Source organism: Haematobia irritans, chromosome 1 (assembly GCF_050003625.1).
Source record: "Haematobia irritans isolate KBUSLIRL chromosome 1, ASM5000362v1, whole genome shotgun sequence".
NCBI lineage: Eukaryota > Metazoa > Arthropoda > Insecta > Diptera > Muscidae > Haematobia > Haematobia irritans.
Window position 1 is genome coordinate 171051965 of NC_134397.1, and position 144179 is coordinate 171196143.

Genomic DNA, 144179 nt, shown 5'->3' on the forward strand with positions numbered 1-144179 from the left:
AATTAAAATTTTAATGTTCCAATTAAAATTTTAATGTTCATTTAAAAACTTAATTGATGTAACAAAATTTTTGATTGAAACCAAAATAAATTACTAAAATTAATAGTACCAATTAATTTTTTAATTGGATCAATTAATTTATGAATCATTTCTGTGATTGAGGACATTTCAATTAAAAAATTAATTGGATAAATTAATTTCGTGATTGAATCAGAAAAATCAAGTATATACGGCCGTAAGTTCGGCCAGGCCGAATCTTATGTACCCTCCACCATGGAAACTTCTACGAAAGACTGTCATCCACAATCGAATTACTAGAGTTGTGGTATCTTAAAACATCGTTTCGTTTTCTAAATTGTTAGTTAGTCCATACGTGGTATATATTAGACAAAAAAGGTATGTATGGGTACATCTACCCATACATACCACCGTGGTGCAATGGTTAGCATGCCCGCCTTGCATACACAAGGTCGTGGGTTCGATTCCTGCTACGACCGAACACCAAAAAGTTTTTCAGCGGTGGATTATCCCACCTCAGTAATGCTGGTGACATTTCTGAGGGTTTCAAAGCTTCTCTAAGTGGTTTCACTGCAATGTGGAATGCCGTTCGGACTCGGCTATAAAAAGGAGGTCCCTTATCATTGAGCTTAACATGGAATCGGGCAGCACTCAGTGATAAGAGAGAAGTTCACCAATGTGGTATCACAATGGACTGAATAGTCTAAGTGAGCCTGATACATCGGGCTGCCACATAACCTAACCTAACCTAACCTATGGGTACATCTACAAATAATTACGAATCGATATGGACTTTTGCACGGTAGCCAGAATTGAAATATGGGGGTCGCTTATATGGGGGCTATATACAATTATGAACTTGATATGGACCAATTTTTGTGTGATTGGGGATCGATTTATGTGAGGGCCATATATAACTATAGACCGATATGGCCCTAGTTAGGCATTGTTGTTAACGACCATATACTAGCACAATGTACCAAATTTCAATCGAATCGGATGAATTTTGCTCTTCCAAGGGGCTCTGGAGGTCAAATCTGGGGATCGGTTTATATGGGGCTATATATAATTATGGACCGATGTGGACGAATTTTTGCATGGTTGTTAGAGACCATATACTAACACCATGTACCAAATTTCAGCCGGATCGGATAAAATTTGCTTCTCTTAGAGGCTTCGCAAGCCAAATCGGGGTATCGGTTTATACGGGGGATATACATAATTACGGACCGATGTGGACCAATTTTTGCATGGTTCTTAGAGACCATATACTAACACCATGTACCAAATTTCAGCCGTAGAGGATGAAATTTGCTTCTCTTACAGGATTTGCAAGCCAAATTTTGGGGTCCGTTTATATGGGGGCTATATATAATTATGGACCGATGTGGACCAATTTTTGCATGATTGTTAGAGACCATATACTAACACCATGTACCAAATTTCAACCGGATCGGGTGAACTTTGCTCCTCCATGGAGTTCCGGAGGTCAAATTTGGGGATCGGTTTATATGGGGGGTACATATAATTACGGACCGATATGGACCAATTCCTGCATGGTTGTTAGATACCACATACTAACACCATGTACCAAATTTCAACCGAATCGGATGAATTTTGCTCATCCATGAGGCTTCGGAGGTCAAATCTGGGGATCAGTTTATATGGGGGCTATATATAATTGGACCGATGTGGACCAATTTTTGCATATACCATATACTTACACCATGTACCAAATTTCAGTCGGATCGGATGAAATTTGCTTCTCTTAGAGGATTCGCAAGCCAAATTTGTTTTCTATAGAAACAAAATTTTGACAAAATTTTCTATAGAAATAAAATTTTAACAAATTTTTCTATATTAATAAAATTTTGAAAAAATTTTCTATAGCAATAAAATTTTGACAAAATTTTCTATATTAATAAAATTTTGACAAAATTTTCTAAAGAAATAAAATGTTGACAAAATTTTCTATAGAAATAAAATGTTGACAAAACTCTCTATAGAAATAAAATTTTGACAAAATTTTCTATAGAAATAAAATATTGACAAAACTTTCGATAGAAATAAAATTTTGACAACATTTTCTATAGAAATAAAATTTTGACAAAATTTTCTATAGAAATAAAATTTGGACAAAATTTTCTATAGAAATAAAATTTTGACAAAATTTTCTATAGAAATAAAATTTTGACAAAATTTTCTATAGAAATAAAATTTTGACAAAATTTTCTATAGAAATACATTTTTGACAAAATTTTCGATAGTAATAAAATTTTGACAAAATTTTCTATAGTAATAAAATTTTGACAAAATTTTCTATAGAAATAAAATTTTGACAACATTTTCTAAAGAAATAAAATCGTGACAAAATTTTCTATAGAAATTAATTTTTTTACAAAATTTCCTATAGAAATAAAATTTGGACAAAATTTTCTATAGAAATAAAATGTGGACAAAATTTTCTATAGAAATACAATGTTGAAAAAATTTTCTATAGAAATAAAATTTTGACAAAATTTTCTATGGAAATGAAATTTTGACAAAATTTTCGATAGACATAAAATTTTGACAAAATTTTCGATAGAAATAAAATTTTGACAAAATTTTCTATGGAAATGAAATTTTGACAAAATTTTCGATAGACATAAAATTTTGACAAAATTTTCGATAGAAATAAAATTTTGACAAAATTTTCTATAGAAATAAAATTTTGGTAGATTTTTTTTGGCTCGAGTGGCAACCATGAATATGAGCGGATATGGACCAATTTTTGTCTGATTGGGGATCGGCTATATATAACTCTGGTTGTTATACTAACACCACGTTCCAAATTTCAATCGGATCGGATGAATTTTGCTCCTCCAACAGGATCCGGAGGTCAAATCTGGGGAACGGTTTACATGGGGGCTATTTATAAATATGGACCGATGTGGAGCAATTTTTGCATGGTTGTTACAAAACATATGCTAACACCACGCTCCAAATTTCAACTGAATCGGATGAATTTTGCTCCTCCAAGAGGTTGCGTTGGTAAAATTTGGGCATCGATTTATACAGGGGCTATATATAATTATGGACCGATATGGACCAATTTTTGCATGGTTGTTAGAGACCATATACTAACACCACGTACTAAATTTCAACTGGATCGGATGAAATTTCAACCGAATCTGATGAAATTTACTTCTCTTAGAGGCTCCGCAAGATAAATTTGGGGATCGGTTTACATGGGGGCTATATATAATTATGAACCGATGTGGACCAATTCTGGCATGGTTGTTAGAGACCATATACTAACACCGCGTACCAAATTTCAGCCGGATCGGATGAGGCTCCGCAAGCCAAATCTGGGAATCCGTTTATATGTTTATATAAGTGATCCGATATGACCCATGTGCAATACCATCCGACCTACATCGATAACAACTACTTGTGCCAAGTTTGAAGGCGATAGCTTGTTTCGTTCGAAAGTTAGCGTGATTTCAACAGACGGACGGACGGACGAACATGCTCAGATCGACTCAGAATTTCACCACGACCCAGAATATATATGCTTTATGGGGTCTTAGAGCAATATTTCGATGTGTATATATATATACCCCCCATTCTATGGTGGAGGGTATAAAAATTTTGTGTGTAGTGGTGAAGGCTATAATATAGTCGGCCCCGCCAGTCTTTAGACTTTACTTACTTGTTTTAAATTTATATGTATATAGCCTATATTTAAAGATAGATAGCTCCCTATAAAAATATTAGAGAGGCACAATCTTTGGTTCGGAGTCAATATCAAAATTCTTAAGGGAAGCTCAAAATATTTTAATTCAAGTAAACGTTTTTTTTTTTTTTTTTTTTTTTTTTTTTTTGAATGAACTCTCTCTCTCTTAAAGATAAGCGCTGCTGATTTCTCAATATGGTTGATTTAGTTAACGCCAAATATTGCTTAGAAATTTACGTCGAAGTAAATGCGATATTGTGTTAAGGAATTATTTCTAAGCTTTAACAAATTAGGAAGGTGCAGCGAAGTGGACCCGGTTTAGTTGTGATATAGTTTTAGACCTTAGTTGTTATATAGTTTTAGACCTTCTCCTGAAGAAATTCTTCATTGAAATTTTTCTTTGTTTAGACAACGGAAAAATATTGTAAATGTTATTTCTGTGTACAGTTTCTGTTTAAACTTTCGTGTTGACTTTTCCATTTCTATGTAAAAAAAAAATTAAAGCTATCAAGTCGCTCATGTATAACAAAAATATTCCAAGCCAATGGCAAGGGATTAAATTGTTTGCATATTGTTTGTATTTCAAATTTAGGTATTAATAAATATTATAGCGTTCAAAGAAATTTTCGCATTGCTTTTAATATCTTAATACGAAAATGACATGAGACCAACGAATAAAAGCAAAGTCGAGTTTTTGGGTATTTACACAAACGTAACACGAAAAGGAAACACTCCTAATGGCGAAATGTATACAAAAGTTCTGTTTCGTTTCCATTTGTTTTTTTTTTTATTTTTTGTCATAAAACTCAACGAATCGAACCTTAGAACATTGTGTGGAGAATGCCTATGAAGTTAAGATTACAAGAAATTGAAAAGTTTTTCTTTAAACATTTTTCAGATGATTTGGTTTTCGAACCAACATAGCACAAAACTGAATTAAGACCATCATTTCTCTTCATGGATTAATATTTGTCGTAAATTTAAATGTACGTTTGTTTATGTTGTATGTACATGTTCATATGTATTTGTGACCACCATGGAAAATGTGAAATATTTGGGATTCATTCAGCCCTATGGTGACTGTATTAAATTTTTCGGGGCTTTGCTTTGCTTTTACTTCCCCTCAGTTGTTCTTTAATGACATTTAAGGTTTTTGGAGCCGGAAGTGAGGTTTTCTTTATTACAGTTGGTGTGGTTTTGGCCTTTTTGCGATGGCGTTGTTGGTGGTGAAGGTTCCTTGCTCTTTTTGCTTTTTGTCATACCGCCCCTTTGTCGCTATGCTAATTAAATTTTTATAACAATTTACACCAAACTAATTATGAGTTTATTAAATAACAATTTTGTTTTAAATAGGCTTCTAATTGAAAAATTATCAAGTTTTTATCAATTCTCTAAGGGTCTATCCAACCCCTGAACCATTTTGTGAAATACACATCCCCTAGGTAGAATGTGTGTAAATGACTACAAATGTTTATCAAATTAACATCGTATCGCTAATGGAAGTTAAGGACAAAATAGAAATTTATTGAATTAATGTGAGTGTATTTGTGCATGGTTATTAATAAAATATTAAAATGGAAATTTTTTGTTTTATATATTATGCATTAGTTTTTTTAATTAACCTAATTAGTTTGTTTTCTTTATATTCGATTTTAGTTAATGTTAGTTAGGAAAGAAAAAGTTATTTTTTTACGAAAATCAAAAGTCGGACGAGACCGACTATATTATACTCTAAACCACGGCTACTGTACACATAAAAATATTATGCATCTTTTCATTGATATTACGCAATAATAAGTTTCATTAATGAAACTAAAGCTTTCGTCTTTTAATAGAGAACTAGATTAAAATTATGATGAATTTAGTTATATTTACGAGTCTGTTGTAGAGTTTGCTAAATATAACTCTTCTACTAAGAGGAACATCAATTTTCTATAGAAATAAAAATTTCAAAAATTGTCTGTAGAAATAAAATCTTGACAAAATTTCTTATGGAAATAAATGACAAAATATTCTATAGAAATAAAATTTTGACAAAATTTTCTATAACAAATATATACAGCAGTAAGTTCGGCCGGGCCGAATCTTAAATACCCACCACCATGAACCAGATATTAGGGTTTCTTTTGAAATTTCAGGAGGGCTAGAGGACTTGAGGACACTTCCCGAAGATAAATTTAAAGATTTCACCTATGAGGACTATATCAGATTCCGGATTTATAAGAACCATTTTTGCTTGAGTTTTAGAGGAATCATTAACATCTCTTGTAAGTGTGCAAGAAAAATATAAAATAACGTCTTGATTTGAAATCTTAAATCTGTAGAAGTAAAATCTGGAAATTTTACATTGAGTTTCAAACAATTTTCATGATCAGTATTTACAATTTCTGGCAAATCAGATAAAAACTACGGTTTCTAGAAACCCAAGGAGTTTAATCGGGAGATCATTCTGATGGGGGCTATACTAAAATATGGACCGATACTCACCGCTTTCGGCACACCTCTTTATGACCCGAAAATACCTATAGATTTCCAATTTCAGGCAAATAGGATAAAAACTTCGGATTCTAGAAGCCCACACTCAAAAAAAAGTGAACTCTCTATTTCACTAAAGACAATTTAACTTTATTTTAGTTCATGGAATTATTATGTTTGGAGAAAGTGGCCTTTACTTTAATAATTTTTTGTTTACGTTAGTTAAATTAACTAAAACCGAGGAAAAAAAAATACTCAAATGAAGCATAAAGATTAACTAAATTCGTGTATTCCACAAAATAGTTCAAAATTTCTTTTAATTTGTAAATTTTACCAAAAAGGCGTCTATCATGAACTTCGTATGTCACTAAAGATATTCTTGCAATTTTGAACTCCAAATTTTTCCTTCAAACTACAAAATTTTCTTTAGCAAGTGAAAAAACTTAGTTATGTCTAATAAATTTTCTTGAATTTGTCGAAAAATATTTACTTATTTTTATGACATCGGCGTGATGCCAACGTTTGTAATACTGTTTAGTTAAAATTTTCTACAAATATTCAAAAATTTCTAAAATTAACCAAAAGTTTTCTTCCTGGTGGGTTCACTGTTTTTTCAGTGCAAGAAGTAAAATCGGGAAATCGGTCTATATGGGGGCTATACAAAAATATGGACCGATACTCACCATTTTCAGCACACCTCTTTATGGTCCCAAAATACCTCTAGATTTCCAATTTCAGACAAATTGGATAAAACACCCAGAAAAAAGTGCCTTCGAAACTAAAGGAAAAAATTTTCATCAATATAGTTTATCCACTTTATTTCCATTAAGGTAAATTTTTGTGAAAAATAATAAAATTTACTCGTTTCAGTAAAAAAATCCTAAACTGTAAGCAGTTAGGAATAGTTCATTAACTAGAATAAGGCATGGAATTTTACTCATACTATTTTCTTCGCTGGGTATAAGAATTTTCTACTGAAAAAGAAAATTTTATTCACCGATAACAAAGCATTCGTAAAAATAAACAAAAACCGAACCAAAACCAAGTTTCTTCAAAATTAGTAAAATTTCTTATAAAATGATAATTGCGACTTCCTTTATAATAGAAAGTTTTTCATACATACGAACAACACTTGGCATAGAAAAATATTTTAGTTCATTCGTACTAAGAAGTATGCAATCCTTTCAAAACTTAAGGAAACACACTTGTTAGAATATAGGAAATTTTCCTAAATTTCTATTGTCTACCTGTAATCGATACCTGTCATCGTAATCGATGTGTTTGCGCGTGGGTGTAATCGATATATTTGCGCGTCGGTTGTTTTTTTAGTTGGAATCGCGTTGTTTTGGTATACGGAGAGATTGTTAAAAAATAATATGGTAAAATAATATAATAAATAACAAATAAAATATATAAAATATTTGTTATTTTAAATAAATCTATCAATGTTCGTGATAGTGTATAAAGAAAGAAAACACCAGCAGAATAACAACCCTTTCATTTGTCTTCATTTTGGAATCTTCAATTATCAGGTATTATTCAGTGACGCTAACCTTTTGCAACAAAAATGTTTTATGATTTTTTTATATTTGTAGGTATTGAAATTGTAAAAGGATGACAAAATCGTTAGGCAGCAACTTATTAAAAATGAAAAGTACAAGAAGAAGAAAAAGTGCGTTTTACAGTTGATAATATCACACGGAAATTGGAAATAGTGGAATAATAAACTAATATTTCAAAGAGATTCGATGCTGTTGATTCTTAATAAATATATTCAATATATTAATAAAACATGTCTTTTATTGAAGAAAAAATTGCTTATAGAAATAAATAAAATTGTATTTAAAAACGAAGGTAAGCAGTTCTAATTATGAAGTAAAAGTTTTACCACAAATGTGTAAGATTTGTCGAAATGAATGAAAAAATTTCAATAAAATCATTCCATATATGAATTCAAATTAGTTAAATTTTTTCATTCTGTAGTATAGTGGTATGTAAATATAGGAAAATGTTAACTAATATATGGAATGCATTATTCCTAATTTCTACGAAAATCACATCGTTCAAACAAATAAAAATGTCTTTGGCGCTATACGAAGTTCAACTTTCTTCACAATGAGTTCATTTTAACTTAAAGAAGGGGTCACTTTTTTCTGGGTGAAACTACGGTTTCTATAAACCCAAGACCCCAAATCGGGAGGTCGTTTTATATGGGGACCATAAGCGTAGGAAGGCCTCTGGGGAGGGGGCTTAGACCCCCCAGAAAAATTTTAGCCCCCCCCAGAATTTGAAAACCTATTTACGATTTTACATTTTTCTAAAAATTAAGCAAGTATATACACAGCAGAAAGTTCCGCTAAAGATTTTCATGCACAATCGAATTACTTTGGTTGTGGTAGCAGTTGCCGATGGCAATGTTTTTAATCTGGTATTTATAAAATAAATCTGTGGTTGAACTTTTGATTTAGTTGAATAACTAAAGCTCCTTTATTATTTTGTTTAGTCTGGTTTAGTCAATTTAATTTAAAAAATAGTAATTGATACTATTTGGGGGCTACACCAAAATATGGACCGATACTCACCATTCTCGGCACACCTCTTTATGGTCCTAAAATACCTCTAGATTTCCAATTTCAGACAAATTGGATAAAAACTACGGTTTCTATAAGCCCAAGACCCCAAATCGGGAGATCGGTCTATATGGGGGTTATACCAAAATATGGACGGATACTCACAATTTTTGGCACACGTATTTGTGGTCCTACAATACCTCTAGATTTCCAATTTCAGGTAAATTGAATAAAAACTGCGGTTTCTATAAGCCCGAGAAGTAAAATCGGGAGATCGGTCTATATGGGGGCTATACCAAAACATGGACCGACACTCACCATTTTTGGCACACCTCTCTATGGTCATAAAATACCTCTAGATTTTCAATTTCGCGCAAATTGGATGAAAACTACGGTTTCTATAAGCGAAAGACCCCAAATCGGGAGGTCGGTTTATATGGGGGCTATACCAAAACATGGACCGACACTCACCATTTTTGGCACACCTCTTCAAGGTCCCAAAATATCTCTAGATTTTCAATTTCGCGCAAATTGGATGAAAACTACGGTTTCTATAAGCGAAAGACCCCAAATCGGGAGGTCGGTTTATATGGGGGCTATACCAAAACATGGCCCGATATAGCCCATCTTCGAACTTGACCTGCGCGCAGACAAAAGACGATTCTGTGCCAAATTTCAGGACGATAGCTCCATTATTGAATGCTGTAGCGTGATTACAACAGACAGCCAGACAGACAGACAGACAGACAGACGGACATGCTTATCGTCTTAGAATTTCTCCCTGATCAAGAATATATATACTTTATATAGTCGGAAATCGATATTTCGATGCGTTACAAACGGAATGACAAACTTATTATACCCCGTCACCATTCTATGGTGGTGGGTATAAAAATAAAATGTTGACAAAATTTTTGTATAGAAATAACATTTTGACAAAATTTTATATAGAAATAACATTTTGACTAAATATTCTGTAGAAATAAAATTTTTACAAAATTTTGACAAAATTTTATTTCTATATGAAATTTTGACAAAAGTTTCTATAAAAATATAATTTTTGACAAAACCTTTTATAGAAAAACATCTTCAAAAAATTTTCTATAGAAATAAATTTTTGAGAACGTTTTCTGTAGAAATAAAATGTAGACAACATTTTTTATTAAAATAAAATTTTGAGAAAATTTTCTATAGAAATAAAATTTTTACAAAATTTTGTATAGAAATAAAATTTTGTCCAATTTAAATTGTAATAATATGTAATGAAAAATTTTCTATTGAAAAAATTTGGAAAAATTTCGATAGAGATAACATTTTGACAAAATTTTCTATGGAAGTAAAATTTTGACAAAATTTTCTATTGAAAAAAAATTTGACAAAATTTTCTACGAAACAAAATTTTGACAAAATTATCTATAGTAATAAAATCTTGACAAAATTTTCTATAAAAATAAAATTTTGACAAAATTATCTATAGAAATAAAATTTTGAAAAAATTTCTATAGAAATGAAATTTGAACAAAATTTTCTACAGAAATAAAATTTTGACAAAATTGTCTATAGAAATACAATTTTGACAAAACTTTCTATAGAAATAACATCTTGACAAATTTTTTTATGGAAATAAAATTTTTACAAAATTTGCTATAGAAATAAAATGTTGACAAAATTTTCTATAGAAGTTAAATTTTGACAAAATTTTCTATAGAAATAAAATGTTGACAAAAATGTAGAAATAAACTTTAGAAAAATTTTTTATAGAAATAAAATATTGAAAAATTTTTCTATAGAACTCAAATTTTGTCCAATTAACTCGCATTTAAAATTGTAATAATATGTAAGGAAAAAATTTTCTATTGAAAAAATTTGGAAAAATTTCGATAGAAATAAAATTTTGACAAAATTTTGTATGGAAATAAAATTTTTACAAAGTTTTGTATGAAAATAAAATTTTGACAAAATTTTCTATTGGAAAAAAAAATTGACAAAATTTTCTATAGAAATAAAATTTTGACAAAATTTTCTATAGAAATAAAATTTTGACAAAATTTTCTATTGAAATAAAAATTTTACAAAATTTTCTATTGAAATAAAAATTTGACAAAATTTTCTATTGAAATAAAAATTTCTATAGAAATAAAATTTTGACAAAATATTCTAAATAAACAAAATTTTGACAAAATTTTCTGTAAAAATAATATACTGACAAAATTGTCGAAAAAATTAAATTTTGACAAATTTTTTATAGCGGTAAAATTTTGACAAAACTTTCTATGGAAGTTAAATTTTGAATTTTTTTTTATTGAAATAAAATTTTGACAAAATTTTTTATAGCGCTAAAATTTTAACAAAATTTTCTATAGAAATAAAAAATTCAATGACAAAATTTCTTATGGAATATAATTTTGACAAAATATTCTATAGAAATAAAATTTTGACTAAATATTCTATAGAAATAACATTTTTACAAAATTTTCTATAAAAATAAAATTTTCACAAAATTTTTGATAGAAATAAAATTTTGACAAAATTTTCTATAGAAATAAAATTTTGACAAAATTTTCTATAGAAATAAAAATTTGACTAACTATTGACAAAATTTTATTTCTATATGAAATTTTTACGAAAGTTTCTATAAAAATATAACTTTGACAAAACTCTCTATAGAAAAAAACGTTTAGAAATAAAATTTTGAGAAAGTTTTCTGTAAAAACAAGTATATATACCAGTAAATTCGGCCTGGCCGAATCTTCAATACCCACCACCATGAACCAAATATTAGGGTTTCCTTTGAAATTTCAGGAGGGCTTGATGACTTGAGGACACTTCCCGAAGATAAATTTAAAGATATATCAGATTCTGGATTTATAAGAACCATTTTTGTTTGAGTTTTAGAGGAATCATTAACATCTCTTGTAAGTGTGCAAGAAAATTATAAAATAACGTCTTTACTTGAAATCTTAAATCTGTAGATGTTCACCCGAGAAGTAAAATCTGGAAATTTTACATTGAGTTTCAAGCAATTTTCATGATCAGTGCGCCTTCTATACCCACAAGAAGTGAAGTCGGTCTATATGGAGGCATTACCAAATGGACCGACAAAAACTTAATCCGATACACGTTTTTGTGAGCCTAAAATACCAGAATTTCAGGCAAATCGGATAAATACTACGGTTTCTAGAAACCGTAAGATCGTTCTTATGGGGGCTATACTAAAATATGGACCGATACTCACTGGTTTCGGCACACCACTTTATGGCCCGAAAATACCTCTAGATTTCCAATTTCAGGCTAATTGGATAAAAACTTCGAATTCTAGAAGCCCAAGAAGTAAAATCGGGATATCGGTCTATATGGGGGCTATACCAAAACATAGACCGATACTCGCCATTTGTGGCACACCTCTTTATGGTCCTAAAATACCTACAAATTTCCATTTTCAGGCAAATTGTATATAAACTACGGATTCTATAAACCCAAAATGTAAAATCGGGTGATCGGTCTATATGGGGACTATACCAAAACATGGAACGATACACCCCATTTTTGGCACACCTTTTGGTGGTCCCCAAGTACCTCTAGCTTTTCAATTTCAGGCAAACTGGATAAAAACTACGGTTTCTATAAGCCCAAGACCCCAAATCGGGAGGTCGGTTTATATGGGGACCATACCAAAACATGGACCGTTGCTCACCATATTTGGCACACCTTTTTACGGTTCTAAAGTACCTCTCGATTTCATTCAGGTAAATTGGATAAAAACTGCGGTTTCTATAAGCCCAAGAAATAAAATCGGGAGATCGGTCTATATGGGGGCTATACCAAAATATGCATCTATACTCACAATTTTTGGCACACGTATTTGTGGTCCTACAATACCTCTAGATTTCCATTTTCAGGCAAATTGAATAAAAACTGCGGTTTCTATAAGCCCAAGACCGGGAGGTCGGTCAATATGGGGGCTATACCAAAACAGTGACCGATACTCACCATTTTTGGCACATCTCTTTATGGTCATAAAATACCTCTAGATTTCAAATTTCAGGCAAATTGGATAAAAACTACGATTTCTATAAGCCCAATACCCCAAATCGGGAGGTCGGTTTATATGGGGACTATATCAAAACCTGGACCGATATAGCCCATCTTCGAACTTGACCTGCCTGCAGATAAAAGACGAGTTTGTGCACAATTTCAGTACGATTGCCTCATTATTGAAGACTGTAGCGTGATTACAACAGACAAACGGACATCGTTATATCGTCTTAGAATTTCTTCCTGATCAAGAATATATATACTTTATATAGTCGGAAATCGATATTTCGATGTGTTACAAACGGAATGACAAACTTATTATACCTCCGTCACCATTCTATTTTAGTGGGTATATTAAATTTAGACAAAATTTTCTATAGAAATAAAATTTAGACAAAATTTTTTATAGAAACAACATTTTGAGAAAAATTTTTATAGAAATGAAATTTTTACAAAATTTTCTATAGAAATAAAATTTTGTCCAATTAGCTCGCATTTAAATTGTAATAATTTGTAATGAAAACATTTTCTATTGAAAAAATTTGGAAAAATTTCTATAGAAATAAAATTTGGACAAAATTCGCTATAGAAATAAAATTTTGACAAAATCTTCTATGGAAATAAAATTTTGACAAAATTTTCTATAGAAATAAAATGTGGACAAAATTTTCTATAGAAATAAAATGTTGACAAAATTTTCTATTGAAATAAATACTTGACAAAATTTTCTATTGAAATAAAAATTTAGCAAAATTTCTATAGAAATAAAATTTTGACAAAATATTCTAAATAAATAAAATTTTGACAAGATTTTCTATAAAAATAATATATTGACAAAATTGTCGAAAAAAATAAAATTTTGACAAATTTTTTTATAGCGCTAAAATTTTGACAAAACTTTCTATGGAAGTTAAATTTTGACCATTTTTTTTATAAAAATAAAATTTTGACAAAATTTTTTATAGAAATAAAATGTTAACAAAATTTTCTATAGAAATAAAATTTTGACAAAATTTTCTATAGTTATAAAATGTTGAAAAAATTGTCTATAGAAATAAAATTTTGATAAAATATACTATAGAAATAAAATGTAGACAAAATTTTCTGTAAAAATAAAATTTTGGCAAATATTTCGAAAAAAAAAAAATTTTGACAAAATTTTATATAGAAATAATATTTTGAATAAATATTCTATAGAAATAAAATTTTGACAAAATTTTATATCTATAGAAAATTTTGACAAAATTTTCTATAGAAATAAAATTTTGACAAAATTTTCTATAGAAATACAATTTTGACAAAATTTTCTATAGAAATAAAATTTTGACAAAATTTTCTATAGAAATAAAATTTTGACAAAATTTTCTATAGAAAAAAACTTTTAACAAAATAAAATTTTGACAAAATTTGCTATGGAAATAAAATATAGAGAAAATTTTCTATAGAAATAAAATTTTGAAAAACATTTTCTATTGAAATAAAAATTTGACAAAATTTTCTTGGAAATAAAATTGTGGCAAAATTTTCTATAGAAGTAAAATTTTGATAAAATGGTCTATAGGAATAAAATTTTGACAAAATATTCTATAGAAATAAAATGTGGACAAAATTTTCTATAAAAATAAGATGTTGACATATATTTCGAAAGAAATAAAATTTTGACAAAATTTTATATAGAAATAATATTTTGACTAAATATTCTATAGAAATAAAATTTTGACAAAATTTTATATCTATGTAAAATTTTGACAAAAGTTTCTACAAAAATATAATTTTGACAAAATTTTCTATAGAAATAAAATTAAAACAAAATTTTCTATAGAAATAAAATTTTGATAAAATTGTCTACAGAAATAAAATTTTGACAAAATTTGCTATAGATATAAAATATGGAGAAAATTTTCTATAGAAATAAAATTTTGAAACAAAATTTCTATTGAAATAAAAATTTGACAAAATTGTCTGTGGAAATAAAATTTTGATAAAATTGTCTATAGGAATAAAATTTTGGCAAAATTTTCGAAAGAAATAAAATTTTGATAAAATTTTCTATAGAAATAAAATGTTGACAAAATTGTCTATAGAAATAAAATTTTGACAATATTTTCTATAGAAATAAAATTTTGACAAAATATTCTATAGAAATAAAATGTTGACAAAATTTTCTATAAAAATAAAATTTTGACAAAATTTTATATAGAAATAATATTTTGACAAATTTTATATCTATATAAAATTTTGACAAAAGTTTCTATAAAAATATAATTTTGACAAAATTTTCTATGGAAATAAATTTTTTTTCGTTTTGTTTGTTATTGTTGGCTTCTCTTCCATCGTTCTTGTTGTTTTTGATCTCAGCTTAAAGCCATGCATTGACTTAACTACAAGTGTAGCTTAACCAACAGAGGAAAAGTATGCTTGCCAAATTTATTTGGGCAAAGCCCTATAGACTGCAAGATGGTTGGATGTACAGCTGTTTCGGAATTACCACATTCCTCATCAGCATCCTCTACTTGCAGGAAAACTATCAACCAATTATCAGAATAAATTCGAGTAATTCACTCAAACCAAAGTGAACTGCACTTGAACCTTCCGTAAAAAGGTGTGATAGTCGGTTACTGCCTAAACAAATTTGCAAGCATATCTCTTTGCCTTTGCCAAACTCAAATCATCGATTTAAATGTAATTGACATCCAACCAGATTGCAGTCTATAGGGCTTTGCCCAAATAAATTTGACAAGCATACTTTTCCTCTGTTGGTTAAGCTACACTTGTAGTTTAGTCAACGCATGGCTTTAAGCTGAGATCAAAAACAACAAGAAGAAATAAAATTTTGACAAAATTGCCTATAGAAATAAAATCTTGACAAAATTTTCTATAGAAATAAAATTTTCTATAGGAATAAAATTTTGACAAAATTTTCTATAGAAATAAAATTTTGATAAAATTGTCTATAGAAATAAAATTTTGACAAAATTTGCTATAGAAATAAAATATAGAGGAAATTTTCTATAGAAATAAAATTTTCAAAAAATTTTCTATTGAAATAAAATTTTGAAAAAATGTCTATAGAAATCAAATATTGATAAAAAAGTAAGTTTTATTTAATATGATAGATTTTTGGTAAAATTTTCTGGAAATTTTGATGGAATAGTTTTGACACGAATGGCAGATGTTGCCATGAGGCCAAAGATTTCATGTCCTTAAAATGCAAATAAAAATGGGCGACGCATTTTTCTTAGATAAAGCTTTTTTCCTTGTCCACAGGCCGATAAATTTTTCAATGAAGTCATTTTGTCCTTATAGTTAAGAGATACGACATACAATTTGGTATCCTAACATGAAAAATATTTGGGTTTGATCAAGGCCAACTTGATTTTAATAATTCATACAAATGTCTCAAAATTAATGAAATCAGCCGTAATTGTGTTGACTTTTTGTATCTTGACTACGAAGCAAAAAAGGTTCCAACATAGGCTCGTTTTTCCTTACTTTATTTTAAAGACGTGTTTTACTAAAACCTAGCAAAATTTCTAGTTGAAGTTGAGACGGAATTTAGAAATTTAAATTGTCGTCAACACATTTTTTATAGGACTGTGATAAAATATGAAGAAAAAAATTTGAAAAATTTACAAAAGAAAAAAAACTAAAATTTCTTTCCTAAAATCAAATACGCAAAACTCGTATTCATTTGTCAAAATTTTATTGCTATAGAAAATTTTTTAAAAATTTTATTTCTATAGAAAATTTTGTAAACATTTTATTTTTATAGAAAATTTTGTCAAAATTTTATTTTCATGGGAAAATTTTGTCAGAATTTTATTTTTATAGAAGATTTTATAAAAATTTTATTTCTATAGGAAAATTTTGTCAAAATTGTATTTCTATAGGAAATTTTTGGCAAAATTTCATGTCGACAGAAAATTTTGTCAAAATTTTATTTCTATATAAAATTTTGTCAAAATTTTATTTCTATATAAAATTTTGTCAAAATTTTATTTCTATAGAAAATTTTGTCAACTATTTACCCGATGAAATTCGGTATTTATTTGAAACCTATCGCTTAATACGAGACCCGAGCGACTAGTGACCGTTACAGCAGCCCACACCATTACCGTCGGCGGCATTTTAGTTTCGCTAGCTAATGGTGTAAAACTTTGACGAAAATATTTTCACGCAATATTTAATGCATGCTTGTCCCATTAATGCCAGTTCTAGTTCCCAAAAATGTCCAGTTTCTTTTCCTTTACGTTTCGTCTTATAGCGTTACCCATATGATGCAGATCCTGATGTATTCTGAGTTTTTGTTCATCATGGTATTTCAATGCAAACGGTTCGCGATCGAAACATAATGTCTTCTAATTGTTCTCCGGCAATCAGTGAAAGTATTCACTTTTGTACTGCCGTACTGCCTGCAGGATTATTATGTGGTCCGGTTGCAATAGATGTGAGTTACACTGTAAAAATAGGATATACACAATACCTCAACACAAACCCACTGTCATGGTATTGAAGTATATATTGTTTAGTAATTTGTTACTTTTCTCCTTCCATAGCATTTTGTAAAATGTCAGTTTTAATTTTGAATAGATGTCTTCAATTTCATTTGTATAATCGACTTGAAATATTTCTAATTACTTATTCAATTAACTGATACACTACCATTCATGAAGATACTGAGTATTTCCGGCTTATTTAAACCTAAATCAAGCAGCTAAAAAGTTGACCTTCCCCTGCAGAATTCTTAACAAGATGAAAATTATATTTTACGTTAAAAAAAAAAAAAAAAAAAACAAGCACAGGAAGAGAATCGTCTTAATTACCGCATTGATAACAACATTGTAATCTTGGATATACCTGCCTAATTCACCTTTTTTTATCATACGCTATCGTATTGTAAATTTTTGACACAAACGTTCTTTAATTATTACCCTCCTGAAGTAATGTCCTAGTAAAGTGAGAACTGGTAAAACGAGCAAGAACAACGACATTGACAACGCAACGAGCTCTTAATAAATGATGATTATGTAGAATCCACTTAAAATAAAATATCCAAACTTAATCATTTTAAAGTCATGGCAATTACAAGCAAAATCTATGAGGGCAATTGTATCTCGGTATTTCTTTGTGGGCCTTACACGCTCTCTCTACTCCAGTGAAATTTGGGTCGACAAAAATGTCAATGTGAAATCAAGATAACAACAAAGGTACCAATTAACGTGGAACACATTTTATGGCCCATGCTATGGAAATGAAACAAGGAACAATCCTCATCTAAGTACTCATTGTTCTATAGAAATAATCTAAGATGCTTGTTATTCCCACGCTTAGTTGGACCAAAGTCCGGTATTAGAAGCAACGCCATCAGTATCGCCTCATTACTTAATGTCGCATAGTGTTTCGATAGCCAAGGAAATAGGGAAAAAGGTTTGAGTGGAATAATAAATTTGGAAATTTGAAGTCACTGATAAATCCCCGATTGACTCGACTTTGATGTATGTTTCGAAATCCTTGCCGATATTTACTTCGGAAGATGAAGCTGGATACAAAGATCGTGTCTTTTCACTAAAGATTTTGGCATTGAGTTAAAGAACCGGAGAATTGTGCTAAGGACACATTTAAGATGCAATTCACTTTCGAATGTAAGCTTAGTTGTAACGTGGTTTTCTCGTTGACTGAGGTAAGTTCAGTCGCCTTGAGAGTCACCGTCAGGACCCACTACACCTTTCGGAATACGAATACAAGCTTTTATCTCTCCCGAGTAAGATATTATGTAGTTTTGATATCTCTTATATGATCAATACCCGATGGAAGCAGGTGATCACGTTGTAATCGATTTGTGGATAATCGGGTATCTTCGCTGAGATGAAGGTACTGCGATATTAACGATCGGAACTTGCTGCAAGGATGATCAAATGATGAGATACTCGGTTCGTTGATCGGTAGTCGATGAGAAGTGCGGTTGGTTGACGATTGATAGTCGATGAGAAAATGGGTTCGTTGGTGATTGGTAGTCGAAAAGAAATTTGATTCTTTGATGGCCGGTTGGTTCGCCAAGGATCGGACTCTGTTGCATTCGTTGAAAGGTTGAGAAATTTAGTTAGTCGTTGATCAGTAATTGATTCTAAACTCGGTTCAATGTTGATTGGTAGTCGATAAGAAATTCGGTTCGTTGACGAATGGTAGTCAATCAGAAATTCGGTTCGTCAATGATCGGAGACTGTTGCATTCGTTGAAAAGTAGATGATTGGTCGCCGCTGTGCGGTTGGGATCGTTGGCGATTGGGAACTTGTTTATTAATCGATTTACTTATGATTGGTAGTCGATGAATAATTCGGTTTGGTAGTCGATCAAAATTCGATTCGTTGCTGAACGATGGAATCATCAATGATCGGAGACTGTTGCATTAATTAAAAGATGGTTCGCTGAGTGATTCGGCTCTTTGGCGATTGGGAACTTGTTTATTTATCGATTTGTTGATGATCGGGAACTGCTGATGAAATATTGAGTTTTCAAACGGTTTCTGCATTTTTTGTATCGGGGATGATTCGTGCACGTGATCTGGGCTTAGCTTCGGTATCGGCAGTCGGTCACAGTTGGTGTTAGTTTAATGGCGACTATCATGCAATCTACAGAACTGTAAATCCGAAGATGTGTAGGCAAGAAGGTCTCAGTAGAGGAACTGAAGATCTCAGTGGTTGCTCTGTAGACGAGAAGGTCTCTGTGATGGAGCTCTAATTACGAAAATGTCATTGGCGGAAATGTAGATCAGAAGATTTCAATAGTGGAAGAAGATCTTAGGATCTGTAGGTCTGAAGATCCCAGTATTGGAGTTCTGGATGCTAAGATGTCACTGGTGGAACTGGTGGAACTGTAGATCCGAAGATCTCAGTGATGGAACAGTACGTCTGAATATCCCAGTGTTGGAGCTCTGGATTCTAAGATGTCAATGGTGGAACTGTAGGCCCGAAGGTCTCAGTGGTGGAGCTTAAGATCCGAAGATGTAAGTGGTGGAACTGTAGGCAAGAAGGACTCAAAGATGGATCTCTGTCAGTGGTGGAACTGTAGGCAAGAAGGTCTCAGTGGTGGAACCGTAGATCAGAAGATCTCAATATCGAAACTGTAGATCCGTAGATCTCAGTGGTTGAAGGTCCCCGTTTTGAAGCTCTGGATCCTAAAATTTCAGAGGTGGAACTGTAGACCCGAAGGTCTCACTGATGGAACTATAGTCCCGAAGATCTCAGTGGTGGAACTGAAGATCCAAAATTATCAGTGTTGGAACTGTAGTTCTGAAGATCTCACTTGTTTAGCTGTAGCTCTGAAGGTCGCAGTATTGGAGCTCTGGATCCTAAGATGCCAATGGTGGAACTGTAGGCCGGAGCGTCTCAGTGGTCGCGCCTAAGATTTGAAGATGTCAGTGGTGGAACTGTAGGCAAGAAGATCTCAGTGATGGAGATCTGTCAGTGGTGGAACTGTAGATTAGAAAATCTCAGTGATAGAACTATGGGTTCAAACGGTTTCTGCAGTCTTTGTTGTTTTTGTCTTGGGGATAATTCGTGCACGTGATTTGGTTTTAGCTTCGGTATCGGTAACGGTTGATGTTAGTTTTAATGGCGTCTAGCATTCTGTTGATTCTACGATATTAGTGGTGGAACTGTAGGTCCGAAGATCTCAGCTGTGAAATTGTAGATCAGCAAATCTCAATGGTGGAACTGAAAATCCGAAGATCTCAATGGTTTAACTGTAGGTCTGAAGGTCCCAGTTTTGGAGTTCTGCATCCTAAGATGTCAGTGGTGGAACTGTAGATCCGAAGATCTCAGTAGTTGAACTGTGGGTCCGAAGATCTCAGTGGCGGAACTGTAGATCCGTAGATCTCAATGATGGAACAGTAGGTCTGAATATCCCAGTGTTGGAGCTCTGGATCCTAAAATGTCAATGGTGGAACTGCAGGACCGAAAGTCTTAGTCGTGGAGCTTAAGATCCGAAGATGTCAGTGGTGGAACTCTAGGCAAGAAGGTCTCCGTGATGAAGCTCTGTCAGTGGTTGAACTGTAGATTCGAAGATCTCAGTAGTTGAACCGTGAGTCCGAAGATCTCAGTGGCGGAACTGTAGATCCTAAGATCTCAGTGATGGAACAGTAGGTTTGAATATCCCAGTATTGGAGCTCTGGATCCTAAGATGTCAATGGTGGAACTGTAGGCCCGAAGGTCTCAGAGGTGGAGCTTAAGATCCTAAGTTGTCAGTGGTGGAACTGTAGGCTAGAAGGTCTCAGTGTTGGAGCTCTGTCAGTGGTGGAACCGTAGATAAGAAAATCTCAATATCGAAATTGTAGATCCGAAGATCTCAGTGGTTGAAGGTCCCCATTTTGGAGCTCTGGATCCTAAAATTTCAGTGGTGGAACTGTAGACCCGAAGGTCTCACTGATGGAACTGTAGTCCCGAAGGTCTCAGTGGTGGAACTGAAGATCCAAAAATATCAGTGTTGGAACTGTAGTTCTGAAGATCTCACTGGTTTAGCTGTAGTTCTGAAGGTCGCAGTATTGGAGCTCTGGATCCTAAGATGCCAGTGGTGGAACTGTAGGCCCGAGGGTCTCAGTGGTCGCGCCTAAGATTGAAGATGTCAGTGGTGGAACTGTAGGCAAGAAGATCTCAGTGATGGAGATCTGTCAGAGGTGGAACTGTATATTCGAAAATCTCACTGATAGAACTGTGGGTTCAAACGGTTTCTGCAGTCTTTGTTGTTTTTGTCTTGGGGATAATTCGTGCACGTGATCTGGTTTTAGCTTCGGTATCGGTCACGGTTGATCTTAGTTTTAATGGCGTTTAGCATTCAATCTACGGAATGTATATCCGAAGATCCCATTGGTGGAACTGTAGACGAGAAAGACTCATTGGTGGAACTGTTGATTCTACGAAGGCACGAAGTTCTCAGTGGTGGAGCTTAAGATCCGAAGATGTCAGTGGTGGAACTGTAGGATCGAGGGTCTCAGTGGTAGCGCTTAAGATTTGAAGATGTCAGTGGTGGAACCGTAGGCAAGAAGATCTCAGTGATGGAGCTCAGTCAGTGGTAGAACTGTCGATTCCAATATCTCAGTGATAGAACTGTGGGTCCGAAGGTCTCAGTTGTGGAGCTCTAGACCCGAAGATATCAGTGATTGAGCTCTAGACCCGAAGGTGTCAATGATTGAGCTCTAGACCCGAAGATGTCAACGTTGGAAAAGTTGAGGTCGCAGCCCGATTTGATTCAGGCTCACATAGACTTATAAAAATCTTAGTGGTGGAACCGTAGATCCGATGATCTCAGTGATAGAAATGTAGGTATGAATGTCCTACTGTTAGGGCTCTGAATCCTAAGAGATCACTAGTGGAGCTGTGGTTGCGAAGGTCTCAGTGGTGGAACGTAGGCCCGAAGATCTCAGTGGTGGTGCTCAAGATCAGTGGTGGAACCTTGGTCCCTAAGATCTCAGTGCTTGAACTGTAGGTCTGAAGGTCTCAGTGGTGCAACTATAGGGCCGAGGCTCTCAGTGATTGAACTGTGAATCCGGAGAAGTCAGTGGTAGAACTGCAGGTCTCAAAGGTGGAACTGTAAGCCCGAAGATCTCAATGGGACCATTTATTTCGTGCCTAGGAATAAATACCTCATAACCAGAACTTGTACATTCTTCAGTTACCCATAGAACGATTGGCATCTACCAGAATTGAGGAATTGGGCCGGGTATCAAATCAAAATTATTATTGAACTCGTGTTTGAATTTTGGAATTCTCCAATATTACGTTGGAGAATTCCACGACTATTTGTTGGTGGGTAGTAGAAACTAACTTCTCACTGCCCGATTTGTTGACATAAGTAAAAACCAGTCCTCTGACGATGACAGCCCCCTGGATGGCTTCAAGTATCTTTCCAAAGGTCAAAAGTATGACGTTTGTCCCCATCAGAGAAAAAAATGTCACCAAAATATTATCGCACAAATCAAGGCAAGTAACCTATTTGAGGTCACAATCAGTTTTCCACCAAATAGTTGAGAACAATACTGGAATTCGTTACACTGTATCCTCATCAGCTCATAATTAAAGCGACCGCCTCCATACACCAGGCGGGAGTGAGTAAGGTAAAGTTTCCCTTTTTCCGAAGAAGAAGAGTGGCAAGCAAAAGCAAACAAGGCAAGATAAAAGTTATGCTTTCAACTAAATATGCCTTTTTAACGCTAATTAGATTCTTAGCACTAATTATCAGGCATCATTACAGCATTTTTCTTCTTATACTACTTTTTTCCTCCGCCAAACACCAAACGTAGGAAAAGCCCGATAATGGCCGCATCCTGGTATATGAGGTGGGTGGGCAAAATGGCATTTTGGTATGTACAAAATTTCAAAGAAAACTTTTCTATTTTCCCTCGACGGGAAGTAGGAGGACGAGCCGATAACGTGAAAAGACATCAAAAATACCAAAAAAATAAGCAAAAAGGCACGAAAAGTTCGATAAAACATCAAATGTCGAAAACCATTGTAGGAAGTTTATTTGTTATATTTTTAGATCTATTTTTGGGTATATTCTACGACTAAGTGGTTCACAAACACAATTTTTGGGGGATTATGTACTCGTAATAGTCATCAGCGAAGGAAATTTTTATGTAAAAGGCATGAAAGACAAACACACAGGCGGCAGTGTGGCATCTGTAGCACTGTTTATTTAGGTCGTTCACAACAAATTTTTACTGTTTTTAAATTAAGAGCGAGTTTTTCGAAAAAGTTTATATCACATCCAAATGGCTCATTAAACTTGAGCAAATAACGAAACCCAAAAAAAAATAAGCTTATATCAACTTATGGAAATCTTTCTGATTATATATGCAACATACACGCAAAGATATAAAACACTTGGAAAACGGTCTTCGCTTATTAAAGATTTTGTATCTCTACGTACAGTTCGAAGTTTTAACGCCATCAAAATTGCTTTCTTAAAATTTTTTATTTTTGCGGTAAATAAGAAAATTTTTATTTTAAAAATGATTTCATTAATATCAAGTGCTGTTACGAGAGTTGCGTTTTATATTTCGGGATTAGGGAATAAAAACAAATATATACGGCCGTAAGTTCGGCCAAGCCGAAGCTTATGTACCCTCCGCCTTGGATTGCGTAGAAACTTCTTCTAAACACTGCCATCCACAATCGAATTACTTAAGTTGCGGTAACGCTTGCCGATGGCAAGGTATCTTAAAACCTCCTAACACCGTCTTCTAAATTGTAAGTCCACACGTGGTATATATTAAACTAAACAAGTATATACGGCCGTAAGTTCGGCCACGCCGAATCTTATGTACCCTCCACCATGGATTGCGTAGAAACTTCTACGAAAGACTGTCATCCAAAAATTTCAACTCACTCGGATGAAATTTGCTTCTCCAAGAGGCTCCAAAACCAAATCTCAGGATCGGTTTATATGGGGGCTATAAATGATTATGGACTGATAGGAACCAATTCCTGCATGGTTGTTGGATACCATATACTAACATCACGTACCGAATTTCAACCGAATGGGAAGAATTTTGCCCTTCCAAGGTGCTCCGGAGGTCAAATCTGGGGATCGGTTTATATGGGGAATATATATAATTATGGACCGATATCGACCAATTTTTGCATGGGTGTTTGAGGCCATATATTAACATCAACTACTAAATTTCAACTGAATCAGATTAATTTTGCTTCTCCAAGAGGCTCCGGAGATCAAATCTGGGGATCGGTTTATATGGGGCCTATATATAATTATGGACCGATATGGACCAATTTCTGCATGGCCCTTAGAGACCATATAGTAATATCATGTACCAAATTTCAGCCGGATCGGATGAAATTTTTTTTCTCTTCGAGGCTCTGCAAGCCAAATCGGGGGATCGTTTTATATGGGGGCTATATATAATTATGGACCGATATGGACCAATTTTTGCGTGGTCATTAGAGACCATATACTAACATTATGTACCGAATTTCTGCGGGATCGGATGAAATTTGCTTCTCTTAGAGGCTCCGCAAGCCAAATCGAGGGATCGGTTTATATGAGGGCTATATATAATTATGGACCGATGTGAACCAATTTTTGCATGTTTATTAGAGACCATATACTAACACCATGTACCGAATTTCAGCCGGATCGGATGAAATTTGCTTCTCTTAGAGGCTATGCAAGCCAAATCGTGGGATCGGTTTATATGGGGGCTATTTATAATTTGGACCGATGTGGACCATTTTTGCATGGTTGTTAGAGACCATATATTAACACCATGTACCAAATTTCTACCTGATCGGATAAATTTTGCTCCTCCAAGAGGCTCCGAAAACCAAATTTTGGGTGTCCGTTTATATGGGGGCTATACGTTAAAGTGGACCGATATGGCCCATTTGTAATATCATCCGAACTACATCAATGACAACTGCTTGTGCCAAGTTTAAGTCGATAGCTTGTTTTGTCGGACCGACGGACATGCTTAGATCGACTCAGAATTTCACCACGACCCAGAATATATACTTTATGGGGTCTTAGAGCAATATTTCGATGTGTTACAAACGGAATGGCAAAGTTAATATACCCCCCATCCTACGGTGTAGGGTATATATTAGGTTAGGTTAGGTGGCAGCCCGATGTATCAGGCTCACTTAGACTATTCAGTCCATTGTGATACAACATTGGTGAACTTCTCTCTTATTACTGAGTGCTGCATGGAATCATGTTAAGCTCAATGACAAGGGACCTCCTTTTTATAGCCGAGTCGAACGGCGAACGCTTGAACCAATTCTTGAATTACTTTTTCCACTCTGACTGAGGTTTATCCAAGTCATGCAGTCTAAATGCATCAACCGCTTCTTCATGTGTCGAAAAACGTTGATCTCTCATTTTATTTTTTGCGTACGGAAATGAATAGAAGTCATTCGGTACCAAGTCAGATCTATACGGCGGATGACCCTTCCAAAGTTTGTTTTAAGTACTCAAAAATGCAGTCGTTTTAACCGAAGTGTAAGTCGTCTTCGGTGGTTTTTCTGATACCTTGGTACGTAACCGCCAAACAAAAGGTGGTGTAGCACTCAGAATTGAAATTTCTTGGTTATTCCAGGGGATCTGTTGGTTACATGATCACAAGCGTTCATTTACTTGAAAGTGCTTCGTGTGCGACCATACGAGTAAATCCACGATTCATCATCTCTTACGATGTCACTGAAGTGTTTCGAAGCACCGCGATGGCATTTTGGAGATTTCGTTTCAACCAATCGACACGAGCCTTTTTTAAGCGATTGACAAATTGTATGAGAACCAAGGCGAACAAATTTACTTGATGGTCAAATGTTCATGCAATATTGAATGTATGCGGGTCTACCAAACTTAAGATTATCTCAATCTCACGATAGATCACATGACGATCCTGCAAAATCAGTTGGCGTTCAGTATCAATGGTTTCCGGAACAACAACAACTGATTTTGGACGAGCTTCACGAAATTCGTCTTAGGGTGAACTACGACCTCGGTTCAATTCACCATACCATTGATAAACACTGGTCGTTGCCGAAGCTTTAAAGGGTGATACGGTCAAAATTTGGTCAACGGAAAACGCGTGTAAATCGGTGAAATCGTTTATTTAAAAAATCAAATTAAATTTCTTTTTCAAGTTCAATTAGTATAAAATTCAGGAAAAATATTCAGTTAGGCTTTCGCTTTTCCAAATTGCCGGGCCTCACGCTTGACACCTGCCATCAGATTTTGTACAGCCACCTTGTCCACCTTCTTCGCCGCAGAAAGCCAGTTTGCCTTGAACTGCTGCTCGTCCTTAGCAGTCTTCTTTAGGTTCCGCTTGACAATAGCCCAGTATTTCTCAATTGGGCGGAGCTTTGGCGTGTTGGGAGGGTTCTTGTCCTTGGGAACCACCTGCACGTTGTTGGCGACGTACCACTCCATGGCCTTTTTACAGTAATGGCAAGATGCCAAATCCGGCCAATACAGTACGGAACAACCGTGTTTCTGCAGGAAAGGCAGCAGACGTTTATTCAAACACTCTTTCACGTAAATTTCTTGGTTGACAGTCCCGGAAGCTATGAAAATGCTGCTTTTCAAGCCACAGGTACAGATGGCTTGCCAAACCAGATATTTCTTTGCGAACTTTGACAGTTTGATGTGCTTGAAAATATCTGATACCTTTCCCCTTCCTCCTCCTGTCCCGGAAGCTGCTTGTAGTCGGCTTTGACGTAGGTTTCGTCGTCCATTACCACGCAGTCAAACTTCGTCAGCATCGTCGTGTACAGCCTCCGGGATCGCACTTTGGCCGTCGTATTTTGTTTATCATCGCGATTTGGAGTCACTACCTTCTTGTAAGTCGATAGTCCGGCTCGTTTTTTGGCTCGATGCACGGTTGTAGACGATACACCCAGCTTATTTGCGGCATCTCGGAGAGAGAGGTTAGGGTTTCGCTTGAAACTACCGGCAACTCTCTTTGTCGTCTCAGGGGCTTCCGGTTTTCGATTTCCCCCCGATCCAGACTTCCTGGCTGTCGATAAACGTTCCCCAAACACTTTAATTACATTTGTAACGGTTGATTTGGCAACTTTTAGCGATTTTGCCAGCTTTGCGTGCGAGTAGCTCGGATTTTCGCGATGCGCGAGCAAAATTTTGATACGCTGATCTTCTTGCTTGGACGGCATTTTGACAACTGAAGAGTGAATTCCAAAATCAAAATAGGAACAACATTCTACACACACACCTTCAAAATGAGGGGTGTTCAGGTTTTTTTAATGCAAAATTGAAAGAAATACGTCAAGTTTATATTGACCAAATTTTGACCGTATCACCCTTTATCACTGTAGACTGAATTAAGTTTATCGACGCACTGTTGTTGAGTCAATCCACATTGAAAGTTGTAACAATTAATTGCACGAAACTGTTTACGATTTAATTTTGGGCGAGATGAATGCTAATAAGTTGCTGTAAACAATACAAATAGTACTCGTTTGTACGCACAACCTCAAAAATGTCTTGATTTAAGATAGAGACTGCCGAATGGCAATACTAGGTTTGTCCAATGCCGAAATATAAAAGACAGACCTTGTATTTTCTGAAGAAAAGATCTTCGATATTGAATTTTAAAATACGGGGTGACTTTTTTTTGAGGGTGTACCTACCGATGGTTGCCCGCCGCTCGTATTCATTGACCCTGGCGTCAATAGAAAAACGGAATATTATAGGAAGACAGTATTATATTGCTGAGCAGACAAACATTTCGGTCATAGAACGTGTACATTCCAAGAAGACTCAGGACTAACGCACTCAACAAGCGTCAACCTAGAATGACTTAAAAACAGGTCCCTACACAGAAAAAAAATTTTCACGAAAATTTTTCCAATTAAAATCTTAATTGAGTTTTAAAAAATATTCAATTAAAAATTTAATTGATTAATTGAAACAAAAATCAATCACACAACTGAATAGTATCAATTAATTTTTTAATTGGCTGTCAATAAATTTTTTAATTGACACTATAATTTCTGCGATTGAAGGCATTTCAATTAAAAAATTAATTGGATCAATTAATTTCGTGATTGAATCAGATTTTTTTTTGTGTGTAGCTTCATTTCCAATGCCCAATGACCGCAATAATCTCCGCATCTCAATCACGGTTGGTTTGGTAGATTAGTAGAATTCTTGATGTTTTTGTAGGTTTTGCAAAATATTCCTCTCCAACCAAGAGGTCATTACAAATTTTTTTTAGAAATACAAAATTTTCTATAGAATTAAATTTTGACAAAAGTATCAATAGAAATAAAATTGTGATTTTATTTGCTATGGAAATAAATTTGTGACAACATTTTCTATAGAAAAGAAAATTAAAAAAAAAATTCTGTAGAATAGACAATTTTTTGGAAATAAAATTTTAATTTTTTTTTTTATAAAACTAAAATGTGGACAACATTTTCAATAAAGTCAATCATAAGTCAATACTATTTTCTATAGAAATAAAATTTTGACAAAATTTTCTATAGAAATAAAATTTCGACAAAATTTTCTATAGAAATAAAATTTTGACAATTTTTTCTATAGAAATAAAATTTTGACAAAATTTACTATAGAAATACAATTTTGACAAAATTTTCTATAGAAAAAAATTTTAACAAAATTTTCTATAGAAATAAAATTTTGACAATTTTTTCTATAGAAATAAAATTTAGACAAAATTTACTATAGAAATAAAATTTTGACAAAGCTCCATGTCTTTCATTTTATTTTTTTTTGTTATTCCATACGATCCATTGTAATTTTTTCCTTTTTGTAGATGTAGTCCCATTGTTGGAGCACGCTAAATATACTTCTTCGACACATGTACGGTGTTACCAGAGAAAAATTTCGGTTTACCCTACAAGAAAAAAAAGTTCCCTACTTTCCCCTACATTCCAAAAAAAATTTCCCTACAATTTCCCTTACAATATTATTCGTTTGGTAGATTGGAAGAATTCCTGATGTTTAGGTAGATTAAATCTCTATAGAAAAAAAATTGAAAAAAGTTTTTATATATATTTTTTTGTTTTTAATTTTTCTATAAAAATTTAATTTTTTTAGAAATAAAATTGTGAAAAAATTCTATAGAAATAAAATTTTGACAACATTTTCTATAGAAATAAAATTTTGACTAAATCTTCTATAGAAATAACATTTTGAAAAAAAAATCTATAGAAATAAAATGTTGAAAAATAATTGTATAATTAGATATAATGCATTTGGACGTCAATTGCCTGTTTCGGTATCAGGCTAAAGGTAAGTACTATGTTCGCTTTTCGAGTTGAAATTTTCGCGGTTACTTTATTAAAACAGTTCAATATGAAGCAGACAAATTAACTCAAGTGATGCGCAGTTTCTTGTTCCACTAGATTTCGGCAAGACTTTACAGGAATATTTTGGTTTCAATTTATAATTTTGATTATTTCAGGAAAAGTAATTTCGAAAATAAAGTGATTTTCAACTCGAAAACCGAACATAGTACCCACCTTAACATGTAATATAATAGTTGAAAAAAATTTCTACAGGAATAAAATATTCTACAAGATTACTCGTAGAAATAAAATGTTGACAAAATTTTCTATAGAAATAACATTTTGAAAAAAATTTTCTATACGAATAAAATTTTAAAAAAATTTTCTATACGAATAAAATTTGAAAAAATAAAATTCTGTATGATAATATAATTTTTTTCTCTTGGAATTGTCGGAATTGATCCACTTTTCATCAACAAACAGCCTTTTCTTTGTTGCCTTTGAAGCAGCTGGTCTTAAGTGAAAAATCGACTTTCGATGTTTTTTAGCTTCAACTTGTTCGGTACCCAATTTCTTTGATTTTTAATAATTCCCAATAGTTAGAATTGATAGGAAAGGCTTAAATGAATGGAAAGTTGTTCTTGAAATTGCTTTTATCGCCCGATTTTCTTCCACTTTTAATCATTTTGTTGAGCCAGTTAGAATTATGGCTATACAGGTTACAACAGAACTTTGCTTGGCTTCAAAGAATAATACTAACAATAAATGAAAGCTTCTTTGGTCTAAAATATCGCTTCCCAGAAACATAACTAGAAATTTAGCGGTTCTCGTCGGATAATATTTAATTTATTCCTCACGTATATTTATCTCTCAGGTTTACATATTTCGATCTTATTTCGATTCACAAACTCACATATCTCAGATTTTAATTTTTTTTCGTCCATTCTTTAAAAATTCAAGATTTCTGAGAGCCACGGTGGTGCAATGGTTAGCATGCCCGCCTTGCATACACAAGGTCGTGGGTTCGATTCCTGCTTCGACCGATCATCAAAAAGTTTTTGAGCGGTGGATTATCCCACCTCAGTAATGATGGTGACATTTCTGAGGGTTTCAAAGCTTCTCTAAGTGGTTTCACCTCAATGTGGAACGCCGTTCGAACTCGGCTATAAAAAGGAGGTCCCTTGTCATTGAGCTTAACATGGTACTGGGCAGCACTCAGTGATACCACGCAGTCAAACTTCGTCAGCATCGTCGTGTACAGCCTCCGGGATCGCGCTTTGGCCGTCGTATTTTGTTTATCATCGCGATTTGGAGTCGCTACCTTCTTGTAAGTCGATAGTCCGGCTCGTTTTTTGGCTCGATGCACGGTTGTAGACGATACACCCAGCTTATTTGCGGCATCTCGGAGAGAGAGGTTAGGGTTTCGCTTGAAACTACCGGCAACTCTCTTTGTCGTCTCAGCGGCTTCCGGTTTTCGATTTCCCCCCGATCCAGACTTCCTGGCTGTCGACAAACGTTCCCCAAACACTTTAATTACATTTGTAACGGTTGATTTGGCAACTTTTAGCGATTTTGCCAGCTTTGCGTGCGAGTAGCTCGGATTTTCGCGATGCGCGAGCAAAATTTTGATACGCTGCTTTTCTTGCTTGGACGGCATTTTGACAACTGAAGAGTGAATTCAGAAAATCAAAATAGGAGCAACATTCTACACACACACACCTTCAAAATGAGGGGTGTTCAGGTTTTTTAAATGCAAAATTGAAAGAAATACGTCAAGTTTATATTGACCAAATTTTGACCGTATCACCCTTTAATTGAGGTAGGATCTCAAAATGACAATTTTTGTTTTACATGCTGTTAGTACTAGTAAAAACAGAAGAAAAATTAAAATTTTTAACATTAGGTTTATTTCGGTAGTGAAAGGGTTAACATCTGAAGTGTCACTAAAATTGTAGACGCATTATTTTCGTGAGCTCATTTTTCCAAAATTCGTAACACACGAGAATTTGTAAATCGCGAAGAGACTATTTTCGTGGCTCATGCTCCCACGCGGCACTTGGTTGATTAATCACACACTCTCACACAAATTTTTGTAAGCCACGACAATTTCGTCTCACTCGCGCCCCTATAGATAAGTTAACACAATATTTTGTTATTTTATTGGAAAGATTCCTTTTCGGTATGCCAAGTACTCTGCTTTTGCTTTATTTCTACTCTCTGTTCGTACGGTCAACTGGTCGTCTCCTTATTTATAAACTAAATGACAAGGACAACGACAAAACCAAGTCCAAAAAGTTAAATTAAAATGATCACGTAATTCAATGACATAACAAAAGACACCCGACAAAAACAGCTCGTTTATGGTATTTCAAATAGCTGTTCATTCTCCATTTTTTCTTTTTGGATTTTGTGAACCACAATTCAAAAATTTACATATCGATTAATCACAAAAACATAAATTATTACAATGGAAACAAATTTGAATATCCATAAAACTAAAAAAAATATAAAATCAATAACTCCCAATGGAATATTCAAAGTGGAATGTAAGTGAACCAAATATCAGGCTAACCACCCATTCTCATCAACCGGAAATCGCTCAGCCAGACACACACCCACACACAAAAGTGCCCATACACAAAGCCTGTGATGGCATGAAAACCCCCCAATTTGATGCTACACTGTCTTCGTTTAATTTTTTCTCTTTTCATTTCCATATTCTTCCATCCCTAGGGTGTAGAAAATAATTTTAGTTATTTCAATTCCCATGGATAAGGCATCACATACACAACCATCACTAAGGATATCCGGCTTTCACAATCCTGATCCCCAATAGACAGACTCACACACACTCCCACACACCCACATAAACAAACCAATGGATGTTGTACTACTTGCTGTTTACCAAAGCCAAAATGTTTAAATAATATTTATGTATTTTCATTGTAGACTTGTGGGTTATGGCAAAGTTTAGTTGATTTTAATTAAACGAATTCCCAGAATTCGAAGCTTAAGCGAAACAAAAACCCCGATATCCCTTAGGAAGATTCCTTTTCCTTTTTTTGTGTATTCCTGCGGCTGAGGCCTAAACGTTGAATTTGTTGAATACCAAAGGGAATTCCCTAACCCAAATCAAATATTAATTTGTTGGGTGAAACCTATTTTAATATTTAATGCTCATTTCCGATTATCAAATGCTAAAATCAATCGTTAGAGCATTTTAGAACCCAAAGGGCATCGACCTAAACCGAAACAATCAAACTTAAATTCATGTCATAAAAGAAATTTAAACCTCATTTTGTGGAATACCCTCAAATAAGTTTGTTAATTTATAGGGGGTTGAAAGGGTCGTTTGAATACTCGTAGTTCTCCTAGAGAATTGGGACGAAATCGCTTGCTAACAACTATTTGTGTGTGATTTTAGCTAGGGTTTATAATTGAGAAAATGTTGTGTTGTTGAATGAAATCGGCAGGAGCATCATAGGCAAAATTAAATGGAAATCAGTTTATATTGAGGCTTTTGTTATAAGGATCCACCAATAGAAAAATGATTTTTCGATTTATGGACTCTTTGTTAAAAATTAGTTTTTTTAATAATCCAACTTAAGCAAACTATTTTAACGATTTGTGCCTTGGAAGTTCACTTGAATGAGAGAATTACAAAAAAAAAAAAACAAGTATATACGGCCGTAAGTTCGGCCAGGCCGAAGCTTATGTACCCTCCACCATGGATTGCGTAGAAACTTCTACGAAAGACTGTCATCCACAATCGAATTACTTGGGTTGCGGTAACACTTGCCGATGGCCAGGTATCTTAAAACTTCCTAACACCGTCTTCTAAATTACAAGGTAGTCCATACGTAGTATATATTAAACTAAAAAAGTCCGATTAAATACGTATATAATTAAGTTTAAAGTTTCTATAGAAATAAAATTTTGACAACATTTTCTACAGAAGTAAAATTTGGAAAAAAAATGTCTATAGAAATAAAATTTGGAAAAAATTTTCTATAGAAATAAAATTTTGAGAAAATTTTCTATAGAAATAAAATTTTGACAAAATTTTCTATAGAAATAAAATTTTGACAAAATTTTTTATAGAAATAACATTTTGACAATGTTTTCTATAAAAATAAAATTTTGGTAATTTATTTTTGACTCGAGTGGCAATCATGATTATGAACCGATATGGACCAATTTTTGTATGATTAGGGATCGGCTATATAACTATAGACCGATATGGACCAATTATGGCATGGTTATAAGCGGCCTTACACTAACGCCACGTTGCAAATTTCAACCTGATCGGATGAATTTAGCTCCTCCAAGAGGCTCCGGAGGACAAATCTGGGGATCGATTTATATAGGGGCTTTATATAATTATGGACCGATATGGACCAATTCTTGCATGATTGTTAGATACCATATACTAACACCACGTACCAAATTTCAACCGGCTCGGATGAATTTTGCCCCTCTAAGAGGCTCCGGAGGTCAAATCTTGGGATCGGCTTATATGGGGGCTATATATAATTATGGACGGCCACTTTTGGCATGGTTGTTAGAGACAATATACTAACACCACGTACCAAATTTCAATCGGATTGATAACTTTTGCTCCTCTAAGAGGCTCCGGAGTTCAAATTTGGGGATCGGTTTATATGGGGCTATATATAATTATGGGCCGATGTGGACCACTTTTTGCATGGTCATTAGAGAACATATACTATCACCATGTACCAAATTTCAGCCGGATCGGATAAAATTTGCTTCTCTTAGAGCGATCGCAAGCCAAATTTGGGGGTCCGTTTATATGGGGGCTATACGTAAAAGTGGAACGATATGGACCAATTTTTGCATGGTTGTTAGAGACCATATACTACACAATGTACCAAATTTCAGCCGGATCGGATGAAATTTGCTTCTTTAGAGCAATCGCAAGCCAAATTTGGGGGTCCGTTTATATGGGGGCTATACGTAAAAGTGAAGCCCATTTGCAATACCATCCGAACAACATCAATAACAACTACTTGTGCCAAGTTTCAAGTTGATAGTTTGTTTCGTTCGGAAGTTAGCGTGATTTTAACAGACGGACGGACGGACATGCTCAGATCGACTCAGAGTTTCACCACGACCCAGAATATATATACTTTATGGGGTCTTAGAGCAATATTTCGATGTGTTACAAACGGAATGACAAAGTTAATATACCCCCATCCTATGGTGGAGGGTATAACAATATGGGAAACATTTAAATCTGAAGCAATTTTAAGGAAACTTCGCAGAAGTTTATTTATGATTTATCGCTCGATATATAGCAAGTTGGCTGATAAGTCCCCGGTCTGACACATAGATGGCGTCGCTGGTATTAAATGCATATTATTTTTATATAGTACCAACCTCCAAATGATTCGTGTCAAAATTTGACGTCTGTAAGTCAATTAGTTTGTGAGATAGAGCGTCTTTTGTGAAGCAACTTTTGTTATTGTGAAAAAAATGGAAAAAAAAGGAATTTCGTGTATTGATAAAATATTGTTTTCTGAAGGGAAAATATACGGTGGAAGCAAAAACTTGGCTTGATAATGAGTTTCCGGACTCTGCCTCAGGGAAGTCAACAACAATTGATTGGTATGCAAAATTCAAGCGTAGTGAAATGAGCACGGACAACGGTGAACGCAGTGGACGCCCGAAAGAGGTGGTTACCGACGAAAACATCAAAAAAATCCACAAAATGATTTTCAATGACCGTAAAATGAAATTGATCGAGATAGCAGAGGCCTTAAAGATATCAAAGGAACGTGTTGGTCATATCATTCATCAATATTTGCATATGCGGAAGCTCTGTGCCAAATGGGTGCCGCGCGAGCTCACATTTGACCAAAAACAACAACGTGTTGATGATTCTGAGCGGTGTTTGCAGCTGTTAACTCGTCGGTATGTGACAATGGATGAAACATGGCTCCATCACTACACTCCTGAGTCCAATCGACAGTCGGCTGAGCGGACAGCGATCGGTGAACCGTCTCCGAAGCGTGGAAAGACTCAAAAGTCCGCTGGCAAAGTAATGGCCTCTGGTTTTTGGGATGCGCATGGAATAATTTTTATCGATTATCTTCAGCAGGGAAAAACCACTATTATACGGCGTTATTGACTATTATATGGCGTTATTGGAGTGTTTGAAGGTCGACATCGCGACAAAACGGCCCCATATGAAGAAGAAAAAAGTGTTGTTCCACCAAGACAACACACCGTGCCACAAGTCATTAAGAACGATGGCAAAAATTCATGAATTGGGCTTCGAATTGCTTCCCCACCCACCGTATTCTCCAGATCTGCCCCCCAGCGATTTTTTTCTTGTTCTCAGACCTCAAAAGGATGCTCGCAGGGAAAAACTTTGTCTGCAATGAAGAGGTGATCGCCGAAACTGAGGCCTATTTTGAGGCAAAACCGAAGGAGTACTACCAAAATGGTATAAAAAAATTGGAAGGTCGTTATAATCGTTGTATCGCCCTTGAAGGGAACTATGTTGAATAATAACAAGTATGTACGGCCGTAAGTTCGGCCAGGCCGAAGCTTATGTACCCTCCACCATGGATTGCGTAGAAACTTCTACTGAAGACTGTCATCCACAATCGAATTACTTGGGTTGCGGTAACACTTGCCGATGGCAAGGTATCTTAAAACTTCCTAACACCGTCTTCTAAATTACAAGGTAGTCCATACGAAGTATATATTAACCTAAAAAAGGCCGATTAAATACGTATATAATTAAGTTTAAAGTTTCTATAAAAATAAAATTTTGACAACATTTTCTATAGAAGTAAAATTTGGAAAAAATTTTCTATAGAAATAAAATTTGGAAAAAATTTTCTATAGAAATAAAATTTTGACAAAATTTTCTATAGAAATAAAATTTTCACAGAATTTTCTATAGAAATAAAATTTTTACAAAATTTTCTGTAGAAATAAAATTTTTACAAAATTTTCTATAGAAATAAAATTTTGACAAAATTTTCTATAGAAAATGTTGGTAGATTATTTTTGGCTCGAGTGGCAACCATGAATATGAACCGATGTGGACCAATTTTTGTGTGATTGGGGATCGGCTATATATAACTATAGACCGATATGGACCAATTTTGGCATGGATATTAGCGGCCTTATATTAACACCACGTTGCAAATTTCAACCGGATCGGATTAATTTTGCACCTCCAAGAGGCTCCGGTTTATATGGGGGCTATATATAATTATGGACCGATGTGGACCAATTTTGGCATGGTTGTTAAAGACCATATACTAACACCATGTACCAAATTTCAGCCGGATCGGATGAAATTTGTTTCTCTTAGAGCGATCGCAAGCCAAATTTGGGGGTCCGTTTATATGGGGTCTATACGTAAAAGTGGACCGATATGGGCCAATTTTTGCATGGTTGTTAGAGACCGTATACTAACACCATGTACCAAATTTCAGCCGGATCGGATGAAATTTGCTTCTCTTAGAGCAATCGCAAGCCAAATTTGGGGGTCCGTTTATATGGGGGGCTATACGTAAAAGTGGACCGATATGGCCCATTTTCAATACCATCCGACCTACATCAATAACAACTACTTGCGCCAAGTTTCAAGTCGATAGCTTGTTTCGTTCGGAAGTTAGCGTGATTTAAACAGACGGACGGACGGACGGACATGCTCAGATCGACTCAGAATTTCACCACGACCCAGAATATATATACTTTATGGGGTCTTAGAGCAATATTTCGATGTGTTACAAACGGAATGACAAAGTTAATATACCCCCATCCAATGGTGGAGGGTATAAAAATCAGAAAAGAGCAGCGAAGCGGTTCGGGTTCGGCTAGTAATTATATATAGACTCCTCTATATAAAATGATAAAAAAACGAAACTGGCTTATAAAGGTAATTAGTCTGCCTTGTTTTATACAAACATAGATGGATTAACTTAAGAAGTTTTAAGATGGCTGTCTTTTTTAGAAATTACTACGCAATACGTAGTGGAGGGTACACGCTCACAAAAAATCGCTTCTGTAACATATACTCCCAAACATATTTTGCTTCAAGCATATACAATTTTGGGTATTGCCCAAACATTTATATGTTTGATCTCTTCCAATATATAATATGTTTGAAAGCTTATTGGTCTAAACAATATATGTTTGGGTAGTCTAAGTTCCAAACATTTTGTATTTTTGCATCCAAATTCAATAATATTGTCTTCCAAAAAACAATATGTTATTATGTGAACATATAATATGTTTGGAAGCATTTTGCACCCAAAAATATTATATGCTTAAAAAAAATTCTCCCAAACAATATTGTGCTCAAAATTTTATTTATTTATTTATATATTTACAATCATAATGAATTATGAAAATAAACAGGTAATATAGGTGCTAACAACATAGGTTTTCGACCTGAATGCTCAAAATTTTGTTTCTGCCCAATTGTATATTCCCCCACATCTTTCTCACTTCCACGAGATTTTTTAGTTCTTAGCACCTTTTTCTGTAATACAAACATTGTAGAAGAAATTATTCAATTGTATGATTTTTTTATCTTAATTTTACCTTTTGCCGGACGGGGATTCGAACAGCGGACCACACAGTTTGTAAGGATCAAAGAAGTAGCTGATCAACTGCCCAAGGAAAAATAAAATGTTAATTTTGTAATAACAAGCAACAACCACCAACTTAATTCGCTCCCTGTTAAATAGCGCTCCAAGCTATTAAACACATATATGTTTATAGGCTATTTCTAAATTAATATATGTTTGCATCCAAGCATATTATATTTACAAACATTTTATGTCCCAAACATAATATGTTCTAACATATTAACATATATGTCCCAAACATGTTATGCTAGTTTATGAACATTATATGCATGCACTCAAAAATATTGTGTTTAAAAATTTGTGTTCCAAACATATAATGTTTATAGCCAAACATATGAAAAACAGCCTTTTTCATCCGTGTACATAAGATTCGACGCGACCTTATATACTTGCCTAAAATTTAACCTCTCCCACTAAACCGAAATAAAAACCTTCGAAAATTATTGAAATAATTCCCAACACTCTTGGCCTCATTCGAAAAAAAAAACTAACACACACCCTTTTCAACGGCACAAGTTTTTAGGTCAACATTGCCATAGTTTTCATTTTAGATTCTAAGCATTCAATCTATTGTGTGATTAACAAATCTCAAAATCTCTAGGGTATCCTTGAATTTGCAATATTGCTCCGCACTCATATGCCTTACATTTCAATTCTGTGTAATTGTAGGATTGGCCGGTTTAAGGCTCATCAAAGTTTCCATTCCTGCCTATAAATTGAGAGGTGAATCGGCATTCATGGAATGCCAATACGAATTAAACAAATCGAAAGGAATTTTTGGTGGAGCACATACAAGGAGTCGTAATCACCACGGCTACGGTGGTTATCAACAGCAACAACAGCAGCAACAGCATCAACAGTATCAACAACATCGCCTGCATAGCTCAGCAGGAGTGAATATTAACTATGAGGATAGTGAAGATTTACCCGAATACAGACACATGCATAACCAGCCCCATAAATACCAACAACCAACCACACAACATAGACAGCCATATTTCCAGGCCCACAAAACAGACTCAAGGCATGAGATAACGGGTAGTGGAAGTACCCGAAATGGCAATAGTAGAAGTGGTTCAAGTGTCACTTCATACCATCGTGAAAAGCTACAATATCCCTATGTGCAGCAAAAACAAAAACGCCAATATAATCCAGAGTATCCAACACTGCCACCCTCACCGTATGGTCACAGTGTCTATAGGGGGAGAACACAGACCTCTTCAACTTCACTTTCATCCTCATTGTCGTCTTCCTCCGGGCTGGGTCACAGCAGCAGCATCAGTAACAGCGGCAGCGGCAGTAGTAGTAGCAGCAGTAACTATGGCGGTCGCGTAGGAGCCAGTACTTATACTGGTCGATCATCGTATTCCTCCAATACAGGTGTCTTCAGCAGTATCACCAATAGCAATTACGGACGGCAGCATGAGCGTGATGATAGCTTTGCCGATAGTAACGAACGAAACGAGCACAATAGGGAAATCGTTCGAGGCCACCACAACGAAGGCGATAACGACGACGGCGACGACGATGATGATGATGATGACATCTCACACGAAGAGCATGTGAACAATGCAGATGAAGATGAAGACCAAGAGGAGGGTGAAGATTTGTATGCCATTAAATGGTACAAGGATAATGAAGAATTCTATCGTTATGTGCCAAAAGCGAATCCACCAAAAACGAGTTATCGTGTTGATGGTGTACGAGTTATTGTAAGTATGAATTATTGTTATTATTATTGTTGTTGTTGTTAGTCTCTTTGTTTTCATGGGGGTTATGGTTGTCCTTAGTGGTTTTTGTGTTAGTATGTGCTCGTATTTTAGAAAAGGAAATTGCATTGCAGAGATAAAGCACAAGTATTTACGCACTCAGCCATAGAAATTGAAATAAACTCAAGTTTAGAGTAAAATGGACAGTCCAAAGCTTGTGGGGCCTTTTTGCGATCCCAGCAAACAAATTTCGAAGTTCATCTTAAATCAGAATCACCTACTGAGTCGATCTAGCTCTTTCTGTCCGTCCGTCTGTCCGTATATTTGTTATTCGCAAGACGCCGGTGATAATTGCGGTGATAATTGTCATTCCATTTGTAACACATCGAATTATTGCTATAAGACCCCATAACGTACATATATTGTGGGTTGTAGTGAAATTCCGAGTCGATCTAAGCATCTCCGTCCGTCCGTCCGTCTGTTGAAATCACGCTAACTTCCGAACTAAACAAGCTATCGACTTGAAACTTGGCATAAGTAGTTGTTATTTATGTATGTTAGGTCGGATGGTATTGCAAATCCACTTTTACGTGTAGCCCCAATATAAACCGACGCCTTGATTTGACTAGCGGATCCTCTTGGAGGAGCAAAGTCCATCCGATCCGGTTGAAATTTGGTACGTGATGTACGTATATGGTCTCATACAACCGTGCAAAAATTGGTCCATAATTATATATAGCCCCCCCAGATTTGATCTCCGGACCCTCTTGGAGGAGCAAAATTCATCCGATCCGGTTGAAATTTGGTTCATTACGCTAGCATATGGCCGCTAACAGCCATGCAAAAATTAGTCCATATCGGTCTATAGTTATATATAGCCGATCGGCAATCACACAAAAATTGGTCCACATCGCCAAAAATAATCTACCAACATTTTATTTCTATAGAAAATTTTGTCAAAATTTTATTACTACAGAAAATTTTCTTAAAATTTTATATTTATAGAAAATTTTGTCAAAACTTTATTTCTATAGAAAATTATGTCAAAATTTTATTTCTATAGAAAATTTTGTCAAAATTTTATTTCTATAAATAAATTTGTCAAAATTAAATTCTATAGAAAATTTTGTCAAAATTTTATTCTATATAAAATTTTATTAAAATTTTATTTCTATAGAAAATTTTGTCAAAATTTTATTTCAGCAGAAAAAATTTTTTTAAATTTTATTTCTATAGAAAATTTTGTCAAAATCTTATTTCTATAGAAAACTTTATCAACATTTTATTTCTATACAAATTTTTTCAAAATTTTTTCAAAATTTTATTTCTATAGAAAATTTTTCCAAAATTTTATTTCTATAGGAAATGTTGTCAATATTTTATTTCTATAGAAAATTTTCTTAAAATTTTATTTCTATAGAAAATTTTGTCAAAATTTTATTACTATAGAAAATTTTCTTAAAATTTTATTTCTAGAGAAAATTTTGTCAAAATTTTATTTCTATAAAAAAATTTGTCAAAATTTAATTTCTATAGAAAATTTTGTCAAAATTTTATTCTATATAAAATTTTATCAAAATTTTATTTCTATAGAAAATTTTGTCAAAATTTTATTTCTATAGAAAATTTTGTCAAAATTTTATTTTGTATAGAAAATTTTGTCAAAATTTTATTTCAGTAGAAAATTTTTTTAAAATTTTATTTCTATAGAAAATTTCAACATTTCTATACAACTTTTTTCAAAATTTTTTCAAAATTTTATTTCTATAGAAAATTTTGCCAAAATTTTATTTCTATAGGAAATGGTGTCAATATTTTATTTCTATAGAAAATTTTGTCAAAATTTTATTTCTATAGAAAATGTTGCCATTATTTTATTTCTATTGACAATTTTTCCTTAAAAAATATTTTTCAAAATGTTGTCAAAATTTTATTTCCATAGAAATTTTTGTTAGAATTTTATTTCTATAGATAATTTTGTCAAAATTTTATTTTGTATAGAAAATTTTGTCAAAATTTTAGTTCTATATAAAATATTGCCAAATTTTATTTCTACAGAAAACTTTATCAAAATTTTATTTTTATAGAATTTTTTTTTCAAAATTTTTTCAAAATTTTATTTCTATAGAAAATTTTCTCAAAATTTTATTTCTATAGAAAATTGTGTCAAAATTTTATTTCTATAGAAAATTTTATCAAAATTTTATTCCTATAGAAAATTTTATCAAAATTGTATTGACGTATATTTGTTATTCGCAAGACTCCGTTGATAATTGCGGTGAAAATTGTCATTCCATTTGTAACACATCGAAATATTGCTCTAAGATCTCATAAAGTATACATATTCTGGGTCGTGGTGAAATTCTGAGTCGATCTAAGCATCTCCGTCCGTCTGTTGAAATCACGCTAATATCCGAACGAAACAAACTATCGACTTGAAACTTGGCATAAGTAGTTGTTATTTATGTAGGTCGGACGGTATTGCAAATCCACTTTTACGTGTAGGCCCAATATAAACCGACCCCTAGATTTGGCTTGCGGATCCTCTTGGAGGAGCAAAATTCATCCGATCCGGTTGAAATTTGGTACGTGATGTACATATATGGTCTCTTAAAACCATGCAAAAAGTGTTCCATATCGGTCCATAATTATATATAGCCCCCCCAGATTTGATCTGCGGACCCTCTTGGAGGAGCAAAATTCATCCGATCCGGTTGAAATTTGGTACATTGCGCTAGCATATGGCCGCTAACAGCCATGCAAAAATTAGTCCATATTGGTTTATAGTTATATATAGCCGATCGCCAATCACACAAAAATTGGTCCATATCGCCAAAAATAATCTACCAAAATTTTATTTCTATAGAAAATTTTTTCAAAATTTTATTACTACAGAAAATTTTCTTAAAATTTTATTTCTAGCGAAAATTTTGTCAAAATTTTGTTTTTATAAAAAAATTTGTCAAAATTTTATTTCTATAGAAAATTTTGTCAAAATTTTATTCTATTTAAAATTCTATCAAAATTTTATTTCTATAGAAAATTTTGTCAAAATTTTATTTCTATAGGAAAATGTTGTCAAAATTTTATTTCTATAGAAAATGTTGCCAAAATTTTATTTCTATAGAAAATTTTTCCTTAAAAAATATTTTTCAAAATGTCAAAAATTTATTTCTATAGAAAATTTTGTCAAAATTTTATTTCTATAGATAATTTTGTCAAAATTTTATTTTGTATAGAAAATTTTGTCAACATTTTAGTTCTATATAATATATTGCCAAAATTTTTTTTCTACAGAAAACTTTATCGAAATTTTATTTCTATAGATTTTTTTTTCAAAATTTTGTCAAAATTTTATTTCTATAGAAAATGTTCTCAAACTTTTATTTCTATAGAAAATTTTGTCAAAATTTTATTTCTATAGAAAATTTTATCAAAATTTTATTTCTATAGAAAATTTTGTCAAAATTTTCAACAACATTTTATTACTATAGAAAATTTTGTCAAAATTTTATTTCTACAGAAAATTTTGTCAAAGTTTTATTTCTATAGAAAATTTTGGTAACCTGAATTATATACGTATTTTATCGGCCTTTTTTATTTAATATATACCCAGTATGGACTAACTTACAATTTAGAAGACGATGTCAAGAAGTTTTAATATACCGTGCCATCGGCAAGTGTTACCGCAACCCAGGTAATTCGATTGTCGATGACAGTCTTTAGTAGAAGTTTCTACGCAATTCATGGTGGAAGGTACATAAGTTTCGGCATGGTCAAACTTACGGCCGTATATACTTGTTCTCAATATACTTTACGAACAGTCGTTGTGAGGTGGCCCCTTATCCCTGAAATATGACCTTATTGCTATCGCGTAGTTTGTTACAAATTGCAGTGGCATTGGTAGACGACTTAAAGGGGCTGTCGAATGTGATCCCGAAAATTTTGGGGAAATTTCTGGTAGTAGTCGTTTCGCCATCGACACTAAAATTCAACTGCCCGCCTATTTCTGCCGTCCATTTAGTGAATAGTGTGGCTGAGGGTTTGGAGGCGGATATTCTCAAATTTCTACCAGTGAAATAGCTGGTATGAACAGCAAGGTAGACTTTTAATCGATCGCAGATGTAAAAAACAATAGGACCGGATGCCATGTTGGTAAGACGTTCGCGTATGATGCAATCTCGCCGCCGTCAGGGGTGGTGGGGGGTGGGGGGGAATGGTGGATAGGTAGAGATTGAACAGCCGGAGATGTCACCTCACCTTACGGAACTCCTTGTTTCACTCTACGGGGTCTTTACTTCTTATCCCTAGATTCCACATACGACAGGCGCCCGCACAGATAATTAGTAACCCAACGATTGCTACCTGCCAGTAGAGACGTATTCTCTATGTTCTCGAATAGTCTGGCATGGTTGACCGCATACCTTCTATAGGTGAACTCTCACGAGTACCGACCCATGACACGGCTTGGGCAGATTGAGTCTCCTATTTATGTATGCTGAAATGACAGACAAAGCCATGGTCGTACTATGTATTTGGCGGAATCCATGTTAATGATTAGCAGTTGGAAAATTCTCCACAAGACTGAGGAGGAGAAGTGCCTCAAGCGTCTTGAGAAGGAGAGTGCCTCAAGTGTCTTGAGAAGGAGAGTGCCTCAAGTGTCTTGACTACTGACGAGTGAAAGGAACTCGGTCTGTTCGAATCACTCTTGATCGAGTCTTTGCCTGGCTTCAGTAGTGGAACCACCCTACCCACTATCCAGACGTCGGGTAATCGGGTTATTCATTCCAAGGGAAAATTGAGGAGTCGCAACTCTCAGTATTCGCAGATGTTTCAGCACAGCACCCTGAATGGTGGTTTTGGATACTGTTGATGACATTGGTAACTTTGGCATAGGTAAATTATGGTATGTTGCTCGCTCGGATGCTCAATTAACTATCAGTTGAAAAACCTGGTGAATCTCTTCCGATTATTTCACTCCGCCTAAGGTGACAGAGATCCCGCTATTCCTTGTAGCATGATTCGAGAGGGCTCTTACTGTTGACTACCTATGCCAGCGCCTTTGTTACATTGCTTCAGGTGCTCTAACCATGTATTCCGCTTGTCGATTATCTTACTTACTTCTAGATTCAGTTCCCTGACTCTGGGATCAGCATGGTTAGCAAAACGGCTTGTCTTCGAGTCTCGTCCCTTCTGCTGGGAAGTTGGGCCGCACTTGGGCAATTCGACCAGTGGGTATAGCTACATTGATGATTTCCCGAAACACCCTCTGAGACACATGAACATGGGGTAGGGATGGGAGCTCACTGTAGCGGTGATTTATGTGTTCTGCGAAGCCATCCTAATTGGTTTGGTTGATGAACGATGTAGCATTCAGAGGTTATAAAATCGACGGCGTTCATCACGCCCGTCTGAGAGTCAGCTTCTGTTCGTCCTTATCTGGGCAATTCTATAGAACTTATGAAACGAGAGGGTGCTGAAATGGGACGATAGCTCAGTGAAATGGCGATCTAGGTATTCTGTGAAGCCGTCCCAATTGATGAAAGTCCGGCAATTTGATGAAAGTCCGGCATCCAGAAGTTATGAAATCAGAGGGTCGGTTAATGGTCTGAATCCAGTGAAATGACGGGTTGTCAGGATACGTAATCTCTCAAAATGTTCGTGGAGGACTCTTCCTTCACCGAGCAAAAAGTGGAGTCAAATATGCCAAAGTTATACCTCTCGGGTCATTACTCATGAGAGAATGCCAAATTCATGGTGGGCATTAAAGTCTCTTAGCACCTACACAACAGCCACTCAATGTGTGGCCTATACCCTGGAGCACAACTATCAACTGGCGGTCCCAAATTTCATTGATGCCGCCATACATTCCATATACGGCTCACTAGTGTCCGACACAACAGAGGCAATATGAAAGTCAGGCCTCCTTAGTGACATTTATGTAGCATATTGTAACCAGCACAAAAGCGTAAGCTAAAGGTTGCTTTAAAATGTATCTCTTGGATATCCACGACCCTGATTCTCTTCCGATTCATAAAATCTCACTGATCTCTCACTAACCTCTTAGCCAAAGTTATACCTCTCGGGTCATTACTCATGAGAGAGTGCCAAATTCATGGTGGGTATTAAAGTCTCTTAGCACCTACACAACAGCCATTCAATGTGTGGGCTATACCCTGGAGCACAACTATCAACCGGCGGTCCCAAATTTCATTGATGCCGCCATACATTCCATATACGGGACATTAGTGTCTGACACAACAGAGGCCATATGAAAGTCGGGCCTCCTTATGTCACATTTATGTAGCATATTGTAACCAGCACAAAAGCGTAAGCTAAAGGTTGCTTTAAAATTTATCTCTTGGATATCCACGACCCTGATTCTCTTCCGATTCATAACATCTCACTGATCTCTCACTAACCTCTTAGCCAGTTACAATTAAATAGCATAAAATCTGCACTTTCCGGAACTGGTACAACAATATTAGGTGTCAGATGCTGCGGCGGGGAATATTGTTGAGCGAGAGAAGTCGGGGGAGTCAAGTAGTCTGATGACCCACTGCTGCTGTCGATGAAACAGTATGACTATACTCATACTGGGGAGCCACCGTGTTGCAATGGTTGGCATATCCGCCTTGCTTACACAAAGTCGTGCGTTCGATTCCTGCTTCGACCGAACACCAAAAAGTTTTTCAGCGGTGGATTATCCCACCTCAGTAATGCTGGTGACATTTCCGAGGGTTTCAAAACTTCTCTAAATGGTTTCACTGCAATGTGGAACGCCGTTCGGACTCGGCTAAAAATAGGAGGACCCTTGTCATTGAGCTTAACATGATTTGGGGCAGCACTCAGTGATAAGAGAGAAGTTCACCAATGTGGTATCACAATGGACTGATTAGTCTAAGTGAGCCTGATACATCAGGCTGCCATCTAACATAACCATACTCATACTGACATGTAGTCAGTACGACTATAAAGTGTGATACGGTCAAAATTTGGTCAATATAAACTTGACGTATTTCTTTCAATTTTGCATTTAAAAAACCTGAACACCCCTCATTTTGAAGGTGTGTGTGTGTGTAGAATGTTGCTCCTATTTTGATTTTGGAATTCACTCTTCAGTTGTCAAAATGCCGTCCAAGCAAGAAGAGCAGCGTATCAAAATTTTGCTCGCGCATCGCGAAAATCCGAGCTACTCGCACGCAAAGCTGGCAAAATCGCTAAAAGTTGCCAAATCAACCGTTACAAATGTAATTAAAGTGTTTGGGTAACGTTTGTCGATAGCCAGGAAGTCTGGATCGGGGGGAAATGGAAAACCGGAAGCCGCTGAGACGACAAAGAGAGTTGCCGGTAGTTTCAAGCGAAACCCTAACCTCTCTCTCCGAGATGCCGCAAATAAGCTGGGCGTATGGTCCACAACCGTGCATCGAGCCAAAAAACCAGCCGGACTATCGACTACAAGAAGGTAGTGCCTCCAAATCGCGATGATAAACAAAATACGACGGCCAAAGCGCGATCCCGGAGGCTGTACACGACGATGCTGACGAAATTTGACTGCGTGGTAATGGACGATGAAACCTACATCAAAGCCGACCATAAGCAGCTTCCGGGACCGGAGTTTTATACGGCAAAAGGAAGGGGAAAGGTAGCAGATATTTTCAAGCACATAAAACTGTCAAAGTTCGCAAAGAAATATCTGGTTTGGCAAGCCATCTGTACCTGTGGCTTGAAAAGCAGCATTTTCATAGCTTCCGGGACTGTCAACCAAGAAATTTACATGAAAGAGTGTTTGAATAAACGTCTGCTGCCTTTCCTGAAGAAACACGGTTGTTCCGTACTGTTTTGGCCGGATTTGGCATCTTGCCATTACGGTAAAAATGCCATAGAGTGGTACGCCGCCAACAATGTGCAGGTGGTTCCCAAGGACAAGAACCCTCCCAACACGCCAGAGCTCCGCCCAATTGAGAAATACTGGGTTATTGTCAAGCGGAACCTAAAGAAGACCAAAAAAAAAAACTGCTAAGGACGAGCAGCAGTTCAAGGCAAACTGGCTTTCTGCGGCGAAGAAGGTGGACAAGGTGGCTGTAAAAAATCTGATGGCTGGTGTCAAGCGTAGGGCCCGGCAATTCGGATTTGGAAAAGCGAAAGCCTAACTGAATATGGGAGCCACCGTGGTGCAATGGTTAGCATGCCCGCCTTGCATACACAAGGTCGTGGGTTCGATTCCTGCTACGACCGAACACCAAAAAGTTTTTCAGCGGTGGATTATCCCACCTCAGTAATGCTGGTGACATTTCTGAGGGTTTCAAAGCTTCTCTAAGTGGTTTCACTGGAATGTGGAACGCCGTTCGGACTCGGCTATAAAAAGGAGGTCCCTTGTCATTGAGCTTAACATGGAATCGGGCAGCACTCAGTGATAAGAGAGAAGTTCACCACTGTGGTATCACAATGGACTGAATAGTCTAAGTGAGCCTGATACATCGGGCTGCCACATAACCTAACCTAACCTAACCTAACTGAATATTTTTCCTGAATTTTATACTAATTGAACTTGAAAAAGAAATTTAATTTGATTTTTTAAATAAACGATTTCACCGATTTACACGCGTTTTCCCTTGACCAAATTTTGACCGTATCACCCTTTACTCCTGTCTGATTTCGGCAGACTAAACAGTACCATGGTCCGGGGTTTCTCTCTTCCTCGGAACGGACCAAAAGCAAACGGAGACGGCTCTCCGGGATGCACCCCTTCCAACACATAAAGAAAGACGAAACCACACGTACACGGATGTAGCACCTGCTGGACGTACCAGGTCAATGCAGTGCTCTGAGTAGTTCAGGGTATAACAAATGACAATATATAGATCTTTACTATGTTCCATTACATATCAGCCACCCGCATTGTTGGTATATACTGACCATACATTACTGCAGGACCAATGTTGGTCATCTTTTATCAGAAGATAAAACAAATTTCAGTACAAGATGTGCTTCAGTATTTTCAGATAAGATACACGACACCGCCATCTTATCTTCGAAATTTTTAATTCCATAATAAGAGTTAAAACTGGCAATATAGTTTAATTTTCGAGAAGAATTTTAACGCCATTTAATTTTATTCAGAGAGACCTATTAATTCCAAAGAGTCAATTGATCAACCAACTTTCATCTATGGTTCATCTTCGTTTAAATGTATATATTCCCCTTTTTGCACAGCTAGGTTGTCAACACACAAAGTCTAGAAATTCCCTTTGCTTTTAAACTTCACTATTTCGCCAACGTTATACCAGTTTACTTTACAATGTCCTTACATATTCCCATTGATAAATATAGAATGGTGAAGTCGTGTACGGATAAGCACCATTAGGTGAAAGTTCTAAATTAAACATTAATCTATGTTGTATGAAGGTTATAGCAAAATGGTATCTCTGAAACTGGTTATTTCTTTACTGTCATGGATAACGGACGGAGATGTGCGGTTACCTAAGGACATATACCTTAAAGGATTAAATTTATATTGCTAATTCATTTTGTTCATTTCGTTGTGCAGTCAAGTGATAAAAGGATATGCCAGTATCAAAAGCATTTTAATAAATTCGTATGGCTTGTCGGAACTTTATTGCTCCACAAGGGACAAAAGCATAATTTGTTCGATTAAAGATTAGCAGGTATTAAGGTAGTGGTGACTCGTTATTAGTGACTATTACATTGGACAAGAGTTTTAAGACCTTAGAAGTTTGCAATAATCTATCCATGAATTCTTATAAACTAATTAATTTCTTTTGGTAATATGTTTTTATATAATTTCAGGAAGAACATTCGGATAGTTCTAGAGTTCTGCTCAGAGGACTAAGTATTAATTCGACAGGTCTCTATCGATGTGAAATATCTGCAGAAGCACCAAATTTCTCATCAGTACAAGGAGAGGGACGAATGGATGTTGTATGTAAGTATAATAACAAATGCACATGGAAAGTATTTCCTAATTAGCCGAATTAAATAATAGAACAACAAATTTCTTATCTTAGCCGAAATACTCGATGAGAGGTGAAAAATAATTGCTAGATTTTGCTAGATTAATTACAGTTCGCTTTCTATGAGTCTTTATAGTTTTTTATACCCACCACCATAAAATGGCGACGGGGGTATAATAAGTTTGTCATTCCGTTTGTAACACATCGAAATATCGATTTCCGACTATATAAAGTATATATATTCTTGATCAGGGAGATATTCTAAGACGATATAAGCATGTCCGTCTGTCTGTCTGTTGTAATCACGCTACAGCCTTCAATAATGGCGCTATCGTCCCGAAAGTTGGCACAGATTAGTTTTTTGTTTGCAGGCAGGTCAAGTTCGAAGATGGGCTATATCGGTCCTAGTTTTGATATAGTCCCCATATAAACCGACATCCCGATTTGGGGTCTTGGGCCTATAAAAACCGTAGTTTTTATTAGATTTGCCTGAAATTGGAAATCTAGAGGTATTTTGGGACCATAAAGAGGTGTGTCGAAAATGGTCCGTATCGGTCCATGTTTTAGTATAGCCCCCATATAGACCGATCTCCCGATTTTGCTTCTTAAGCGTCTAGAAACAGTATTTCCTATCCGATTTGTATGAAATTGAAAATCTAAAGGTATTTTGGGACCATAAAAAGGTGTGTCGAAAATGGTCCGCATCGGTCCATGTTTTGATATAGCCCCCATATAAACCAACCTCCCGATTTGGAGTCTTGGGCCTATAAAAACCGTAGTTTTTACCCAATTTGCTTGCAATTGGAAATATAGAGGTATTTGAGGACCATAAAAAGGTGTGCCGAAAATGGTGCTCATCGGTCCATGTTTTGGTATAGCCTCTATATAGACCGATATCCCGATTTTGCTTTTAGGGCTTCTAGAAACTATATTTACCATCCGATTTGCCTGAAATTGGAAATATAGAGGTATTTGAGGACCATAAAAAGGTGTGCCGAAAATGGTGCTCATCGGTCCATGTTTTGGTATAGCCTCCATATAGACCGATATCCCGATTTTGCTATTAGGGCTTCTAGAAACTATATTTTATATCCGATTTTCCTGAAATTTAAAATCTAGAGTTCTTTTGGGACCATAAAAAGGTGTGCCGAAAATGGTGCCAATCGGTCCATTTTTTGGTATAGCCCCCATATAGACCGATCACCCATTTTGCTTCTTGGGCTTCTAGAAACTATATTTACCATCCGCTTTGCCTGAAATTCTTGAGTTACAATAAACTGTATTTATTACATGATTTGCATGAAATTCGAAATATAGAGGTATTTTTAGAACACAAATAAGAGTGCCGAAATTGAGGTATATCGGTCCATTTTTTGGTATAACCCCCATATAGACTGATCTCTCGATTTTTACTTCTTGGGCGTCTAGAGACTATATTTTCTGACCGATTTGTTTGAAATTGAAAATCTGGAGGTATTTTAAGATCACAAATATGTGATTAGCAAATGGTGCCTATCGGTCCATGTTTTGGTATAGCCCCCATATACACCGATTTCCCGACTTTATTTCTTGGGCTTCTAGAATCCGTAGTTTTTATCCGATTTGCTGGAAATTAGTAATCTATAATAAAATTTTAGACAAACGAAATTTCTTTTTCTTATAAAGTGTTTTCGCTTATTCAACGATTGTCTCTAAAATTTGTGTCAAAAGAAAACTTTGCTTGTCTAAAATTAGGTTTCTCAAAAAAGAAAACACTTCTTTCAGGGTATAGCAGGCGCACTGATCATAAAAATTGCTTCAAACTGAAAGTAAAAGTTCCAGAAAATCTACAGATTTAAGATTTTAAATCAAGGCGTAATTTCAACATATACACGATATGATTATATTTTCTCTAAAACTCAATCAAAATTGCTTCTCATAAATCCAGAATCTTATGTGGTCTTCATAGATAGAATCTTTAAAGTTTGTCTTCGGAAGCTGGCTCGTTTGGGAGAAGATTTGTCATCTAACCCCCTACAATTCTATATATTATCAAGTAACCCACTACGACGAAGAGTTTTCATAGTAAACTATTCAACTATAATTGATTCATGGTGGTGGGTATTTAGAATTCGGCCTGGCCGAATTTACTGCTGAATATACTTGTTTTTTTTTTTTTTTGCAAAATTCAATTTTGAACACCTTTTTGGCAATTTTCTTCTACACCGGAAAAAAGTAAACTGTTTTATAGGAAAAATGTTTATTATATTTTAACCATATACTCGTAGTACCCAGAAAAAAAAACTTCTCCAAAAAAGTAGTGCAAATGATCGTTCGTTGCCGTAAGTTCGTTCAGGCCGAATCTTATGTACCCTCCACCATGGATTGCGTAGAAACTTCTACGAAAGACTGTCATCCACAATCGAATTACATGGGTTGAGGTAACACTTGCCGATGGGAGCCACCTTGGTGCAATGGTTAGCATGCCCGCCTTGCATACACAAGGTCGTGGGTTCGATTCCTGCTTCGACCGAACTCCAAAAGTTTTTTAGCGGTGGATTATCCTACCTCAGTAATGCTGGTGACATTTCTGAGGGTTACAAAGCTTCTCTAAGTGGTTTCACTGCAATGTGGAACGCCGTTCGGACTCGGCTATAAAAATGAGGTCCCTTGTCATTGAGCTTAACATAGAATCGGGCAGCACTCAGTGATAACAGAGAAGTTCACCAATGTGGTATCACAATGGTCTAAGTGAGCCTGATACATCGGGCTGCCACCTAACCTAACCTAACACTTGCCGATGGCAAGTTATCTTAAAACTTCTTAACAACGTCTTCTCAATTGTAAGTTAGTCCATACGGGGTATATATTAAACAAAAAACAAATACGTATATAATTCAGTGTGACAAAATTTTCCATAGAAATAAAATTTTGAGAAAATTTTTTATAGAAATAAAATTTTGACAAAATTTTCTATAGAAATAAAATTTTGAGAAAATTTTCTATAGAAATAAAATTTTGACAAAATTTTCTATAGGAATAAAATTTTGACAAAATTTTCTATAGAAATAAAATTTTGACAAAATTTTCTATAGAAATAAAATTTTGACAAAATTTTCTATAGAAATAAAATTTTGACAAAATTTTCTATAGAAATAAAATTTTGACAAAATTTTCTATAGAAATTAAATTTTGACAAAATTTTCTATAGAAATAAAATTTTGACAAAATTTTCCATAGAAATAAAATTCTGACGCAATTTTCTATAGAAATAAAATTTTGACAAAATTTTCTATAGAAATAAAATTTTGACAAAATTTTCTATAGAAATAAAATTCTGACGCAATTTTCTATAGAAATAAAATTTTGACGCAATTTTCTATAGAAACTAAATTTTGACAAAATTTTCTATACAAATAAAATTTTGACAAAATTTTCTATAGAAATAAAATTTTACGTATTTTTGAGTATTGTTAACCTATTTTATGATTATTCTGATTATTAATTTTGTTCGGCTTGAGGTAATAGAAACAATCGATTATTGATGTGTTTTAATATTTATTTCCAATATATCGGTTAGTGCCACTAACCATCTTCTGGGATTTTGTATCTACATAAAATACAAAACTTAAATTACATTTAACGTTCACAAAAATCACAATTTATTTAAGATATAATTTATTGAAAATAACTAACTTGAGTTCAATGGCATATGTACAAATGGTCCGATGGCAATACCATCCGACGTAAATCAATGACAACAACTTGTACCAAGTTCCATGTCGATAGCTTGTTTCTTTCGGAAGTTAGCGTGATTTCAACAGAAAATTTGATTGCAATCGATTCAGATTGAGATATAAGATCACATATATATCTTTTGCCCAAGTTCGACTCGTATGACTACAGGACGTCTAATTTCAATCCATGTGTAACAAATTCGGTCAAAATTCTGCTCCAATTTGGGAAATATGGCCAAAATACCCACCTTTTCCTTGTAAAATCGCCACTGGAAAAGCGAAATTTTTTAAAAATGACTAAAATTTTCCTATACTCGTACCTCTAATACCGATAAATCGCGACCGATAAGTTGTAAAGACACTTTTGCGAAATTGCATATAAATGGTTTTATATTTCAATATTTCTAATATTTTTTTAAAAACATTGTGGTCCTCCCCGGCCGTTAGTCGATTTATAATTGAAGTCTAGAGATTTTCAAAGAAGTTTATTTGTCCAAATCATTTCAGATTTAAATAATTGTATATGGGAACATAAATCCAATAAATTTGAAGAATTTGAGATGGTAGCGAAAATGAAGATCTACGGAGTAGTGCATGGTATAAAGGGTGATACGGTCAAAATTTGGCCAAGGGAAAACGCGTGTAAATCGGTGAAATCGTTTATTTAAAAAATCAAATTAAATTTCTTTTTCAAGTTCAATTAGTATAAAATTCCGGGAAAATATTCAGTTAGGCTTTCGCTTTTCCAAATCCGAATTGCCGGGCCTCACGCTTGACACCTGCCATCAGATTTTGTACAGCCACCTTGTCCACCTTCTTCGCCGCAGAAAGCCAGTTTGCCTTGAACTGCTGCTCGTCCTTAGCAGTTTTTTTTGGCCTTCTTTAGGTTCCGCTTGACAATAGCCCAGTATTTCTCAATTGGGCGGAGCTCTGGCGTGTTGGGAGGGTTCTTGTCCTTGGGAACCACCTGCAGGTTGTTGGCGGCGTACCACTCCATGGCCTTTTTACCGTAATGGCAAGATGCCAAATCCGGCCAAAACAGTACGGAACAACCGTGTTTCTTCAGGAAAGGCAGCAGACGTTTATTCAAACACTCTTTCACGTAAATTTCTTGATTGACAGTCCCGGAAGCTATGAAAATGCTGCTTTTCAAGCCACAGGTACAGATGGCTTGCCAAACCAGATATTTCTTTGCGAACTTTGAAAGTTTTATGTGCTTGAAAATATCTGCTACCTTTCCCCTTCCTTTTGCCGTATAAAACTCCTGTCCCGGAAGCTGCTTGTAGTCGGCTTTGACGTAGGTTTCGTCGTTCATTACCACGCAGTCAAACTTCGTCAGCATCGTCGTGTACAGCCTCCGGGATCGCGCTTTGGCCGTCGTATTTTATTTATCATCGCGATTTGGAGTCACTACCTTCTTTTAAGTCGATAGTCCGGCTCGTTTTTCGGCTCGATGCACGGTTGTGGACGATACACCCAGCTTATTTGCGGCACCTCGGAGAGAGAGGTTAGGGTTTCGCTTGAAACTACCGGCAACTCTCTTTGTCGTCTCAGCGGCTTCCGGTTTTCCATTTCCCCCAGATCCAGACTTCCTGGCTGTCGACAAACGTTCCCCAAACACTTTAATTACATTTGTAACGGTTGATTTGGCAACTTTTAGCGATTTTGCCAGCTTTGCGTGCGAGTAGCTCGGATTTTCGCGATGCGCGAGCAAAATTTTGATACGCTGCTCTTCTTGCTTGGACGCCATTTGGACAACTGAAGAGTGAATTCCAAAATCAAAATAGGAGCAACATTCTACACAAACACACATCTTCAAAATGAGGGTGATCAGGTTTTTTAAATGCAAAATTGAAAGAAATACGTCAAGTTTATATTGACCAAATTTTGACCGTACCGCCCATTAATACAGTGGGCCCTGCCCAATTTTAGACTTTTCTTTGACTAAATGCTTAATTATACCCTTCACTACTACTGTGGTACAGGGTATAATAAGTTTGTGCATTTGTATGTAACGCCAAGAAGGAGTAATCATAGACCAACCTTTTAGTATACGGATCGGCTTATAATTAAATTCTGAGTCGATTTAGCGATGTCCGTCTGTCTGTCTGTTGATGTATTTTTGTGTGCAAAGTACAACTCGCAGTTTTAATCCGATTGTCCTAAAATTTGGTACAGGGCCCTGTTGCGGCTCAAAGACGATCCCTATTGATTTTGGGATCGGTTCAGATTTAGATATAGCTGCCATATATATTTTTCACCGATGTAGTCATAATTGCCGTGTATATCAACCGATCTTCCTCAAATTCCGCAAAATATCACCCAAATCGGTTCAGATTTAGATATAGCTCCCATATATAGCTTTCGCCCGATTTACACTCATATGACCACAGAGGCCAATTTTTTGCTCCGATTTAGTTGAAATTTTGCACAGGGAGTAGAATTAGCATTGTTGCTATGCGTGCCAAATTTGGTTGAAATCGGTTCAGATTTAGATATAGCTCCCATATATATGTTTTTCTGATTTCGACAAAAATGGTCAAAATACCAACATTTGCCTTGTAAAATCGTCACTGCTTAGTCCAAAAGTTGTAAAAATGACTCTAATTTTCCTAAACTTCTAATACATATATATCGAGCGACAAATCATAAACAAATTTTTGCGAAGTTTCCTTAAAATTGCTTCAGATTTAAATGTTTGCCATATTTTTTTACTAACATTGTGTTCCACCCTGGTGCATTAGCCGACTTAAATTTTGAGTCTATAGATTTGTAGAAGTCTACCAAATTCTCTCCAAATCGAGTGATATTTAAATGTGTGTAGTTGGGACAATCCTTTATATATAGCACCCAACACATTTGACGGATGTGATATGGTATCGAAAATTTAGATCTACAAAGTGGTGCAGGGTATAATATAGTCGGCCCCGCCCGACTTTAGACTTTCCTTACTTGTTTTGAATTTGGTGTTGTGTTATATCCATAAAATGTTACACTAACAAGTCAGAAAGAAGTCAAGTGTGGCCGATATCACAACCATATTATTTTTCTTTTCGAATATGACAGTGATTCAAATATTTTACATAATATAAATAAAAATCTATCTATACCTTGATCCAGCTACGACATATGTCATTCGATTCATATCACGTTTCTTTCCCCCCCAAAAAAAGAAAGAAACAAAAATCAAGCTAGCAAATCTAACTAAAGAAATAAAGAGAAAATCAACAGTAAAATGATTCTTTGATGACATTTGCTGAATCATAAGTAGGGAGGAAGTTAGGAGATGATGGCATTGGAATATTGAATATGTTGAATGTGATGCCTTTATAATGGCATGGCAATCTAATGGAAATTTGTAAAATTGAACATTTGCCAATGGTAATGGGTAGTGAATTAGCCTTTTATTTGTTTTCCTGAAACGAACAAAAAAAAACACACACACACAATCTCGATTTTATTGAAATTGAAATAAAACTAATTGGATAACTCGCATCATTCTGTTTAACGAAGTGCACTGTAATAAATGTCTCTAACACAACGTGCATTCCATTTCCTTTGGTCTTTTTCATTACAGATTTACCACGCGATGGACCACATATCAAAGGCCAACAATTTCAATATCAAATTGGTGAGATTTTAAATCTAAATTGCACATCGGGTAAATCACATCCAGCATCGCATTTACAATGGTTTATCAATGATCAGCCGGTAAGTCTACTATCCACATTAATTTGAGTTAATTTTAAATGTAATCTGTGGTTAGTTTTATGAGTGTGAAATCAAAATTTGCCCATACAAATTAGAAATGGGGAATGTACATTTAAAGCTGAGCAAAATATAGAACTAATTTATAGAGGGAGGTGTAAGTACCCTACGATAAGGCCATGTCCTGAGACATTTTAGTAGTAGCACTCCATAGATAGATCCTTATGAACCAGTCTCGGATAAACTCTTAGGAATCTGTTTCATTTTGGTTATACGAATCGCACCAGAAATGAAAAACTTTTAAAATATATTGAACAATAGGTTATTCGGGTAATTCTACTTCACTAGATCCAATAAGATTTTTATATCAAGCGAGTATGGAAATCAATAAATTAAGACTATGTAAAAACTGCGACCAACTGGATCACTGGTACCAGTCCTGTGATAGGTCCGTCAGTGACAATTTTCACTAATTTCCCGTAGGGTAGATTGTCATGAGTTGATAAAGCGAGTGCTGCCTTTTATATTTCGATTAGAGAACAAAAGCAAATAATCATCGGAAATTATTTTATTTAATTTTTTTTTACCCTCCACCATAGGAAATATTGCTCTAAGACCCCATAAAGTATATATATTATGGGTCGTGGTGAAATTCTGAGTCGATCTGATCATGTCCGTCCGTCCATCCGTCTGTTGAAATCACGCTCACTTTCGAACGAAATAAACTATTGACTTGAAACTTGGCACAAGTAGTTGTTATTGATGTAGGTCGGATAGTATTGCAAATGGGCCATATCGGTCCACTTTTACGTATAGCCCCCATATAAACGGACACCCAAATTTGGCTTGCAGACCCTCTAAGAGAAGCAAATTTCATCCGATCCGGCTCAAATTTGGTACATGGTGTAAGTATAGGGTCTCTAACAACCATGTAAAAATTGGTCCACATCGGTCCATAATTATATATAGCCCCCATATAAACCGATCTCCCGGTTTAGCTTGCGGAGTCTCTAAGAGAAGCAAATTTCATCCGATCCGGCTGAAGTTTAGTACATGGTGTAAGTATATGGTCTCTAACAACTATGCCAAAATTGGTCTACATCGGTCCATATTATCTGTGGTCACAACCCTTAACAGACTAACGCGAGTTAGGACACACCATCGTATTCAGCGTATCTAAATTTATTTGCTCTAAATTTTTCATGTTTGTATCTCTTCTAGGAAGGCAATTAAACCTAATCCAAAAAACACCTCCTGATTTTCAATAAAGATTCAAAACTTTAAACTCCTGTACTGAAAAACAGACTTAGGCGCTAGTAAATGGCCGCTAACAACCATGCCAAAATTGGTCTATATCGGTCTCTAGTTATATATAGCCGATCCCCAAAAATAATCTACCAAAATTTTATTTCTATAGAAAATTTTGTCAAAATGTTATTACTATACAACATTTTATCAAGATTTTATTTCTATAACAAATTTTGTCAAACTGAATTATATACGTATTTAATCGGTCTTTATACCCTGCTCCACACTGTGGAACAGGGTATTATAAGTTAGTGCATATGTTTGCAACACCCAGAAGGAGACGAGATAGACACATGGTGTCTTTGGCAAAAATGGTCAGGGTGGGCTCCTGAGTCGATATAGCCATGTCCGTCTGTCCGTCTGTCCGTGAACACATTTTGTAATCAAAGTCTAGATCGCAGTTTTAGTCCAATCGACTTCAAATTTGGCACAAGTGTTTTGGCTCAGAATAGATCCCTATTGATTTTGGAAGAAATCGGTTCAGATTTAGATATAGCTCCCATATATATATTTCGCCCGATATGGGCTTATATGTCCCCAGAAGCCAGAGTTTTACCCTAATTGGCTTAAAATTTTGCACAAGAAGAACAATTAGTACTATAGTCAAGTGTGCCAAATTTCATTGAAATCGGTTCAGATTTAGATATAGCTCCCGTATATATCTTTCGCCCGATATGCACTAATACGGTCCCAGAAGCCAGAGTTTTACCCCAATTAGGTTGAAATTTTGCACAGGGAGTAGAATTAGCAGTGTAGTCAAGTGTGCAAAATTTTATTGAAATCGGTTCAGATTTAGATATAGCTCCCATATATATCGTTCGCCCGATTTACACTCATATGACCACAGAGGCCAATCTTTGGCACCGATTTAGTTGAAATTTTGCACTGGGAGTAGAATTAGCATTGTACATATGCGTGCCAAATTTGGTTGAAATCGGTTCAGATTTAGATATATCTCCCATATATAGCTTTCGCCCGATTTACACTCATATGACCACAGAGGCAAATTTTTTGCTCCGATTTAGTTGAAATTTTGCACAGGGAGTAGAATTAGCATTGTGGTTATGCGTGCCAAATTTGGTTGAAATCGGTTCAGATTTAGATATAGCTCCCATATATAGCTTTCGCCCGATTTACACTCATATGACCACAGAGACCAATTTTTTGCTCCGATGTAGTTAAAATTTTGCACAGAGAGTAGAATTAGCATTGTAGCTATGCGTGCTAAATTTGGTTGAAATCAGTTCAGATTTAGGTATAGCTCCCATATATATGGTTTTCTGATTTCGACAAAAATGGTCAAAATACCAATATTTTCCTTGTAAAATCGCCACTGTTTAGTCGAAAAGTTGTAAAAATGACTCTAATTTTCCCAAACTTCTAATACATGTATATCGAGCGATAAATCATAAATAAACTTTTGCGAAGTTTCCTTAAATTTTTTTACTAACATTGTGTTCCACCCTAGTGCATTAGCCGACTTAAATTTTGAGTCTGTAGATTTTGTAAAAGTCTATCAAATTCTGTCCAGATCGAGTGATATTTAAATGTATGTATTTGGGACAAACCTTTATATATAGCCCCCAACACATTTGACGGATGTGATATGGTATCGAAAATTTGGATACCTAAGTTCGGCCCCGCCCGACTTTAGACTTTCCTTACTTGTTTTTTGTTTAGTATATACCCCGTATGGACTAACTTACAATTGAGAAGACGGTGTTAAGAAGTTTTAAGATGCATTGCAATCGGTAAGTGTTACCGCAACCCAAGTAATTCGATTGTGGATGACAGTCTTTCGTAGAAGTTTCTACGCAATCCATGGTGGAGGGTACATAAGATTCGGCCTGGCCGAACTGTTGTTGAGTTAATCCACGTTGAAAATATAAAAAATAAACTCGCGAAAATGTGCATGATTACAATAATAGGGTTGCCCAATTCCAAAATATATAAATAAACCCCTTCTACAGGTTGGCTGGTATGTAATGCAAAATAGTAAAGCGTCATAACTTATAAAAATTATTGTTGCAAAGCAAAAAACAAAGTGGGAAATAAAAAAAAAATTGAATCAGTTTAGATTTGTTCTGCTTTTTGCACGACTTGTATCCTTCTAGCTTTTAGACAAAGCCATCACATGCTGCATTAAGGAGGCTTTACGGTATTTGGACCCTTTTCCCGCGAAGTGATGTCTTAAGATGATCGATACTTTGGTATTTTTTAGTTCCAACCTTACTCTCCGAAATGCCGCAAGCGTAAAAGTCCAACGGAAGGAGATCCGAAGATTTCGGTGACCATTGCACAGTAGAAATGAAGCGAGAAACCGATTATTTATGCCTTTCTTGAGTGACGAGTACTGAGTAAGATGGTGCTGAATTGTGTTGGAATTTCTATGGCCTGCAACTGAAATATTTGTCGGCCCAGGGCTTAAATATTGTCTTTAACAAACCGAAGGTGTACATTTTCAGCTGCCCCTTTTGGCAAGTAAACCCGATCATTTTGTTTGCTCACAAACTGTTCAATTTGGAATGACTTATCCTCCGAAAAAAATTCAAATTGGTAACTGGTCACTTTCGTGAGTCCTTTTGCAATGTCAAAGTGCTACAGTCGAAATGTTTATCTGCCCAGGGCTTCAATACTATCTTTGGGATATTTTGCCGATAATATTCGTCACTTATTTTGTCCCCAGGGCCAATGAATACGAGCGCGGAATGACCATTATCATCGATGACGCTTGAGTTCTGATGGCCAATCGAAGGTGTACACTTTCACCTGACCTGCTCTTGCAAGTAAACCCGATCATCTTGTTTGTTCAGAAACTGCTCAATTTGGATTGGCTTCTCATCGGACAAAACCAAATTCGATAAATGCTAAATTTCGTGCAAGCAAAGCATTTCGTTGGCTCTTTCCGGTCTAACTTTGTTTTGTGCATCGGTGAACTCTTGCACTTTTTGGAACTTCAATGGCTTTAGTCCCAGCTCAAATTTCATTATATGCTGCATCTGTTTTCACGATATATTCACCTCACGACTAAGTTTTTGATCACTTCGACGTGGATTACGAATAAATCTGGCATTCACTCTTGGTATCGCTTGTGGTATTGTTAACGTCCGTTTTTTTTTTTGAAATTGTGCGAGAAACAGAAGATTTATTTACATTTAATGCTGTATGGCGTTAACGATAGCCACTATTGATTTTTCAGCCAAATATAAAGCAATCACACATCACGCTTGAACTTTAACAGGAATAAGTTTATTTCTGAGATCAAAATGCTTCTATAAGCTTATAAACAATAAAATGAACTGTCACTGTTCTAAATCTCTCAGCTGTCAGACAATCTGTTTAGAAGTGATAGCAACGTAAAATTGCTGGCAAAATATATCAACCACCCTCTAAACTATATGTCCAATTCACTTGAGTTTTTTAGCTATTAAACTTCTTGGTAAAAATACTTAAACATTTTTTAATTATCTTCAAAAACAAAAGCACATAAATAATAATGTCCTTGGGCCTGGCGTAAAAAAGGGAGGATGTTAATAAATAAATAAATTCACTATGATGCTGGTAAATCAAATTCGTGACAATAGCAAACATTCAACGATTTTGCCATTGTCTGTTAGGGAGAATAACGTGAGTATTTTATTTTGGATACATTTTTACTACACAAGACGAGAAAAATAAGTATGAGAGCGTCTTCGATATAGGCCTTAAATTTTATATCGGCACCACGAAATATCGCACCAATGAAATAAAGTCCCAAAGACGAAATAAAATAAGATCCCAAACTTTATAAATATTTGGAGCCTTTGGACTGTTATAAATTTTCTGTTTCTGTTAATTTTCTTGGGGCTTTGTTTCCCATTTATGATTTGGACTTTAGTTCATTATGAAACCCTATTAAGAAATTAACACAAAAATCTAAGACTTCAATTGCCCAGCAAAAACGGAGTTTGGATCCCCGGAAGTAGTGCAAACTTGGATCATCTCCAATGAATTTCACATGGTCTTGTCATAGAACGCAAGTGCTCCGTTCTTGGATCCTTTGCATTGCCTTAGAAGTTTTCTTTTTTTTTCTTTACTGTGTAGTAGGGAGCCACTGCGGTGCCATGGCTAGCATGCCCGTCTTGCATACAAAGGGTCGTAGGTTACAACCCTGCTTCGACTGAACACCAAAGTTTTTCAGCGGTGAATTACCCCCTCTCAGTTATGCTGGCGGAATTACTGAGGGTTTCAAAGCTTCTCTCAGTGATTTTCCTGAAATGTGAAACGCCTTTCGGACTTGGCTATAAAAAGGAGGTCCATTGCCATTGAGCTAACCATGGAATCGGGCAGCAGTCAGTAGTAATAAGAGAGAAGTTCACCACTGTGGTATCACAATGGAACCTGAAATATCGGGCTGCCACTATACCTATCCTAAACCTGAGGAGTATTTTTAGTTGATTTTGTTATAGGATAGGCCACAAAATTTCATCTTTTATTTGTGTTTTTATACCATGCCCCACACTGTGGAACAGGGTATTATAAGTTAGTGCATATGTTTGTAACACCCAGAAGGAGACGAGATAGACACATGGTGTCTTTGGCAATAATGCTCGGGGTGGTTCCCCGAGTCGATATAACCATGTCCGTCTGTCCGTCCGTCCGTCCGTCTGTCTGTGAACACATTTTTGTGATCAAAGTCTAGGTCGCAGTTTAAGTCCGATCGACTTCAAATTTGGCACATGTTCCTGTTTTGGGTCAGAATAGAACCCTATTGATTTTGGAAGAAATCGGTTCAGATTTAGATATAGCTCCCATATATATCTTTATACACTTATGTGGATCCAGAAGCCAGAGTTTTATCCCGATTTGCTTGAAATTTTGTACGAGGAGTACAATTGGTACTATAGTCGAGTGTGCAAAATTTGATTGAAATCGGTTCATATTTAGATATAGCCCCCATATATATCTTTTGCCCGATATGGACTTATATGGCCCCAGAAGCCAGAGTTTCAGCCCAATTTGGTTGAAATTTTGCACATGGAGTACAATTAGTAGTGTAGTCAAGTGTGCTAAAGTTTATTGAAATCGGTTCAGATTTAGATATAGCTCCCTTATATCTCTTTCGCCCGATATTGACTAATATGGTCCTAGAAGCCAGAGTTTTGGCCAAATTTGGTTGAAATTTTGCACTAGAAGTACAATTAGTAGTGTAGTCATGTGTGCCAAATTTGGTTGAAATCGGTTCAGATTTAGATATGGCTCCCATATATATATATCTTTCGCCCGATATGGACTAATATGGTCCTAGAAGCCAGAGGTTTGGCCCAATTTGATTGAAATTTTGCACTAGGAGTACAACTAGTAGTGTAGTCAAGTGTGCCAAATTTGACAGAAATCGGTTGAAATTTAGATAGAGCTCCCATATATAGCTTTCGTCCGATATGGACTAATATGGTCCTAGAAGCCAGAGGTTTGGCCCAATTTGATTGAAATTTTACACTAGGAGTACAACTAGTAGTGTAGTCAAGTGTGCCAAATTTGACAGAAATCGGTTGAGATTTAGATATAGCTCCCATATATAGCTTTCGCCCGATTTACACTCATATGACCACAGAGGCCAATTTTTTACTGTGTTTTAGTTGAAATTTTGCACAGGGAGTATAATAAGCATTGTTGCTATGCGTGCCAAATTTGGTTGAAATCGGTTCAGATATAGGTATAGCTCTCATATATATGTTTTTCTGATTTCGACAAAAATGGTCAAAATACCAACATTTCCCTTTTAAAATCGCCTCTGCTTAGGCGAAATTTGTAGAAATTACTCTAATTTTCCTCTACTTCTGATACATATATATCGGTCGATAAATCATAAATAAAAGTTTGTGAAGTTTACTTAAAATTGCTTCATATTTAAATCTTTCCCATATTTTTTTACTATCATTGTGTTTCACCCTAGTGCATTACCCGACTTAAATTTTGAGTCTATAGAATTTGTAGAAGTCTATCAAATTCTGTCCAGATCGAACCTTTATATATATAGCCCCCAACACATTTGACGGATGTGATATGGTATCGAAAATTTAGATCTACACAGTGGTGCAGGGTATAATATAGTCGGCCCCGCCCGACTTTAGACTTTCCTTACTTGTTTAATTAAGGAAAAATAATGCCAAAAAGGCCGCACATCGCTGGGGCCATCTGACAACATATGCCTATCAACCACCTTTTATTTGTTTGATGTATTTACCCACCAATGCTTTTGTGTAAATGAACGTGACGTTTTAACGGAAAATTAAAATCAAACTGACGAATAGTGGAGAATGAAAATCCATGTAAATTTGGATGGAATCCTATATGTAAACAATTCAAATGGAACATTTGATCAGGTTTAGTTCGATTGTGCTAAAAACGAAATAATAAAAAAATAAAAATAATAAAAACGAAATTCAATAAAAATTGGCGACCAGTATTTTTGGACAGCAGATCTTCCAAGCAATAACTTCTTTTTAGATCCAGATCACACTCCCCCATTATTTTAACACTAACACGAAAATTTCTTATAGCTATAGCTTCATTTCTACTTCACAATGGCCACCAAATGTTCCAGATTTCAATATGTTGAACTTTTGCGCTTGGGGTATTTTGGACCATAAGGTTGGCACTAACAAAATACTAACGTGTCGATCATCTGAACATGGCACTTTGCCGGGAATTTGCCAAAATACCACAGAGATTCTTGAGTCTAGTGTGTGATGGCTTTGTCGGCCGTTTGAAGGCAACAATTCAGTGGCGATTTTATAAGGATGTGGACTGAGGTCTAGTGAGAAGGTGCTAAATTTTAAGGCTTGTGACAATATTTTTGGCCACATCGTGTGACATTTACACAAGCCGTACACAAAAAAAGTAAACTACATTATGGGAAAAATTAAATTTTCCGACATTTTTGGATTTTTAATTACCGTTTACGAAATTCATCTTCATCTAAAAATAAAGAAAAAATCTTAAGCGCCAGATCATTCCTACGCTGTAGTTCATTCTTACTATTTTTGAGAAGTGTACGAAAGATTCTTTTAGTAAGAATTAAACTAATTTGTATGTCATTGAAATTTTACTGCCAATTAGTTTATACATTTTTTAAGACATACTTGGAATAAAGCAAAAATCGTTGGGCTGGGGAAAATTTCTTACAAAATTTTAAAAATAAACTAAATAAAAATTTTTGCAATAAATGTTAGTTCATTTTAGCATCAGTTTTACAACATACTTTTTTCTGTGTAGTCTTATCTCTAAATCTAATCCGATTCTGTGGAAAGTCTAGGGGAATCATCACTGACTTTGTGCCATTTTTGTCTGAATCAGAAGAATATACACAGAAAAAAATTTCCGCAGTTAAACTAATGCTACATTTAATTTATTTTTATTGGAAAAAATTATTTGATTGTAGTTAAATTTTATTATTTTTTTCGAAATTTTCTACAGCTTAATGAAATCTTACTTTTTTAAGTATATCTCAAAAATTTTATGAACTAAAGGTGGGTATAAAGTTCAATGACCATACACATAAGTTAAAAATGATCTAAAGCAAACGATTCCCAAAAATAGTAAGAATGAACCACTGTATGGTTAAAATGGTCATGATTTGGCGCCAATGATTTTCTTTTTATACCCACCACCATAGAATGGTGATGGGGGTATAATAAGTTTGTCATTCCGTTTGTAACACATCGAAATATCGATTTCCGACTATATAAAGTATATATATTCTTGATCAGGGAGAAATTCTAAGACGATATAACGATGTCCGTCTGTCCGTCTGTCTGTCTGTCTGTCTGTCTGTTGTAATCACGCTACAGTCTTCAATAATGAAGCAATCGTGCTGAAATTTTGCACAAACTCGTCTTTTGTCTGCAGGCAGGTCAAGTTCGAAGATGGGCTATATCGGTCCAGGTTTTGATATAGTCCCCATATAAACCGACCTCCCGATTTGGGGTCTTGGGCTTATAGAAATCGTAGTTTTTATCCAATTTGCCTGAAATTTGAAATCTAGAGGTATTTTATGACCATAAAGAGGTGTGCCAAAAATGGTGAGTATCGGTCCATGTTTTGGTATAGCCCCCATATAGACCGATCTCCCGATTTTACTTCTTGGGCTTATAGAAACCGCAGTTTTTATTCAATTTACTTGAAATTGGAAATCTAGAGGTATTGTAGGACCAAAAATACGTGTGCCAAAAATTGTGAGTATCGGTCCATGTTTTGGTATGGTCCCCATATAAAACTACCTCCCGATTTGGGGTCTTGGGCTTATAGAAATCGTAGTTTTTATCCAATTTGCCTGAAATTTGAAATCTGGAGGTATTTTATGACCGTAAAGAGGTGTGCCAAAAATTGTGAGTATCGGTCCATATTTTGGTATAGCCCCCATATAGACCTATCTCCCGATTTTACTTCTTTGGCTTATAGAAACCGCAGTTTTTATTCAATTTACCTGAAATTGGAAATCTAGAGGTATTGTAAGACCACAAATACGTGTGCCAAAAATTGTGAGTATCGGTCCATGTTTTGGTATAGCCCCCATATAAAACGACCTCCCGATTTTGGGTCTTGGGCTTATAAAGGGTGATTTGTTAAGAGCTTGATAACTTTTTTTTTTAAAAAAACGCATAAAATTTGCAAAATCTCATCGGTTCTTTATTTGAAACGTTAGATTGGTCCATGACATTTACTTTTTGAAGATAATTTCATTTAAATGTTGACCGCGGCTGCGTCTTAGGTGGTCCATTCGGAAAGTCCAATTTTGGGCAACTTTTTCGAGCATTTCGGCCGGAATAGCCCGAATTTCTTCGGAAATGTTGTCTTCCAAAGCTGGAATAGTTGCTGGCTTATTTCTGTAGACTTTAGACTTGACGTAGCCCCACAAAAAATAGTCTAAAGGCGTCAAATCGCATGATCTTGGTGGCCAACTTACCGGTCCATTTCTTGAGATGAATTGTTCTCCGAAGTTTTCCCTCAAAATGGCCATAGAATCGCGAGCTGTGTGGCATGTAGCGCCATCTTGTTGAAACCACATGTCAACCAAGTTCAGTTCTTCCATTTTTGGCAACAAAAAGTTTGTTAGCATCGAACGATAGCGATCGCCATTCACCGTAACGTTGCGTCCAACAGCATCTTTGAAAAAATACGGTCCAATGATTCCACCAGCGTACAAACCACACCAAACAGTGCATTTTTCGGGATGCATGGGCAGTTCTTGAATGGCTTCTGGTTGCTCTTCACTCCAAATGCGGCAATTTTGCTTATTTACGTAGCCATTCAACCAGAAATGAGCCTCATCGCTGAACAAAATTTGTCGATAAAAAAGCGGATTTTCTGCCACTGATTTTGGTAATAAAATTCAATGATTTGCAAGCGTTGCTCGTTAATAAGTCTATTCATGATGAAATGTCAAAGCATACTGAGCATCTTTCTCTTTGACACCATGTCTGAAATCCCACGTGATCTGTCAAATACTAATGCATGAAAATCCTAACCTCAAAAGAATCACCCTTTAGAAACCGTAGTTTCTATCCAATTTGTCTGAAATTGGATATCTAGAGGTATTTTAGGACCATAAGAGGTGTGCGAAAATGGTGAGTATCGGTCCATATTTTGGTATAGCCCCCATATAGACCGATATCCCGATTTTACTTCTTGGGCTTCTAGAATCCGAAGTTTTTATCCTATTTGCCTGAAATTGGAAATCTAGAGGTATTTTCGGGTCATAAAGAGGTGTGCCGAAAACGGTGAGTATCGGTCCATATTTTAGTATAGCCCCCATAAGAACGATCTCCCGATTTAACTCCTTGGGTTTCTAGAAACCGTAGTTTTTATCTGATTTGCCTGAATTTGTAAATATTCTGATATTTTAGGCTCACAAAAACGTGTATCGGATTAAGTTTTTATCGGTCCATTTGATAATGCCTCCATATAGACCGAATTCACTTCTTGACGGTGTAGAAGGCGCACTGATCATGAAAATTGCTTGAAACTCAATGTAAAATTTCCAGATTTTACTTCCACAAATTTAAGATTTCAAATTAAGACGTTATTTTATAATTTTCTTGCACACTTACAAGAGATGTTAATGATTCCTCTAAAACTCAAACAAAAATGGTTCTTATAAATCCAGAATCTGATATAGTCCTCATAGGTGAAATCTTTAAATTTATCTTCGGGAAGTGTCCTCAAGTCCTCAAGCCCTCCTGAAATTTCAAAGGAAACCCTAATATGTGGTTCATGGTGGTGGGTATTTAAGATCCGGCCCGGCCGAACTTAGTGCTGTATATACTTGTTTACTTTTAGCTCATCTTTTCTTCTATGAGAGGATGTAATTTCGTGAACTGCAGTTAAAAAGTACAACAGGGCATTAAATGTTCCTGGTTTTAACAACGCTTTGTGGAAATCTCAAAATGTGGAGTACAATTTAGTTCAATTTTCGTGCGAGGTGTTCGGGCGTACGGATTTTGATAAACAAGACAACTATGACCGGGTCGGTGATTACTATATTTGGTATTTATATATAAATATGAACGACTTTTCGCAAAATTAATACACATAAAGAAAATTTCATTAAAATTGAGCCAACGAAAAGTTTTCATTGATATAACGAAAAGTTTTCAGTAATACAATGAAAATATTCGTTGATAGTAAATTAAGAGAAAATTCGTCGTAATAACCAAAAATTTTAACGAATTTGTTTCATTGGCTCATTTCTAAGACGATCGGTATACGATGGATCTCAACAAGTATATATGGCCGTAAGTTCGGCAAGGTCGAATCTTATGTACCCTCCACCATGGATTGCGTAAAAACTTCTACTAAAGACGGTCATCCACAATTAAATTACTTGGGTTGCGGCCGATGGCAAGGCATCTTAAAACTTCTTAACATCATCTTCTAAATTGTAAGTCAGTCCATGCAGGATATATAGTAGACAAAAGAAAGGTCGATTAAATACGTATATATTCTTTTCTATATATAGGGAAGAAAAAAATTACGAACCGATATGAATTTTTGTGCTGTAATTATACAGCCAGAATTGAAATATGGGCGCTATATACAATTATGAACACGAGTCTACCAAAAATGGCAGATTTTTTTACTGTTTGGTAGATTGGTACTATTCTCGATGTTTTGGAAGATTTTGCAAAATATTCCTCTCCAACTATGGAATGGTTCATAAATTTTCTATAGAAATAACATTTCGACAAAATTTTCTACAGAAACAAAAATCTGACAAAATTTTCTATAGAAATAAAACTTTTACAAAATTTTCTATAGAAATAAATTTTTGAAAAAAATTTTCTATAGAAATTATATTTCGACAAAATTTCCTAAAGACATAAAATGTTGACAAAATTTTCGATCGAAATATAAAATTTTAAAAAAATTTTCTATGACAATAAAATTTTTATTTATTTTTGGCTCAAGTGGCAATCGTGATTTCTCTGTGATTGGGGATCGATTTATTTGGGGGCTATATATAATATAGACCGATAAGGACCAATTTTGGCGTCGTATATATCGGCCATACACTAGCGCAATGTACCAAATTTCAACCGGATCGGATGAATTTTGCTCCTTCAAGAGGTTCCGAGGGTCAAATTTGGGGATCGGTTTATATGGGGGCTATATATAATTATGAACCGCTATAGACACATTTTTGCATGGGTTTTAGAGACTATATACTAACCCCGCGTGCTAAGTTTCAACTGGATCTGATTAATTTTGCCCCTCCAAGAGGCTCTGGAGGTCAAATCTGGGGATCGGTTTATCTATATATATAAAATTCAATCTATGTGTGTTTATTTGTTTGTATGTTCCGAGTTGGCTCCGAATCGGCTGAACCGATTCACTTGAAACTTTCAGAGATCGTAGGGGGCGTTCATGTGGTGAAAATAGGGTACCTCATTTTTTGACACCTGGTCGCGGAGGGATCTCCCCTTCGTCGGACTTTTTGAAAATTGGACCAAAGTTGACCGATTTGCTTGAAATTTTCATTGAAGATTGGGGTTGGCATCTAGATAAAGATCCGCTACTTTATATTTCGATGATTTCATATGTGGATGGGGAGGGGGACCTCCCCTTGCCCTACTTTTTGAAACTAGGAACAAAATTATGCGATTTGCTTGAAATTTTCATTGAATGTTGGGGTTGGCATCTAGACAAAAATCCGCTACATTATTTTTTGATATTTGATCGGGGAGGGGGACCACCCCTTTGCTGAATTTTTTTGTTTGAAAGTACAAACAAAACTAAACTCCCCCGACTGAAATTTTACGGAAAAATGGGTTATGAAATTTATATCAGGTTCCTGATTTTTTAATAAAAATAAAAGGGCATAGGGAGACATCCGCTTCTCTTAAGTACATACAGAGAAACAATTAAACTTTTACCGAGTTACTTGAAATTTACAGAGGACTGGGGAGAGGTTACGATTTTTATAGTTGATACCTGATTTTGTGATATTTGGAAGGAAGAGAGGCCGCCCTTTTAGGCTTATAATTTGCTTGACATTTTCTGGGACGTTTACAAAAGATACGCTACATCACTTTTCGATATTTAGTCGGGGAGGAGGTCCTCCTCTAAAACTGCAAAAAAACAACAATTCTTAAGTTTTCTTGAAATTTACAGAAGCAGTGGGGGAAGGTTATGAACGAAGAGGCAACCTTCCTTGCCCCACACTTGAAGGAAAGTTTCAAGAATTTTCAGGGAAGGTTAGGGGTGCTATTCACTACGGTGTTTGTCGATATTGTATCGGGGAAAGTGACCTCCCTTTAAAACAATAGAGCAAAATTTAAACATCGCCGATTTACTTGAAATTTACATGGAACGTGGGAGGAGGTGATTAAATTTATACATGATTTTTAAATTAGTATATGATTTTTCGATATCTGGTTGGGGAAGGGGAAAATTGAAATAAACTTTGTCGATTTACTTCGATAGAATTTATAGGGACCATTGAATAGTTGCGAAATTAATATAGGATACGTGATAGTCCGATATCAGGTCGGAGTGGAGCGAAGGTGGGGGAGGGCTCCCTTTTGTCCGTTGTTTTTCTTCTTAAATTGAAAGTAGAGGGTTGTCCGTAAATGGGAACTCGGTACATAATTTTATGATTTTTGCACAGGCTTCTGCCAGACTTCTTTTTAGTCTTCATTTTAGTAAAGAGAGGGTTCCCTTTTGTCCGTTTTTTTTTCTTAAGTTGAAAGTAGAGGGTTGTCAGTCTTCTGCCAGACTTCTTTTTAGTAAAGAACTTAAATTTACATGAAATTGGCAGCCAACGTAGAGGGTGCATCATTTTCCAACATTTTAGCAAATGTTAATGTGGTAACATTTTTTACTATTTTTGCTTTTTCCGATTTATTGGATGGGAAACAGTAATTCTTTGCATGTTATTATAATATAGTGCTTAATTTTTAGATATGTTGAGGAGAAGGATACCTTTCCTTGACAAACCACACTTAAAATTCACAAGAAATATAGAAGAAGGTACACCCTCTCCCGCCGTATTTGTACCTATAAACGAAAAATCAAGTAGTCCGATTTGTTTAAAAGAATTAAAATCTTTTCGAATTTGTTTTCAGCACGAAGGATGTAGTTGACTAAGTTAATGCAAAATTTTGCTCCAAATATGATTCGGAAGGCGCAGCGAAGCGGGCCGGGTTACGCTAGTATATAATTATGGACCGATATGGAGCAATTCTGGCATGGAGACCATATACTAACACTGCGTACCAAATTTCAACCGGATCGGATGGAATTTGATTCTCTTAGAGGCTCCGCAAGCCAAATCTGGGGGTCCGTTTATATGGGGGCTATACATAATTATGGACCGATGTGCACCAATTTTTGCATGGTTGTTAGAGACCCTATACCAACATCTCGTACCAAATTTCAACCGGATCGGATGAAATTTGCTTCTCTTAGAGGCTCTGCAAGCCAAATCCGGGGATCGGTTTATATGTGGCTATATATAATTATGGACCGAGGTGGACCAATTTTTGCATGGTTGTTAGAGACCATATGCTAACACCACGTACCAAATTTCAACCGGATCGGATGAAATTTACTTCTCTTAGAGGCTCCGCAAGCCAAACCTGGGGGTCCGTTTATATGGGGGCTATACTTAAAAGTGAACCGATATGGCCCATTTGCAATACCATCCGACCTACATCAATAACAACTACTTGTGCCAAGTTTCAAGTCGATAGCTTGTTTCCTTCCGAAGTTAGCATGGTTTCAACAGACGGACATGCTTAGATCGATTCAGAATTTCACCACGACCCAGAATATATGTATACTTTATGGGGTCTTAGAGCAATATTTCGATGTGTTACAAAGGAAATGACAAAGTTAATATCCTATGGTGGAGGGTATAAAAATATATAGCGATTTATCCTGGACTTATTCTATGGCTTCTCTCTGGTCCTTTATCTGGAATATGAAAAATATGGAATAATTGCAAATAAAAATCTATTAACAGACTTAAAGCCATAGACTTTGACTGCCCACACAAACTTTTATTATAACTCAGCAGACCACAAACTATGAAATGTAATCAGGTTTCACCCACCCTCTCCCAACCCTTTGGGTATGCTTGAGTACATGAAACAGGCCTTTGGAATCTCAAACATTTGTATGCCTTTGACTGGTCTCGTATAAATGGTGCACAACAAAGGTGTATGCAAATAGAAATTAAAATGCAGTGTTCTTTGCTCTTTGTCGTTATACTACAACTCGATGACACACTTACAAATAGATTTAAAATGCAAAACTTATAAACACACACACACTCACACAATAATACCCACCCACACACACCCAATTAAAAGCAACGTATATTCATTTTCACCTTTAGGCACCACAGACATGAACCAAAGAATATCAAAAACATTTTCCTTCCGGTGGGATAGAGTTTTTAGGCTAGGCCATTAATTAGATTCAAATTTGTATGAGAATGAGTTATTTTGCAGTCCGAAAGGGCTTTGCAAGGATTCGGGGCACCTAAAAGGGATTGTAATCATAAATTTCGTGTTTGATTTTGGTGATTCTGAGGGTTGGAGTCTTTCCATTAGGTCATCATGATTCCACGGAATTTCGATTTTGCCCTAAAGGTGTGCTCCATCCTGTTTTCTCCTTCACATTCACTGGTCAAATGACACAACAAGGAATAGCAAATATTCTTGTTTTTTTGTTTTAGTAGCCTGGACATGCATGCTTATGACACATTTATGAAAATGAACAGCGATATGATATAAACATGGATGTAAATCAAAATATGCATTTGGCATGCAACACTGTGCATAGATGGGATGCATGATGAACTCTGACTAAATCAATCATATGTCAGAGAAATTTTTGCAAATTTTCATTATTATGCCTGCAAGCATCTCGGTGATATGATAATTTCATATGAACGAAAGTTATTTGCAGACAAAATATAGTCAAATGCATTCAATGTAATTGACGCTATACACTGAAAAAAAAATATTGTCGTGAACCCAAAGATTTTTTTCCAAATCCGAATTGCCGGGCCTCACGCTTGACACCTGCCATCAGATTTTGTACAGCCACCTTGTCCACCTTCTTCGCCGCAGAAAGCCAGTTTGCCTTGAACTGCTGCTCGTCCTTAGCAGTTTTTTTGGTCTTCTTTAGGTTCCGCTTGACAATAGCCCAGTATTTCTCAATTGGGCGGAGCTCTGGCGTGTTGGGAGGGTTCTTGTCATTGGGAACCACCTGCACGTTGTTGACGGCGTACCACTCCATGGCCTTTTTACCGTAATGGTAAGATGCCAAATCCGACCAAAACAGTACGGAACAACCGTGTTTCTTCAGGAAAGGCAGCAGACGTTTATTCAAACACTCTTTCACTCTTTTCGTCGTCCATTACCACGCAGTCAAACTTCGTCAGCATTGTCGTGTACAGCCTCCGGGATCGCGCTTTGGCCGTCGTATTTTGTTTATCATCGCGATTTGGAGTCACTACCTTCTTGTAAGTCGATAGTCCGGCTCGTTTTTTGGCTCGATGCACGGTTGTAGACGATACACCCAGCTTACTTGCGGCATCTCGGAGAGAGAGGTTAGGGTTTAGCTTGAAACTACCGGCAACTCTCTTTGTCGTCTCAGCGGCTTCCGGTTTTCCATTTCCCCCCGATCCAGACTTCCAGGCTGTCGACAAACGTTCCCCAAACACTTTTAATTACATTTGTAACGGTTGATTTGGCAACTTTTAGCGATTTTGCCAGCTTTGCGTGCGAGTAGCTCGGATTTTCGCGATGCGCGAGCGAAATTTTGATACGATGCTCTTCTTGCTTGGACGGCATTTTGACAACTGAAGAGTGAATTCCAAAATCAAAATAGGACCAACATTCTACACACACACACACCTTCAAAATGAGGGGTGTTCAGGTTTTTTTAAATGCAAAATTGAAAGAAATACGTCAAGTTTATATTGACCAAATTTTGACCGTATCACCCTTTATACAAATATTTATATCTTAACCGATTTGGAGACAATTTGTTGTACTTCTACAAAATCTCTAGAACTAAAATTTAAATCAAGACATCAGCCGGTTTAAATTTTAGTTCTAGAGAAGCAAATATGGGAAACATTTAAATCTGAACCAATTTTGAGGCAACTTCGCAAAAGCGTATTTATGATTTGTCGGTCGATAGTTGTGTATTAGAGTAATAAGAAAATTTGAGTAATTTCTATAAGTTTTCGATTTAGCAGTGGCGATTTTATAAGGAAAATGTGGGTATTTTGGCCATTTTTGCCTAAATCGGAAATACAAATATATGGAAGCTATATCGAAATCTAAACCGATTTCAATCGAATGCATAGTTACTATGTTAGTTCTACTCCCTGTGCAAAATTTCACGTAAATCCGATTACAACTTTGACCTCTGTGGTCCTATGATGGAAAATCGGGCGAAAAATATCTGTGAGTATATGAGTCTAAATCGGTCGAAAGATGTATTCGGGAGTATATCTAAATCTGAAACGATTTAAACAAAATATAGTAAGCGTATTTAGAATGTTAATTCTACGCCCTCTGCAAAATTTCATGTAACAGGTTGTCTGATAAGTCCCCGGTCTATCAAAGAAAAACACATTTTTTTTGTCAAAATTCGTTTTTATTATTTAGCATAGTTCCCTTCAAGAGCGATACAACGATTATAACGACCTTCTAATTTATTGATACCATTTTGGTAGTACTCCTTCGGTTTTGCCTCAAAATAGGCCTCAGTTTCGGCTATCACCTCTTCATTGCAGCCAAATTTTTTCCCTGCGAGCATCCTTTTGAGGTCCGAGAACAAGAAAAAGTCGCTGGGGGCCAGATCTGGAGGATACGGTGGGTGGGGAAGCAATTCGAAGCCCAATTCCTGAATTTTTGCCATCGTTCTCAATGAGTTGTGGCACGGAGCGTTGTCTTGGTGGAACAACACTTTTTACTTCTTCATATGGGGCCGTTTTGCCGTGATTTCGACCTTCAAAAGCTCCAATAACGCCATATAATAGTCATTGTTGGTGGTTTTTTCCCTTCTCAAGATTAAATTAAATTTAAAATTATTCCATGCGCATCCCAAAAAACGGAGGCCATTACTTTACCAGCGGACTTTTGAGTCTGTCCACGGAGACGGTTCACCGGTCGCTGTCCACTCAGCCGACTGTCGATTGGACTCAGGAGTGTAGTGATGGAGCCATGTTTCATCCATTGTCACATATCGACGGAAAAACTCGGGGTGTATTACGAGTTGACAGCTGCAAACACCGCTCAGAATCATCAACACGTTGTTGTTTTTGGTCAAATGTGAGCTCGCGCGGCACCCATTTTGCACAGAGCTTCCGCATATCCAAATATTGATGAATGATATTTGAATGATAATTGTATTCCTAGTGCAAAATTTTAAGCAAATCAGGGCAAAACTCTGGCTTTTGTGGCCATATAAGTGCAAATCGGACGAAAGATATATGTGGGAGCTATATCTAAATCTGAACCGATTTGGCACATTTTACGAGAACCGTCAACCATTTTGCTGTACGAAATTTTAAGAAAATACGTTGATAAATACGTCAATTATGACCAGATCGGTGACAAATATATATGGCAGCTATATCTAAATCTGAACCGAATTTTTTAAAAGTCTTTGAGCCAAAGTAAAATTCTGTGCCAAATTTGAGGACGATCGGATATAAACTGCGAGCTGTACTTTGCTCACAAAATTACATATACAGACAGACGGACGGAGAGACAGACAGCCAGACGGACATCGCTAAATCGACACAGAATTTAATTCTAAGACGATCGGTTTACTAAACGACGGGTCTGAGACTTTCCTTCTTGGCGTTAAATACAAATGCACAAACTTATTATACCCTGTACCACAGTAGTGGTGAAGGGTATAAATAGGAGTTCTGTTTTAATACGCTTTTTACTTGAAACATAGCTTACTTAAATTGTCTGCTTCTTTGACTCGGAACCAGGGATGATGCTGACGAAAAAGTACTAAAAATGTATTAAAACCAAAAGGTGCTAAAATTACCCAGAAAAAAAAATGGAAGTTGTTCCACAAACATTTCTTTTAAAGCTCATCCAAGAATCCCCCATCGAGTTTTTTCAACTTCCGATGCAGTCCTTTTGGACAAGTGCACAAACATTTCTTATAAAGCGCATCTTGGGATCTCCCAATGATTTTTTTCTACTTCCGATGCAGTCCTTGTGGACAAGTATTAGAAAGAACACAATCAGGCTATCTTAAGTGCAAATTTTGGACAATTAAATTTTACAAAAAAAAAATAGAAAACTAATAAAAAATTTAAAAAAAGTAGAAAATTAATAAAAAAGTAAAATAATAATAAAAAAATAAAATTCATCCCCGCTGGGATTTAAACCTGTGCCGTTTGCCTTTTTCGCTTCCATGGAAGTTCTTTTGAGAAGGTTTTGCAAATTACGAGAATTTTTAATTTTTTTGTTGATTTTTAATGGAAAAAATATATTTATACGAAAATATATGCCTAAATAAGAAATAAAAACGAAGCGTGACATAAAAAAATATTTTTTTAGAAAAATATTTGATAAAAAAATTGCCGCTGGTGAGACTTGAACTTGCGTCTCTTATTTTTTCGTTCATACTAATAAAGAACATCTCCGGAAGCAATTAGAATGTTATTCTTTGGTGTCGTATTACGATGATATCACAAACATTTGAATTGACCTTTCGACGCTTTATGTTCAATGGCGTTTGTGGCTGAGTGTGCTAAAGCATTCTGTTATGGTGCCAACAGACCCAGGTTCAACCCCTGGTCGGAGCGATAAAGTTTTTCATATTGTAAAAATTAGATAATAGGAAAATAATTGTGTAATAAAACATATGGATGAAAAAAAAAATGAAATTGGTTGAAAAAAAATTGTTTCTTTTTGGCTTTTTAAATTTCTTCATTCAAATTAACTTCCAAGGCACAACTTCTAAAGCAATGCAAAGGATCCAAAAAGGGAGTACTTCCGTCCTATGACAAGCCCATTTAAAATTCATTGGGGATGATCCATGTTTGCATTACTTCCGGATCACAGATTGGGGATCCAAACTATTTTTTTGGAAGCTCTTTTTTTCCTATTTTTTTATTTTTATTTTTTATTAGATTTATATTTTTTTTTTGTAAAATTTCATTGTCCAAAATTTGCACTTAAAATAGCCTGATTGCGTTCTTTCTAATACTTGTCCACAAGGACTGCATCGGAATTAGAAAAATTCATGGGGGGATCCCACGATGCGCTTTAGAAGAAATGTTTGTGCACTTGTCCAAAAGGACTGCATCGGAAGTTGAAAAAACTCGATGGGGGATTCTGGGATGGGCTTTAAAAGAAATGTTTGTGGAACAGCATCCAATTTTTTTTCCTGGGTAGCTTAACCAACAGAGGAAAAAAATGTTTGTCAAATTTATTTGGACAAATCCCTATAGACTGCAATATGATTGGATGGACGCACGTTTCGGAATTACCACATTTCTCATCAGCATCCTCGACTTGCAGGAAAACTATCATACAATTATCAGAATAAATCAGGCAGTTCACTAAACCCAAGGTGAACCTTCCGAAAAAAGCCGGCTATCATAAACCTCTTTTCGGAAGGTTCAAGTGTGGTTCACCTTAGGTTTAGTGAACTGCCTGAATTTATTCTGATAATTGGTTGATAGTTTTGCTGCAAGTAGTGGATACTGACAAGGAATGTGGTAATTCCGAAACGTGCATCCATTCAACCATCTAACAAATGTTTCCAGATCGAGTCAGATTTAAATATATGTATATGGGAACATAAACTTTATATATAGCACCCAATATATTTGACGGGTTTGATATGGTATCGAAAATATGGATCTACAATTGGTGCAGGGTATAATATAGTCGGCCCCGTCCGACTTTAGACTTTCCTTACTTGTTTAAGTATCTATTGATTTGGCCAAATATGGTCGCAAAATTCAAAATTTTCCATTTAAGTTACGGATCTGCCAATTTTATTTTGTGAAAATGAAGCTGCCACATCTTTCATTTGATTTGCTTTATTCCTAGAAAAATCGTTACATCGTAATACTCAAGAAATAACAATAATTTCTTCCAAATTATTCCTCTTAATACATTTTACATTTGCCTTTACTAAATTAAGGTTGGGTATAATTTTTTTTCAATTTTTCCATGTTTATATTTTATCTTCCTCTGTGTTGTGCTTTCCTATAATTACCTGGCTTTAATTGAAATAATTCAAAAATACCAAGATTAAATGAATGAATCAAGAACACTTGTTGGTTTTCTAATTAGTAAAACATATCCTTAATTATATAAACTGAAAACGTCAACTGGGATAGTCTCATTAAGCATACAAACATAAATATTGGCTTCCCGTCGCAACTCGAAGTTCACCTGCAATCAACCATCTCCCGTGTTGTTTTTACCACTAAGAAATACCAGAATTTCTGTATATGGCGTGTGAATGAGTTTAATGTAGATTTCATTCTGATGTTGATGTTTCGTTTATTTACTGGTCCCGGTTGGGGGGGGAGGGAAATGTCGTGCAATTTCTTCTTGACATCCTTTTTTGTCTTTCTGTCTCTTTTATGGTATGGTGGCATCTTAAATGGATTCTGCACTTACCAAGCAATTGGACATGTCATTTGTGAAATAAAAACGGAAACAAATGACGACAACATCGACGTCGACGACGCCGATAGAGAGAACAACACCATCATGGCTACTGCTCAGCCAAGCAAAGGACGATTCGTAGAGAGGGCATGAATGCCAGAAATGTAAAAAAGTAAGGAGTAGTTTCCTTGCAACCAACACATTTAGCTGTAACTTTTAAGCAACATAAACAAAATAATCACAAGGATTATCACCACGGTGCACGACTCGAATATTAAATGCCCGTAAAATAGCTTCGTCGCCCCTTGGCACTACTTAAATATTTAAATATTTTAGTAAGTGAAATTGTCGTCTGGCGTCCGTGTAAATTTTGTCAGTTTGTAAGTCCTTTAGCATTGCCAGTTTTGGCCTTATTCTTGATTCACTCTTTTTGTTTTTGCTTTATTTTTTGTTTGGTGTTTGTGGTGTTTAAGTGTCGACAGTCTCGCATGTTTAGAAATCGACATGGAAAACAGCATGTTGGGATGCATAAAAAGCGAATTATATATGTATGTGTGTGTGTGTATAAGAAATATCAAATGCATTTCATTTGAATTGTAGTGAGATGAAAAATTCTGTAGAAATCGAAAGCTAAAAATTAAATAAAATTTACTTGGACCATGTGGTGGGGATACAAAAAGAAAACTACGGGAATCGCATGAAATTCTTGGAATTTTTGTCATATTTTCATTCGCAGTATAAGCTTGCATGTAGCCAGAGGCATACCAACAGATTTTAGTTTAGCTAAAAATGAAAGGTAGCTGCTAGCCTCGCTAACGCATCCGCTTCGCTGTTCCCTGGTATGTTTTTGTGCCCAGGCACCCATTTGTTTGTACGTGAGTACCTTTATTAATAAACCGCGAGAAGAGAATGAAAATTTGATGAATGAAATCTGTATCCTAATTTTAATTTTATTCAAAAAACAAAGTGAACTCACTATTTCACTAAAGCCAATTTAACTATATTTTAGTTCATGAAATTATTGTATTTGGAGAATGTTTCATTTACTCTAACAATTTTTTAGCGTACGTTAGTTAAATGAACTAAAAGACGGGAAAAAATTATATACAAATTAAGCATAGAGATTTACTAAATTCGTATTTCTCATAAAATAGTTCATTATTTCTTCAAATTTGTAAATTATAATACAAAAGCGTCCATCATGAACTTCGTATGTCACTAAAGACATTCTTACAATTTTGAACTCCAATTTTTTCCTTCAAACTTCAAAATTTTCTTTAAAAAAAATGAAAAAAATGATTTATGTCTAATAAATTTTGTTGAATTTGTCGAAAAATATTTACTTATTTTTGTGATATCCGCGTGATGCCAGCACTTGTAATACTTTCTTTCTAAAACTATTCCAAATTTTCTAAAATTAATCAAAAGTTTTCTTCCTGGTGGGTTCACTGTTTTTTCAGTGTATAATTAAAGCCAGATAGGTCGCTAAAAATGTCTTTTTTTAAAGAAGCCGCATCTTTGGCTCGGAATCAATACCAAATCCTTAACGGAAGGTCAAAATCTTTGGATCCAAGTAAACTTTTGTATACCCCCAAACATAGAATGGGGGGGGGGGGGGTATATTAACTTTGTCATTCCGTTTGTAACACATCGAAATATTGCCGAAATAAGACCCCACAAAGTATATATATTCTGGGTCGTGGTGAAATTCTGAGTCGATCTGAGCATGTACGTCCGTCCGTCTGTTGAAATCACGCTAACTACCGAACGAAACAAGCTATCGACTTGAAACTTGGCACAAGTAGTTGTTATTGATGTAGGTCGGATGGTATTGCAAATGGGCCATATCGGTCCACTTTTACGTATACCCCCATATAAACGGACCCCCAAATTTGGCTTGCGAATCCTCTAAGAGAAGCAAATTTCATCCGATACGGCTGAAATTTGCTACATGGGGTTAGTATATGTTCTCTAACAATCATGCAAAAATTGGTCCACCGATCCCAAATTTTGGCTTGCGAATCCTCTAAGAGAAGCAAATTTCATCCGATCCGGCTGAAATTTGGTACATGGTGTTAGCATATAGTCTCTAATAACCATGCATAAATTGGTGCACATCGGTCCATAATTATATATAGCCCCCATATAAACCGATCCCCCGATTTGGCTTGCGGAGCCTCTAAGAGATGCAAATTTCATCCGATCTGGCTGAGATTTGGTACATGATGTAAGTATATGGTCTCTAATGACCATGCAAAACATGGTCAACATCGGTCCATAATTATATATAGCCGCCATATAAACCGATCACCAGATTTGACCTCCGGAGCCTTTGGAAGACCAAAATTCAACTGATTCAGTTCAAATTTGGTACGTGGTGTTAATATATGACCTCAAACACCCATGCAAAACTTGGTCGAAATCGGTCTATAATTATATATAGGCCCCATATTAACCGATCGCCAATTTTAACCTCCGGTGCCCCTTGGAAGAGCAAAATTCATCCGATTCGGTTGAAATTTGGTACATGATGTTAGTATATTGGATCCAACAAACATGCAGCAATTGGTTCATATCAGTCCATAATTATATATAGCTCCCATATAAACCGATCCCCAGAGTTGACCTCCGGTGCCTTATGGAGAAGCAAAATTCATCCGATCTGGTTGAAATTTGGTACGTGGTGGTAGTATATGATATATAACAACCATGCTGAAAGTGGTCCATATCAGCACATAATCATATATAGTCCTCATATAAACCGATCCCGAGATTAGGAGCCTCTTGGAGGAGCAAATTTCATCCGAGTCAGTTGAAATTTGGTACATTGTGCTAGTATATGACCGTTAACAACCATGCCTAACTAGGTCCATATCGGTCTATACACTAATAGAAAAAATTGCGTTTCACAATCGTGAACGGACGTTGTCAAAATGAAACGGAAACGTTCACAAAAAATCAAAACGGAATGTTCACGATTTCGTCCACGGGCGTTCACGATTTCATGAACGGCATTCGTTTTTCTTTGGTCATGAAAAGTCTTAAAATAATCGTTAGACGTTGTTATGGCAAATCCGCCGTTGGTGCAATGTGCTAAGGCGACTGTTAACGTGTATTGTGCAGGCAACACAGGTTCGAGTCACGGTAGGGGAAATCTTTTTTTAATTTTGTTTATAAATTCGTAACCATTACGTTTTCAGATCGTGAACGCTGGTTGTTGTTATACCCACCACCATAGAATGGTGATGGGGGTATAATAAGTTTGTCATTCCGTTTGTAACGCATCGAAATATCGATTTCCGACTATATAAAATATATATATTCTTGATCAGGGAGAAATTCTAAGACGATATAACGATGTCCGTCTGTCTGTCTGTCTGTCTGTCTGTCTGTCTGTCTGTTGTAATCACGCTACAGTCTTCAATAATGAAGCAATCGTGCTGAAATTTTGCACAAACTCGTCTTTTGTCTGCAGGCAGGTCAAGTTCGAAGATGGGCTATATCGGTCCAGGTTTTGATATAGTCCCCATATAAACCGACCTCCCGATTTGGGGTCTTGGGCTTATAAAAATCGTAGTTTTTATCCAATTTGCCTGAAATTTTAAATCTAGAGGTATTTTATGACCATAAAGAGGTGTGCCAAAAATGGTGAGTATCGGTCCATGTTTTGGTATAGCCCCCATATAGACCGATCTCCCGATTTTACTTTTTGGGCTTATAGAAACCGCAGTTTTTATTCAATTTACTTGAAATTAGAAATCTAGAGGTATTGTAGGACCACAAATACGTGTGCCAAAAATTGTGAGTATCGGTCCATGTTTTGGTATGGTCCCCATATAAAACGACCTCCCGATTTGGGGTCTTGGGCTTATAGAAATCGTAGTTTTTATCCAATTTGCCTGAAATTTGAAATCTAGAGGTATTTTATGACCATAAAGAGGTATGCCAAAAATTGTGAGTATCGGTCCATGGTTTGGTATAGCCCCCATATAAAACGACCTCCCGATTTTGGGTCTTGGGCTTATAGAAACCGTAGTTTCTATCCAATTTGTCTGAAATTGGATATCTAGAGGTATTTTAGGACCATACGAGGTGTGCCGAATATGGTGAGTATAGGTCCATATTTTGGTATAGCCCCCATATAGACCGATCTCCCGATTTAACTCCTTGGGTTTCTAGAAACCGTAGTTTTTATCTGATTTGCCTGAATTTGTAAATATTCTGATATTTTAGGCTCACAAAAACGTGTATCGGATTAAGTTTTTATCGGTCCATTTGATAATGCCTCCATATAGACCGACTTCACTTCTTGACGGTGTAGAAGGTGCACTGATCATGAAAATTGCTTGAAACTCAATGTAAAATTTCCAGATTTTACTTCCACAGATTTAAGATTTCAAATTAAGACGTTATTTTATAATTTTCTTGCACACTTACAAGAGATGTTAATGATTCCTCTAAAACTCAAACAAACATGGTTCTTATAAATCCAGAATCTGATATAGTCCTCATAGGTGAAATCTTTAAATTTATCTTCGGGAAGTGTCCTCAAGCCCTCCTGAAATTTCAAAGGAAACCCTAATATTTGCTTCATGGTGGTGGGTATTTAAGATTCGGCCCGGCCGAACTTCGTGCTGTATATACTTGTTTTAAAAACGTATGGTGTCATGTTTACGTTGTCAGATTGTCCCCATCTGTTCTCAGTTTGACAACACATGTGTGTTGATTCACTTTCATGAACGGATCGTTTCAAAATGACCACGCCGTTCATGATTTTTTCTATGGGTGTAGTTATATATAGCCCTCAGATAAATCGATCCCCAATCACACAAAAATTGGTCCATATCAAGTTCATAATTGTATATAGCCCCCACATAAGCGATCCCCATATTTCAATTCTGCCTCTCTACGTATCGTGCAAAAAGTCTATATCGATTCGAAATTATTTGTAGACTTACCTATACATAACTTTTTTGTCTAATATATACCACGTATGTACTAACCCACAATTTAGAAAACGATGTTAAGAAGTTTTAAGATAACACAGCCCAAGTAATTTGATTGTGGATGACATTCTTTCGTAGAAGTTTCTACGCAATCCAAGGTGGAGGGTACATAACATTCGGCCTGGCCGAACTTACGGCCGTATATACTTATTTTTAAGTAGTGTAGTTGAAACAGCATTAAAAGTCGCTATCACAGAGTACAGACGCGTTTATTTTCGCTCCGATAAAACATTTAAAAACTAAAGTTCTATACCGAGTTATCCAAACTGTGCTATATTTGTTGCTGATTCACCAAAGGGGGAACCGTTGAATTGTATTGCTGCGGCCTGCTGTTGGTGTTATTGGCAAGTTTGAACACTCAAAATAAATCAAATTATTTTGCAAAACACAACAAATTGGAAAAATCACTGGAAATTTATACTTGTTCTGTTAACCGATTGCACATTTCTTTGGTATTATCCTCATTCCGTAAACAATAACAGCTGATCTTAAATTTGCACCTAAAGGTATGCTTTAATATTCAAATATAATTACCCATCATAACTGCCAATATCAATTCGAAACATAATAAACACTTCTGCATAAGAACAAAAAACAAACATATATATCCATATCTAAACATGAATTGCTCAAATCCGAAATGTTCAATAAAAAAAATTGAAGAACCAATGGTTTCATGTTGGCTATGCTATACCACATATCACGCCAAGTGTGTTGAGTTGGCAGCTCGAACTGCGGACAATCTTCGTGAAGATAAAGGTCTACGTTGGTGCTGCAAAAAAATGCAAAATATTCGATGTGGAATTCTATGCATTCTTTAAAAACACTCGTACGGAATTTGAAATCATTAACAAGGATCTTATTGCATTGGTTGAGAAATTTGAAAAATATAAAGCTGTATTTGAAAATGCTTCTTGTTTAGAAAAATTTTTACAGTCTCCCATTGACTCAATTCGCAAGCGTAAAAAACCAACAATTCGTGCTGAAGATACTGAGTATTCCAATAATGTAGCTACTAACTCGAATATTTCTACTGAACCGAATAATCAATTAAACAGTGCTGTATCGTTTTCTTCTGACCCAATACAAATAATTTCACCGTGTAATATCACTTCACCACTAACAATTACTCCTTCTACTTCCACTACATCTACTCAACAAACTACAGCGACATCTATTTCAAATGTTCATACCTTACTTACGGCAACACCTTCTGGATCCAACAGATACCACACACCATTAACCTCACCTTTACCAACTGTTTCTCCAAAACCTTTAGAAGTGGTTACACCCAAAAAAACAATTTTTGCAGCAAGATTTGCAGCTCAAACTACGAATGAAGACATATCCTACTATATTAAATCTAAATTAAATAGAGATTTTGCAATAAGCGTTTTCAAATTTAAATATCGTGAAAGGCGAAGCAAATCATCCTTCAAAATTATTGTACCAATGGAGATCTATGAAACAATTGTTAATCCAAGTTTTTGGCCACCAAATGCATTCATTTCCGAATATGTCTACAAGGACACTCCTCGTACAGATATTGCTTACTTACCATCCATTAATGCTCCAAAAAACTAATAATTTCTTCTACCGATCTTATATCTATCGTATATCAAAATGTTAGAGGCTTAAACACGAAATTAACATCTCTTTACTCGGACAGTTTTGGTTTTGATTACCAAATCTTAGCCTTTACAGAAACATGGCTCCAGAGTAAGATTTACGATATGGAAATATTGTGCTCAAAATACAAAATTTACAGGTGTGATCGGGAAAGCAAAGTTAAGAAGACTGGTGGGGGTGTATTGATCGCAGTCTCCACCGACTTTCCTTCAGAACAGATCCTTGTTCCAGTTATCGATAATATTGAAATTTTGATTCTAAAAGTAAATTTGGCTAACTTTTCATTATATATATCTTGCTCTTATGTACCTCCTTCTTCTGATAATGAAATCTATTCACAACACCTTTCGGCCATTAAGTCTGCTTTCAATTCTTCTTTACCGTCCGATGTTTTAGTCGTCTTTGGTGACTTCAACTTGACATCAGTATCGTGGATATTTTCTTCAGACTCTAATAGTCTTCTACCAATAACTTCTAATAGATTTTCTAACGATTTTCTTCATTCCTTGTTCAATTTCGGGCTTTTTCAAATTAATAATATATTTAATTCCTATGGCAAACTACTTGATCTAGTATTTGTCAATCATACATCGGATACTTACCTTAAATCATGTGAACCAATAACCCTTCCAGCAGATACTTTTCATCCTACCCTGAGTGTAAATATATCTATTTACACTCAGGGCTTTTTCAAATTAATAATATATTTAATTCCTATGGCAAACTACTTGATCTAGTATTTGTCAATCATACATCGGATACTTACCTTAAATCATGTGAACCAATAACCCTTCCAGCAGATACTTTTCATCCTACCCTGAGTGTAAATATATCTACCCCGAACCTCACACCACTAAAAAGCACCACAGTGAGGAAAGAATATTGCTTCGCGAAGGCAAACTTTTCTAAACTTAAATCATTACTTTCAGAAATAAATTGGAGTGACATATTAACTTCAAATTCGATAAACGAGTTGTCATCTTGCTTCTACTCAATTTTATTAGATTGTATCTCTAGATCAGTTCCTAGATTTACAGTTGATCGTACTTCCGGTCCTCCTTGGAGTACTAGAAACCTTTCAAAATTAAAGAATAAGAAGAATAAATTATATAAAAAATTTTAAAAATCAGGATCCACTCGAGATTTTACAAATTATTCAGTTGCTAGATCACGATACAATTTGGAAAATAAGCTGGCTCACAATAATTATTTAAATAGGATGAGAGATGAGTTGAAAGTTAATCCTAAATCCTTCTATAAATTTGTAAATTCTAAACGTCGTTCGAATTGTATACCGAGTTATATGAAATATGGTTCTATGTCAGCTGATAATGATGTTGATATATCTAATATTTTCGCGGATTTTTTTGCAACCACCTACTCTGATAAATCCTTTAATCAAAATAGTGATTACCCCTACGATATAAGAAATTCCAACCTAATAGACGTTTCTTTTATAGATACGGTTTTAAGAAATTTGAGAACAGTCAAGTCGTCATTTAATGCGGGTCCCGATGGCATTCCTTCATGTGTATTGAAAGAGTGTGCTGACCAACTTTCTTATCCCCTATCTATATTGTTTAATAATTCTTTAATTTCTGGATATTTACCGCAGATATGGAAAGAATCTTTTATAATACCTTTGTTTAAATCAGGCAGTAGAAATGTAGCCTGTAATTACAGAGGTATTTCAAATCTTTGCGCTATTCCAAAACTTATGGAGAAAATATTAACTGAATCAATTTCTCACCAGTTATCATCTATACTTTGCACTTGTCAACACGGATTTAGAAAGTCTCGGTCAACGATTTCGAACATTTTAGAATTTACATGTCTGGTAAATGACGCCTTCAGAGGTCGTAACCAGACCGATACAATATATACGGACTTCAGCAAAGCATTCGACAAGGTAAACCATTCCCTTCTATTGATTAAACTTGATTTATGCGGTTTTGGAAATTCATTATTAAAATGGTTGAAATCCTATTTAATTGGTAGAACACAAAGAGTAAAATTTGGTACGGCCACTTCTAGGCCTATATATGTCTCATCGGGGGTTCCTCAGGGGAGTCATCTAGGTCCCATATTGTTTTGTCTTTTTATTAATGATTTGCCAACAGTAATAAGACATTCTAATGTCTTGATGTTCGCGGACGATGTAAAGATTTTCCGATCATTTTCTGATTCTGACGAACAATGCTATCTTCAAGCTGATCTCGACGACTTTTATAAATGGTGTGATGTTAATTTGATGGAATTAAACATATCTAAGTGTAAATTAATGCGATTTTCAAGAGGAACTCCTCTAAATACTAATTATTTTTTCGGATCTAATGAACTAGAAGCTGTCGATTCCTATAAGGATCTAGGTTTACTTATGGATCAACGTCTAAACTTTCGTAAGCATATTCTAATGGTAGTTAGTAAAGCTTACACTGCCCTTGGCTTCATGAAACGGTGGAGCAAAGAATTCAACGATCCCTTAGTCACGAAAACTTTATACACTTCATTGGTAAGACCGAACCTGGAATACGGTTCCGTAGTTTGGGACCCCTATTACGCCATTTTTAAGAATATGATTGAATCTGTTCAGAAGCAATTCCTTCTATTTTGTCTTCGTGGACGCGGGTGGAACCACAGCTCACTTCCGTCATACGAATATAGACTAAATATTATAAGATTACCCTCATTGTCAAGTAGGAGGACGATGTTAAATGTGACTTTTGTTATGAATATTATTCAGGGAAAAATTGAATCAGAATTTCTTCTTAGTAGAATTCTGATCAACGTTCCGATCAGACCGAGCAGAAATTTTGAACTTTTGCGTATTTCTTACTATGGAGCCAATTATGCTAATAACGACCCCTTTTGTCGATTATGCGTACAATTTAATCAACTTTATGGTATAATAAACTTGTCTGAGAATAGAGAATCGTTAAAAAGAAATATTATTTTACATCTAAATAGATAAGTAATAATGTACATATTAGTCTGTAAGGATGTATATATCTATAGACTTCAAATAAAGGAAGAAAAAAAAATTGAGAACATCTTTGGGAGGACATTGTTGGAAGTGCTTTTAAAATTGTGCCTTTGGAACAATTTCCAAATTTTTTTGCTGGGGTAGGTTGCATAATCTTTCATATTTGGTCAATAGTTTTGTCCGTATAGATTTAAAACTAGATATCTTCCAACAAAAAGTTTTTAATTAAAAAAAAAAAAAGAAATCTGCGTCTTTTGCCTGGAATCAATACCAAAATCATTAAGGGAAGATCATGTGTGAAGCAAGGTACATATTCGATAACTAACAAATATCCATCAATATTTGCCTATTTCCAAATTCTAAACTTTTTATAACTATTTACTATTTATAGCTATTTCTTAAATCCATGTCTTTCATATGTGCTCTATATCCTGAAATATTTTACACAAAAATTTTTCTTTTTCGATATACGATATTCACTATCGCCAGATTGACACATATATAAGCAATATTGTTATGTTTGCATAAAATTTTCTCTTGATGCGTTACGTATGTATGTATGCATATTGTATTTGTGCTTTATTTATATAAGTGCAAGTAAAAAAAAAAATATTCCACTGCTGTCAATTGTTTGCGTGGCAAACCCAAAATAAAAACCTCAAAACCACGCACACACACACACAAACGACTTTGTTAAGCTCTTCAAGAACTTCAATATTTTTTGGCTTTTACAGCCACAGACTGGTAAGTACTCTGATGTACCGGTGATACAAGCTGAGTAGTACCGCAAAGAGCTCGAAAAATAACGCCATTAAGACTATGGCTGCTTTTTTTTAGTCATTCGCATTTGTTCTTCGCTTGCAGCTTTACACAAAGTACTCGTGAAACATTTAAAAAATGGAATATGTTGAGCTCTGACTACAAGTGATGAATGAATGAACGAATGAATATGTGTTGTAATGTGGTTGAAGACATTAAGGTGGTTTCGTGAGTCAACTAGGAAAAATATTCGGCTATAAACATCAAACAATCTCTACGAAACTTTTCACTGACCTTAAAATTGGAAGGCGAATTTTGCTTAGCATAGAAAGCGAATTTCCCTGATATAAATTTTGTTTTCTTGTCCAAATGTAAAAACTTGGGCAAGAAAAGTGTAAAAAAATTTAAAGAAAATTTGGTTGGACTAAAGTCAAATTTGCTTTAACATATAATTATGGACCGATGTGGACCAATTTTTGCATGGTTATTAGAGACCATATACTTACACTATGTACCAAATTTCAGCCGGATCGGATGAAATTTGCTTCTCTTAGAGGCTCCGCAAGGCAAATCTGGGAATCGGTTTATATGGGGGCTAAATTTAATTATGGACCGATGTGGACCAATTTTTGCATGGTTGTTAGAGACCATATACTAAAACCATGTACTAAATTTCAGCCGAATCGACTCTGGCAGTGGTATTCACTGCGAAGAGTTGGGGATTAGGGATTCGTACAAAATGGATGGTGGATGCACCATTTTTCAGGCGGAGGTATTTGCCATTGCGAAAGCTGCGGAACTACTATCGATGAGGCCGATATTCAGGAGCGATATCAGCTTCTTCATCGAAATCTGAACATAGTCATCTGAACATAGTCGGTAGTCAGCCGCTGTCGTAAAGAGCTTAGAGCTCTCACTGAACAGCATAATATCACACATTATGGAATAATGGGTAATGGGGAGACGGATGTGCTGGCTGAAGAAGGTGCACGTGATACGAATAACATCGTTACAGATTTCTTCTCCCCGCTATCTTTATATACTTACAGGATCAATGTTAAATGATTTATGGAAAGGACGTTTGGCTTCCTATGCGAGCAAACCAAACTGATATGGGACGACAAGAGCCGTAAGAACTCTGATTTGCTTATGGCGACTCTGAGAGCATTGATAGGCATCATAACTTCCATAACATTTGGAAAACACATGGTAAGGATTGTCTTAATGACTGACGAAAAAAAAAAAAATTTTTGGTGTTCGGTCGAAGCAGGGATCGAACCCACGACCCTTGGTATGAAAGGAGGGCTCCACGGTATCCAACTAAATGTATGTTTCTGTTAAATAAAGTTTATTTAAACGGCTCGTGGGCGCCGAAAACGATGCTATAGCAATATAACTTTTTGACTGTTTATGACAATAACAGCTACGTAGCCCAGTGGATAGTGTAATGCCTTACACAATGTATGGTCCGCAGTTCGATTCTACGTCTAGGCGAAAGGTAAAATTTAAAAAATTTATAAAAACGAAAAATTTTTTCTAATTGTTTGTATTACAGATTCTGGATTCTGGATCTTGATTTACTTGCTTACATTACTCTCAGTTTTTTAGTACCAACATTAATGTACCTCCGTCAAATGGAAATGCATTTTATGCAAATGCATGAATACATTCACCTGGGTATTTGAGTTGTGATGTTGGTTTTTGGCTGCGAAAATACTTAAGGTTTTTACATTTCAAGTGCTCACTCATGTAACATATGAAGCGTAGTAAGGAAGGCTTTTGTTTTTATTTGATTTTTTGTGTTGTTAGGTTGCCGGTGACGAAAATCCTTGTTGTTTTATAAACAATGGAGAAAAAATCCGTATAGATTTTCATTTAATTTAGCTAGATAGAGTACAATACTTTTGAAGAGCTGTTATTACACTACAATGTATAACGTGTTCATCTTGCAAGCAAGATTGTATGGCATAAACACAAAACTTTATCAAGGACGATTTAAGAAATAATTCATAGTCCAATAGGGTAACAAATTTGGATGTAGGTAAAAATTAGGGATGGTTACATTTGTATGCAAATCATAATAATTCTTCTCAGACCCCATTCTATGGGGATAATTCCTTTCCTTTTGGACAAAAATTTGGGAATATATGTACTCCACAGTAGAGCAAAGAATTCATTTGATTAAAAAAATTAATTTGGTTTGAAAAAGATTCATTTGGTACACTGAAACCACCAGGAAGAAACTTTTTTTCTTAAACTTAAAAAAAAATTAGATTAGTTTTAGAAAAGTTTAACTAAACAGTATTACATAAGTTGACATCACGCCGATATCACAAAAATACGTAAATAGTTTTCTGCAAATTTAAGAAAATTTATTTGTCATAATTAATTTTTTTAAGAAAATTTTGTAGTTTGAAGGAAAACATTGGAGTTCAAAATTGCAGAATATCTTTGGTGCCATACGAAGTTCAAGATAGGCGCATTTGTAGTAAAATTTACAAGTTTAAAGAAATAATAAACTATCATGTGAGAAATTCGAATTTAGTAAATCTTTATGCTTCGTTTGTGTATATTTTCTCCCATTTATATCCTCCACCATAGGATGGGGGGTATATTAACTTTGTCATTCCGTTTGTCACACCTCGAAATATTGTTCTAAGACTCCATAAAGTATATATATTCTCGGTAGTGGTGAAATTCTCAGTCGATCTAAGCATGCCCGTCTGTTGAAATCACGCTAACTTCCGAACGAAGCAAGCTATCGACTTGAAACTTGGCATAAGTAGTTGTTATTGGATGGTATTGCAAATGGGCCATATCGCACCACTTTTACGTATAGGCCCCATATAAACGGACCCAAGGATTTGGCTTGTGGATCCTCTAAGAGAAGCAAATTTTATCCGACCGGGCTGGAAACTTGGTACATGGTGTAAGTTATTGGTTTCTAACAACCATGCAAAAATTGGTCGATATCGGACTATAATTATATATAGCCCCCATATAAACCGATCCCCATATTTGATCTCCGGAGCCTCTTTGACAAGCAAATTTCACCTGATTCTGTTGCAATTTTGTACGTGGTGTTAGTATATGATATCTAACAACCATGCAAAAATTGGTCCACAGCGGTCCATAATTATATATAGCCCCCATATAAACCGATCCCCAGATTTGGCTTGCGGATCCTCTAAGAGAAGCAAATTTCATCCGATCGGGCTGAAATTTGGTACATGGTGTCAGTATATGGTTTCTAACAACTATGCAAAAATTGGTCCACATCGGTCCATAATTATATATAGCCCCCATATAAACCGATCCCCCGATGAAAAAAAATCCACAAATTAATTTTGAATGACCGTAAAATGAAGTTGATCGAAATAGCAGAGGCCTTAACGATATCAAAGGAACGTCATATCATTCATCAATATTTGGATATGAGGAAGCTCTGCGCAAAATGGGTGCCGCGCGAGCTCACATTTGACCAAAAACAACAACGTGTCAATGAATCTGAGCGGTGTTTGCAGCTGTTAACTCGTAATACACATGAGTTTTTCCGTCGATATATGACAATGGATGAAACATGGCTCCATGTTTCACTCCTGAGTCCAATCGACAGTCGGACTCAATCCTGAGTCCAATCGACAGTCGGTTGAGTGGACAGCGACCGGTGAACCGTCTCCGAAGTGTGGAAAGACTCAAAAGTCCGCTGGCAAAGTAATGGCCTCTGTTTTTTGGGATGCGCATGGAATAATTTTTATCAATTATCTTGAAAAGGGAAAAAACCATCAACAGTGACTATTATATGGCGTTATTGGAGCGCGGCAAAACGGCCCCATATGAAGAAGAAAAAAGTGTTGTTCCACCAAGACAACGCACCGTGCCACAAGTCGTTGAGAACGATGGCAAAAATTCATGAATTGGGCTTCGAATTGCTTCCGAACCCACCGTATTCTCCAGATCTGGCCCCAGCGAATTTTTCTTGTTCTCAGACCTCAAAACGATGCTCGCAGGGAAAAAAATTGGCTGCTATGAAAAGGTGATCGCCGAAACTGAGGCATATTTTGAGTATGGTATCAAAAAATTTGAAGGTCGCTATAATCGTTGCATCGCTCTTGAAGGGAACTATTTTGAATAATAAAAACGAATTTTGACAAAAAAAAATGTGTTTTTCTTTGTTAGACCGGGGACTTATCAACCAAACTGTTACATCAATAACAATTACTTGTGCAAAGTCGATAGCTTTTTTGGTTCGGAAGACGGACGGACATGCTAAGATCGACTCATAATTTCACCCCGAGCCAGAATATATATATATATTATGGGGTCTTAGGGCAATATTTCGATGTGTTACAAACGGAATGACAATGTGAATATACCCCCCATCCTATGGTGGAGGGTATAAAAACAATTCTTCAATTTGCCAAAAGGTATTAACCTAACATATCTGTATCATGTTGCGTTTGGTTAAACATTTTACTTAAAATTTTCAAAAAGAGCAAGAAGAGCAGCGTATCAAAATTTTGCTCGCGCATCGCGAAAATCCGAGCTACTCGCACGCAAAGCTGCGAAATCGCTAAAAGTTGCCAAATCAACCGTTACAAATGTAATTAAAGTATTTGGGGAACGTTTGTCGACAGCCAGGAAGTCTGGATCGGGGGGAAATCGAAAACCGGAAGCCGCTGAGACGACAAAGAGAGTTGCCGGTAGTTTCAAGCGAAACCCTAAATAAGCTGGGTGTATCGTCTACAACCGTGCATCGAGCTAAAAAACGAGCCGGACTATCGACTTACAAGAAGGTAGTGACTCCAAATCGCGATGATAAACAAAATACGACGGCCAAAGCGCGATCCCGGAGGCTGTACACTACGATGCTGACGAAGTTTGACTACGTGGTAATGGACGACGAAACCTACGTCAAAGCCGACTACAAGCAGCTTCCGGGACAGGAGTTTTATACGGCAAAAGGAAGAGGAAAGGTAGCAGATATTTTCAAGCCAGATATTTCGCAAAGAAATATCTGGTTTGGCAAGCCATCTGTACCTGTGGCTTGAAAAGCAGCATTTTCATAGCTTCCGGGACTGTCAACCAAGAAATTTACGTGAAAGAGTGTTTGAATAAACGTCTGCTGCCTTTCCTGAAGAAACACGGTTGTTCCGTACTGTTTTGGCCGGATTTGGCATCATGCCATTACGGTAAAAAGGCCATGGAGTGGTACGCCGCCAACAACGTGCAGGTGGTTCCCAAGGACAAGAACCCTCCCAACACGCCAGAGCTCCGCCCAATTGAGAAATACCGGGCTATTGTCAAGCGGAACCTAAAGAAGACCAAAAAACTGCTAAGGACGAGCAGCAGTTCAAGGCAAACTGGCTTTCTGCGGCGAAGAAGGTGGACAAGGTGGCTGTACAAAATCTGATGGCAGGTGTCAAGCGTGAGGCCCGGCAATTCGGATTTGGAAAAACGAAAGCCTAACTGAATATTTTTCCTGAATTTTATACTAATTGAACTTGAAAAGGAAATTTTATTTGATTTTTTAAATAAACGACTTCACCGATTTACACGCGTTTTCCCTTGATCAAATTTTGACCGTATCACCCTTTAGTGTTCTGGTCTTAGTTCACTATGCATTCAATAAATATTTTCTTATAAAATAAATAAATAGAATAATGGATCAATATTCTAACGATTTATTTGCCGTCTTTTCTCCTCGTCTTGCTTTGGTTCAATAAATTTTAGCCAATCTCATACGTAACCCCCCGACTAGAATATGCATTGAAGAATTTTTTTTTTCAAATTGTTGGTGTGTAATATAAATCCTGCCATAAATTCGGAAACAATTGCATTCTATACGTGTGGGGGAAATAATTCAACAGTTTCGTATCTTACCTGTAGAATATTTATAGTTTTTCCTTGTTTCCATTGTTCCTTTTTATAATAGAAGCTAATGCGAGCACACATCCTTGCACAGCTACATATACATATTTATGATGATTTGTCTTTTTTTTTGTTGGTTTACAGGTTGTTGATGGACAGTATTTGGTGCGATATAACGACACAGTGCACCGTCATGGCCTCATAACGTCAACACTGGGATTGGAGATGACAGTTGACGCTCGTCACTTTCACAATGGAGCTATGCGCGTCAAATGTCTTGCCAGTATATCACCTGTCCTATGGAAGGGTGGCAAAGAAAGTGTCCTACAGCGGCGACCTGGAATAATAGATAATCGTGAGGCCATGTTGCTAGGTTAGTGCTAGATATATTCATTTACTGATTGAATTGATACGTGATGGAATGACATGTTTGTTATTGAATGACTATAATGGATTTAATGTAAAACTTTTGAAAATGCTTTTGTATACCCAATACTGTCACAGCAAAAGAGAGTTCGAAAACCCCGTATATAGATTACAACAATTGGAAGGAAACAAAAGTTAACAGTGTCATATTTTTAGCAATCATCATGTTTCTCTGATGCGACAATTGTAATCTAAAATCAATCCAATTGCTGACAGCTATTGGCTCAGGATAACATATTGGGAAAATTTCCCAAAAGCTACAAAAATTATCATAGGATATGAAATTCCAGCTGCACGCAGAGAAGAAATATGATCACCTCAAACATGTTTCAAGAGCAAAATGTTATTTTTGTATGGTGACCATGTAACATGTTTGTCACTAAAATGTTATTTTCTCGTCAAATATAACCTGCTTGCCGAAATCAGATACATGATTTCTGAGAAAATAACATGGTTGCGAAAACCATGTTACATGGTCACCACCCAAAAATAACATTTTGCTCTTAAAACATGTTTGAGGTGATCATATTCCTTCTCTGGGTGTGGATATGAAATACTATTGCCAATGTGGTGCATGCCCGCCTAGCAATCGAAAGGTCGTGGGTTCAATAAGTATTGCCAGTATTTTTCCGGCTCTCTCTCTCGTCCTCAAAAATCCACCATTTAAATTAAATAATTTCTAACCGATTTGAACGAAGTTTTGCTCGGTAATTAGAGAACCTAAAGTGAAATATGGGGGTTATATATAACTAAGAACCAATATGGACCATTTTTATATGGTTGTTGTACCGAATTTCAGCCTGATCGAATGAAATTTGCTCCTCCGAAAGTCACATCAGGGTATCGGTTTATATGGGATCTATATATATAATTATGGACTTATATGGACCAATTTATGCATGATTGTTAGCAGCCACATACTAACACAGCGTACAAAATTTCAACCTGATGGGATGCAATTTGCTCATCAAATCGGAATCGGTTTATATGAGTGCTATATATTATATGGACCGATATGTTCCAATGTATGCATGGTTGTTAGAGGCCATATACTAACTCAACGTACAAAATTTCAATGGAATCGGATGAAATTTGCTCTTCCAAGAGGCTCCGGAGGTCAAATCTGTGGTTCGATTTATATGGGGTCTATACATAATTGTGGACCGATATGAACCATTCAGTTACCATATACTAAGACCATGCACCAAATTTCAATCGAATCGGATGAAATTTGCTCCTCCAAGAGGCTCCGGAGGTTAAATCGATTTTTGCTTGAACGTTAGGGAACATACACTTACACCACGTACCAAATTTCAACCGGATCGGATAAAATTTATTTCTCTAAGTGGCTCCGAAAGCCAAATCTGGGGGTCCGTTTATATGGGGGCTATGCGTAAAAGTGAACCGATATGGCCCATTTGCAATACCATCCGACCTACATCAATAACAACTACTTGTGCCAAGTTTCAAGTCGATAGCTTGTTTCCTTCGGAAGTTAGCGTGATTTCACCAGACAGACGGACGGACGGACATGCTTAGATCGACCTAGAATTTCACCGCGACCCAGAATATATATACTATATGGTGTCTTAGAGCAATATTTTGATGTGTTACAAACGGAATGACAAAGTTAATATACCCCCCATCCTATGGTGGAGGGTACAAAAAGACGATCTATTAGGTTTAGTATGCATGACATTTTTTTATAATCCAGCTATCGCGGTCTATATCCAGCTGGAGTTTTTTATTCTTGAGGTAATGATTTTTGTGGCTTCAGCAGAAATATCCCAGCAGATTATGAAGATTTTCAGAAGAATCCACATTCAACACATGTTAAAATAAATCTTTTCTTCGAAACGAAATTTTATTGGTGACTGTTTTATAATGACAAAAAAATTAAAGCGCTAAATTTTTTAATTTTAATATTCCAAAGCCAAAAATGTTGGAAATAACTTCGCAGTTAAGATTTGTTCTTATTGGCTGACTTTGGCAAGATATTTGTCACTCAAGCGCCTACCAACAAAAAAAAATATTTCAAAATTTTATTTCTATAGAAAATTTTATAAAAATTTTATCTCTATAGAAAATGTTGTCAACATTTTATTTCGATAGAAAATTTTGTCAATATTTTATTTCTATAGAAAATGTTGTCAACAGTTTATTTCTATAGAACATTTTGTCAAAATTTTATTTTTATAGAAAATTTTGTCAACAGTTTATTTCTATAGAAAGTTTTCTCAAGATTTTATTTCTATAGAAAATTTTCTCAAAATTTTTTTGTATAGAAAATTTTCTCAAAATTTTTTTTTCAATAGAAAATTTTCTCAAAACTTCATTTTTATATAAAAATTTTGTCAAAACTTTATTTTAGTATTAAAATTTTGTCAAAAATTGTATTCCTATAGAAAATTTTTCAAAATATTATTTCTAAAGAAATTTTTGTCAAAATTTTATTTCTATAGAAAATTTTTGTCAAAATTTTATTTCTACAGAAAATTTTGTCAAAATTTTAATTCTATAGAAAATTTTGTCAAAATTTTATTTCTATAGAAAATTTTGTCAAATTTTTTATTTATATAGAAAATTTTGTCAACATTTTATTGATGTAGAAAATTTTGTCAAAATTTTATTTCTATAGAAAATTTTGTCAACACTTTATTTCTATAGAAAATTTTGTCAAAATTTTATTTCTATAGAAAATTTTGTAAAAATTTTATTTCTACAGAACATGTTCTCAAGATTTTATATCTATAGCAAATTTTCTCAAAATTTAAAAAACAAATTGTTTCTACAGACAATTTTGTCAAAATTTTATTTCTATAGTAAATTTTGTCAAAATTTTATTTCTATAGAAAATTTTGTCAAAATTTTATTTCTATAGAAAATTTTGTCAAAATTTTATTTCTATAGAAAATTTTGTCAAAATTTTATTTCTATAGAAAATTTTGTCAAAATTTTATTTCTATAGAAAATTTTTCAAATATTTCTATAGAAAATTTTGTCAACATTTTATTTCTATAGAAAATTTTGTCAACATTTTATTTCTATAGAAAATTTTGTCACAATTTTTTTCTATATAAAATTTTATTTCTATAGAAAATTTTGTCACAATTTTTATCTATCGAAAATTTTCTCAAAGTTTTATTTCTATAGAAAATTAAAAAAAAATTCTATAAAAAAGTTTCTTAAAACTTTATTTTTATATAAAAATTTTGTCAAAAATTTTATTCCTATAGAAAATTTTTCAAAATGTTATTTCCAAAGACATTTTATTTATTTCTATAGAAAATTTTGTCAAAATTTTAATTCTATAGAAAATTTTGTCAAAATTTTATTACTATAGAAAATTTTGTCAAAATTTTATTTCTATAGAAAATTTTGTCAAATTTTTTCTTCTATAGAAAATGTCGTCAACATTTTATTTCTATAGAAAATTTTGTCAAAATTTTATTTCTGTCGAAAATTTTCTCAAAATTTAATATATGTCGAAAATTTTCTCAAAATTTTATTTCTATAGAAAATATTGTCAACATTTTATTTCTATAGAAAATATTATCAAAATTTTATTTCTATAGAAAATTTTGCCAACATTTTATTTTTATAGAAAATTTTGTCAAAATTTTATTTCTATAGAAAATTTTGGGAACATTTTTTTTTCTATAGAAAATTTTCTCAAAATTTAATTTCTGTCGAAAATTTTCTCAAAATTTTATTTCTATAGAAAATGTTGTCAAAATTTTATTTCTTTTGAAAATGTTTTCAAAATTTTATTTCTATAGAAAATTTTGTCAAAATTTTATTTCTGTAGAAAATTTTGTCAAAATTTTATTTCTTTAGATAATTTTGTCAAAATTTTATTTCTATAGACAATTTTGTCAAAATTTTATTTCTATAGAAAATTTTGTCAAATTTTTACTACTAGAGGAAAATATGTCATATTTTTACTACTATACGAAAATATGTCAAATTTTTACTAAATACTTTAGGAAAATATGTGAAAATTTTATTTCTATAGAAAATTTTGTCAAAATTTTATATCTATAGAAAAATTTGTCAAAATTTTATTTCTGTAGAAAATTTTGTCAACATTTTATTTCTATACAAAATTTTGTCAAAATTTTATATCTATAGAAAAATTTGTCAAAATTTTATTTCTATAGAAAATTTTGTCAACATTTTATTTCTATACAAAATTTTGTTAAAATTTTATTTTTATAGAAAATTTTGTCGACATTTTATTTCTATAGAAAATTTTGTCAACATTTTATTTCTATAGAAAATTTTGTCAAAATTTTGTCTCTAAAGATTCGTGCACAAAGACTATTTGTAGGCGTCTATTAGGACTAGTTACAATCGCCTCTAAAATTTCCTTCTACAAACTCATTTTGAAGTTTATATAGACTCGTCGCAAACATGTATAAAGTTCCTTCCACTTGCTTCGGTCGTCTAAAGACTTTTTTTATACTAAGGAGGAAAGAGTAGTTTTAGACGACTGAACAGCGTTGCCATAATGAATTTTTATTTTGGACCAACATTTTTCCAATTTCTCCATTCTACCAAAATAAATTATTATCATTTTAAAGTTAAAATTTTTCAAAAAAAAAAAAGAAATTAATTTTCCAAAAAAAAAAAATTAATTTAATTTCCATAGAAAATGTTGTCAAAATTTCATTTCTGGGGAAAATTTTGTGAAAATTTTACTTCATTAGAAAATTTTGTAAAAATTTTATTTCTATAGAAAATTTTGTCAAAATTTTATTTCTATAGAAAATTTTGTCAAAATTTTATTTCTATAGAAAATTTTGGGAACATTTTATTTCTATAGAAAATTTTGTCAAAATTTTATTTCTATAGAAAATTTTGTCAAAATTTTATTTTATAGAAAATTTTGTAAAATTTTTATTACTATAGGAAAATATGTCAAATTTTTACTACTATAGGAAAATATGTCAACATTTTATTTCTATAGAAAATTTTGTCAAATTTTTTCTTCTATAGAAAATGTCGTCAACATTTTATTTCTATAGAAAATTTTGTCAAAATTTTATTTCTGTCGAAAATTTTCTCAAAATTTAATATATGTCGAAAATTTTCTCAAAATTTTATTTCTATAGAAAATATTGTCAACATTTTATTTCTATAGAAAATATTATCAAAATTTTATTTCTATCGAAAATTTTGCCAAAATTTTATTTTTATAGAAAATTTTGTCAAAATTTTATTTCTATAGAAAATTTTGGGAACATTTTTTTTCTATAGAAAATTTTCTCAAAATTTAATTTCTGTCGAAAATTTTCTCAAAATTTTATTTCTATAGAAAATGTTGTCAAAATTTTATTTCTTTTGAAAATGTTTTCAAAATTTTATTTCTATAGAAAATTTTGTCAAAATTTTATTTCTGTAGAAAATTTTGTCAAAATTTTATTTCTTTAGATAATTTTGTCAAAATTTTATTTCTATAGACAATTTTGTCAAAATTTTATTTCTATAGAAAATTTTGTCAAATTTTTACTACTAGAGGAAAATATGTCATATTTTTACTACTATACGAAAATATGTCAAATTTTTACTAAATACTTTAGGAAAATATGTGAAAATTTTATTTCTATAGAAAATTTTGTCAAAATTTTATATCTATAGAAAAATTTGTCAAAATTTTATTTCTGTAGAAAATTTTGTCAACATTTTATTTCTATACAAAATTTTGTCAAAATTTTATATCTATAGAAAAATTTGTCAAAATTTTATTTCTATAGAAAATTTTGTCAACATTTTATTTCTATACAAAATTTTGTTAAAATTTTATTTTTATAGAAAATTTTGTCGACATTTTATTTCTATAGAAAATTTTGTCAACATTTTATTTCTATAGAAAATTTTGTCAAAATTTTGTCTGTAAAGATTCGTGCACAAAGACTATTTGTAGGCGTCTATTAGGACTAGTTACAATCGCCTCTAAAATTTCCTTCTACAAACTCATTTTGAAGTTTATATAGACTCGTCGCAAACATGTATAAAGTTCCTTCCACTTGCTTCGGTCGTCTAAAGACTTTTTTTATACTAAGGAGGAAAGAGTAGTTTTAGACGACTGAACAGCGTTGCCATAATGAATTTTTATTTTGGACCAACATTTTTCCAATTTCTCCATTCTACCAAAATAAATTATTATCATTTTAAAGTTAAAATTTTTCAAAAAAAAAAAAAAGAAATTAATTTTCCAAAAAAAAAAATTAATTTAATTTCCATAGAAAATGTTGTCAAAATTTCATTTCTGGGGAAAATTTTGTGAAAATTTTACTTCATTAGAAAATTTTGTAAAAATTTTATTTCTATAGAAAATTTATTAAAAATTTTATTTCCATAGAAAATTTTGTCAAAATTTTATTTCTGTAGAAAATTTTGTCAAAATTTGATTTCTTTAGAAAATTTTGTCAAAATTTTATTTCTATAGAAAATTTTGTCAAAATTTTATTTCTATAGAAAATTTTGTAAAATTTTTATTACTATAGGAAAATATGTCAAATTTTTACTACTATAGGAAAATATGTCAACATTTTATTTCTATAGAAAATTTTGTCAACAGTCTTTTTCTATACAACATTTTGTCAAAATTTTATTTCTATAGAAAATTTTCTCAAGATTTTATTTCTATAGAAAATTTTGTCAAAATTTTTGTTCGATAAAAAATTTTGTCAAAATTTTATTTCTATAGAAAATTATGTGAAAATTTTATTGCTGTAGAAAATTTTGTCAAAATTTTATTTCTATAGAAAATTTTGTCAAAATTTTATTTCTATAGAAAATTTTGTCAAAACTTTATTTCTATATAAAATTTTGTCAAAATTTTATTTCTTTAGAAAATTTTGTCAAATTTTTACTACTATAGGAAAATATGTCAAAATTTTATTTCTATAGAAATTTTGTGTCCGACCATCGGACCAAATTTAAAAATTAATAATTTTTTGGATCAATTTTTGTCCGATCGGACCAACCCGGCGACTGAAGGAAGTCTTTAGAGATTTTAAATAAATCGCATGAAAATTAAAGTGTCTAAACACTCACGAAAGCAAATGGAGGCGTCGGTTTATATGGAGGCTTTATCAAAACCTAGACCAATATAGCCCATCACCGAACTTGACATGCGTGCATACAAATAAATTAGTGCCAAATTTCAGAACGGTAGATAAATTATTGAAAGAAGTAACGTTATTACAATAGAGAGACAGACGGATATCTTAAGTTGGTCATATAATTGTTCCCCGAGCAAGATTATATATACTTTATATAGTCTAAAATCGATATTTCGGTGGTTAGAATATATCGAGAATGACATAGTCACTATAATCCATGGCTTACTTTGGGTGGTGGGTATAAGAAAATAAGGATTTTGGCAATTGATATGAGTAATTTTAGGGAAAAACATGCTATACATCTACGTAAAAACAATATCCAAATGACTATTTCTTATTTTGATTCGAATCAAAATAGCCAAAGCAAACAACTTGACCCAAATTCCATTCAAATCGCTTAACAATTGCAACTTAAATCCTGTGAATAAAAAATTCATGGATGGACGGAAGAACAGACGGTCGACAGCTAGAGCTAGATCAACATAGGAGGTGATTCTGAGTCGATGGGAACGCAGTGAAACTTCTCTACCTTGGACACTCTTAAAAATGAACACCACCCAAAAGTGGACAACTTTCGTGGGAAATTTGCTATATTTATTATCATATAATAATTAACCTTTAATAAAATGTGGATAACATTTAGGCGATCGTGAGTGTCCACTTTTGAAATGTTTCATATACCGGGAATGTATTTTTGTTGTGTCCTACAGATCCAAGATATGTGGTTTAAAGTATAAAAGTTCTAATTCTCAGGTGATCTGTGGGATACATAAATAAGCCTGAAATACCAAAACAACCTGACCTTCTCTTTAGTATTTTTTGACATCCTCTCTTGACTTTATATTATCATCCTGATTATAACGAATTCAAATTAACAGACCAGTATTTTATATATATTGTTTTTGCAACAATCAACACCAGAAAACTTTTAATTGCAATTAATTTATGGCCCTATTGAATTAATTTATTTCTCTTAACTTTTTTTCTTGCAGTTCGCAGTTCGTCGATGGCATTGCATCATCATTGTGGCCATAACACATCGTTAATGGCACTACGACTTCTAACCACAATGGCCGTACTAATGAAACTATGTCAATTACTACTCTTGCATACGGGATTCACTTAAATGTCCTGTAGTCCTAGAGACCCAAAAGTGTTGTTCAGCAACTTGAAGTTGTTTTGCAATGCTTCGACATGATGCTTGAATACTGTGTACATATGGATGGATGGATGGACAGACGAATCGAAGGATGGATATACATACAGATGGTTGCGTATGATAAGCAAGATTGTAGAATTAAGTGTATGTATATATGTGTGTGCGTGAGTGCATGTGTACATATGTGTACACATGTATTGGTCTTGAATTGAATTAGTGCAGGTACAGCAGCAAATATTCCAGAAGGATTCCTAGATATTCTACAAATTTACACTATCGACATGCAATAGAATTGTTCAACTTCAATCAAAAGAACATTTCCAGGTACAATGGAAGATAAATGTGAGGTACATGGTTTAATTTCATACAAAAAACAGTTTCGTATACAAAAGAAAGAATATTTTAAAATGTTTGATTATCATTTCGTTTTTTATTTAAAACCTATATGCTTTGGACAGGTCCAGCTCCAAAAGAGAAGATAACCTACTATTCAATTACTCTGCTATGTTGACTGTTAGTGCTCCATCCAAAACGAAAACCACCAGCCAAGGTGAAGTGTTCTGGTAACCTTAGCATTGTAATTGCCGAGTTTTTATATAAATACGAACCTATCAGATGTGCCAATTTTGCAGCATTTTTGTGGTCAGACCATCTTGCCCAACTTCCCTGGAGCGATCTTTTTCTGTGGCATATCCTACTGACTTATATAGGGAGGGAGTTTTGGTGGTGAAGTAGATTCCCTGGTACAAACTGCAGGCCATAGAACAATAGAAGAAGTGGGATACAACCAACTAACGTGACTGTTGGAAAAACGGTTCCATTTGATAAAGAAAACTAGATGAATGGATTAAGAACCCTTAATGTGGCAAAGAAGCCTTAATTTTTGGGTGCCACCGTGGTACAATGGTTAGAATGTCCGCCTTGCATACACAAGGTAGTGGGTTCGATTCGTGCTTCGACCGAACACCAAAAAGTTTTTCAGCGGTGGATTATCCCACGTCAGTAATGCTGGTGACATTTCTGAGTGTTTCAAAGCTTCTCTAAGTGGTTTCACTGTAATGTGGAACGCCGTTTGGACTCGGCTATAAAAAGGAGGTCCCTTGTCGTTGAGCTTAACATGGAATCGGGCAGCACTAAGTGATAAGAGAGAAGTTCACCAATGTGGTATCACAGTGGACTGAATAGTCTAAGTGAGCCTGATACATCGGGCTGCCACCTAACTTAAGAATGAGGCCTATATAATAGGAGAAATTTTATTTTTCAGACTGGTTAAAATGGTTTTAGCTTCATTGGTCCCACCTTCATTGCATACAACCAATTATCGAAGGACTTTTCCCACTCTGATTGAAGTATCTCTAAACCATGGATTCTGAACGCATCAACCGCTCCTTGAGATGTCTAACAGTAAATCCACGATTCATCACCTGTCACGATGTCGTAGACGTGTTTTGCAGCACAACCAATTGTAGTTTTGGAGCATTTATTTTTTTTTTTCGAGCGATTGACAAATTGTGTGGGGACCCACTAATGCCTAAGGTTGACTCAATCGCGCGATAGGTTCCATGGCGATTTAGCAATATCAGTTGGCGCACAGTATCAATGGTTTCCGGAACGACAACTTATTTTGGACGACATTCATCAATTTCGTCTTGGAGTAAACTACGAATTTGGTTGAATTCACAGCAACATCGCTAATGCCGTTCGTAGCTATTGCCGTAATGCCGTTCGCAGCTATTGCCCTTTCCTCATAAACAACCCATGGTAGATCATATATAAGAAATGTACAATTTATCGAAAAGGTTTATGAGAAGAATTACGAAACTATCAGAATAATTTTAGAACAATATAGCCGAAAGAGGTCATCGCTAGCAATGGGGCCTATATAACAGTAGAAATGTTATTTTTCTGACTGGTTAAAATAGTTTTAGCTTCATTGGTCCCAGCTTCATTGCATACAACCAATTATTGAATCATTTTTCCCTCTCTGATTGAAGTATCTCTAAACCATGTATTCTGAACGCATCAACCGCTCCTTCAGATGTCTAACAGTAAATCCACGATTCATCATCTGTCACGATGTCGTAAACGTGTTTCGCAGCACAGACAATTGTATTTTTGGAACATTTCCTTTTTTGAGAGTTGGTAAATTGTGTGAGATCCATTGCGAAAATTTTTATTTCACGGTCACATATTCATTCTATATTGAATGTATGAAGGACCCACTAATGCCTAAGGTTGACTCAATCGCGCAATAGATCCCATGGCGATTTTGCAATATCAGTTGGCGCACAATATCAATGGTTTCCGGAGCGACAACTGATTTTGGACGACATTCATCAATTTCGTCTTGGAGTAAAATACGAATTCGGTTGAATTCACCGCAACATCGCTAATGCCGTTCGTAGCTATTGCCCTTTCCTCATAAACAACCTATGGTATATCATATAGAATAAATGTACAATTTATCAAAAAGGTTTATGAGAAGAAGTACGAAACTATCAGAAGAATTTTTGGACAAAAAACAGTGTGCCGCCAAGCTGATCTTTACGAATGGCTTGGTGATGGCTCTAACATTGAAGATTTGAATATACGCCTTTTTCTTTACGCTGATGACATTATTCTGTTAGCAAACGATTATTACGTTCCTCAACGCATGATTAATAGGCAAAACAAGTATATACGGCCATAAGTTCGGCCAGGCCGAATCTACCCTCCACCATGGATTGCGTAGAAACTTCTACGAAGACTGTCATCCACAATCGAACTAATTGGGTTGTGGTATTTTAAAACTTTTTAACATCATTTTCTAAATTGTTAGTTATTCCATACGTGGTATATATTAGACAAAAAAAGATATGTATAGGAAAGTCTACAAATAATTACGAATCGATATAGACTTTTGAACGGTACGTAGAGAGCCAGAATTGAAATATGGGGGTCGCTTATATGTGGGCTATATACAATTATGAACTTGATATTGACCAATTTTTGTGTGATTGGGGATCGACTTATCTGAGGGCTATATATAACTGTAGACCGATGTGGACCTAGTTAGGCATGGTTGTTAACGGTCATATACTAGCACAATGTACCAAATATTGTATAGGCTAAAATCTAATGTAATTCCATATGTTGTTGCCAGATCCAATAAATAAATTATCCCTGATGAGGCTGGAAATAATCCCAGCGAAATGTTGGATGGAAATAATGGAATAATTCAATTCTTGCCTTATTCGCATTTTAAAGTGACCTTGAAAGCCCAATAATAAACAAAAACTAATAATTAATGAAAAAGGTCGATAAATTAAATAAACTTGTACCAAATTTCAACTGACTCGGATGAAATTTGCTCCCCCAAGTGGCTCAAAAACCAAATCTCGGGATCGGTTTATATGGGGGCTATATATGATTATTGACTGATATGGACCACTTTTGGCATGGTTGTTAAATATCATATACTACCACCACGTACCAAATTTCAAACAGATCGGATGAATTTTGCTTCGGTTTATATGGGGGATATATATAATTATGGACCGATGTAAACCAATTTTTGCATGGTTGTTAGAGACCATATACTAACACCATGTATCAAATTTCAGCCGGATCAAATGAAATTTGCTTCTCTTAGAGGTTCCGCAAGCCAAATCGTGGGATCGGTTTATATGGGGGCTATATATAATTATGGACCGATGTGGACCAATTTTTGCATAGTTGTTAGAGATCATATGCTGACACCATGTACCTAATTTCAACCGGATCGGATGAAATTTGCTTCTCTTAGAGGCTCCGCAAGCCAAATCTGGGGATCGGTTTATATGGGGGCAATATATATAATTATGAACCGATGTGGACCAATTTTTGCATGGTTATTAGATGCCATATACCAACACCATGTACCAAATTTCGGCCAGATCGGATGACATATGCTTCTCTTAGAGGCTCCGCAATCCAAATCTGGGGATCCATTTATATGGGGGCTATACGTAAAAGTGGACCGATATGGCCCATTTGCAATACCATCCGACCTACATCAATAACAACTGCTTGTGTCAAGTTTTAAGTCGATAGCGTGTTTCATTTGGAAGTTAGCGTGATTTCAACAGACGGACGGACGGACATGCTCAGATCGACTCAGAATTTCACCACGATCCAGATATTATATATACTTGGAGCAATATATCGATGTGTTACAAACGGAATGAATATACCCCCATCCTATGGTGGAGGGTACAAAAATATTGCAATTTGTGGAATATTGATGTAAAAAATACGAAAAGTGGTATTAGAAGGGCGAACAAATTAAGGTCACATCCGAATACTACCACATTAAGTGGAGATTGACACGGAAACTCTTCTTCACCAAATACGTGCTAGCCAGAAATCAAGGGGTGAAGAATAGCATTAATTTCACAAGAGAATGGTTTCTAAATAAATGCAATATGTCAGTAAACTCTACTAAACTAAAAATTGTTTTGCAGAGCGATGCAAAGTTAGAGTTGGTAAGTTCCAACTTTTGAGGAAGGCGACAAACTTGTTCTATATTTAAAACAAAAAATCTTAGGTTTCCAATATGTCCACCCACATATCTACTCGTGCTCGAAACTGGTATAGCAAATGGTCACATATTGAGCACACACATGAAATATATCTCCCGCATTATTTTTTTTTTTTTTTTTTAACAACTTCCTCACCAACTTACAAAAAAGTATTACAAAATAATATACTTTGGACAGAAACCATAAACAATGCAATTATAATGAGCAAGAAGGAGAATCTGAGAGTTTGGATAAAAATTAAATTGAAGGATTTCTCAGTTCTATGTAAATCAATATCTTTCTCAAGAAGAAATGATGTGGATCTTCACAAGTGATCTGATTCAATTGAATGAAAATATATTTCAACCGCCAATGTTCTATATTCAATATGCATGAAAGTGAAAATTGAGATTCCTAGGCCATTGTCCTGCATTAAAAGAATTTGAACTGAAAATTATTAAACTTATATTTTAAAGAAGTCCATTTTTAGTTTAAAATGTTTAGGGGTCACATAATTTATAGCATAACCGTGCTTAATTTATAGCAAACCGTGCCTGTTCAGCGCCAATAAAGACGCTTAATGAAACGGTTCAGAATATCAATTCATCAATTCTTACTGATGTAGTATTTTACCGTAGGACGGACAATCATGGCTACCTAGAAATACCAGATTGTCGGTATAGCACGTAAGATGTATTAAAAAACAGCCTCACCGGTCCAAACTCTCAAATTCAGGGAAATTCGGCCAATGATACGATTCTCGTTTTGAATGATAAATCGCCCAAAAAATGATCGCGCTGTCACATTTCACCTTCGATAGCTTCTTGTTTACTCAGCTCCAACGTTATCGCACTTTGTTTTTGGGGGTCAAATTCCCGATATCGTTTCGGCAGTGTGCTGAATGAAATTACATTTTAAATGTGTGTTACAGCCTGCATGAAATTTTGGGTACAAAAATGCTAACGATACATTGGATAACCTACCCGTTTGGATAATTTGGACAACAAGCCCAACAGAGAGACTATTCCCTACGGGAAATTAATCAACCCCAGAACCGATACAGGACTAGTCCCTGGTGTTTATGAACCGGTCTCAGTTCTGGTCAAAAATTATAAAAAGGACCGGTCACCATAATATGCGTTTGTCATTGACGGGCTAAATTTCCATTTTAGGACACAAGTTGGACTCATTCCATAGGACACTCCCTGGGACAATTTGGTAGGACTACACCAAAGACAAGTCCTCATGAACCAGTCTGAGGCAAACTCTTAGTCCTTAGTATAAATCTTTTGATAGGTCCTTAGGCTTGCATTTCAGTGTTTGACGCTGTTTATGTGCAATACGAGATAGGTCTTGCTTGCAGTGATAAAATTCACCAATGTGGTATCGGAATGGACTGACGAGTCTATGCGAGCTGCCACTATATCCCCAGCAAAAAAGGTAGTGAAAATGTTTTTTTTGGATCCGGAAGTGGTGCAAAATTGGCACAGAAGCGATGATTTTAACATGGGCTTGTCATAGGACGGATGCCCACCATTTCAATAGCCGCTGCACTGAGTTTGAATCACTTCATAAGGTGTGAGGCGAATTCTGTGTTTTGGATGTGAATTAAGAAATTTTGTAATATTTTGACAAATAAATAATTTTTAAAATTGTTTATGATTTTTAATGCATTATAACGCTTGGCTGGAACGTTTGTCATCAAATATTTAAAAAAATTCGCAATTTTTCTAGAAAGGATTTAACATTTTTTTTTCGGCAAAATTTAAATATTTTGTACCATTTTATTAATTCTCAATCTGCTGTTAACCTATTTGAAACAAACAAAAAATTTCCATTAAAAATATGAAACAAGTATATACAGTAGTAAGTTCGGCCGGGCCAAATCTTAAATATCCACAACCATGAATCAAATATAATAGTTTCCATTGAAAATTTCAGGGGGGTTTGATGACAGATATTTTCCCAAGCAGATCAGTCCAACCAGTACGCTTCCCACATATAAATGTACAGATTTTACCTATGAAGACTAGATCAGATTCTGAATTTATAAGAACCATTTTTTGTTTGAGTTTTAGAGGAATCATAAACATCTCTTGTAAACGCCAGAAAATGATGAAATAACGCCTTGATTTGAAATCTAAAATCTGTAGATTTTCATCCCAATTATGTAAAATAATTACGAGAAGTAAAATCTGGAAATATTGCATTCAGTTTCAAGCAATTTTCATGATCAGTGCGCCTTCTATACCCTCAATAAGTGAAATCGGTCTATACACAGAAAAAAATTTCACGAAAAATTTTCCAATTAAAATTTTAATTGAGTTTTAAAAAATATTCAATTAAAAATTTAATTGATTCAACAAATTTTTTTATTGAAACAAAAATCAATCACAAACATTAATAGTATCAATTATTTTTTTAATTGGATCAATTAATTTTCTAATTGACCTTCAATTAATTGTTTAATTGATACTATCATTTCTGTGATTGAAGACATTTCAATTAAAAAATTAATTGAATCAATTAATTTCGTGATTGAATCAGAAAAATTTTTTGTTGTGTGTATGGAGGCCTTACCAAATGGACCGATAAAACTAAATCATATACACTTAGTTATGGGTCGAAAATGCCAGTAAATTTTCAATTTGTGGCAAATCGGATAAAAACAACAACTTCTAGAAACCCTAGGAGTTAAATCAGGAGTTCGGTGTAATGGGGGCTATACCAAAACATGGAAAGATACACACAGTATTCAGCACATTTAATTGTATTTCTAGAACCTAGACCCCCAAATCGGAGGGCCGGTTTATAAGGGGCTATATCAAAAACCGTACCGATACTCGCCATTTTCGACGCACGTCTTTATGGTCCTAGAATACCCCTAGATTTCCGATTTGAGGCAAATTGCATTAAAACTACGGATTCTAGAAGTCCAAGAAGTAAAATCGGGATATCGGTCTATATGGGGCTATATCAAAACACGAACCGATACTCGCCATTTTCGACGCACGTCTTTATGGTCCTAGAATACCTCTAGATTTCCAATTTCAGGCAAATTGGATAAAAACTACGGATTCTAGAAGACCAAGAAGTAAAATCGGGAGATCGGTCTATATGGGGCTATATCAAAACATGGACCGATACACACCATTTTCGGTACACCTTTTTATGGTCCTAGAATACCTCTAGATTTCAAATATCAGGCAAATTGGATTAAAACTAGGGATTCTAGAAGCCCAAGAAGTAAAATCGGGAGATCGGTTTATATGGGGGCTATATCAAAACACGAACCGATACTCACCATTTTCGACGCACGTCTTTATGGTCCCAGAATACCCCTAGACTTCGGATTTGATGCAAATTGCATTAAAACTACGGATTCCAGAAGCCCAAGAAGTGAAATCGGGAGATGGGTCAATATCGGGGCTATATCAAAACATGAACCGATACTCACCATTTTCGACACACGTCTTTATGGTCCTAGAATACCTGTAGATTTCAAATTTCAGGCTAATTGGATAAAAACTACGGATTCTAGAAGACCAAGAAGTAAAATCGGGAGATCGGTCTATATGGGGGCTATATCAAAACACGAACCGATACTCGCCATTTTCGACGCACGTCTTTATGGTCCTAGAATACCCCTAGATTTCCGATTTGAGGCAAATTACATTAAAACTGCGGATTATAGGAGACCAAGAAGTAAAATCGGGAGATCGGTCTATATGGGGGCTATATCAAAACATGGACCGATACTCACCATTTCCGACACACGTCTTTATGGCCCGAAAATACCTTTAGATGTCCAATTTCAGGAAAATTGAATAAAAACTGCGGTTTCTATAAGCCCAAGAAGTAAAATCGGGAGATCGGTCTATATGGGGACTATATCAAAACCTGGACCGATATAGCCCATCTTCGAACTTGACCTGCCTGCAGACAAAAGACGAGTTTGTGCAAAATTTCAGCACGATTGCTTTATTATTGAAGACTGTAGCGTGATTACAACAGACAGACAGACAGACGGACATCGTTATATCGTCTTAGAATTTCTCCCTGATCAAGAATATATATACTTTATATAGTCGGAAATCGATATTTCGATGTGTTACAAACGGAATGACAAACTTATTATACCCCCGTCACCATTCTATGGTGGTGGGTATAAAAAACGGGTTATAAAAAATTGACTCAAATGAACTTCCTGTGCAGTTGAAATAAAGAACATCTTTGGGAGCGCATTTTTGGAAGTTCCTTTAAAGTTGTGCCTTGAGAAGAACTTCCAAATTTTTTTTGCTGGGATCTAACATAACTTATTACTGGTTCGATTGCACCCAATTTTCCATTTGTAGAATTTCTCATATACGGTCTTTTGTTCCCAATCTCTGGATATGAGTAACCTCACTTTTATCTTTCACTGTAACCAATATTATAAATTGAAATTCATGGTCGTATTTCGAATGCTGCATTCAGAAATCCTTCAGAACGATATGTGTATATTTAAATGTGGAAATTCATAGAAATATATTCTTTTCAATTTTTTTTTTACATTTATTTATTTTTATTATTTAAATAATACGAAAATAAATATAAATATTTATATACAAGATTGGCTTAAGAAACACCCGACTTATATGGATAACTATAAACACAATAGCAAACATACTATACAACAACAAAAACAATAATAATAAAAAGAAAAACACAGAGAAATTTATAATTAATACGAAAAATACAATACAATGTGGTTTTAATTAGAACAATTTTATGAAAGACTACCACTAGTATCGTCTCAACATTTTGCATCATACTCGTACATAACATAATACTCCATATATGATATGAGATAAGAGGATTAGTCAATAGTTATTATTATACCAATAGTATTAATGAATTAGTAATACAAAAAAATTTATTAAACTCACACTCTAAGCTAAGGTGGTGATCTAGATTAAAACGAAAAAACAGATGAAAATATGCTTACAAGAGCATATCCTAAAATCCATATATGCCCTGTACTTGTGTAAATTTTCAATTTTTGGTTTTTCTATAAAGCAAGGATATGCATAACAAAGATTATGATGCGGATGATGATAATGGTATGCATGTATTGTAGGTCTAAGTATGTTATGATAATATTTAATTGAGTATTATAAGAAAATATCAATTTAATTAAAATTTATAACACCTATAAAAATTTTAATGCATCACATTTAACGAGTAACAAAAAGTTCATTAAAAATTTTTTTATGTATTATATATTTGGTTCTTTTGTTTGTATTATATATAAAATTTATTTAATTTCATATGAGTGTGATGCTAAGATGCCTGGATGGTAAAATACTAGTAAAAATTAAATTTATTAGCCCTCATGTGCCCAAAATAAATTGTGGGTATACAAGGTGAAAATTTCTGTATCTATGGATCCAAAGAGTTAAATCGAGAGATTGGTCTATAAGGGAGTAATATCGAAACTTTTATCGATTTTAAGTAGAAGTTATTAAATTTGCGAGAAAATTGGATGAACATTGCAATTGCCAAACCCTCAAAAGGTCAAATTGCGGGATCAGTCTATATAGGGACTAATGGGAAGCTTTTCAATGTATACGTTTTTTTCTTTTTTAAGTTAAGTGATTTAACTTAAAAATTGATATCTTTAAACGAAAGAAAATGTTGTTCGACAGAGCCCAACATGACTTTAATATTTCTGAGAAGTTCTCCAAATTTAATGAAATCGTCTAAGATTTCTTAAGTTTTTGTATTTTGACTACAAAGTTACAAAGCGTTAACAAAATAGAATATATTTTTAAAATCTTGACAAGGCCCAACGTTGGGCGCCAGTATGAAATATCTGAAACTCAAATTTACAAAACAAGTATATACGGCCGTAACTTCGGCCAGACCGAATCTTATGTACCCTCCAACATGGATTGCGTAGCAACTTCTACTAAAGACTGTCATCCACAATCGAATTACATGGGTTGCGGTAACACTATCCGATGGCAAGGTATCTTATAACTTCCTAACACGGTCTTCTAAATTGTAAATTAGTCCATCGTGGTACAATGGTTAGCATGCCCGCCTTGCATACACAAGGTCGTGGGTTCGATTCCTGCTTCGACCGAACACCAAAAAGTTTTTCAGCGTGGATTATCCCACCTCAGTAATGCTGGTGACATCTCTGAGGTTTCAAAGCTTCTCTAAGCGGTTTCACTGCAATGTGGAACTCCGTTCGGACTCGGCTATAGCAAGGAGGTCCCTTGTCATTGAGCTTAACATGGAATCGAGCAGCACTCAGTGATAAGAGAGAAGTTCAACAAAGTAGTATCACAATGGACTGAATAGTCTAAGTGAGCCTGATACGTCGGGCTGCCACCTAAACTAACCTAAGTTAGTCCATACGTGGTATATATTAAACTAAAAAACCGATTAAATACGTATATAATTCAGTTTGACAAAATTTTATTTATAAATAAAATTTTGACAAAAATTTTTATAGAAATATATTTTTGACAAAGTTTTCTATAGAAATAAAATGTTGACAAAATTTTCTATAGAAATAAAATCTTGACAAAATTTTCTATATTTAGTAATAAAATCCTGACAAAATTTTCTATAGAAATAAAATCTCGACAAAATTTTCTATAAAAATACAATTTTGACAAAATTTTCTATAGTAATAAAATGCTGACAAAATTTTCTATAGAACAAAAATTTTCACAAAATTTTCTATGGAAATAAAATTTTGACAAAATTTTCTATAGTAATAAAATTTTTACAAAATTTTCTATAGTAATAAAATTTTGACAAAATTTTCTATAGAAATAAAATCCTGACAAAATTTTTCTATAGAAATAAAATCTCGACAAATTTTTCTATAAAAATATAATTTTGACAAAATTTTCTATAGTAACAAAATTTTGACAAGATTTTCTATAGATATAAAATTTTGGTAGATTATTCTTGGCTCGAGTGGCAACCATGATTATGAACCGATATGGACAAATTTTTCTATAATTGCGGATCGCCTATATATAACTATAGCCCGATATGGACCAATTTTGGCATGGTTGTTAGCGGCCATATTCTAGCGCATTGTACCAAGTTTCATCCGTATCGGATGAAAGTTGCTCCTGCAAGAGGCTCCGGAGATCAAATCTGGGGATCGATTTATATGGGGACTATATATATTTAGGGACCGATATGGACCAATTTTTGTATGATTGTTAAATACCACATACTAACACCACGCACCAAATTTCAACCGTATGGGATGAATTTTGCTCCTCCAAGAGGCTCCGGAGGTCAAAACTGGGGATCGGTTTATATGGGGGCTATATATAATTATGGACCGATATGGACCAATTTGTACATGATTGTTAGATACCATATACTAACACCACGTACCAAATTTTAACAGGATCGGATGAAATGTGCTTGCCTAAGAGGCTGCGCTAGCCAAACCTGAGGGTCGGTTTTTATAGGGGCTATATATAAGTACTAGCGTAACCCGGCCCGCTTCGATGCGCCTTCCGTAGCGTATTTGGAGGAACATTTTGCATTAACTTAGTCAACCATATTCGTCGTGCTGAAAACAAATTCGAAAAGATTTGAATTATTTCAAACAAATCGGACTACTTGCTCTTTCGTTTAAAGGTCCAAATACGCCGATCATGCACATGTAAAATAGTTCGTCTTAAAAAATGTTCTGTATTAAAGTAGTTGGACAAACTTCTACATTTCTTGTAAATTTTAAGTGTGGTTTGTCAAGGAAAGGTATCCTTCTCCTCAACATATCTCAAAATTAAGCACTATATTATAATAACATACAAAGAATTACTGTTTCCCATCTAATAACTCGGAAAAAGCAAAAGTAGTAAACAAATTTACCACAATTGCTAAAATGTTGGAAAATGATGCACCCTCTGCCAATTTCATGTAAATTTAACCCTCTACTTTCAATTTAAGAAAAAAAAAACGGACAAAAGGGAACCCTCTCCCCACCTTCGCTCCACTCTGACCTCGGACTATATCGGACTATCACGTACAATATATTAACATAATTTCATAACTACTCAATGGTCCCTATATTTAAATTCAATCGAAGTTAATCAACAAAGTTTATTTCAATTTTCCCCTTCTCCAACCAGATATCGAAAAATCATATAGTAATTTAAAAATCATGTATAAATTTAATCACCTCCTCCCACGTTCCCTGTAAATTTGAAGTAGATCGGAGATGTTTAAATGTTGCTTATTGTTTTAAAGGGACGTCACTTTCCCCGATACAATATCGACAAACACCGTAGTGAATAGCACCCCTAACCTTCCCTGAAAATTCTTGAAACTTCCCTTCGTTCATAACCTTCCTCCACTGCCTTTGTAAATTTCAAGAAAACTTAAGAATTTTTTTTTTTTTTTGCAGTTTTAGAGAAGGACTTATTCCCCGACCAAATATCGAAAAGTGATGTAGCGTATCTTTTGTAAATGTCCCAGAAAATTTCAAGCAAATTATAAGGCTAAAGGGGCGGCCTCTCTTCCGTCCAAATATCACAAAATCAGGTATCAACTATTAATATCGTAACCTCTCTCTCTCCTCTGTAAATTTCAAGTAACTCGGTGAAGTTTAATTGTTTCTCTGTATGTAGTTACTTAAGAGAAGCGGATGTCTCCCTATGTCCTTTTATTTTTATTAAAAAATTAGGAACCTGATATAAATATCATAACCTCACTCATTTTTCCGTAAAATTTCCGTCGGGGGAGTTTAGTTTTGTTTTCACTGTACTTTAAAAAAAAGTCGGGCAAAGGGGTGGTCCCCCTCCCCGACCAAATATCGAAAAATAATGTGGCGGATTTTTGTCTAGATGCCAACCCCAACATTCAATGAAAATTTCAAGCAAATCGCATAATTTTGTTCCAAGTTTCAAAAAGTAGGGCAAGGGGGAGGTCCCCATCCACATATGAAATCATCGGGTACCCCATATTAATTCCATAACCTCACCACATGTTCTCTGTAAATCTCAGATAATTTAGAGAATTTTAGTTATTTCACTGTACTTTAAAAAAAGTCGAACAAAGGAGAGGCCCCCCTCCGCCACCAAATATCAAAATAAAAAGTAGCGGATCTTTGTCTAAATGCCAACCCCAATCTTCAACGAAAATTTCAACCAAATCGGTCAACTTTGGTCCAATTTTCAAAAAGTCCGACAAAGGGGAGGTCCCCCTCCGCGACCAGGTGTCAAAAAATGAAGTACCCTATTTTCACCACATGAACGCCCCCTACAATCTCTGAAAGTTTCAAGTAAATCGGTTCAGCCGTTTCGGAGCCAACTCGGTACATACAAACAAATAAACAAACATAAATTGAATTTTATATATATAGATGAACCGATATGAACCAATTTGTGCATGGTTGATAGAGACCATAGACCAACACCACGTAGCAAATTTCAACCGGATCGGATGAATTTTGCTCCTCCAAGAGGCTCCGGAGTTCAAATCTGGGGAACGGTTTATATGGGTGCTATATATAATTATGAACCGATATGGACCAATTTTGCATGCTTAAATGTTGTTAATCTCTGTATTGGGGTCTGATATATCCAACACAGAGACTAGACACAAAATGAATATTCCCAGCAAAAAATGGAGCAACATTTCTTTCTATTTTTATTTTGGGAGCCACTGTGGTGCAATGGTTAGCATGCCCGCCTTGCATAGACAAGGCCGTAGGTTCGATTCCTACTTCGACCGAACACCAAAAAATTTTTCAGTGGTGAATTATCCCACCTCAGTAATGCTGGTGACATTTCTGAGGGTTTGAAGGCTTCTCTAAGTGGTTTCACTGCAATGTGGAACACCGTTCGGACTCGATTATAAAAAGGAGGTCCCTTGTCAATGAGCTTAACATGGAATCGGGCAGCACTCAGTGATAAGAGAGAAGTTCACCAATGTGGTATCACAATGGACTGAATAGTCTAAGTGAGCCTGGTACATCGGGCTGCCACCTAACCTGACCTAACCTAACTATTTCAGCAGGATTGGAAGGGAGAAAGGCAGTACCAACTGCTTACAAAACCAACCGAATCGGCTGATATAATTACTCATTTTAAGAGAAATATTTTTCAGAAGTGATTTATAATCTTGGGTATAGCATTGTTGGCGTGAAGGAAAACAGCACTACCGTTCATTCACCTATACTACATGAATTTGTTGCAATAAGGTAAACGAATGATCATAAACTAGTTTGATTACTCGTTTACGTTATTGCCAACGATTCATGTAGTGTGGATGCACTGCCTATTTTTTTGTATACCAAAAAGCGCTCTAAACTCTTACTGCTGAAGAATTTTTTGCTGGATTAGATATGAATTTGTAATTTCTCTGAATATCTTAGCTCACATTCCTATTACATTTGCTTATGGTTTTTGTACATATTCTTTTTTTTTTTTTGTATTCTCATAAGATAAACATAAAATCCATTATTCTTAATCAAGAATATAAAAATAGGCATGTACTTACGATTTTTTTGTTTGGTTTTTGGTTTACAGGAATACTCCCACTAGATTGTGGCAGTTGTAGTTTTGTAAGAATGCAATTATATATTGGTTTTATATTTAAAAAAAGAAAAAAAAAATATTATTCAATTACAATAACATATCTAGTTTTGTATATAGTGCAAATCGTATATCACAGATATAGTTTTAAAAATAATTAATATTATACTGAATAAAATCATATATGTCAAACATATAACAAACAAAATGAAATACATATAAATGCTATGATGTTGTTTTTATTATAGGCTAAAAACAAAGAAAATAAGAAGTAAGTATTAATAAACGGTGACTCATATGTATTGCAACCAATTTTAGATTGCTTTCATTTCTAAACCGCTTGTTTAGATGTGACAGATTTATTCCAGAGATTTAGAATATATATTGCTCAGAAGTGATATATAATCTTGAGTATAATTAATTTTATTGTTTACAAGCCTAAAAATCATTTGATCTATTACATTGGTAATGGAATTCAATCGTTATTGCTTTATATTTGACTAGAAAACCACAAGTAGTTATCGTTAGATCCTACGAGCAATTAAATGTGAACAAATTTTTTGGTTCTCCTACTATAGCTCGATACATTGCGTCCAAGAAGTGGACGAAAAGAAGGTAGCCATACCATAAATGATCCTAGAAATGAAGCTTAGATTTAAGCAAAATCCACGCACTAAAAAACTTGCTGGTGAACTGAGAATATGGCGAGAACGAATGGAACACATATTGAAAAACAAGTAAGGAAAGTCTAAAGTCGGACGGGGTCGACTATATTATACCCTTCACCACTTTGTAAGTCCACATTTTCGATACCATATCAAATCCGTCCAATGTGTTGGATGCTATATGAATCCATACACATATATTCTGTATATCTGAGCAGATCTGTACAGAGTTCTGCAATACTTATAGATTTTACATTTAAGTCGGCTAATGCGCTGAGGTGGAACACAATAATAGTAAAAACACAAGTATATACGGCCGTAAGTTCGGCCAGGCCGAATCTTATGTACCCTCCACCATGGATTGCGTAGAAACTTCTATGAAAGACTGTCATCCACAATCGAATTACTTGGGTTTTGGTATCTTAAAAATTCTTAACATCGTTTTCTAAATTGTGAGTTAGTCCATACGTGGGATATATTTGACAAAAAAGTTATGTATAGGTACGTCTACAAATAATTACGACTCGATATGGACTTTTGCACGGTACGTAAAGAGCCAGAATTGAAATATGGGGGTCGCTTATATGGGGGCTATATACAATTGTGAATTTGATATGGACCAATTTTTTGTGATTAGGGACCGATTTATCTGAGGGCTATCTATAACTATAGACCTGGGGATCGGTTTATATGGGCTATATATAATTATGGACCGATTTCGACCTATTTGTGCATGGGTGTTTGAGGTCATATATTAACACCACGTACAAAATTTCAACTGAATCAGATGAATTTTGGTCTTCCAAGAGGCTCCGGAGGTCAAATCTGGTGATCGGTTTGTATGGGGGCTATATATAATTATGGACCGATGTGGACCAATTTTTGCATGGTTATTAGAGACCATATACTTACACCATGTACCAAATTTCATCCGGATCGGATGAAATTTGCTTCTCTTTGAGGCTCCGCAAGCCAAATCGAGGGATCGGTTTATATGGAGGCTATATATAATTATGGACCGATATGGACCAATTTTTGCATGGTTGTTAGAGACCATATACTAACACCATGTACCAAATTTCAGCCGGATTGGATGAAATTTGCTTCTCTTAGAGGCTCCGAAAGCCAATCGGTTTATATGGGGGCTATATATAATTATGGACCGATGTGGACCAATTTTTTCACGGTTGTTAGAGACCATATACTAACACCATGTACCAAATTTCAGCCGGATCGGATGGAATTTGCTTTTCTTAGAGGGTCTGCAAGCCAAATTTGGGGGTCCGTTTATATGGGGGCTATACGTAAAAGTGAACCGATATGACCCATTTGCAATACCATCTGACCTACATCAATAACAACTACTTGTGCCAAGTTTCAAGTCGATACCTTGTTTCGTTCGGAAGTTAGCGTGATTTCAACAGACGGACGGACGGACGGACATGCTCAGATCGACTCAGAATTTCACCACGACTCAGAATATGTATACTTTATGGGGTCTTAGAGCAATATTTCGATGTGTTACAAACGGAATGACAAAGTTAATATACCCCCATCCTATGGTGGAAGGTATAATATAGGAGACATTTAAATATGAACCAATTTTGAGGCAACTTCGCAAAAGTTTCAAGCAACTCAGGGCAAAATTCTGGCTTGTGTGGCCATATAAATCCAAATCGGACGAAAGATATATATGGGAGCTATATCTAAATCGGAAGCGATTTTAACCAAATTAAGCACACTTAACGATTCTATTAAACGTACTTGTTGTGCAAAATTTAAAGCAAATCATGGCAAAACTCTGGCTTTTGGGGCCATATAAGTCCAAATCGGTCGAAAGATATATATGGGAGCTATATCTAAATCGGAACCGATTTTAACCAAATTAAACACACTTAACGATCCTATTAAACGTATTCCTTGTTCAAAATTTTAATCAAATCAGGGCAAAACTCTGGCTTTTGAAGCCATATAAGTCAAAATCGGACGAAAGATATATAGGGGAGCTAGATCTAAATCTGAACCGATTTCAACTAAATTTGGCACAATTAACGATACTATTAAACGTACTCGTTGTGCAAAATTAAAAGCATATCAGGGCAAAACTCTCGCTTTTGGGGCCATATAAGTCCAAATCGGACGAAAGATATATATATGGGAGCTATATATAAATCTGAACTGATTCAGCTGATATTTGGCAGTTTTTACGGGACTGACAAAACATTCAAATGTACAAAATTTGAAGAAAGTCGGTTCATAAATACGTGAATTATGATCAAATCGGTGAAAACTATATATGGCAGCTATATCTAAATCTGAACCGATTTTTTCCAAAATCAATAGCGATTGTCTTCTACCCGAAGAAAGACGTTATGTCAAATTTGAGGACGATCGGACTTAAACTGCGACCTGTGCTTTGGGCACAATATTACATATACAGACGGACGGACAGACAGACAGACGGACATCGCTAAATCGACTCAGAATTTAATTTTAAGCCGATCGGTATACTAAAAGATGGGTCTATGACAATTATTTCTTGGCGTTACATACAAATGCACAAACTTATTATACCCTGTACCACAGTAGTGGTGAAGGGTATAATTAACATGGGCTACAGCCATAGAAGTTTCAAATGTGGAAGAGCCCATCGATGCTCAGAAAATAGATAGACTGGAAAGGGCTAAAATCACAAAAGTGGCCAGTTACCGAATTTTGGTTTCTATGTTACGATGTGAATCTCTTCCAAATTGAGGCATTTGTGAACAAACCGAATGATCGAAATTACATGTCAAAGAGGTTAGCTGAGAATTTACACCTTTAAACCGATTGGCCACCAAAACTTATGCGATGCCGATGGTAATTGTATGGACCACCGTAACGGCTGATGGTCGCTGGTTGAATTCATTGAAAATAATTGCCGAAAATATGTCCTAAAAATAGTATTGAAGCCCTTGGGCAGACAAACATTTCCGGAGACCATGGACATTCCTACAGATAAGAGGCATGATCAAACTCAAATATGTTTCAAGAGCAAAATGTTATTTTTGGTTGAGGAGCACGTAACATGTTTCTCGCACACATATTATTTTCTTCGAACATTATGTGACTAATTTCGGGAAGCATTTTATGTTTGGCAGGAAACAATATCTTTGGGCCAAAAATTTACCATTTTCCTAATGCAAAAATAACATTTTGACCTTAAAATATTTTTGAGGTGATCATATTCACCAATGCACTATGGGCGGAAATTACAAAACAGCAGCAAAAAGTAAAATTTTCGAAATGAAATTTTATTAGATGGTCCAATTAAAACTACTTTAGAATATCTTGGATAGTACAAATCGAAAGCAAATTTAGAACTTGGCAACATTTTCGTGAGCAAAAAACTGTCAATGTTTACAAAAATTTAGGAAATTTGTTTGTAATTAAGGAGAGGAAAACTATAAAGGAATAATTTTTATCGATTATCTTGAGAAGGGAAAAAACATCAACAGTGACTATTATATGGCGTTACTGGAGCGTTTGCAGGTCGAAATCGCGGCAAAACGGTCTCATATGAAGAAGAAACAAGTATATACAGCACTAAGTTCGGCCGGGCCGAATCTTAAATACCCACCACCATGAACCAAATATTAGGGTTTCCTTTGAAATTTCAGGAGGGCTTGAGGACTTGAGGACACTTCCCGAAGATAAATTTAAAGATTTCACCTATGAGGACTATATCAGATTCTGGATTTATAAGAACCATTTTTGTTTGAGTTTTAGAGGAATCATTAACATCTCTTGTAAGTGTGCAAGAAAATTATAAAATAACGTCTTAATTTGAAATCTTAAATCTGTGGAAGTAAAATCTGGAAATTTTACATTGAGTTTCAAGCAATTTTCATGATCAGTGCGCCTTCTACACCGTCCAGAAGTGAAGTCGATCTATATGGAGGCATTATCAAATGGACCGATAAAAACTTAATCCGATACACGTTTTTGTGAGCCTAAAATATCAGAATATTTACAAATTCAGGCAAATCAGATAAAAACTACGGTTTCTAGAAACCCAAGGAGTAAAATATGGACCGATATTCACCGTTTTCGGCACACCTCTTTATGACCCGAAAATACCTCTAGATTTCCAATTTCAGGCAAATAGGATAAAAACTTCGGATTCTAGAAGCCCAAGAAGTAAAATGGGGAAATCGGTCTATATGGGGGCTATACCAAAATATGGACCGATACTCACCATTTTCGGCACACCTCTTATGGTCCTAAAATACCTCTAGATATCCAATTTCAGACAAATTGGATAGAAACTACGGTTTCTATAAGCCCAAGACCCAAAATGGGGAGGTTGTTTTATATGGGGGCTATACCAAAACATGGACCGATACTCACAATTTTTGGCACACGTATTTGTGGTCCTACAATACCTCTAGATTTCCAATTTCAAGTAAATTGAATAAAAACTGCGGTTTCTATAAGCCCAAGAAGTAAAATCGGGAGATCGGTCTATATGGGGGCTATACCAAAACATGGACCGATACTCACCATTTTTGGCTCACCTCTTTATGGTCATAAAATACCTCTAGATTTCAAATTTCAGGCAAATTGGATAAAAACTACGATTTCTATAAGCCCAAGACCCCAAATCGGGAGGTCGTTTTATATGGGGACCATACCAAAACATGGACCGATACTCACAATTTTTGGCACACGTATTTGTGGTCCTACAATACCTCTAGATTTCCAATTTCAGGTAAATTGAATAAAAACTGCGGTTTCTATAAGCCAAAGAAGTAAAATCGGGAGATAGGTCTATATGGGGGCTACACCAAAATATGGACCGATACTCACAATTTTTGGCACACCTCTTTATGGTCATAAAATACCTCTAGATTTCAAATTTCAGGCAAATTGGATAAAAACTACGATTTCTATAAGCCCAAGACCCCAAATCAGGAGGTCGGTTTATATGGGGACTATATAAAAACCTGGACCGATATAGCCCATCTTCGAACTTGACCTGCCTGCAGACAAAAGACGAGTTTGTGCAAAATTTCAGCACGATTGCTTCATTATTGAAGACTGTAGCGTGATTACAACAGACAGACAGACAGACAGACAGACAGACGGACAGACGGACATCGTTATATCGTCTTAGAATTTCTCCCTGATCAAGAATATATATACTTTATATAGTCGGAAATCGATATTTCGATGTGTTACAAACGGAATGACAAACTTATTATACCCCCATCACCATTCTATGGTGGTGGGTATAAAAAGTGTCGTTCCACCAAGACAACGCACCGTGCCACAAGTCATTGAGAACGATGACAAAAATTCATAAATTGGGTTTCGAATTGCTTTCCCACCCACCGTATTCTCCAGATCTGGCCCCTAGCGACTTTTTCTTGTTCTCAGACATCAAAAAATTTGGCTGCAATGAAGAGGTGATCGCCGAAACTGAGGCCTATTTTAAGGCAAAACCGAAGGAGTACTACCAAAATGGTATCAAAAAATCGGAAGGTCGTTATAATCGTTGTATCGCTCTTAAAGGGAACTATGTTGAATAATAAACACGAATTTTAAAAAAAAAATGTGTTTTTCTTTGTTAGACCGGGGACTTATCAGCCATCCTGTTAGAATTACCAGAACAACAAATTGTTCAACATATTTCAAAAGTTTTTCATTTTTGGTGCGATTCGGACAACCAAACTGAAAGATACCTAAGAGTTTGTCCGAGACTGGTTCATGCACTGTTGGAAAAATATGTTTTTCATATGTTCCGATATAAACAAAATGTGTTTCGGGCACGATTTTAAACCACAATATATTTAAGTGCGAACATGTAATGTTCCTAAACTAACACTAAATGTTTGGGACATCTATGTTAATATGTTAGAATATATTATGTTTGGGGCATGAATGTTTCATAAAAATAATATGTGTGAATGTAAACATATATAAATTAACAAATTTCGAATAAACATATATATGTTGTGATATTTTATTCAGAGAGCGACAAAAAGAGAGTATAGAGAAAGAAATAGAGATGGAAACCGGGAGGGTTGACGAAAGATATCTACACAACAAAGCGAGAGAATGAAAAAAGAACAATTTCTGTGAAACCGCTTGTATGTTGTTTCGGAAAACTGTTTTATGATAAGGCTAAAAATTTGATATGCTTAAGTCTAAATATTATTTAATTTGAATAAAGAGAATAGACATTCGGAACCAAGAGAATAGACATTTGAAAAACAAACTGCATATGTTTTCGCCTTGAGAGCAGCATTTTATGCATGTGTGAACATGTGTTTTGTTTATCATTTTGGCATTATGGGCACAATTTTTCGTTAAAATAAATCAGGGATCTTCATAAAAATAACGAAAGGGCACTATACTCTTTTTAGAGTTGGAACAGTAAAATGAAATAAGGAGGAAATAGTGAAAAATTACACAGTAAAATGTAAAAAACAAACTTTAGTTCCTCTTTATTAAAAAGTAGTCCACGAGGAGTTGACGGACACCATCAAATATAAAAGCGGGCATTAAGTTCGAGTTTTACAGCTAAAATAATTTAAAAAGTTTATTTTCTTTAAAATGAATTATTAAAGAAAAATAAAAAGAATTTTAGAGCGATGGTGTTAAATGCTAGTAAAAAAATGTTCACTCCTAAATAAATTTATGTTTATATTATAAAATTATGTATGTATGTTTATACTCGACTCCACGTTCTTTTTTTGTTAGTTTTTGATTTCCTTCCAAATTTTAAAGTTTTGTACAAAAACAGTTTTTTTTTTAAAGTTGTTATTTTTGCAATAAAAAATAATATTTTATCCAAAAATCAGTCAATTTCGTTTATATCAAGCACTGTTACTGACTATAAATCTTTAAAAACACACATTTCGAAGTTTCATTTAAAAAAATTAATATAGTATAAATATAAATGTTTTAATTAAAAAAAAAATATGTTCGGTCGGAGCAGGGATTGAACCCACGACCCTTTGTATGCAAGGCAGACATGCTAACCACTGCTCCACGTGGCAAACAAATGTATGTTTCTGTTAAATAATGTTATGTTTGCATGGGCTCGTGGGCGCTGCAAACTATGCTATATAACTGTAACTTAAAACGATAATTATCTACTGGTGACTATAACAGCTACGTAGCCCAGTGGATAGTGTGTTGGCTTACAAACTGTATGGTCCTCGGTTCGATTCTCCGTACAGGAGAAAGGTAAAATTTAAAAAATTTATAAAAGTGAATAATTTCTTCAACATTATTTGTATTACAGAAAAAGGTGCCAATAACTAAAAAATTTCGTGGAAGTGAAAATTACGAGTATGTTAGGGAATGAGCACAATCGTGTTTGGGAAAAATTCTTCCAAGCATATAATATTTTTGGCTCAAAATGCTTCCAAACATATAATATGTTCAAATAAAACAAACATATTAATGTTTCGGCAGTATGCAATAATATATGTGCTTCCTGCAAAATATGTTTGGAACATATGTAAAAGAAGCGATTTTTTTTGAGGGTGTGAGGACCTCTCTACGGAGTGCTACTACTAAAATGTCCCAGGAAGTGCCCTTAGGAACGAGTCCAAGACGTGTCCTAAAATGTAAATTTACCCTGTCAATGACAAACCCATGTTAAAATGACCGGCCCCTTCCATACGTCTTGACCAGAAGTAGGACTGGTTCATACACACCAGGGACTAGTCCTGTGTCGGTCCTGTGGTTGATCCATTTCCCGGTGGGCATGTCCGTCTGTCTGTCTGTTGTAATCACGCTACAGACTTCAATAACGTGCTGAAATTTCACACAAACTCATCTTTTGTCTGCAGACAAGTCAAGTTCGAAGATGGCCCCAGTTTTTGATATAGTCCCCATATAAACCTATCTCCCGATTTTATTTCTTGGGCTTATAGAAACCGTAGTTTTATCCAATTTGCCTGAAATTTAACATGGTGAGTATCGGCCAATGTTTTGGTATAGCCCCCATATAGACCGATCTCCCGATTTTACTTCTTGGTCTTATAGAAACCGTAGTTTTTATCCAATTTACCTAAAATTGGAAATCTAGAGGTATTTTAGGACCATAAAGAGTGTGCCAAAAATGGTGAGTACCGGATCAGCGATGAATTTAACATGGGCTTGTCATAGGACGGAAGTTCTCCATTTCAATAGCCGTTGCACTGGATTTGCATCACTTCTTTAGGTGTGATCCGAATTCAATGTTTTGGATGTAAACTAAAAAATTGTGTGATATTTTTTCAAATAAATAATTTTTATAATTTTTTATAATTGTTAATGGATTTTAACGCTTGTCGGAAATGAATTGTACCATTTTATGAATTATTACTCTGTTTTTAACCTATTTGAAACAATAAAGTTAAAATGAAAAAATCAAATTATAAAAAAAAATTAATAAAAAGAACTTCCTGGGTAGTTAAAATAAAGAACATCATCGGGAGTGCATCTTCTGGAAGTGCTTTTAAAGTTGTGCCTTTGGAAGAACTTCCGAATATTTTTGCTGTGATCATATATAATAGCTTTTATAGGTCCACTTGGTAAGGCCTCCATATAGACCGATTTCAGATATTGAGGGTACAGAAGGTGCACTGATCATGAAAAATGCTTGAAACTGAATGTAAAATTCCAGATTTTACTTCTCCTAATCATTTAAATAATTGGGGTAAAAATCTACAAATCGTAGATTTCAAATCAAGGCGTTATTTCATCATTTTCTTGTACACTTACAAGATATGTTTTCCTCTAAAAAATGATTCTTATAAATCCAGAATCTGATCTAGTCTTCATAGGTAAAATCTTTACATTTATCTTCGGGAAGCGTACTGGTTGAACTTGGGAAAATATCTGTCATCTAACACGCTGAAATTTTCAAAGGAAACTAGTATATTTGATTCATAGCGGTGGGTATTTAAGATTCGGCCCGGCCTAACTTACTGCTGTATATACTTGTTATTTTATTTGTTTATACCCTCCACCATAGGATGGGGGTATATTAACTTTGTTATCAGTTTGTAACACATCGGAATATTGCTCTAAGGCCCCATAAAGTATATATTCTGGATCGTGGAGAAATTCTGAGTCGATCTGAGCATGTCCGTCCGTCCGTCTTTTGAAATCACGCTAACTTCCGAACGAATGAAGCTATCGACTAGAAACTTGGCACAAGTAGTTGTTATTGATGTAGGTCGGATGGTATTGCAAATGGGCCATATCGGTCCACTTTTACATATAGCCTCCATATAAACGGACCCCCAAATTTGGCTTGCGATTGCTCTAAGAGAAGCAAATTTCATCCGATCCGGCTGAAATTTGGTACATGGTGGTCGTATAAGGTCTCTAACAATTTGGCTTGCGGAGCATCTGCGAGAAGCAAATTTCATCCGATCCGGCTGAAATTTGGTACATGGTGGTAGTATATGGTATCTAACAACCATCAAAAAATTGGTCCACATCGGTCCATAATTATATATAACCCGCATATAAACCGATCCCCCGATTTGTAATGCGGAGCCTCTAAGAGAAGCAAATTTCATCCGATCCGGCTGAAATTTGGTATATGGTCTTAGTATATGTTCTCTAATGACCATGTAAAAATTGGTCGACATCGGCCCATAATTATATATAGCCCCCATATGAACCGATCACCTGATTTGACCTCCGGAGCCTCTTGGAAGACCAAAATTCATCTTATTTAGTTTAAATTCGGTACGTGGTGTTAATATATGGCCTCAAACACCCATGCAAAAATTGGTCGAAATCGGTCAATAATTATATATATAGGACCCATATAAACAGATCCCCAGATTTGACCTCCGCAGCCCCTTGGAAGAGCAAAATTCATCCGATTCGGTTGAAATTGGGTACGTGATGTTAGTATATGGTATCCACCAACCATGCAGGAATTAGTTCATATCAGTCCATAATTATATATAGCCCCCATATAAATCGATCCCCAGATTTGACCTCCGGAGCCCCTTGGAAGAACAAAATTCATACGATTCGGTTGAAATTTGGAACGTGATGTTAGTATATGGTATCCACCAAGCATGCAGGAATTGGTTCATATCAGTCCATAATTATATATAGCCCCCATATAAACCGATCTCCAGATTTGACATCCGGTGCCTTTTGGAGAAGCAAAATTCATCCGATCTGGTTGAAATTTGGTACGTGGTGATAGTATATGATATTTAACAACCATGCCAAAAGTGGTCCATATCAGTCCATAATCTTATATAGCTCCCATATAAACCGATCCCGAGATTTGGTTTTGGAGCCTCTTGGAGGAGCAAATTTCATCCGAGACAGTTGAAATTTGGTACATTGCGCTACTACAAGGCCGTTAACAACCATGCCTAACTAGGGCCATATCGGTCTATAGTTATATATAGCCCTCAGATAAATCGATCCGCAATCACACAAAAATTGGTCCATATCAAGTTCATAATTTTATACAGCCCCCATATAAGCGACCCCCATATTTCAATTCTGACCGTGCAAAAGTCCATATCGATTCGTAATTATATGTAGACTTATCTATACATGCCTTTGTTGTCTACTATATACCATGTATGGACTAACTCACATTTTAGAAAACGATGTTAAGAAGTTTTAAGATACCACAACCCAAGTACTTCGATTGTGGATGACAGTTTTCGTAGAAGTTTCTACGCAATCCAAGGTGGTGGGATTGCATAGAAAGTTCGGCCTGGCCGAACTTACGGCCGTATAGACTTGTTTTTCATACAATTTATGAATTCCGTGTTTGGCAAATTTTTGTCAACACTATTCATAAAATAAATGTATTATTTTTTTTTTGTATGTACATATCAGGATTTCTAATGTAAATTTTATACTTGCTTCACTTGAAAACAGTAATTGATGCGTTGTGATTTCAATCATCAAGGTTTTTTGGGATTTTAGAGAGTTTCCGTCCAAACACATTTTCCATTATGCCCATTGTTGATTTTAGTTTTGCTTCACCTTTTCCTGTATAAAAATGTTATTTTCTTATAGTTTGATTCAAATGTCACCTCACAGTTTCAAAATTATTAATTACCTGCATTTTATGAAAAACATTTCATTTGCAAATCTTACACAAACTTTTCCTTAATTAGAACTCTGACATTAAAATATAAAGCATGCACACGCACAATACCTACATTCCAGAAACAAAACTTTGATATAATTGCATAACATTTTAATTTATAGTCGTTGCAAATGCAACAATAACTTTAACACCAACGGTCATGACACGCAACAGACGAACACAAGAACTGTACAACATAGTCATTGTCAATAATTACACTTAGGTCCGGTTTCTCATGTCATGTGAGCAATAAAAGTTTTTAAAATGTTGGGAGCCACCGTGGTGCAATGGTTATCATACCCGTCTTGCATACACAGGGTCGTGGGTTCTCATCCAGTTTCGACGAAACACCAAAAAGTTTTACAGCGTTGGATTATCTCCTCTCAGCAATCCTGGTGACATTTCTCAGTGTCTCAAAGCTTCACTAAGTGGTTTCAGCGCAATGTGGCTATACCGTTCGAACAATGTGGCTATACCGTTCGATTATAAAAAGGTGGTGCCTTGTCATTGAGCTAAACATTTCAAACTTTCAGTAAATTAGGTTAATGATTAAAAATTTTTAATTAATTGATACAATTACATTTTTAATCAAACGCATGTAGCGTTTGATTAAAATTTGGTCCACATTTCGGAGGTGTTCAGTTATGACAACACTCTCTTAAAACCGGACACCTCTCAAATGTGAACAATTTTCGCGAGACTGTTACTATATTATCACATTAAAAGTAATCTCATAAATCTGGACATATCCCTAATGTGGTCAAAATTTAGGCGACCATGGGTGTCTACTTCTAAGAATTTTCATTGTATATCAAGGCTCCCACGACAATTTTCCACTTTTGGAAGGAGTTTCAGAAGTTTCACTGCACAAAAAACTGGTTCAAACATATAACTGAAAATCGCTGTGTTTTACAAGATAATATTGTGGAAGTCGATGCCTAATTGAGGATTTTCCTGGTAAAACAAAATTGCATATACCCGTGGAGACAAATCATAGGGCAGTTTATAAACTAACAAGTATATACGGCCGTAAGTTCGGCCAGGCCGAATCTTATGTACCCTCCACCATGGATTGCGTAGAAACTTCTACGAAAGACTGTCATCCACAATGGAATTACTTGGGCTGCGTTATCTTAAAACTTCTTAACATCGTTTTCTAAATTGTGAGTTAGTCCATACGTGATATATATTAGACAAAAAAGCTATGTATAGGTAAGTCTACAAATAATTACGAATCGATATGGACGTTTGAACGGTACGTAGAGAGCCAGAATTGAAATATGGGGGTCGCTTATATGTGGGCTATATGCAATTATGGACTTGATATGGACCAATTTTTGTGTGATTGGGGATCGATTTATCTGAGGGCTATATATAACTATAGACTGATATGGACCTAGTTAGGCATGGTTGTTAACGGCCATATACTAGCACAATGAACCAAATATTATATAGGCTAAGATCTAATGTAATTCCATATGTTGTTGCCAGACCCAATAAATAAATCATCCCTGATGAGGCTGGAAATAATACCAGCGAAACGTTGGATGGAAATAATGGAATAATTCAATTCTTGCTTTTTTCGCATTTGAAAGTTACCTTGAAAGCCCATTAAAAAACAAAAACTAATAAATAAGGAAAAAGGTCGATAAATTAAATAAACTTGTACCAAACTTCAACTGGCTCGGATGAAATTTGCTCCTCCAAGTGGCTCCAAAACCAAATCTCGGGATTGGTTTATATGGGGGCCATATATGATTATTGACTGATAAGGACCACTTTTGGCACGGTTGTTAAATATCATATACTACCACCACGTACCAAATTTAAACCAGATCGGATGAATTTTGCTTCTCCAAAAGGAACCGGAGGTCAAACTGCCGATCGGTTTATTTGGAGGCTATATATAATTATGGACTGATATGAACCAGTTCCTGCATGGTTGTTGGATACCATATACTAACATCACGTACCAAATTTCAACAGAATCGGTTGAATTTTGCTCTTCCAAGGGGCTCCGGAGGCCAAATCTGGGAAGCGGTTTACATGGGGGCTATATATAATTATGGCCCGATTTCAACCAATTTTTGCATGGGAGTTTGAGGCCATATGTTAACACCACGTACCAAACTTCAACTGAATCAGGAGAATATTGGTCTTCCAAGAGGCTCCGGAGGTCAAATCTGTGGATCGGTTTATATAGGGGCTATATATAATTATGGACCGATGTGGACCAATTTTTGCATGGTTGTTAGAGACCATATACTAACACCATGTACCAAATTTCAGCAGGATCGGATGAAATTTGCTTCTCTTAGAGGCCTCGCAAACCAAATCGGGGGATCGGGTTATATGGGGGCTATATATAATTATGGACCGATGTGGACCAATTTTTGCATGGTTGTTAGAGACCATATACTCACACCATGTACCAAATTTCAGCCCGATCGGATGAAATTTGCTTCTCTTAGAGGCTCCGCAAGCCAAATCGGGGGATCGGTTTATATGGGGGCTATATATAATTATGGACCGATGTGGACCAATTTTTGCATGGTTGTTAGAGACCATATACTAACACCATGTACCAAATTTCAGCCGGATCGGATGAAATTTGCTTCTCTTAAGGGCCTCGCAAGCCAAATTTGGGGATCCGTTTATATGGGGGCTATACGTAAAAGTGGACCGATATGGCCCATTTGCAATACCATCCGACCTACATCAATAAAACTACTTGTGCCAAGTTTCTAGTCGATAGCTTGTTTCGTTCGGAAGTTAGCGTGATTTCAACAGACGGACGGACGGACATGCTCAGATCGACTCAGAATTTCACCACGACCCAGAATATATATACTTTATGGGGTCCTAGAGCAATATTTCGATGTGTTACAAACGGAATGACAAAGTTAATATACCCCCATCCTATGGTGGAGGGTATATAAACTGACAGGCTCATAGGAAAATACCTCAGCTTGTTGATAACTTTGTGCTGATACATTTATTTAGAATTATTTCCAAAATAAAAACATAAATTTGGAATCTTTGTGCACAAAGATTACTACAATTTTACGATTGATTTCGCTTAAAAAATGTTTACTCCTGAACTAAGACTAATTTCCTTTGTTCGCTAATGTGGCTCACTATACGTGACTGTGAAAACTCCAATTGCTAACTCTTCCCTATATTTGAAAGCAATTTAAGTTGTTTGCCACGAAGTGTTGCTACAACAGGCTTTGAATAAATATAAATAGTTAACTCATACTACAGTAAAATCCACAATGGTACCAATGTGGCAGCTACGCAGGAATATATTGTGTGTGTGTGCGGGGTTGTAGGCAACCAGTGACTGAATGGATAAGGGCCTTGGGAAAATGTGGTATTTTTAATGCAAATGTTTCATTCGGAGGAGGCTATATCAATTATTATTATCAACAGACCTGCAACTAGAGAGTCACCATGGTGCAACGGTCAGCATGTCCGCCTTGGACATGGGTTCAATCTCAATTTCGACCGAACACCAAAAAGTTATTCAATAGCGGTTGATCCCTGCCAGAAATGCTGGTCACATTTCTGAGTGTTTCAAAACTTCTCTCAGTGATTTCACCAAACGTCGTTCGAACTCGGCTATAAAAAGAAGGTGCCTCGTATCTAATAGCCTCTGGAAATTGTGTTTGTCTTTGTACAATTTAATTGTCATTGACAACAATTGCAGTGAGCTCCATTTGAAATCCCAATCAAAAAACGTTCTTTTCTGCTTGAGTTCTAAATGGATACTAATTTATTTATTAAATAAGAACTTACATCTAGAATAACGAAAATCTTAACTTAATCTAGAACAAGACAAGAAGAATCTGTTATCCTTCTTCTCTTATCACCTAACAAACGATGCCAAGCCATGCAGCACGCATGTACGTCCACTAGAGTTGTAGTTGTAACCAGCGCTGTGGAGTCGATCCAATTTTGCTCGACTCCGACTCCAGCAATATTCATCAGCCTCTACACCGACTCCGGATCGGAGTAGACTCCGGATAATATAACTAAATCTCATTTCAATACCACTAATTTGTAGTTCTATTGTGGGGGTACCGTAAATGGATCGATATAAATTGTCGTAGTTATTTATGTGTGCAAAAAAGATCTTAATTTCACATTTGATCCCAATTGAACCCTACATTTCAAATTTAAGGCAATGTCGGTCCTATGTTTAATAAATAAAATAATGATATAAATATCCATCACAATATGAGCAGATACCAATAGTCTTCAGTATATGCATTTATAGACAAGTAAAGAAAATTCAAAGTCGGACGGGGCTCATTGTATTATACCCTTCAACAAATTGTGGATAAAAATTATTGATAACATCTCAAATCCTTTCAATTTTTTGAAGGTTTATATTCCCATGTGCATGAATTTGAATCTAAACCGATTTAGACAAAATTGTATACACTTACACAAAATCTATGTACTTAAAATTTAAGTCTAACATCATGGGACGAAACACAATTTTAGTGAAAACCAAATAAGGAAAGACTGAAGTCGGACGGGGCCGACTATAATATACCCTACACAACATTATATTTAGATCTACATTTCAATAAAATCTCAAATCCTTCAAATTTGTTGAGTGATTTATATAAAGGTTTATGTTCCCATTAACCAATATTTAAGCTGACCCGATTTGGACCATATTTTGTCAGACTTCTATAAAATCTTCAGCACAGCTAATCCCTTGGGCATTAGCTGCTATGGAAAAAAAATTGCGAAAATTTTCTATAGAAATAAAATTTTGAGAAAATTTACTATAGAAATAAAATGTTCACAAAATTTTCTATACAAAAAAAATTTTGACCAAAATATCTATAGAAATAAAATTTCGAAAAAAATGTTTATAGCAATAAAATTTTGACAATTTTTTTCAATAGAAACAAAATTTTCTATAGAAATAAATTTTTGAAAAAATTACCAATAGAAATAAAATTTTGAAAAAATGTTTATATAGTAAATACAATTTTGTAAAATTTTGACAAAATTTTCTATAGAAATAAAACTTTGAGATCATTTTCTATAGAAATAAAATTTTTGTAAGATGCAAGAAATAAAATTTTGACAAAATTTTTTATAGAAATAAAATTTTTACAAAACGTTCTATAGAAATAAAGTTTTCTATAGACATCAAATTTTTACAAAATTTTCTATATAAGTAAAATGTTGACAAGATTTTCTATAGAAATAAAATTTTGAGAAAATTTTCTATAGAAATAAAATTTTGACAAAATTTTCTATAGAAGTAAATTTTTTACAAAATTTTCTATATAAGTAAAATTTTAACAAGATTTTCTTTTAAAATAAAATGTTGAGAAAACTTTCTATAGAAATAAAATTTTTGACATAATTTTCTACAGAAATAAAATTTTCTATAGAAATAAAATTAAGACAAAATTTTCTAAAGAAATAAAATTTTTACAAAACTTTTTATATAAATAAAATTTTGACAAAACTTTCTATATAAATAAAATTTTGAAAAAAATTTCTATAGAAATTAAATTTTGAGAAAATTTTCTATAGAAATAAAATTTGTACAAAACTTTCTATATAAATAAAATTTTGACAAAAGTTTCTATAGAAATAAAAATTTGACATAATGTTGACAAAATTTGACAAAATTTTACAAAATTTTCTATAGAAATAAAATTTTTATAAAACTTTCTGTATAAATAAAATTATTACAAAATTTTCTATAGAAATAAAATGTTGACAAAATTTTCTATAGAAATAAAATTTTGAGAAAATTTTCTATTGAAATAAAATTTTGAGAAAATTTTCTATAGAAATAAAATTTTAACAAAATTTTCCATAGAAATAAAATTTTGACAAAATTTTCTATAGAAATAAAATTCTGTCGAAATATTCTATAGAAATAAAATTTTGACAAAATTTTCTGCAGAAATAAAATTTCAACAAAATTTTATACAGAAATAACATTTTGAAAAAATTTTCTAGACAAATAAAATTTTGAGAAAATTTTCTATAGAAATAAAATTTTGACAAAATTTTCTATAGAAATAAAATGTTGAGAAAATTTTCTATAGAAATAAAATTTTGACAAAATTTTCTATAAAAATAAAATGTTGACAAAATTTTCTATAGAAATAAAATTTTGAAAAATAGGTATATGGTCTTAAAATAAAATTACAAAAAGTTAAATCGATTGTTCGAAACATTTCAAATAAATTGTTATGTTAGTGAGCATAAAATTGGATCGATTCAGCCCATCTGCTAGTCTAACATTCGAGATAACATAAAATGATTTCCATAATTGGAAGTTGCTTTTCATTTACAACCATTGATCGAATGAATAACACAATGGAAACTAATTTGTGTAAAAACTTGTTTAGTTACAAAAATTAGAAGTGTTTTAAAAAATTTAGTTTACCTGTAGTCGTAGTCGAGCAAAATTTTTACGACTCCGACTCCAGCAAAATCTTTACACTCCGACTATTATTATCTTCTATAAACATACATTTCATCCCTGTAATGGATAAATAAAAGTTTCAAAAAATATCCAAAAAACTGACCTTGGGTCAAATTGACCCAAGGAGTGCACAAGGATTAATGTGCAACCATTTGCACCGTTGACCACCTACTGTGCAAAATGGGTTACATTTTTTGGTCTTGCGATTGGTTACACCCCATCAATCGAACATGCACATTTCGGATAGGCTGCACTGGACTTTCTAATAGAACAAACATTTTAAATTTATGGTGGAAAGTGTACAATATGCAACACATTTTTTACCAATCGAAATCGCTATTAGAGAATAGAGGTCTGCATCGAATAACTTTTCACTACATGTATGCAATTCGCTGTCGAATATAGTACATACACTGTCTTTCTCTCAGAGCGCAAATAGTGAAGTGAAGAGAACACTTGCTTGTTAAATACCACCAAGTACTTATCCGAAACAATATGTGTTCCGAAAAAAGGAACAATAAAAATGTAAGTACTTGAGAAAAAGTACAACATGGATTCTCTTCACTTCACGTGGTACCACAAGTATTTCTCCGTTATGTGCGAAGTAAAACTTTCCATTATTATTAATCATAGATATGTATGTATATCACATATTTCATATATTTATGTATGTCACACACTTACCTTAACGTTTGCTGTTCTTTATAGCAAACCAAAACATATATTATGGAGAGTAACTGTTTTTTTTTTTGTATTTCTGAAACTGCACATGGTACATGGAGTACTCTATGAAGTTTTGTTCTCGCAACATACTCGACGTGATCACTCTGAGTACACTTCTATAAGAGAGAAAGAGGAATATGTGTTTGTTGGTAGTGAAGACATCAGAGTAGCAACAAGAAGTTACTCGTGGCTTTTGGTGTTCATCAAAATGTGTACCAATTGTTTTGCGACTCTCTCAAATAGATGTACTCATGTAGCAAGTACACGTGTACTCTGAATTTACAAATGGAATTGTGCAGACCTCTATTAGAGAAGCTTTGAAACACTCAAAAATATCAACATAATTCGTAAAAGAGGATAATCCATTGCAGAAATACTTTTTGGTGTTCGCTCGAAACTGGAATGGACCCTTTGTATGCAAGACGGGTATCTGATCGTATGTTAAATAGAAAAGAGACTGTAATGTAAGCTGTCCTCTACAATGCCTAGGGGCCTTTTTCCACAGGAATGGACATAATCGGAGTAAAACTATGCTCTCTGTGGTCATATGAGTATAAATCGGGCGAAAGGTATATGTATGTATATATGGGAGCTATATCTAATTCTAAACCGATGTCAAACAAATTTCGTGATGTATAGGAGAGCTATATATAAATCAGAACGGATTGCAATCCAACTTGGCACTATTTATGACACTATCAGTTGTACACCATGTTCTCAATTTTCTCGGAAATTTGATATCTGATTTCGCCATGGATGTATTGTTTAACACGAAAACAATGTTTTTGCGATAAAAATGTCCCATGTCCCCGTCCAAAAATAACATTTTTCTCTTGAAACAGATTTCAAATGATCATATTCCTTCTCACATGAGCTTCGCCGCTGGGCAAATAAGAATTCATCGAATTGCAAAAATGCTATAAACACACAATAGACGAATGAATGGTTGTTCAAAGTGTGAAATATGCCACAATGTAAATAGTGCAACGAACAAACTTCACAACCATGGAATTTCACCAGCAATCCTTTGGGATAGTGGAATAGAAAGTAAATTAAGCAACATGCAAATTTTAGTCAAATATTTATTGGATATATGGATTCAAGTGGAAAGAAGAGAAAATCCAAAGGCAACATATAAACAAAAAAAAAAAACGCAGTGGATCATTTATGTACAGAAGTCTGCCAAATTAAAATTTGAAAGAATAATAAATACAGACATCTAAGGGAAAATTGGAATTACATTTCGCCAGTGTCAAATTCAGTTAATTGAATTTTATTCTTAACATGCATTGCTTTGCAGTCTCGTTTTTTATTTGTCAGAAATATTGAACATTTTTTTGAAATTACTATTTGTGATTGGCATCCCATGATTTTAGTTGTGTTTTTTTTTTGCCATTTCCAATGAAATGATTCGGCAAGGATAAGAAAATTTTTGTATGCGTTAGCCTATCCTTTAGATTTTAAGCCACTACCATTAGTTGCAGGTTACTACTCCGTTTGTAAGCCATACCATATACTGATTTCTGGCCATTTAATGTACTGATAAATTTCCAGGAAAATCGAATGTATTCGGTCCCTCTAATTTGATAAAGCTGCAGTTAAATTTTTTGTTCAAATTCGATATGGTTCCAATTTTCGATACACCTGCCGTTAGGACAACTTATAGGCCGGTTTTATAACTGTTCTTTTTATAGACTCCACCATATGAGTCGTAGACTCACCATAGTATTCGTAAAACGAATACATTATTTAACAGATCTCATCAAAGAGCACTTATAAAAAATTTTCGATTTCAATTAAATTTTGGTAATATGTCACATGCAAGAACAAGAATTGGATACCACACATAAGCCAACAAGTTTTTTTAATTCATTAATTCATTTTGAGTTCATTGTCTAATAAAATTTGCAACAATAAAACCTTCACAGGAGGGTATACGAACATCCCTACTGTGGGTAACAACTATACTCGGCCTCCTAAGGATTCCAGCAAAGAAGGGATTTCAATCCGTCTGTTACACAAACAATGTTATCATATTTCTACCGGGTAAGGATCCGAACAGACCCTGCAGGTAGGCAGAAAGAGTCCTAAGGATGACATATTATTGAGCAAAACCCAGGAGCCTGGAGGTAAACTCGGAGAAGACAGAATTGCGGTTATTCACTAGAAAGATTAAAATGGTACAAAGTTTATAATGGGCAAGACAATATCAATAAAGTACTAAGAAGCCAGCGTAGACAGGAAACTGAATAGGAAGAGTCACATCAAAGTTGTTGTACAATGTGCAGAAGAGCTAAATGGGGCTTAACCCAAAAGTAATGCATTGGATATATGAGAGTTTAATAACCCAGCAAAAAACCCGTTTTTTTTTTTGATCTGAAAGTGTTACCAAATTGGTGCAGAAGCGATGAATTTAGCACGGGCTTCTCATAGGACGGATGTTCACCATTGGAACAGCCTTGGTACTGAATTTGCATCACTTCTAAAGGCGTGATCTGAATTTAGTGTTTTTGCATGTAAATTCAAAAATTTTGTGATGTTTTGCCAAGTAAATATTTTTATACCCTCCACCATAGGATGGGGGTATATTAACTTTGTCATTCCGTTTGTAACACATCGAAATATTGATCTAAGACCCCATACAGTATATATATTCTGGGTCGTGGTGAAATACTGAGTCGATCTGAGCATGTCCGTCCGTCCGTCTGTTGAAATCACGCTAACTTCCGAACGCAACAAGCTATCGACTTGAAACTTGGCACAAGTAGCTGTTATTGATGTAGGTCGGATGGTATTGCAAATGGGCCATATCGGCCCATATATATATATATAAGCAGTGGCAAGGAAAATGTTGGCATTTTGACCATTTTTGTCGAAATCAGAACCGATTTCAACCAAATTTGGCACGCATAGTTACAATGCTAATTTTACTCCCCGTGCAAAATTTCAACTAAATTGGAGTTAAAAATTGGCCTCTGTGGTGATATGAGTGTAAATCGGGCGAAAGCTATATATGGGAGATATATCTAAATATGAACCGGTTTCAACCAAATTTGGCACGCATGGCTACAATGGTAATTCTACTCCCTGTGCAAAATTTCAACCAAATTGGGGTAAAACTCTGGCTTCTGGGACCGTATTAGTCCATATCGGGATAAAATATATATATGGGGACTATATCTAAATCTGAACCGATTTCAATAAAATTTGGCACACCTGACTATAGTACTAATTGTTCTTCTTGTACAAAATTTTAAGCAAATTAGGGTAAAACTCTGGCTTCTGGGGCCATATAAGTCCATATCGGGCGAAATATATATGGGAGCTATATGTAAATCTGAACCGATATCTTCCAAAATCAATAGGGATCTATTCTGAGCCAAAACACATACTTGCGCCAAATTTGAAGTCGATTGGACTAAAACTGCGACCTAGACTTTGATTACAAAATTGTGTTCACGGACAGACGGACATCGTCTATCTCGTCTCCTTCTGGGTGTTGCAAACATATGCACTAACTTTTAATACACTGTTCCACAGTGTGGCGCAGGGTATAACAAGACATTTGATTCCTTTCTTAAATATGTTACAGATAGGATAGGCATGGCTCTATCACTACTTTCCTGAGTCCAATCGACAATCGGCGGAGTGGACAGCGACCGGTGAACCGTCTCCGAAGCGTGGAAAGACTCAAAATTCCGGGCTTCGAATTGCTTCCCCACCCACCGTATTCCCCAGATCTGGCCCCCAGCGACTTTTTCTTGTTCTCAGACCTCAAAAGGATACTCGCAGGGAAAAAATTTGGCTGCAATGAAGAGATGATCGCCGAAACTGAGGCCTATTTTGAGGCAAAACCGAAGGAGTACTACCAAAATGGTATCAAAAAATTGGAAGGTCGTTATAATCGTTGTATCGCTCTTGAAGGGAACTATGTTGAATAATAAAAACGAATTTTGCCAACAACAAAAATTTTTTTTCTTTATTAGACCGGGGACTTATCAGCCAACCTGTTAGATATACACGCCTATTCGTCTTACTCAACTTCTATGACTTTTATTTTCCTTGGGAATAAGACCAAAGTTGAAACTGCCAGTATGGAAATATTGACAAAATTACAAAATGCTTATTGTCACATGACTTGTTTTGTGCACGAAAAATGTATTTCCCTAATGGACTTCCCAATAACAATGGTCCCTGCTAATATTCGCAACTAGATCATAAATCAAGAGTATAAGACAGAAATGTTTAAGTGCTCTTTTATACATGCAGCAGCAGATATGGTGCAAGAGATAATGAAACTATAATTTGCTCAACCCTAAATCCATTCTTTTTTTGCATTATGTTTTTACTCAAATACGAATGCTGATTTCCAATTGTAGACTTCATCATGGCATGACTGGAAATTATCCAAACAAAGGCAGTCAGTGTTGATTCATAGCCCATAATGGTAATACTTTCAATACCACCACCTCTATTCAAAGGATTCCTTGTGTCATTATCCAACTTTGAATTTAGCACCACTTATGCGCACGGTTTACATCGCTAATCGATGTGGAATTCACAAAACGCTGGCATCATTCAACATGCCGGTTGGTTTTGAGGCAATTCTAGGGGAGCGAGGGAGCACGATTCAAATCGAATTCTGAATGTAATGCTAAAGTTATTTCCGTTCTACAACTCCAACTCCATAGTCTATTCTTCACTTTGCTAGACTATGAAATTCGAAGTAGTGGCAGGTTTTGTTCTCTATATTGTCCTAGTGCTTTACGTTATGGTGCAAAAATACAAATCTAAGGTGGGGTTCTCCTAGGAAATGCTCTAACATACGTACCACCTCTACATAAAATATGGACGAATACAATTTCTGTTAGTTTGCTTCCATTAGAAAAAAAAACAAATATACTGAAGCGGACAGGGCGACTACGAAATGTCTACACAGAAAAAAGTCAGTAGTTGACCCTTAGATGCGCACTGTATCTTTTAAGATACAACAACTATTTTTGCACAAAAAAAAATACCATTTTTAATATTATACATTTTCTGGGGGAATCGGTGTTCTTGTGCATTTAAGGGTTAAACTACCATTAGTAAATTATTTTTATTGCAAAAACAATATTTTTATACCCTCCACCATAGGCTGGGGGGTATATTAACGTTGTCATTCCGTTTGCAACACATCGAAATATTGCTCTAAGACCCCATAAAGTATATATACGAGTACTCTGGGTCGTGGTGAAATTCTGAGTCGATCTGAGCATGTCCATCCGTCCGTCTGTTGAAATCACGCTAACTACAGAACGAAACAAGCTATCGACTTGAAACTTGGCACAA

The 144179-nt window shown here is 34.9% G+C and overlaps 1 protein-coding gene and 1 long non-coding RNA gene across 2 annotated transcripts; both read left to right on the forward strand.

The window, feature by feature from the left end:
- The first annotated feature begins 7641 nt into the window (after positions 1-7641).
- Positions 7642-8002, forward strand: LOC142242906 (uncharacterized). Its single transcript, XR_012724242.1, has 2 exons — positions 7642-7743; positions 7807-8002. It is a non-coding gene; the product is annotated as an uncharacterized LOC142242906 (long non-coding RNA).
- Positions 8003-17167: 9165 nt separating this feature from the next.
- On the forward strand, positions 17168-106097 carry beat-IV (beaten path IV). Its single transcript, XM_075303948.1, has 8 exons — positions 17168-17263; positions 22483-22530; positions 36201-36264; positions 38903-39945; positions 49753-49888; positions 57210-57343; positions 96199-96427; positions 104603-106097. The coding sequence occupies exons 1-8, from the start codon at positions 17168-17170 to the stop codon at positions 104734-104736; spliced, it is 1884 nt and encodes a 627-aa protein (XP_075160063.1). The 3' UTR covers positions 104737-106097.
- The last annotated feature ends 38082 nt before the right edge of the window (positions 106098-144179 follow it).

Coding starts and splice junctions, on each gene's coding strand:
- beat-IV (XM_075303948.1), top strand. CDS start 17,168: ATGTCTTCTAATTGTTCTCCGGCAATCAGTGAAAGTATTCACTTTTGT. Junction 22,531..36,200: donor GAATTGAGGAATTGGGCCGG/GTATCAAATCAA, acceptor TGGATTGCGTAG/AAACTTCTACTGAAGACTGT. Junction 36,265..38,902: donor TGCGGTAACACTTGCCGATG/GCAAGGTATCTT, acceptor GTGTAATTGTAG/GATTGGCCGGTTTAAGGCTC.